The sequence below is a fragment of the Chelon labrosus genome, assembly GCF_963514085.1.
Source record: "Chelon labrosus genome assembly, chromosome: 9".
Lineage (NCBI taxonomy): Eukaryota > Metazoa > Chordata > Actinopteri > Mugiliformes > Mugilidae > Chelon > Chelon labrosus.
The window spans coordinates 27,769,585-27,913,425 of NC_140359.1; the positions used below are offsets into that span (position 1 = coordinate 27,769,585).

The following is a 143,841-nucleotide window of genomic DNA, read 5'->3' on the forward strand; positions in this document are numbered from 1 at the left end:
TGAGAGATGATCGTAGAGCTGATTCTGTAGAGAAACATAAAGTAGAATGATTGATTGATTGATTGATTGATTGATGTGAAGTGTGTAATCAGTGTGATAGTCAGAACTAAACATCCTGTGATTGTTGGTGTCCACAAGCAGCTCAATAACTGATTTACTTCATCTGTGTCAACATCTAGCAGCTCCACCTCACTACCTGTGATAGTCTGTGTGGACTGAGGCAGACTGCAGGTGGAGACAGAGAGTCAGGAGAACCACCTGGACAGAAAGTTACCACTAGAGGACACTCTCTACACAATGTCTGTCCTCATGTCTAAACAAAGACTAGCTGAAAACAACAAGACAAAGAAAGAGAAAAGCAAGTGTCTAAATGTGAATCTAGTGCCTAGAAAAGCTGTAGTCCTACATGTTAATGTGACCAAGAGGATTTCTGACTCAGTTCACTTTAACTTACTGGAAGGTGGCTGGTAGTTAATGCTGCTGATGGGCTTCACTGATGAGTCAGAGAGCTCTGCAGGGAGAGAGAACATGTAGATACATTGACTGATGTATTGATGTGTGAGTTGATGTTTCAGCTTGTAGTCATCTCTCTGGATTCTGTGTGTCTCTCTAACTTCTTGCTTTCATCCTCTTCCAGAGCTGTGTTCAGTGACTGAGTTCTAAACTGCAGCTCTACAAATTGAACCGTGGCATCCCTAATACATTGTAGAGCCAAAGCTCGACTAATAACCAGGAAGCAGGCAGTGTTTGATTTGATTCTTTTCTACATTTTATCATTCATGTTAAAGCTAATATTGACTTCTCTTAAGACTTAATGTTGACTTATCAGCCAGTGCTGAATAACCCAGCAGATATCTTGTAGTAGATGGAGGCAGAAGAAAAGTGTTCTCAACGTCTGCTTTGACGTCCCTCATGAACTCTGAGCCCTCACTGGCTATGACCTGATATAACAGATGACTGCTTCAGATGCTGGATCAATAATATTATTCTTTAACAGTTAGTCTGTTAACAGAGGAAGTATTGTGGTTGATGGTGCTAGTCAGAGAGGCTGAATCCATTCATACAGTACAGATCACAGCCTGTATACATTGGACCAGTCTGACTCAGTTACTACTGATGGTATGTAGCATTGATCTCATCAGGTTATTGTTGCTTACTGTTCTATGACATCAGAGGATCACATGTGTGGATGTACTAAAGAGAACTAGAACTCTGATCACATGAGGACTCCTCCTTCACTTGAATCAAAGTTCTTCAGTTTCCAAGCTTCCTGTATTAGGTACATGCATGTTCAGCTAGCTTCTATAGAGCATGCTCAGTAGGATCCTTCTCAGTCCAGCTGGTGGAGAGCTTCCAAGACAGAGATTCACCCTAGCTAATACTTTATTAACTCTGACATTATCATTGACCTCAGCTTGATATCACAAACCAGCACCGATATCAGGTGGATTAACAACCTGTAATGAAGTCACTGAGGATTTAAGGTGGACTGAAGATAATCTGTCAGTCATTATCAAGTGAAACTTTCTAACTCACCAGTCAACTTGGAAACATTTGAAGAAAATGTGACTTATTGTCTACAAACTGCTGGAATTCTACATGTTCATAGAATTCTACAAGTAGAATGATTGGTTGATTGATTGATGTGAAGTGTGTAATCAGTGTGATAGATACAGTTTTCATATTTTTTATGCTTCTGTCAATATTAAACAGTTAGAAACCCGGAAAAAAGCCCAGCACAAACTTCTCAAACCATCCTGTCCAGATATTTATAGATAGGCCACAAGTAATTAAGAAAAGGACTTCTGGTGATGCAGCTGAGCTAGGAAGACGTATGCTCCAGTGCTCTTAAGGAAAGTTAGAAATCATTGCCTGCTGTACCTCAAACTTTATACAACTGGTGAAATATGGACTTGAGACCTCGAAGTAAGACCTCTAATGCTGAGAGGAGAGTGATTCCTGCACATCCTTTCCACAACTATCTAGTGACTCTTAAAGGGGAACTACTGTTTTTTTACAACCTGGACCTTATTTCTAGCATAAAATACCATCATTTACTCACCAATATCACTTTTGTTTAATTTGCACGTGTTCAGGAGATAATTAAATCAGCGAATATCCATATAGTGGGGGTGATCAGGACATTGAGACGCATTAACGCATTATCTTCTCCGAAACTCGTTAATTTCGTCAATATTTTATTATGGTACGCTAGTGCTATTCCCCGTTGAGTCCGGAGTTACCTGTTATCATCACCCAGGGTCTGTAGATCAATCTACAGCAGGGCGCTCACCTGCGACGGTCAGCTTGTTTACCCGTAATTTGCTGCTGCTATGGTTCGTCCACAACCTCGGAATCAGAGAAATATTCAGCCATGTTGCAAAAAACTAGCAGTAGTAAATTACAGGTAAACAAGCTGACCTCATGGGTGCAGGCGCCGCTCAGAGACGACATCGTCCAGGTCAGATGACATCATCCGGGGTCTGCAGGTCAATCTACAGAGATGATGATAACAAGTAACTCTGGGCTCAACGGGGAACAGCACTAAAGTATCATAACAAAATATTAGTGAAATGAATGAGTTTTGCGGCAGATAATGTGTTATTTAGAGACTGTGTTTCGGTGTCCTGATCACTACCACTATATGGATATACGCTGATCTAAATATCTCCTGAACAAGTGCAAATGAAACAAAGTGATATTGGTGCGTAAACGATGGTATTTTATGCTAGAAATAAGGTCCAAGTTGTACAAACAGTAGTTCCCCTTTAAGTGCAACAATATCTCCGCCACATTCCTTTTTTTTTATTATTAACTATTCATTTGTGGTCATTATGGACAAAAGGGAGCTTATTCTATTGTGAGATTACACTTGAACTTTCATTAACTTCTGGTTAAAGCAGGTGTTACAATGTTTACACTTGAGGTTGTTTATTCTGAGTGAATACAGGTTTATATAGGCTACAAAAGAGCTCTGGGCCCAATAAGGTATTAGTTAGGCATGATAGTTTTAAGGAGCAGTCAACGGAGGTCCTGGTTGGTGATTGTGGATGGTTGATTGATTGATGTGAACATACACAGAAAATACAGTTGGGGGTCCATTATTAAGAGTTTACAGCGTTTCAGACAATTTATTAAAAATGCTCCCAACTCATGAAATAAAATAGTCTGGCCTGAGTTCATTCCAGGAAAATGACATGTTGTCCCTCTCCCTTTACCTTCACCCCTCTGACTGCAGTGTTACTGAATATATTGGGTATACATGTTCATAGAAGAGACACTTTTACTTACTGCGATGGTGTAGTTCAGCTGATTCTGTAGAGAAACATAAAGTAGATTGATTGATTGATTGATTGATTGATTGATGTGAAGTGTGTAATCAGTGTGATAGTCAGAACTAAACATCCTGTGATTGTTGGTGTCCACAAGCAGCTCAATAACTGATTTACTTCATCTGTGTCAACATCTAGCAGCTCCACCTCACTACCTGTGATAGTCTGTGTGGACTGAGGCAGACTGCAGGTGGAGACAGAGAGTCAGGAGAACCACCTGGACAGAAAGTTACCACTAGAGGACGCTCTCTACACAATATCTGTCCTCATGTCTAATCAAAGACTAGCTGAAAACAACAAGACAAAGAAAGAGAAGAGCAAGTGTCTCTTTTCAGGACAGAGTTGTGATTCTTTGTTGTTATTTATTCAGCAGATGTTTTATGATGGATAAAGGAACCCAACAGAGTTACAGCAAATACAGTGCCACTTGAATGTTTTTGCAACCTACATATCTGCAGCAAAGGATGCAAAACATCAGCAGATTATCACATAAGTTTCACACAATGCCTTGTTGTATTTAAAGAATCAGGGTTTTGTCTCAGTCTGATCTTCACAACACATGTTTGTGGAAGTGTATGATGGCAACGGACAAAGGAGCTTTCTGAGGAGCTCAGAAAAAGAGTTGTTGTTGCTCATCAGGCTGGAAAAGGTTCCAGAACCATCTCTAAAGAGTCTGGAACCCACAAATAATCCACAGTCAGACAGATTGAAGACGACTGTTCGCCTCCACAGGAGTGGTCCACCAACAAAGATCACTCCATAATAGTCTGAGAGGTCCCAGAGGAACCCAGGGGAACTTCTACAGCTAACAGCCTCTCTCACATTGGCTAATGTTAATGTTGATGAATCCATTCAACAACCATGGTGTGATGGACAAAGACACTGCTCTCCAAGAAGAATATTTCTAAACATCATGTGGACAAGACAGAAGACTATTGGGGCAATGTTTAGTGGACAGATGAGACCAAAGTAGAACAGTTTGGTTTAAATGAGATGAAACAACACTGCATCATTCCAGCATCAGAACCTCATCCCTCTATCAAACATGGGGGTGCTAATGTCCTGGTTTGGGCCTGTTCTGCTGCATCTGGACCAGGACGGCTTGTCATCATTGATGGACCAATGAATTGTGAATTCTACCAGTGAACTCTAAAAGAAAATGTCAGGACATCTGTCCATGAGCTGAATGTGAAGAGAAACTGGGTCATGCAGCAAGACAACGAGAACCAAGAACACAAGTGGTTCTACAAAAGAACGGTTAAAGAAGAACAAGATGAATGTTTAGGAACGGCCAAGTCAAAGTCCTGACCTTAATCCAATAGAAATGTTGTGGAAGGACCTGAAGCAAGCAGTTGATGTGAGGAAACCCACCAGCATCTCAGAACTGAAGTGGTTCTGTTCTGAGGAATGGGCTAAAATTCCTCCAAACTGCTGTAGACCACTGATCAGCAGTTACCAGAAACATTTAGTTACAAGGAGGTCACAGCAGATACTGGAAACAAGGAGGCTTTTAGATATGAACTTACAGCCATTTTCTATTGTCAAGGGCTCGAGAGCAACTGGACAAATTAACAATATAGTTTCCTCCACTGATCTGACTGTAAGTGTTACCAAACTCTGTAAACCAAGAGAGAACGAAAAGGAAATTAAAAATGATAGTACTTACCTTTTATTTGAAGGTTCTTAGCCTGCAGTGAGCTGATCGTATCCATTTGGGAACGAGCAAAGGTGTATACTGTGTAGGAGTCAGGTTTGTCCTTAGTGAATCTCATCTGTTCCACAGTCTCCAACAGTTCTGGGATCTGCTGTTTGTTCTTAATGTTGAGAACAAAATATCTTCCTCCGCAACTCTGACAGATCTCCTGGATGTTCTGGTTTTCTTTTAAAAAGTTAACAACATCTGGATGAGTTGGATCTGAATCCACAGTGAACAGAATGATGGTGAAGTCATTGACTCTAGAGCTAAATGTGTTCTGGATGATCTCTAACTCTCTCTTGTCTTCATCAATGAGGGGACCCACAGGTAGGACCAGGATGAAGGCATGGACGCCCTCAGGATCACAGAGGGAGATACACCTGAATGATTCCTCCATCACTGCCTCCTGAGGTTTTCCATACAAGGCAGGCAGCTCCACCAGGGAAACCCAACGTCCACACACCTCTCCCTGATTCTGATCACACTCTGATGAGTTGGAGACTGAATGAAGCGCTGTCTGACCTAAAATGGCCTTGGCTGCTGAAGTCTTCTCTGATCCTCTCCTCCCACACAGAACCAGGTTTAACTTTGGTTTGATGGTCTCTTCAGTGAAGGTGAGGAAGGTTCCTCTGGTTACATCAACAATCTTCTCAATGTCCTCCATTAACTGCTTGTGATCCTCTTTGGACATGTTGTACTGTCTCCCTCCACAGTCTCTAAGGAGTTCATGAACAGAGTGACTCCTCTGATCCTTACGTGTAATGACCACCATTGAATATTTAAAGACATCTGGTCCAAACAATCTCAGAATGAACTTCAGAGTTTCTCTTTCCTTCTCAGGGAAATCAGAAGGCTTCACTAACAGCAGCAGAACATTTGGTCCAGGAGGACAGAGACTCACACAGCTCCTCATCTCTTCTCTCACTGATTCCTCAGGAAGACTGAAGACATCTGGAGTTTTCACCACAGTCACTGATTTTCCTCTCCACTCTCCACAGGAGGCCACACAGTGTCTGGTTGATGAAAGTTTATGGTGTTGAAAACCTTGATGTCCGATGATGAAGTTGCCAAGTTTTGTCTTCTTGTCCTCACTTTTTCCCAACAGGACAATCCTGAAAGCGGACGCTGTAAAATGACAGAGACAAGGACACAATGATACATATGATTGTTGATTATTACAGTGATCACATATGAACAACATGTTCAAACTAATGAGGCTGAAATCACTGAAGTCATTATATCTGTATAACATTTACATTTAAATATAACAGATCAGAGATACTAAACAATGAAGGATTTCCTTCTATTTCTTTTCAGTGGTGAATAATTGTTGGATCTATTCATTTATAAGATACAACCAAACATCTGTCTTTAAACACATGATGTGATGAATCTACTTACCGTGAGGTGAAGCGTTTCTCCCTGAGTGAAAGAGATAATCAGTGATTCCTTTAATCACCTGCAGCCCTGGTGAAAACATGACATCAATCATTTTCAGCTCTAAATCAATAAAAAATAAAGTTTTTATTTCCTGGTTCATTCTCTTACCAACAGCTTTAACTGGAGCTGTGATAGAAGTTGATGTTTCCTTGTGTTGTGTCTGATGATCTCCTGGTGGAGCAGCTGATGCGTCTTCAAATGCTTCATAGTCCAGATGTTCTCCATTGTTCTCCTTTACTATTTGACCCAAGCGTGTTAACAGCTCTGAATGATCAATATTCCTCCTCTTCAAGTATCTGTATCTACATTTTATGATCATTTCTTTTAATGGAGGACGCTTCATGTAGTTTTCTACTGAGCTCTCCTCTCTGGGTGTTGATATCAGCACCAGTGAATGATCAAATGATCGATCACTGAAGAGTTCCAGGACTCTGCAGAGTCTCTGTCTGTGTTCCTCAGTGAAGTCTTCAGGCTGTAGAACCAGCAGGAACACATGAGGTCCAGGATCAGAGAGTCTCTCACAGGTTCCTACATGTTCTCTAAGTTCATCTTCAGAGATGTTGGGGAGCAGCAGATCTGGGCTGTTGATGACATCTAGTTTTTTGTTATCAAATGTTCCACTGATTCTCAGACAGGACTCAGGTTCTTGGTTGAACTTGTTCTCTCCCAGGATGAGGTTCCCCACTGAACTCCTCTCAGACCAGCTGCTCCCCAGCAGAACAACCCTCAGCTCAGACACTGAAAGAAGAAAAAGAACTACTATATTATTTATGTCAACATTATAGAGAATCTATTAGTGATCAACTTATCACATGCAGCTTCAGTTTTGTGTTTTAATGTGTGTATATAGTTTCTATAGGAGGTTTAACTGCCTATTTAAATCCTGTAATGTTCACCACCTGAACTGTGAAGTGTATCTCAACATTCTCCACTACCACAGGATCTTAGCAGAATGAATGAAACTGTATCATAAGACTCTATGAACTAATATAGATCCAGAATCAGTGTTTTCAGTGTGATATGATCAGATGTTCTATTAACCAACAGAAAAGTTCAGACTCAGTTAAACTCACTGTTTGGTGGAAGAAAGTCAAGGCTGCTGCGCTTTAGAGGCTGATCATCTGTGACTGTAAAGACAGAAACACAGATTAATTCATAAAATCAGTAAATTAATTTGTTATTCATATATTATTGAGCACAGTGACAATATGAACCTATCTCCTAAATCTTACAGCTACAATATCTTCACTTTTACTTACTGGGATGGTATATTTCAGATGATCCTGTAGAGAAACATAAAGTAGAATGATTGATTGATGTGAAGTGTGTAATCAGTGTGATAGTCAGAACTAAACATCCTGAGTTTGTTGGTGTCCACAAGCAGCTCAATAACTGTTACTCCACCCATATTCAGTGTAGGATCACTAAACTCATCCCACACATCCACTAGCTTCTGCTTCCTCAGGGTCCACCACAAGTTCTCAGCAGAAGTTACAATGCTGTCATCTCCTGTTGTCTCAGTCTAGCTGCAGTCAGCGTACGGGACGATTATCATGCATGCACATCAAAACTATTCACCCTTTTACCTTTTCTTTCCATTAGTTTGCACAATTTATTTAAATAATTTAAAAAAAACCTTGCCTGCAGCTAGGTGGCGCTATAATAAGCAAATTTATTTGATTTAAAGCTACAAGCAGTGAGAGCACTAAATACTATAATGTTAAGCTTACGTTTAGTTTGTTGGGACTGCAATATCGCTGGTATCATCATAATTTAGCTCCCTTGGTGTGGAAAGAGGTACACAGCGCTTATTCCTATGAGTCAAATGTCTGGTTGAATTTTAACAATCATCCCTCTTAAATTTAAAATGTATGTAAATTAATAAATTTTATATTAACTAGTTTAAGCATGGGGATTATACAGAAAATGTTTTATTGATATCTAATGGGAGTTTGCTCACAGATTTTGTTTGTTTGTTTGTAGTTCAGTTAACTCACTTTCTTATTTTTTGTATTAATTACTTACTAATTTTGGCCCCCTCTCTAATGTCTGCTCTAACACATTAAATACTTTATACAACAGTAAACCTCCTTAAGTAATTCCTAGAATGAAAATGAAAAGAGGCAGGGTTGTGTTCTTTAGCTGTCTTTAAGTACGCTGCTGGTCCAGTTACACAATGACTGTTCAAGTCCTTCTGGAGTCAAAGCTGAAAAGATCCTGAAAGTTTTATCAACTGAAACTTTCTAACTTTCTAAGAAAGTAAGACCTTCAAAATGCTGCTGTGATTAGACAGCTGAACACAAGGAAACAAAACTGACTCCATCAATCACAATCAACCTGTTTAAGGTGGAGCTGAACCCTGATTCATTTTACATTGAGAGAGTGGATGAGAACAACTGGACAAGACAACAGACACTTACCTGCAGCCTCGTACTGAAGCACTTCATGTTCCATTTCACGTCCTAGAAAAGATTCATAAAATACAAAGAGAAACTGAATCAATGATGAATTCAACACAACTGCATCAACAACCTGTAATGAAGTCACTGAGGATTTAAGGTGGAATGAAGAGAATCTGTCAGTCATTATCAAGTGAAACTTTCTAACTCACCAGTCAACTTGGAAACATTTCAAGAAAATGTGACTTATTGTCTACAAACGGCTGGAATTCTACATGTTCATAGAAGATTTAGGAGACACCTCACTTTTACTTACTGAGAGATGATCGTAGAGCTGATTCTGTAGAGAAACATAAAGTAGAATGATTGATTGATTGATTGATTGATGTGAAGTGTGTAATCAGTGTGATAGTCAGAACTAAACATCCTGTGATTGTTGGTGTCCACAAGCAGCTCAATAACTGATTTACTTCAACTGTGTCAACATCTAGCAGCTCTCATCTACAGTCATTTCAGGCTGAAACTTTTGGTCCAGCCTTTGAGACACATGTTAAACATGAAACACTTAAATAAGTAAATCAATACAACAAAAATCAACCAACACTGCAGCTCCTATCAACAGCAGCCATCTACTGAGGCCAGTATATTATTATACCAAGTGGATGGACATTGTTATGAAAATGGATCGTTTAGTAACTCAACCAAAAAAGATAACAGGTATGTTTATGGATGACAGTGGCACTAATAGGCCATCACTCAGTTTAGTTTCCACATTTACATTTAAAATAAAAACATCAATGTGAAGAGCTTAGTACTGAATGATATACGTCACTAGGCCCAGTTTAATATAAAACACTGTTTAATACTATATATACAGTAGGGGGTCCCTGATCCATCTCTCTATCAGTTTGGGGGTCCTTGGTCTAAAACTAACTGGTATCATAGAGAAATGACATTATTAGCTCAGCCCAATGGAGCAACATTCTAACTGATTTAATTAGGGGTCTATGGAAATGAAGTTGCAGGATCCCTGTTGATATTGTTGCGATTTTTATTCGTCTTCTTATAATAATAATAATGATTTATCTTTTTCTGTGTAGCTAAAGTGTCTGCTCAGGACAAACTGCAAAGGCGAAAGGCATCAATCCTGGTAACTTGGTAGAAGTCCTAGCATGTCACTTTTCCAAGGTGTCAATACACATGCCTGCAGCTAGGTGGCGCTAACCTACACCTATTCCTGTTCTCTTCTCTCTTTATTCTGTCTGTGCCCAGCTGGCCTGAGGCAGATGGGTCCCTCCATATGAGCTGGGTTCTGCTCAAGGTTTCTTTCTGTTAAAAGGGAGTTTTTCCTGCCACCATCACCTTCAGGCTTGCTCTGGGGGTTTCAGGCCGGGTTTGGTAAAGTGTCTTGAGACGATTTGTATTGTTATTGATGCTATATAAATAAAATTGAATTGAATTGAATTCTCTGAACAGAGGAGGTGCACTGAGATTTAATCTGCCATCTATTTACAATACAGTTTTAACTTCTGTCCCCAAAAAGTTTCAACCTCATTCACACCTTGACACTGGAGCCTCTGACGGACAAGAGTCGTTAGAGCACCATTCATAGGGAAGAGGACGGGGACAAAAGTCCAGTTGCCTTTTTTGGATACAGTTTATATTTACTTATATTACTATTTTTCTTGTGCGTCTACTTTTTGTACTTACTTTTCCCAGGTGCTGGGGAAAGTCTAAATGCATGTCACAAAAAAAAACATGTTTATTTAATGGATTCTGTTTCAGATTTGAAAATTATGAAGTAAATGTTCTCCTACATAGGTTTTAAACTTGAATCAGAATCCACAAAATAAACAGTTTTTATTGACAACTGGCGTCTCCCCGCACCTCTACCGTAAGTACTAAAGTAGTCGCGCAAGAAATCTTTAACTACAGCTGGCTTGACTGCAAATGACATAGTTCTGAAATGGCGCCTCTTGTTCTCGTCCTAAAGTTTTACATCTTGTTCTAAAGTTTGACATGAACCTGCAGGAAGAGACAGATCCTCTCATTTCAGGTAGATTTTAAACATCAAACGCACCATCAGACAGAAGCCCAGAAAGCAGTTCTTTAGACTGATACCACTGTGTTCTATTTAAATAAGGCCAGTAGAACTGGTGTGATGGCTGACAGACGGATCATATCACGAGTACAATTAATGATCCATCATGTCAGTGAGTGTCCTCATGTAGCTAGAGCATCATGTTTAACCCTCCACCACCACATCTACCACATACAAGACTTTTACTCACTTGATTCTTTCTCTTTAGTCCAGTTCAACCTTCACAGGAAATTCTTGCTGCAACACAACCATAGAGTGAAAGTGAAAACTAAAAAAAAGGAAGTCTGACGACTCCACACAACAGGAAATGATTTTCGGAAGACAGCGTCCTCTAACTTTACATGATTAGATAATAATACTAATAAATAAAATAAATACGTCTGACTGCAGAAAATGAGAAGAGAAATGAGATTTACAGTAGCTTTAAATGATCTGAAAAGACAAACAAAGCCATGCAGACAGACCTGAAAGGTGTTTTAATGTTGGAGCTCCACCTGATGGACAAAACTGTGAAGGTACAAGAGAGAGGAGGACAGAAGCAGGGAGCTGGTCTCAGACAGACATCAGCACAAATAGGATTAGATTCAGATTCAGATTCAGAAAACTTTATTTGTCCCCGGGGGGCAATTCAAGCTATGAATGAGCAAATGAGCAGCATAACATGATAGTACAGACTTAAGGGGCAAAAACCAAAACTAGAACAAATACAAAGTATATACGAGTTACCATGCCATAAATGTTCTATGGTCAGGAATGAAAGGATGCCACATCGTTTGATGGAAAATTATCAAACTACCGAGGGCTGAATTCAAAGATTATTTTTTTCACTTTTTCATTGCAGCAACTCAGGATGGTTCTCAGTAGTTTGTATGGACTGCTGCCTGTGCAACCTCCAGGTTACGGCCTCATGCTACCAGCAGTGACACTAGTGACTCTAGCCAAATGTATAACTAGTGGAAAAGTCCTGTTTTTTTTGTGTGTGTGTGTGTGTGTGTGGGTGTTAACTTTGTGCACGTTAATTAAATCGGCCTCATAACATATATATATATATATATATATAAGGTAGGAAGAAATGGAGAGTGCAGAGAACAGTACCTATATATTTTAATTCTACTGGAAAATAAATTTAAACTGAGACGAGAAGAATCTAAAGTACCAGAGACAGATGCAGTGACTGTAGGGAGGAGATCAGTGGGTTTGGTGGGGACGGAGGTTTCTGTCTGTGACGCTGGACGCGATGGAGGGGACGTCCTAACGTTTGCAGAGGGGAACAACAGAGACCCTGAGCACCAGTTTGAGATTTTAATCAAACAAACAAACAGGAAGACGTACCGGTGGATGCAGAGACTGTTGCTGGAGACGGTTTGGTGTGGGAAGACGTTCGTGATGACGGAAGAGCTGCAAAAGAGAACGAATGAAGGAATCTGAAACATCAAGTAGAAGCTGGGAGCAGAGGAGCCACATGTACCAGTGTCAGATGAAGTTGTTGCGTTGGGATCAGGTGGTCTGGGCTGGATGGAGGTTTCTGTCTCTGATGTCGGCCGTGGTGGAGGAGACGGTAGAACTTTTACTGAAGGAAACAACAGAGATTGTAGGTAGAGGTTATTGATGTACAGTGATGATGAAAAAACAAGAGAGAGAAACTCTACAAGCCCAGCTGACTTTATTTAGTGTTTCTTTGGATATATCATGACCTGGATGACTGAGAACCTCCATGAACATACACTGATCAGCCACAATATTATGACCACAGACAGGAGTAAGACGTAAATAACACTAACACCACAGGACACCCCTCAGAAGGCCCATGTCCATTCTCTGATGAGTCACCACTCTTTTGGAGACCTACACAATATTACGAAGATGGTTTTAATGTTGTGGCTGATCGGTGTATGTCAGGAGATGACAGCATCCTGTAGAATAGAATTCCAGGTAATAAACAGAAGGTGATACGTACCAGTTGTGCGGCTGGATGCAGGGCCTGCTGTCGTCACTGACGGTGGTTCTGGTGGAGGCGACGTTGGACACACTGACACGTTCCACACAGGTTCACCCCTCAGAGACAGAGGAGTCTCACAGGTCACGTCCATTTCTCTATCCAGCAGAGACCTACTGTGCAGATCTGAGGACAGAACCAGGGTGAGATTTCTAAACGAACTGTAAACACACAGCTTGTCCTCAGTCGTACGTTTTTCAAACCTTTTAAGAAGTCGACAGAGTCTCCAGCGCTGCAGGAGCAGTCCCAGGGGTTCCCGTCTAATCTGATCTTGGTGGAGCTGAGAGACGTGAAGACCAGCGGTGAGACCTGAGTCAACCTGTTCTCAGACAAGTCAAGCTCAGCCAGGCCGGTCTGGGACCTGAAACTGTTTGGATCCACGTCTCTGATCTTGTTCTTGTTCAGCATGAGCGTCCTGAGGCCAACGAGTCCGTTCAGCATGGACTCCTTCACCACTTCTATCAGGTTACCAGAGAGGCTGAGCTCACGGAGGACGGCGGGTTCTCCAAACCAGTCTGGGTTCATCTCTGACAGCATGTTCCTGTTTAAGTGGAGCGTACTGAGATTGAGGAACGAGCTGAAGGCTGCTTCTGTGATTCCTGTGCTTCAGCGTTGTCGATGATCAGTTTCTCGATGGAGGCCAGGTTGTCACTGTGCAGCACGGTGGAGTTGATCTCTCCCACGTTGCTCAGGATCATCACCATAGTCAAACCGCCTGGGTCAAAATCTTAGAGCAGATAAATGTCGTGTCAGTGTTGAATAAATCAACAACCCTCGTTAAATATAAAACAAATAAATATGAGTTAAAATAGGCAATAAAACACAAGTAAAACTGTCAATTAAAAATCTCTTCTTCCTCCTTCTTGCCCATCTTATTCTTTCTCATTCTTTTCCTCTGCTTTCCTCTCTCCCTTCACCTTCACATTTTCTTCTCCTCCTTTTCTGTCTTCCTCATTTCCACTTTCCTCCTTCCTCATCCTTTTATCTCTCCATCCTTCCTTCTCCTCCACCTTCCCCATCTACTTATCATCATCTTCCTCTACTTCCTCCTCCTCCTCCTCCTTCCTCGTTGTTATCCTTTCTCCTTCTTCCCATCATCTTCTACACTCACTCCTCCTTCCCCATTTTCTTCTCCTCCTCCCTCTTCTTCCTCCTTCTCTTCTTCACCTCATGCTCTTTTCTTTCTTCCTCCTTCCCCATCTACTTCTCCCTTCTCCTCTTCCTTTTCAAATTCAGTTTTTTCCCTGTGGGCCACATGTTTGACACCCTGCTCTGAGGAGAAGCTGTAATAGATAATGGATGGATGGACTGTTGGAGATACAAGGTGAAGGCATCCAGCAGCTAATGTGTGACCACTTCCTGTCCCTCTGCTTCCACCTAGTGGTTGAGAATCTCTCATATGAGGAGTGTGAAACTCATGAACATTGAAAAAGCTTCTGAGACCTCTGCACCAACCACATCATCAACACTTCTCTGAAAACCTGTTGTAAAAAATTTGACATCTGCATCATGGTGAATCTTTTGAATTTAATATATAATATTAATTCTCATATCAAATATTTATCGGCAAATAGTTACTCTATATATTCTCATATCCAAAAACTGTTTAAAAAAAGGCAACTGGACTAAATAGGAAACTCTGTGAGTAACCAATTAGAAACTTTGTTTCTGTTAACAACCAGAAACTGGTGCAGCTCATTTTCATTAACGCTTAAATACTAACCTGTCATTGAGGGGGGACCATTTGACCCTGTCCTCTTTCCCTATGAATGGTGCTCTAATGACACATTATCAGTCAGAGTCTCCAGTCTCAAGGTGTGAATGGGGTTGAAATTTCTTGGGGACAGAAGTTAAAACTGTATTGTAAATTGATGGCAGATCAAATCTCAGTCCACCTCCTCTGTTTAGAGAAGCTTTTTCCAATCTGAATCTGATCTATCTGTCTAAGACAAACGGACATGACTGACATTTCACCACTCGCATTAATGTTTTAGTTTTATCTTAGTTTTCAATGTTATAATCAACCTCACAAAACCACCAGGGAGACGTATGTGACTGGCTCCAGATTCATCCTGCAGTGGGACAATGAGCCCAGGACAAGAGGCACAACTACTACAGGTGGTTAGTCCTGCTTGGAACAACCTACATGTGCACTGGGTTTTTCTTTGTATGCACTTTGTATTAAGTTAACTGTTAAATTCAGTTCTACTTTAAGGCACTAAGTTGAATTAAATTAAAAGTGTAGTAATGAAAAGAAGTCCTCACGTGATGGGAAGTCTCTGCAGATCATAACTGTGTTCTCTAAGACACAAGGACGACTCAAACGCACAAACACCAGCAACAGAGCGAGAGCAGCTTCTCCTGTGAGGGAAGGAAGAAGAACAAACATTCATTAACGTTGCATCGTTCTCTAACTACATATTATAATAGTGTTGAATTGTTTCCTGGGTAAATATGTAAACATATCAACATCTGCATTAGAACATCACTATCTGAATGTCTTACCCCTCATGGGGACCGGTCTGATCGATGCAGGATGCACATCTACAACTTGAGACTGTGGAGTGAGGCTTTAGTTTACCAGATACAACGATGCTGTGGTCACCTTTAAAAACCACCAGGTGTGGAAAAAGAAACAGCGTTGCCGTGGCAGATCTGGAGCTCGCCATGGTTACGAGTGCCGGTTCCAGACGCTGTTCCGGTCGGTTGACAGAGCGCGAGGCAGTTTGCTCCAGGGGAGGCCACGGAGATCTTTTAAATTAGGAATGTGAGCATTTCTTCTCTGGACGGAGAAGATTCCACCGTTTATTTTAAAAGATTCAGGAGAAAATAAAAATCAAAGCGTGATGTTTTGTCTCACGAATGAACAAATGAAGCCATGAGAAAATAGAAATGAAAATTGTGACTTTTATTCACTTTGAAAATGTATTCTGTTTCAGTGTTTCCATTTTAAAATAAATAAATGGCATGGGACCAAAACAAGGTAAAAATCAACATGGATGTAAAGTAGTGTAACAAAAAGAAAAATAATAAACGGTGAACAAATGCTGATACAGAGACAGAGAGTTAGAGATAGAGACATACAGTAACGGAGAGAGCGACAGAGATATGGACAGATAGAGATGGAGAGATAGAGACAGATAATGTGTCACTTACTATAACATAACATCCATGGGGATCAGATATGATCTGATCAGGTGAGAACTGGATGCGTTTGTTAATAAGAATAGCAGCACCCCTGGATTTACTATTGAAAGCTGAATGGAATATTTGCCCAACCCATGGTTTGTGCATTCTGAAATTATATCATTTATACGCAAATGGGTCTCCTGAAGGAAAGCGATGTCAGTCTTAAGTCCCTTGAGGGACACTTTGGATCGCTTTATCGGGGCCCCCAAGTCCGCTAATGTTCCAACTCACAAGCCGAATACTAGACCCACTCAGTCCTCTCTGAGAGATACTTGGGTTAACCATTAATCACTGGCAAAAGATGAGATACATAGATATTGATAAGAATGGTAGGAAATAAATTAACATCCTGGTTAGGAACCAGATGAGCATTACGGTAGCATCCACATGAAGTTAACTTTGAGAAAAGAAACACAAAAAAACCTCCCAGTAGATAAAGAAAGAACACACATTCCTCCAAAAACACATTGGCCACTGTTTAGACCGTAAACCATCCAGCAAGTTGCTTCCTAAGCTCGTCATAACGGAACAAGATGAGATGCAGGACTGGAGCACACACAACTGGTTTACCATGCAGTAGGTTCTGCCTCCTGATGAACCAAAATATACACCATATAAACATTTATAACAGTTCTTTATGAAAACAATCTGGAGTAACACTGGAAGGAGGGAAAAGGGAAGGACCAGTATTTGTACCAGGCTGAACATGTAATCATCCAGCTAAAATGTGCCGGCAAAGATAGGTGAGAATCCCTCTTTAAAATAACTAAGTGAATAAAAAAAGGAAAGAAAAATACATTAAAACAAGTAGTTTCCGGCCATAAAGTGTTGACTTCAAGCCGTATATAAAGTAAAGAGAGTGGTGTTTTTAATACCCACATGTCAGGAAATTAAGAGTGTGTTTCTCTGAAAATGTAAGATAATGGTCCCAAAAGAATCATAAGTTCACCTAGTTCTGCGATCGTTCCACTCGCTCCCTCCCTCATGAGTCCCGTATGCGTTCCTCGTAAAGCAGCTCCGCCTGCTCCAGGGTTAGGGTTAGGGTTGAGAGTGACGCGCAGCCAGGCAGGTAGATCATGCTGAATCGTATCCCTGTTTCACCTGGTTGAAAGCAGCTCGCCTCTTCGCCACTGCAGCATCTGAAGTCCTTGTAAAACTTGATGTTATAGCCTTGATACGTCATATCAAGGTGTTCTTTGGCCCTAGTAACTCTCTCTCTCTCTCTCTCTCTTTATCGATATCGATAAAGAGAGAGAGAGAGAGTAGCGGTGAAAGCGCACTATCACAGGGCGGGATCCTTGACGAGGTTTGGGTCCGAGACTCTGATGGGCACGGTCTGGCTCAGGTGAGGAGTTCGATAGAGCCTCTGCAGCCACTTCCTTGAATAAATCTGCCATGAACTGTCTCTGGTTGTTACCTTCAATGTCTTCAGGAAGCCCAGTCACTCTGAAATTCTGACGCTTTGAGCGAGACACCAAGTCCTCCACGGTAGCCTGGAGAGCCGTGGTCTTCCGTCATCGAGGTCTTGGAGCCAGGGGTGCAGATCCGATGTCAGGATTGGGGGGCGCAAAAGCGACTTTGTTTTTGGTATGCAACTCATACCATGCCACCATAAATCACAACTATGTAGAGCAGGGGTGTCAAACTGATCCGTGAAAGGGCCGCTGTGGCTGCAGGTTTTCATTCCAACCATGCAGCACCCATGCAGTGGGTGTGGCTGGCAAGTTTTTGTTGCAATCAAGCAAGAGGACACCTGAAATGACTGCGTGAAGGCAGTTCAGTTGATTGATTGAGCCAAGTCAGGTGTGCTGCTGCATGGTTGGAATGAAAACCTGCAGCCACAGCGGCCCTTTCACGGATCAGTTTGACACCTGTGATGTGGAGGGTCGCCATATCATTCAAAAAGTACTGCACAGGGAATCATTTATTGTGTTACCCGAGTGGGTCGTGTTTAGCCACGGTGACGGTAATGGACTCAAGAGCTGAATTAATCGGGGCGAGGGTCGCGTCCAAAGAGGCCGGTGAGCTCCGCAGTGGTGCTTTTCCTAGATTTTTCCAGTTAAATGATGAAAGTTTCCAAAGGGGGAAGGCCCCGACACCATGTTGCTAGGTAGAGTAGTCTGTTGTTGTGCCTGACTTTTCCGAGTTTGTCTTACTCATTCAGTTCAACTCATTCAAACAGGTAGTTACACCGAAAATATACTTGAAAGAAAGAATGGCGTATTTAACACAATTTCCCGAAATTATACGGAGGTATGCCCCACACGTCCGTCCTCTACATCGTCAAACCAGAAGTCCCCGATACTCAAGAGAGTTAGGAAATGATTGGAACAGAACTGATTATAAAAATAGTTAAAAATAACTACTGATAATGAAAATACATGAGATGCAGACAGACAAGAAAAGGTGTTATTAATATTGATATATGGATTCCATCCAGGGGTGTGCATATGAAGTTCTTATTTCAACTCGTTTCTTCCTCATTTGAAACGTTTGTTTCTTTCTGTGCCTGCACAACAAATCAGTTCTGTTCAAGTCATCTGACTCCTGGACGCAGGAAGACAAGGTGGACAAAATTAGATAGATACTTTATTTATCCTGTCCATTAGTATCATTACATAGAAACGGGAGGAATTACCGTCGGTAAAAATGGTCAAAAAATCAAATAAAACTGAGGTTGGGTGTAATTAATAGTGATTGAGAAACCGAAGCTTTCTGAACCACTGAATAAATCTGAAGCAAATGTGTTGAAATGGTTCAGGTGTTTCGAAGCATTTGATAGAATGAAATGTGGCGACATCTGCTGGATAATATTATACATAGCATTCGCATGAAACAAGGGGTTGTGAAACAGAAAGTTGTGTCTGCTTAACAATAAAGTATCTACAGTATGCGCATCTTGAAATATTTGATTTTTTTTTCCTTTTATAGAAAATAATAATATACTTGAGTTTGCCATCATATAATACTGTATGTTTTAGATGCTTTTATAGGATTGATAGAAATACAAAAATATATTTACAAAATAACTGAAATGCTTGTGCATCTGGGGATGGTGGTGGAAGTAGTTGTATATTAGTATATAGTAGTGTATATATGTCTATGGTCTTGAGCATAACATCTCTATTAATTAAAAGTATCAAACGTTTGTGAACTAGACCGTGACAAACAATCAGCGAGATTCAAATTTAACACGATGTAGCACGCAGTATGAGCCTCAGATACCACACAACAGATTACAAAGAAAACGGAAGACTGGGTTACTACTGTATACACATCTGTGACCCTCAGCTTGGCAGACTATTAGTGGAGGCTATAATGAGCAAGTTATTAAAAAAGTGAGAACACGTTGTCAATGAAGCAGAAATAAGTAAAAATATACCTGAGACTGGAGCAAGACAAATCTAAATCTACAGCAATTCTGATCAAAAACTGAAATTGAGATAAGATAAGATAAGCTGGGACTTTATTTATCCCAGATAGCGGCACCTCGAGTGAATGTACAAATTTGAAATCATCTAAATCCAGACGCTGCATCATTCCAACCTCAACAAAGCTCTTCCCAGGTCAAGCCTGATAGCTACCCTTTGTCATAATGTGCTATAACAACCATAAACCCCCTTAAACCTATAAAGGCCCTTCTGTGCATGATTTTTTATTTATTTATTTTTTTTGCTGTTGGCCAGTTTCTTGCCACATGTCAAGCATTCAGGAAAGTCTACATCACTGGCAGTGGATTCTGTGCATGCAAAATTAAGTTAGTTGTGGAAGTTAGTTCGGTTATTGAATTACCCAACTAACTCAAAGATTGTCGGCACTGATTGGTACTGTGTGTACCTATTGAGCTGCAAAGGAGTCCTGACTTTGAGAATTCAAGATCCAGAATCAGACACTCCTTTGGAAACAACAACACCTATGTCTGAAAGAGAAGTCAAGGGAGACATCTATGTCAAACTGGAAAACCTTTCTCTGAACAGAGGAGGTTAACTGAGATATAATCTGCCATCAACACTGTCTGAACATCTAAATCCAAAATATTTTAACCCAGTTCACTCTTTGAAACTTGGATTTCTGGCCATTAATTGGGTAGAGTACCACAAATAGTGAAAAACACAGGTCATCACCGAGGTTCATCTGTAACACATTAACAGTCATGTGAGTTTCAAATGGGAACCACATGCAGTAATTCTAAATAAAATTCTAAACCCCCCACCAATCATTCAGAGCTGAAGAAGCTGCCTGTCCAGTTGTCTTTAAGAATTGTTTTAAAGGATCTTCAAAGACATACCCTCCATTGTTCTCTTCAACAATCTGTTCAAATCGTGTTAACAGCTCTCCAATGTGAAGGTCTTTCAGCCACAAGACTCTGTCTCTACACATCTTGATCATTTCTTCTATGGGTGGATGTTGTCGATACTTTTCCATGAAGCCTGGCTGCTCCTCTCTGGGTGTTGATATCAGAACCAGTGAATGATCAAATGATCGATCACTGAAGAGTTCCAGGACTCTGCAGAGTCTCTGTCTGTGTTCCTCAGTGAAGTCTTCAGGCTGTAGAAGCAGCAGGAACACATGAGGTCCAGGAGCAGAGAGTCTCTCACAGGTTCCTACATGTTCTCTAAGTTTATCTTCAGAGATGTTGGGGAGCAGCAGATCTGGGATGTTGATGAGAACTACTTCTTTGTCTTTAATCAGTCCACTGACTCTCACACAATGGTCTGGTTCTTCCTCAGTGTTGAACTTGTTCTCTCCCAGGATTAAGTTCCCCACTGAACTCCTCTCAGAGCAGCTGTTCCCCAGAAGAACAACCCTCAGCTCAGATGCTAAAAAGAAAAAGACTGAATTAGAAAACATAGTAACACAGAGAATCCACAGTGAAACACTAGAACTGGATTAACAATGTGAGTGAGGAGGTTGTAATTCTTTAAGAGGACATTTTGATCTGAAACTCATCATTTCATCCTGAACCTGCAAAGATGTTGAAATAAATAAATAAAGAGTAAATGTGAATCTAGAGCCTAGAAAAGCTGTAATCCTACATGTTAATGTGACCAAGAGGATTTCTGACTCAGTTTACTTTTACTTACTGCCAGGTGGAAGGCGTTCAATGCTGCTGCTGAGCTTCATAGATGACCTACGTCGAACTGCAGGGAGAGAGAACATGTAGATGCATTGACTGATGTATTCATGTGTGAGTTGATGCTTCAGCTTGTTTCTGGTAGTCTCTCTAACTCAGCTGCTCTGTCTGAGACCTTCTTGATTTCATCCACTTCCAAATGTCCCCATCTGTCATGACTGCAGTCAGAGACTAATTTGCTGTGTCACCAACAGCGTCGTCCTCTCCTATACCACCAGCCACTTGTGACTATTACAGAGGCTTCTCTCACCCTAGCATCAGACCAGGTAATCAATGACTCACCTCACCTGCACTGTGGAAGCCCAGCTCAATGACAATCAACCACAAACTCAGATCAAAGCTATCAGTCTACAAATGACCGACTTCTGACCTTAGTGGTTGAAGATCCCATCATACATTTTGTAAAACTTCCTTCTGCTATCACATAGTGTCAGTCATATGGGAAAACGTTAAGATGATTGTGTGGAAAAATGGGATGTACTGACATGTTCATCAGCTGAAGCTCTAACAATAGAAGGAGACTGATTACCAAGACAAGCACAATTTTGCTTACAAAATTTGACATCTGGTTTTACATATTGCTTCCTGTAGGGAGCTAGAGCAGCTCATGCATTTGGGTGCATGACTTGTTTACACAAAGAAAGGATTGAGTAATGTATAACATACACAGAAAATATAGTTGAGGGTCCATTATTAAGAGTTTACAGCATTTCAAACAATTTATTAAAAATGCTCCCAACTCATAAAATGAAGTCATTCCAGGACATTCACATGTTACTGAATATATTAGGTACCTCTCTATATTAGGGACTTCACAAACCAGCACCGATATAAGGTGGATTAACAGGAGGTCATTCCTGCCTGTGGCCATCAAACTTTAACTTCATCAAACTAGCCACTGTCACTTTATGGGAGCAACAGCAACAAAACAATTTCCTTGAAGGATTAATACAGTATTCTGATTCTGATTCTGACTCTCCTTGTGTGTTGCCAGGAAGTGCATCGTCATCGCGTGGAAGTCTGACTCCCAGCTTTCAATAGGAAGATGGGTTTCAGAAAAGAACAGCTGAGTTCTACTTGAAAAAAATTACATATACACTCAGGAAAGACTATAATACTTTTACAGAGATGTGGCAACCTTATTTGGCACATATTTGGACACATTGTCGGCCTCTGTGATGGACAGGTTGTAGATTTACAAGCTCTTTGCTGACAGTGCTTACTGTTGTCTACCTTGCCTCTCGACTATTTTTATTATTGTTATTTATTTATTCTTTCTCTTTCTCTCAATTTGTTGGTGGGTGGGTTGGGGGAGGGGTTTGGAGTTGTGTGTTTGTGTTTTCATGTATATCTTGTTGAATTGAAAACTGAAAATAAAATATTCTAAAAAAAAAAAAAGTAATTAAGAAAAGAGGAAGAGGAGAAAAAGCTGAGTGTCTGTAACAGACTGCCACCAGTACAGCACCATCTTTAGATGGACATAACCTGACTCATCCAGTACAGAGACTAATATCAGCTATGTGTTGGGAGAGTGGATGAGAACAACTGGACAAGACAACAGTTACTTACTGGTAGCAGTCACCTTGGCCTCTGTTACATGTTCCAGGTCGTAAGACCTGGAACATGTAACAATAAGAAGTAAAAAGATTGGAAAAAGAGAATCTGTCAGTCATTATCAAGTGAAACTTTCTAACTCACCAGTCAACTTGGAAACATTTCAAGAAAATGTGACTTATTGTCTACAAACTGCTGGAATTCTACATGTTCATAGAAGATTTAGGAGACACTTCACTTTTACTTACCAGAACATGATCGTCTAGCTGACACTGTAGAGAAACATAAAGTAGAATGATTGATTGATTGATGTGAAGTGTCTAATCAGTGTGATAGATGCAGTTTTCATATATTTTATGCTCCTGTCAATATTAAACAGTTAGAAACCAGGAAAATAGCCCAGCACAAACTTCTCAAACCATCCTGTCCAGATATTTATAGATAGGCCACAAGTAATTAAGAAAAGAGGAAGGGGAGAAAAAGCTGAGTGTCTGTAACAGACTGCCACCAGTACAGCACCATCTTTAGATGGACATAACCTGACTCATCCAGTACAGAGACTAATATCAGCTATGTGTTGGATGAGATTAGAGTCAGCAGACATCAATCAAACATTAATCCATATACTGATTTGATCTGTTTAATGTGGAGCTGAACCCTGATTCATTTTATATTGAGATAGTGGATGAGAACAACTGGACAAGACAACAGACACTGGCTGAGAGACATACCATCATAGCCAGAATCCACAGAGGCTGGAACAGAAAAGATTTATAAAAAACAAAGAGAAACTGAATCAATGATGAATTCAACACAACTGCATCAACAACCTGTAATGAAGTCACTGAGGATTTAAGGTGGACTGAAGAGAATCTGTCAGTCATTATCAAGTGAAACTTTCTAACTCACCAGTCAACTTGGAAACATTTCAAGAAAATGTGACTTATTGTCTACAAACTGCTGGAATTCTACATGTTCATAGAAGATTTAGGAGACACTTCACTTTTACTTACCAGAACGTGATCGTCTAGCTGACACTGTAGAGAAACATAAAGTAGATTGATTGATTGATTGATTGATTGATTGATTGATGTGAAGTGTGTAATCAGTGTGATAGTCAAAACTAAACATCCTGTGATTGTTGGTGTCCACAAGCAGCTCAATAACTGATTTACTTCATCTGTGTCAACATCTAGCAGCTCCACCTCACTACCTGTGATAGTCTGTGTGGACTGAGGCAGACTGCAGGTGGAGACAGAGAGTCAGGAGAACCACCTGGACAGAAAGTTACCACTAGAGGACGCTCTCTACACAATGTCTGTCCTCATGTCTAATCAAAGACTAGCTAAAAACAACAAGACAAAGAAAGAGAAGAGCAAGTGTCTAAATGTGAATCTAGAGCCTAGAAAAGCTGTAATCCTACATGTTAATGTGACCAAGAGGATTTCTGACTCATTTCACTTTAACTTACTGTCAGGTGGCTGGTGATGAATGCTGCTGCTGGGCTTCACTGATGAGTCAGAGAGCTCTGCAGGGAGAGAGAACATGTAGATGCATTGACTGATGTATTGATGTGTGAGTTGATGTTTCAGCTTGTAGTCATCTCTCTGGATTCTGTGTGTCTCTCTAACTTCTTGCTTTCATCCACTTCCAGAGCTGTGTTCAGTGACTTAGTTCTAAACTGCAGCTCTACAAATTGAACCGTGGCATCCCTAATACATTGTAGAGCCAAAGCTAGACTAATAACCAGGAAGCAGGCAGTGTTTGATTTGAGTCTTTTCTACATTTTATCATTCATGTTAAAGCTAATATTGACTTCTCTTCAGACTTAATGTTGACTTATCAGCCAGTGCTGAATAACCCAGCAGATATCTTGTAGTAGATGGAGGCAGAAGAAAAGTGTTTTCAACGTCTGCTTTGACGTCCCTCATGAACTCTGAGCCCTCACTGGCTATGACCTGATGGAACAGATGACTGCTTCAGATGCTGGATCAATAATATTATTCTTTAACAGTTAGTCTGTTAACAGAGGAAGTATTGTGGTTGATGGTGCTAGTCAGAGAGGCTGAATCCATTCATACAGTACAGATCACAGCCTGCATACATTGGACCAGTCTGACTCAGTTACTACTGATGGTATGTAGCATTGATCTCATCAGGTTATTGTTGCTTACTGTTCTATGACATCAGAGGATCACATGTGTGGATGTACTAAAGAGAACTAGAACTCTGATCACATGAGGACTCCTCCTTCACTTGAATCAAAGTTCTTCAGTTTCCAAGCTTCCTGTATTAGGTCCATGCATGTTCAGCTAGCTTCTATAGAGCATGCTCAGTAGGATCCTTCTCAGTCCAGCTGGTGGAGAGCTTCCAAGACAGAGATTCACCCTAGCTAATACTTTATTAACTCTGACATTATCATTGACCTCAGCTTGATATCACAAACCAGCACCAATATAAGGTGGATTAACAACCTGTAATGAAGTCACTAAGGATTTAAGGTGGACTGAAGAGAATCTGTCAGTCATTATCAAGTGAAACTTTCTAACTCACCAGTCAACTTGGAAACATTTCAAGAAAATGTGACTTATTGTCTACAAACTGCTGGAATTCTACATGTTCATAGAAGATTTAGGAGACACTTCACTTTTACTTACGGAGAGGTGATGGTTCAGCTGAACCTGTAGAGAAATATAGAGTAGATTGATTGATTGATTGATTGATTGATTGATTGATTGATGTGAAGTGTGTAATCAGTGTGATAGATGCAGTTTTCATATATTTTATGCTCCTGTCAATATTAAACAGTTAGAAACCAGGAAAAAAGCCCAGCACAAACTTCTCAAACCATCCTGTCCAGATATTCATAGATAGGCCACAAGTAATTAAGAAAAGAGGAAGAGGAGAAAAAGCTGAGTGTCTGTAACAGACTGCCACCAGTACAGCACCATCTTTAGATGGACATAACCTGACTCATCCAGTACAGAGACTAATATCAGATATGTGTTGGGAGAGTGGATGAGAACAACTGGACAAGACAACAGTTACTTACTGGTAGCAGTCACCTTGGCCTCTGTTACATGTTCCAGGTCGTGTTGTAGAAGTAAAAAGATTGGAAAAAGAGAATCTGTCAGTCATTATCAAGTGAAACTTTCTAACTCACCAGTCAACTTGGAAACATTTCAAGAAAATGTGACTTATTGTCTACAAACTGCTGGAATTCTACATGTTCATAGGAGATTTAGGAGACACTTCACTTTTACTTACTGAGACGTTCTAGTTCACCCGACACTGTAGAGAAACATAAAGTAGATTGATTGATGTGAAGTGTGTAATCAGTGTGATAGTCAGAACTAAACATCCTGTGATTGTTGGTGTCCACAAGCAACTCAATAACTGATTTACTTCATCTGTGTCAACATCTAGCAGCTCCACCTCACTACCTGTGATAGTCTGTGTGGACTGAGGCAGACTGCAGGTGGAGACAGAGAGTCAGGAGAACCACCTGGACAGAAAGTTACCACTAGAGGACGCTCTCTACACAATGTCTGTCCTCATGTCTAATCAAAGACTAGCTGAAAACAACAAGACAAAGACAGAGAAGAGCAAGTGTCTAAATGTGAATCTAGAGCCTAGAAAAGCTGTAATCCTACATGTTAATGTGACCAAGAGGATTTCTGACTCAGTTCACTTTAACTTACTGTCAGGTGCCAGGTATTTAATGCTGCTGATGGTCTTCACTGATGGGTAAGAGAGCACTGCAGGGAGAGAGAACATGTAGATGCATTGACTGATGTATTGATGTGTGAGTTGATGTTTCAGCTTGTAGTCATCTCTCTGGATTCTGTGTGTCTCTCTAACTTCTTGCTTTCATCCACTTCCAGAGCTGTGTTCAGTCACTTAGTTCTAAGCTGCAGCTCTACAAATTGAACCGTGGCATCCCTAATACATTGTAGAGCCAAAGCTAGACTAATAACCAGGAAGCAGGCAGTGTTTGATTTGATTCTTTTCTACATTTTATCATTCATGTTAAAGCTGATATTGACTTCTCTTCAGACTTAATGTTGACTCATCAGCCAGTGCTGAATAACCCAGCAGATATCTTGTAGTAGATGGAGGCAGAAGAAAAGTGGACTGAAGAGAATCTGTCAGTCATTATCAAGTGAAACTTTCTAACTCACCAGTCAACTTGGAAACATTTCAAGAAAATGTGACTTATTGTCTACAAACTGCTGGAATTCTACATGTTCATAGAAGATTTAGGAGACACTTCACTTTTACTTACTGAGAAATGATCGTCGAGCTGACACTGTAGAGAAACATAAAGTAGAATGATTGATTGATTGATTGATTGATTGATGTGAAGTGTGTAATCAGTGTGATAGATACAGTTTTCATATTTTTTATGCTCCTGTCAATATTAAACAGTTAGAAACCAGGAAACAAGCCCAGCACAAACTTCTCAAACCATCCTGACCAGATATTTATAGATAGGCCACAAGTAATTAAGAAAAGAGGAAGAGGAGAAAAAGCTGAGTGTCTGTAACAGACTGCCACCAGTACAGCACCATCTTTAGATGGACATAACCTGACTCATCCAGTACAGAGACTAATATCAGCTATGTGTTGGATGAGATTAGAGTCAGCAGACATCAATCAAACATTAATCCATATACTGATTTGATCTGTTTAAGGTGGAACTGAACCCTGATTAATTTTATATTGAGAGAGTGGATGAGAACAACTGGACAAGACAACAGACACTGGCTGTGAGACGTACCTCCATAGCCAGAATCCTCAGAGGCTGGAACAGAAAAGATTTATAAAATACAAACAGAAACTGAATCAGTGATGAATTCAACACAACTGCATCAACAACCTGTAATGAAGTCACTGAGGATTTAAGGTGGACTGAAGAGAATCTGTCAGTCATTATCAAGTGAAACTTTCTAACTCACCAGTCAACTTGGAAACATTTCAAGAAAATGTGACTTATTGTCTACAAACTGCTGGAAATCTACATGTTCATAGAAGATTTAGGAGACACTTCACTTTTACTTACGTCGACGTGATCGTAGAACTGATGCTGTAGAGTAGGGATGGGTGATATGGACTAAAAATTTTATCCCGATAATTTCTGGTATTTATCACGGTAACAATAAAAATGACGATAAATAAAAACGAATTCAGCCTAATCTTTTTGACTATAATACATCTGCAAATTTTATCTGAGTTGTTGTTTTTTTACCGGACTCTTCGGATTAAGTCGTCGCTGCTTCTGCATCTTTGCACATTTTCTGTATTTCTTCATATTCTGGTTTGTGCTTGTGTTTGAGGTGGTGGAACAAATTAGTGGTGTTACTGTCCTTTTTATGCACTATTTGTTAGCAAACCTTGCATGTTGTAATTTGCTGCTCTGCATCAGACTTTTTAACCCCTTAACGCCTAGTGTTGCGATTTCGCGACGCACTGTTTCCATTCAGACTGCAGCTGAAATAACGCATGTAATACTCCAATGTCAGTTTGTGCACATTCAAAAAATTCCTAGGAACCTTTTGCAAGCACTAGTTTCTCGTAGGACCGGCTGGAGTGGTAAGCAAAAATACAAATATTTCATTTCTTTATATGATTGAAAAATCAATTCAGGCGTTAAGGGGTTAAAACCAAACCAGATAACGGAGGTGGAGCCTCGTTTAGGAACGAGGCTGCTCGGCGTATCTGCTCCGCCTTCCGCCAATGTCAATTTGTCAATATTCCATACGTGTTGGGCTGCGAGTGTGTCACGCACATATATACGTCATCAGTGGGAATTTATCGTTTTTATCGCGGGATGACATATTTTTACCGTGGGGAATGTTTTTGACAATATATCGTAACTGATGAAATATCGCACAGCCCTACTGTAGAGAAACATAAAGTACAATGATTGATTGACTGATGTGAAGTGTCTAATCAGTGAGGCAGACTGCAGGTGGAGACAGAGAGTCAGGAGAACCACCTGGACAGAAAGTTACCACTAGAGGACGCTCTCTACACAATGTCAGTCCTCATGTCTAATCAAAGACTCGCTGAAAACAACAAGACAAAGAAAGAGAAGAGCAAGTGTCTAAATGTGAATCTAGAGCCTAGAAAAGCTGTAATCCTACATGTTAATGTGACCAAGAGGATTTCTGACTCATTTCACTTTAACTTACTGTCAGGTGGCTGCAATCCAAAACTGCTGCTGCTGCTGCTGGGATAAGCCTGACCGACCACTGCAGGGAGAGAGAACATGTAGATTGCATTGACTGATGTATTGATGTGTGAGTTGATGTTTCAGCTTGTAGTCGTCTCTCTGGATTCTGTGTGTCTCTCTAACTTCTTGCTTTCATCCACTTCCAGACCTGTGTTCAGTGACTTAGTTCTAAACTGCAGCTCTACAAATTGAACCGTGGCATCCCTAATACATTGTAGAGCCAAAGCTAGACTAATAACCAGGAAGCAGGCAGTGTTTGATTTGATTCTTTTCTACATTTGATCATTCATGTTAAAGCTAATATTGACTTCTCTTCAGACTTAATGTAGACTTATCAGCCAGTGCTGAATAACCCAGCAGATATCTTGTAGTAGATGGAGGCAGAAGAAAAGTGTTTTCAACGTCTGCTTTGACGTCCCTCATGAACTCTGAGCCCTCACTGGCTATGACCTGATGGAACAGATGACTGCTTCAGATGCTGGATCAATAATATTATTCTTTAACAGTTAGTCTGTTAACAGAGGAAGTATTGTGGTTGATGGTGCTAGTCAGAGAGGCTGAATCCATTCATACAGTACAGATCACAGCCTGCATACATTGGACCAGTCTGACTCAGTTACTACTGATGGTATGTAGCATTGATCTCATCAGGTTATTGTTGCTTACTGTTCTATGACATCAGAGGATCACATGTGTGGATGTACTAAAGAGAACTAGAACTACGATCACATGAGGACTCCTCCTTCACTTGAATCAAAGTTCTTCAGTTTCCAAGCTTCCTGTATTAGGTACATGCATGTTCAGCTAGCTTCTATAGAGCATGCTCAGTAGGATCCTTCTCAGTCCAGCTGGTGGAGAGCTTCCAAGACAGAGATTCACCCTAGCTAATACTTTATTAACTCTGACATTATCATTGACCTCCGCTTGATATCACAAACCAGCACCGATATAAGGTGGATTAACAACCTGTAATGAAGTCACTGAGGATTTAAGGTGGACTGAAGAGAATCTGTCAGTCATTATCAAGTGAAACTTTCTAACTCACCAGTCAACTTGGAAACATTTCAAGAAAATGTGACTTATTGTCTACAAACTGCTGGAATTCTACATGTTAATAGAAGATTTAGGAGACACCTCACTTTTACTTACGGAGAGGTGATGGTTCAGCTGAACCTGTAGAGAAACATAGAGTAGATTGATTGATTGATTGATTGATTGATTGATTGATTGATTGATGTGAAGTGTGTAATCAGTGTGATAGGTACAGTTTTCATATTTTTTATGCTCCTGTCAATATTAAACAGTTAGAAACCAGGAAAGAAGCCCAGCACAAACTTCTCAAACCATCCTGAGCAGATATTTATAGATAGGCCACAAGTAATTAAGAAAAGAGGAAGAGGAGAAAAAGCTGAGTGTCTGTAACAGACTGCCACCAGTACAGCACCATCTTTAGATGGACATAACCTGACTCATCCAGTACAGAGACTAATATCAGCTATGTGTTGGATGAGATTGGAGTCAGCAGACATCAATCAAACATTAATCCATATACTGATTTGATCTGTTTAAGGTGGAGCTGAACCCTGATTCATTTTATATTGAGATAGTGGATGAGAACAACTGGACAAGACAACAGACACTGGCTGTGAGACGTACCTCCATAGCCAGAATCCTCAGAGGCTGGAACAGAAAAGATTTATAAAATACAAACAGAAACTGAATCAATGATGAATTCAACACAACTGCATCAACAACCTGTAATGAAGTCACTGAGGATTTAAGGTGGACTGAAGAGAATCTGTCAGTCATTATCAAGTGAAACTTTCTAACTCACCAGTCAACTTGGAAACATTTCAAGAAAATGTGACTTATTGTCTACAAACTGCTGGAATTCTACATGTTCATAGAAGATTTAGGAGAAGCTTCACTTTTACTAACTGAGACGATCTATTTCAGCTGACACTGTAGAGAAACATAAAGTAGATTGATTGGTTGATTGATTGATTGATGTGAAGTGTGTAATCAGTGTGATAGATGCAGTTTTCATATATTTTATGCTCCTGTCAATATTAAACAGTTAGAAACCAGGAAAAAATCCCAGCACAAACTTCTCAAACCATCCTGACCAGATATTTATAGATAGGCCACAAGTAAGTAAGAAAAGAGGAAGAGGAGAAAAAGCTGAGTGTCTGTAACAGACTGCCACCAGTACAGCACCATATTTAGATGGACATAACCTGACTCATCCAGTACAGAGACTAATATCAGCTGTGTGTTGGATGAGATTAGAGTCAGCAGACATCAATCAAACATTAATCCATATACTGATTTGATCTGTTTAAGGTGGAGCTGAACCCTGATTCATTTTAGATTGAGAGAGCGGATGAGAACAACTGGACAAGACAACAGTTACTTACTGCGAGACAACAGGTCCTCTGTTACATGTTCCAGATCATGTCATAGAAGGAAACATTGAAAAAAAGAGAATCTGTCAGTCATTATCAAGTGAATCTTTCTAACTCACCAGTCAACTTGGAAACATTTCAAGAAAATGTGACTTATTGTCTACAAACTGCTGGAATTCTACATGTTCATAGAAGATTTAGGAGACACTTCACTTTTACTTACCAGGACGTGATCGTAGAGCTGAACCTGTAGAGAAACATAAAGTAGATTTATTGATTGATTGATTGATTGATGTGAAGTGTGTAATCAGTGTGATAGTCAGAACTAAACATCCTGTGATTGTTGGTGTCCACAAGCAGCTCAATAACTGATTTACTTCATCTGTGTCAACATCTAGCAGCTCCACCTCACTACCTGTGATAGTCTGTGTGGACTGAGGCAGACTGCAGGTGGAGACAGAGAGTCAGGAGAACCACCTGGACAGAAAGTTACCACTAGAGGACGCTCTCTACACAATGTCTGTCCTCATGTCTAATCAAAGACTAGCTGAAAACAACAAGACAAAGAAAGAGAAGAGCAAGTGTCTAAATGTGAATCTAGAGCCTAGAAAAGCTGTAATCCTACATGTTAATGTGACCAAGAGGATTTCTGACTCAGTTCACTTTAACTTACTGTCAGGTGGCTGGTATTTAATGCTGCTGAGCTTCATAGCTGACTAAGGGTGCATTGCAGGGAGAGAGAACATGTAGATGCATTGACTGATGTATTGATGTGTGAGTTGATGTTTCAGCTTGTAGTCATCTCTCTGGATTCTGTGTGTCTCTCTAACTTCTTGCTTTCATCCACTTCCAGAGCTGTGTTCAGTGACTTAGTTCTAAACTGCAGCTCTACAAATTGAACCGTGGCATCCCTAATACATTGTAGAGCCAAAGCTAGACTAATAACCAGGAAGCAGGCAGTGTTTGATTTGATTCTTTTCTACATTTGATCATTCATGTTAAAGCTAATATTGACTTCTCTTCAGACTTAGTGTTGACTTATCAGCCAGTGCTGAATAACCCAGCAGATATCTTGTAGTAGATGGAGGCAGAAGAAAAGTGTTTTCAACGTCTGCTTTGACGTCCCTCATGAACTCTGATCCCTCACTGGCTATGACCTGATGTAACAGATGACTGCTTCAGATGCTGGATCAATAATATTATTCTTTAACAGTTAGTCTGTTAACAGAGGAAGTATTGTGGTTGATGGTGCTAGTCAGAGAGGCTGAATCCATTCATACAGTACAGATCACAGCCTGCATACATTGGACCAGTCTGACTCAGTTACTACTGATGGTATGTAGCATTGATCTCATCAGGTTATTGTTGCTTACTGTTCTATGACATCAGAGGATCACATGTGTGGATGTACTAAAGAGAACTAGAACTCTGATCACATGAGGACTCCTCCTTCACTTGAATCAAAGTTCTTCAGTTTCCAAGCTTCCTGTATTAGGTCCATGCATGTTCAGCTAGCTTCTATAGAGCATGCTCAGTAGGATCCTTCTCAGTCCAGCTGGTGGAGAGCTTCCAAGACAGAGATTCACCCTAGCTAATACTTTATTAACTCTGACATTATCATTGACCTCAGCTTGATATCACAAACCAGCACCGATATAAGGTGGATTAACAACCTGGAATGAAGTCAGTGAGGATTTAAGGTGGACTGAAGAGAATCTGTCAGTCATTATCAAGTGAAACTTTCTAACTCACCAGTCAACTTGGAAACATTTCAAGAAAATGTGACTTATTGTCTACAAACTGCTGGAATTCTACATGTTCATAGAAGATTTAGGAGACACTTCACTTTTACTTACCGGGATATAGTAGTAGAGGAACTGCTGTAGAGAAACAAAGTAGAATGATTGATTGATTGATTGATTGATTGATTGATGTGAAGTGTGTAATCAGTGTGATAGTCAGAACTAAACATCCTGTGATTGTTGGTGTCCACAAGCAGCTCAATAACTGATTTACTTCATCTGTGTCAACATCTAGCAGCTCCACCTCACTACCTGTGATAGTCTGTGTGGACTGAGGCAGACTGCAGGTGGAGACAGAGAGTCTGGAGAACCATCTGGACAAAAAGTTACCACTAGAGGACGCTCTCTACACAATGTCTGTCCTCATGTCTAATCAAAGACTAGATGGAAACAACAAGACAAAGAAAGAGAAGAGCAAGTGTCTCTCTTCACGACAGAGTTGTGATTCTTTGTTGTTATTTATTCAGCTGATATTTTATGATGAATAAAGGAACCCAACAGAGTTACAGCAAATACAGTGCCTAGGGCTGGGCGATAAAACAATAACGATACATATCGCGATAGACACGTGATCGATATCAATAGAAAATACGTTTGATAGAATATTCGATAATTTCACTTGAACTCCGTTAGAGAAAAATAGGAAGAATACTCCGAGCCAGAACTGCAAGTCATTCTGGGAGATGTAGGCAGAGGAAGGGCTTTAGCCTCTTGACCTATCACGGCCCAGCTTGGTGGCATCAGCAACAACAACAAAAAAAAGAACGGCGTGGAGTGAAAGGAGGAGGAGAAACATTTTGGTTATTTTAAGTCAGACAAGAGTCAGACTGATGTTGTCCGCAAACTTGGTGACGAGTGAGCATATTAATCGGCTCTTGTCTCTCTTGATAAGTAGTGTAAGAGTCTGTTAAGTTTCGTTTCTCTGCGTATTGTGCGTAAGTGAGTGAGTGTCTGAGTGCCTTAGTTTGCTAGTGGTCAAGTCCAGTAGTACATTTTATTTCTCTGCTGAGTGAGATGTAAGATGTTCGAATGGTGCCGTTTATATAAATCAAACGTGGTAGGACTCAACTGAGCCGGTTAAATAGACTCTAGATTCATGATTCTTGAGTCATCTTTGATGAACCAAATCTTTTTTCCACTGCTACCGAATATTAATTAAAAATGAATGAAAATTAAATGCTACTGACTATGTCATTGTTATCATTTTTAAAAAATTAAAGCGATGGGTAAAAATGGGTTATGATGGGATTTTTATGATCTGTCAGTCAAAATGACAGACAACAAAAAAGTCTAGCACAACTTCATCATTCACACCTTGACACCGTTGGAGGTGCGACAGGCCTAAAGCCCAGCAGAAAGACCATCACACTGTAATGAATAAAAGCAGATTATCACATAAGTTTTACACAATGCCTTGTTGTATTTAAAGAATCAGAGATTTGCCTCAGTCTGATCTTCACAACACATGTTTGTAAAAGTGTATGATGGCAACGGACAAAGGAGCTTTCTGAGGAGCTCAGAAAAAGAGTTGTTGTTGCTCATCAGGCTGGAAAAGGTTTCAAAATCATCTCTAAAGAGTTTGGAACCCACAAATAATCCACAGTCAGACAGACTGAAGATGACTGTTCCCCTCCACAGGAGTAGTCCACAAACAAAGATCACTCCATAATAGTCTGAGAGGTCCCAGAGGAACCCAGGGGAACTTCTAAGCAGCTAAAGGCCTCTCTCTCATTGGCTAATGTTAATGTTGATGAATCCACTGAACAACCATGGTGCGATGGACAAAGACACTGCTCTCCAAGAAGAACATTTCTAAACATCATGTGGACAAGACACAAGACTATTGGGACAATGTTTAGTGGACAGATGAGACCAAAGTAGAATAGTTTGGTTTAAATGAGATGAACCAACACTGCATCATTCCAGCATCAGAACCTCATCCCTCCATCAAACATGGGGGTGCTAATGTCCTGGTTTGGGCCTGTTCTGCTGCATCTGGACCAGGACAGCTTGTCATCATTGATGGACCAATGAATTGTGAATTCTACCAGTGAACTCTAAAAGAAAATGTCAGGACATCTGTCCATGAGCTGAATGTGAAGAGAAACTGGGTCATACAGCAAGACAACGAGAACCAAGAACACAAGTGGTTCTACAAGAGAATGTTAAAGAAGAACAAGATGAATGTTTAGGAACGGCCAAGTCAAAGTCCTGACCTTAATCCAATAGAAATGTTGTGGAAGGACCTGAAGCAAGCAGTTGATGTGAGGAAACCCACCAACATCTCAGAACTGAAGTGGTTCTGTTCTGAGGAATGGGCTAAAATTCCTCCAAGCTGCTGTAGACCATTGATCAGCTGTTACCAGAAACATTTAGTTACAAGGAGGTCACAGCAGATACTGGAGACAAGGAGGCACTTAGATATGAACTTACAGCCATTTTCTATTGTCAAGGAATCAAGAGAAATTGGAAAAATTAACAATATAGCTTCCTCCCCTGATCTGACTGTAAATGTCACCAAACTCTGTAAACCGAGAGAGAATGAAAAGGAAATTAAAAATGATAGTACTTACCTTTTATTTGAAGCTTCTCAGCCTGCAGTGAGCTGATCATATCCATTTGGGAACGAGCAAAGGTGTATATTGTGTAGGAGTCAGGTTTGTCCTTAGTGAATCTCATCTGTTCCACAGTCTCCAACAGTTCTGGGATCTGCTGTTTGTTCCTAATGTTGAGAACAAAATATCTTCCTCTGCAGCTCTGACAGATCTCCTGGATGTTCTGGTTTTCTTTTAAAAAGTTAACAACATCTGGATGATTTGGATCTGAATCCACAGTGAACAGAATCATGGTGAAGTCATTGACTCTGGAGCTAAATGTGTTCTGGATGATCTCTAACTCTCCCTTGTCTTCATCAGTGAGGGGACCCACAGGTAGGACCAGGATGAAGGCATGGACGCCCTCAGGATCACAGAGGGAGATACACCTGAATGATTCCTTCATCACTGCCTCCTGAGGTTTTCCATACAAGGCAGGCAGCTCCACCAGGGAAACCCAACGTCCACACACCTCTCCCTGATTCTGAACACACTCTGATGAGTTGGAGACTGAATGAAGCTCTGTCTGACCTAAAATGGCCTCGGCTGCTGAAGTCTTCTCTGATCCTCTCCTCCCACACAGAACCAGGTTTAAAGACGGACGGTTGGTTCCTCTCATGGTTAAACCAGAATCGTTTTCTTCATATCCACCACACCTCAGATGTTCTCCATTGTTCTCCTTTACTATTTGACCCAAGCGTGTTAACAGCTCTGAACGATCAATATCCCTCCTCTTCAAGTATCTGTATCTACATTTTATGATCAGTTCTTTTAATGGAGGACACTTCATGTAGTTTTCTACTGAGCTCTCCTCTCTGGGTGTTGATATCAGAACCAGTGAATGATCAAATGATCGATCACTGAAGAGTTCCAGGACTCTGCAGAGTCTCTGTCTGTGTTCCTCAGTGAAGTCTTCAGGCTGTAGAACCAGCAGGAACACATGAGGTCCAGGAGCAGAGAGTCTCTCACAGGTTCCTACATGTTCTCTAAGTTCATCTTCAGAGATGTTGGGGAGCAGCAGATCTGGGATGTTGATGACATCTACTTTTTTGTTATCAAATGTTCCACTGATTCTCAGACAAGACTCAGGTTCTTGGTTGAACTTGTTCTCTCCCAGGATGAGGTTCCCCACTGAACTCCTCTCAGACCAGCTGCTCCCCAGCAGAACAACCCTCAGCTCAGACACTGTGGAAGAAAATGAACAATTATATTATTTTTGTCAACATTATAGAGAATCTATTAGTGATCAACTTATCACATGCAGCTTCAGTTTTGTGTTTTAATGTGTGCATATAGTTTCTATAGGAGGTTTAACTGTTTATTTAAATCCTGTAATGTTCACCACCTGAACTGCCAAGTGTATCTCAGCATTCTCCACTACCACAGGATCTTAGCAGAATGAATGAAACTGTATCATAAGACTCTATGAACTAATCTAGAGTCAGAATCAGTGATTTCAGTGTGATATGATCAGATGTTCTATTAACCAACAGAAAAGTTCAGACTCAGTTAAACTCACTGTCAGGTGGAAGAATATCATAGCTGCTGTTGCGCTTTAGGGGCTGATCATCTGTGACTGTAAAGACAGAGAGAGACACAGAAATTCATTCATAAAATCAGTACATTAATTTGTTATTCATATATTATTGAGCACAGTAACAACATGAACCTATCTCCTAAATCTTACAGCTACAATATCTTCACTTTTACTTACTGGGATGGTCTATTTCAGCTGATCCTGTAGAGAAACATAAAGTAGAATCATTGATTGATTGATTGATGTGAAGTGTGTAATCAGTGTGATAGTCAGAACTAAACATCCTGTGATTGTTGGTGTCCACAAGCAGCTCAATAACTGTTACTCCACCCATATTCAGTGTAGGATCACTAAACTCATCTCACACATCCACTAGCTCCTGCTTCCTCAGGGTCCACCACAAGTTCTCAGCAGAAGTTACAATGCTGTCATCTCCTGTTGTCTCAGTCTAGCTGCAGTCAGTGTACAGGACGATTATCATGCATGCACATCAAAACTATTCACCCTTTTACCCTTTTCTTTCCATTAGTTTGCACAATTTCTTTAAATAATTAAAGGCAAATATAAAAATAACTCATAGCTCATGTGAGCTTAAAACTCCACCTTAATAATATTAAAATGCCAGTAATGCATATTTATTTATTTATGATCACAGATTTTCCAAGGTGTCAATACACACGCCTGCAGCTAGGTGGCGCTATAATAAGCGAATTTATTTGATTTAAAGCTACAAGCAGTTAGAGCACTAAATACTATAATATATTAACAGTGATTCTTACTCAAAGATGTAGTAACGCTGTACCAGACAACGGGCTAAATAGGTTAGCCTACTGTTCCATGGTAGCACACGTGGCAAACGGAAAACTTGGTAAAATATAAATGACAACACCACTACAGCTAAACACCAGGTGGTTAAATACGTGCTAACATACAGACACACTGAAAGAGTCCATTAGCCAAATAACAGCAGCATGTTTAACACAGCTGCTAACGTCCTTGCTCCTCTTTACAAGAGAATCCAATAATTCTAGACGTATTTATAAATGTAAAGCCACCACTCACCAACATGAAAAGTGAGTCAGTGGGCACCGTCAGCCAGGAAATCGGATAATCAAGAGATCGGAAGCTCACAATCAATTCAATTCTTAAGACCGGTGCATGTGAGGCTCCTGGCTGGTGTTACTTGTGTGCAGTGGTGTGCAGTCAGGTGAGGCAGGGTAGGCAGCCATGGACCTCACTGCACGTTACTGCTTGTGTGGCAGTTTTTTGTTGGTTTCGGCTCTCTCCTGGATTATTCAGACGTGAGTAAATACGGTCATGTTTGGAATGCTTATTATTAACAATGGTCTGATAACTTGTTCAGCCATGTTAAGCTCACGTTTGGTTTGTTGGGACTGCTAGGAAGCAGACGTGTCCATGACGGCAATATCACTGGTATCATCATAATTTAGCTCCCTTGGTGTGGAAAGAGGTACACAGCGCTTATTCCTATGTGTCAAATGTCTGGTTGAATTTTAACAATCATCCCTCTTAAATTTAAAATGTATGTAAATGAATAAATTTTATATTAACTAACTTAAGCACAGGAATTACACAGAAAATGTTTTATTGATATCTAATGGGAGTTTGCTCAAAGATTTTGTTTGTTTGTAGTTCAGTTAACTCATTTTGTTCTTTTTTATATTAATTACTTACAGTTTTCACGGTGTGCAAAAATAAAGCCATTTAAGCACCAGTACGTGACTCTTTGTGCTACACTACTTATTTAATCAGTGAGCTTGGTTTAGTGTAAATTCTTTATTATGGTAGGAAAAAGTTAAATTCATATTTCTGTATGAATGGTTTCTGATAATACATCTGAAACGACAAAATGTCTTTCATTTTAAATAAATGTTCATTGTGGTTGGACCGTGACAGTTCTTAATTTTGGCCCCCTCTCTGAGTTTTTAATGTCTGCTCTAACACATTAAATACTTTATACAATAGTAAACCTCCTTAAATAATTCCTAAAATGAAAATGAAAAGAGGCAGGATTGTGTTCTTTAGCTGCTGGTCCAGTAACACAATGACCGTTCAAGTCCTTCTGGAGTCAAAGCTGAAAAAATCCTGAAAGTTTTTATCAACTGAAACTTTCTAACTTTCTAAGAAAGTAAGACCTTCAAAATGCTGCTGTGATTAGACAGCTGAACACAAGGAAACAAAACTGACTCCATCAATCATCATCAACCTGTTTAAGGTGGAGCTGAGCCCTGATTCATTTTACATTGAGAGAGTGGATGAGAACAACTGGACAAGACAACAGACACTTACCCGCAGCCTCGTACTGAAGCACTTCATGTTCCATTTCTCTCCTAGAAAAGATTCATAAAACAAAGAGAAACTGAATCAATGATGAATTCAACACAACTGCATCAACAACCTCTAATGAAGTCACTGAGGATTTAAGGTGGACTGAAGAGAATCTGTCAGTCATTATCAAGTGAAACTTTCTAACTCACCAGTCAACTTGGAAACATTTCAAGAAAATGTGACTTATTGTCTACAAACTGCTGGAATTCTACATGTTCATAGAAGATTTAGGAGACACTTCACTTTTACTTACTGGGACGGTGATGTTCAGTTGATCCTAATAAAAAAATATATATATAATATAAAGTAGAATCATTGATCGATTGATTGATGTGAAGTGTGTAATCAGTGTGATAGTCAGAACTAAACATCCTGTGATTGTTGGTGTCCACAAGCAGCTCAATAACTGATTTACTTCATCTGTGTCAACAAAACAACAAAATACAACAAAAGTCTACCAACACTGCAGCTCCTATCAACAGCAGCCAACTACTGAGGCCAGTATATTATTATACCAAGTGGATGGACATTGTTATGAAAATGGATCGTTTAGTAACTAAACCAAAAAAGATAACAGGTATGTTTATAGATGACAGTGGCACTAATAGGCCATCACTCAGTTTAGTTTCCACATTTACATTTAACATAAAAACAATGTGAAGAGCTTAGTACTGAATGATATACGGCACTACACAACAACATACTGAGGGAGTCATTCATTCATTTTCTATACCCGGTTATTCCTGTTAAGGGTCACGGGGGTCTGCTGGAGCCTGTCACAGCTGTCATCGGGCGAGAGGCAGGGGTACACCCTGGACAGGTCTCCAGTCCATCGCAGGGCCACACACAGAGACAGACAACCATTCACACTCACACCCACGGCCAATTTAGAATCACCAGTGAACCTAACCAGCATGTCTTTGGATGGTGGGAGGAAGCTGGAGAACATGGAGAGAACCCACGCAGACACAGGGAGAACATGCAGACTCCACACAGAAAGGCCAGCCGGCCCATGGATTCAAACCGGTGACGTTCTTGCTGTGAGGCATCAGTGCTAACCACATTTCCACTGTGCCGCCCATACTGAGGGAGTCAGTGTATTCTATTTTGTAAATGCAGAACAGCATATGCACAAAGGGTTGCCACCTCCCTGAAAAATAAATAAGGGACCCGATTGCCTTCACCCTTCCCGGCATTTTTTTTTTTTTTTTTTAGCTTTTTTGTGTGTGTGAACTATTTGACTCGAACCTGAATTGAATTAGATTCATATTTTTGAGTGATATGAACACGTGCAAAACAAATAATTATTCAACAATGTATTTTTAATACAAAATAACAAAATTAACAGAAACCTGTCCTGCTTAAAATTGTATAAATTAATTGAAAACAATAGAAAGCAGAGCATTCCTCTTGTAAAAGTGCAATAAGAAAAGTTCAAACAGAAAGTGTGAGTAACAGTTGTTTGCTTTGTTGCTTTGTTGTCTTCTGGTATCTTCTTCGCAAATAACAGTACCTTGACCAATGAGATGAGCAGGATTCTCGCTGTCAGCTCATTGGTCACAGAGCAGGAGACGGCCTGGGAATAAGTTTACCGTAAATGTTCATATAAAGCGCCCTGTTATTCATTCATTCCGTTGACATTTTACACACTATTTTTGATTCTCAAGGGACGGTTGGCAACCCTCTTCATATGGACAACTACTGAACTCATTTTTCTTGAAAGTAGAGAGAGATATTTTGTCTTGTTAGCCAACCTTAGTGCTTGAAAGAAAGAAGTCAGAGTGGTCAGAGCCAGGCGTATATAGTCAGTGCTCAGAGGGTTGCACTCGAGCGCGACCAGCGACTTTGATTGGTCATGCCAGAGTCCGCCCATTTCTCTCTCAGGCCAGCACGGAGGTACTGATGCATGCTTTTATCTCTTGTCGTTTAGATTATTGTAATGCCCTGCTCTCTGGTCTTCCCAAAAAAAGTATCTCTAATCTTCAGCTACTTCAGAACTCAGCCGCACAAGTGCTGACGAGGACCAGAGGGCGGGAGCACATTACACCGGTTTTAAAATCGCTGCATTGGCTTCCCGTGCGCTTCAGGATTGATTTTAAGGTTCTCTTACTTGTTTTTAAGTGTCTTAACAGTCTTGGGCCTTCTTATTTATCTGACTTACTTTTACCATATCAACCTTCGCGGACCCTGAGGTCGTCCGGCACTGGCCTTTTAACCATACCAAAAGTTAGATCGAAAACACACGGGGAGGCAGCTTTCAGTTATTATGGTCCCCGATTGTGGAACAGCCTGCCGGAGAACCACAGGGCCGCAGAGACTGTTGATGTTTTTAAAAAGAGGCTCAAGACCCACCTTTTAATCAGGCTTTTAACTGATTTCTTTTATTACCCTACCTTTTAATCAGATTCTTGATCTGCTTTAACTACATGTTTTCATGTACAAGTTGAAAGCATTTTATCTATACTTTTCATTTTTACCCCATTTTAAAGTTTTAGTTTTCGGCCCTCGGATTTTAGCAGTTTTAGTTCTTAGCAGTTCTTCTCAGACTTTTTATCATTTATTTATTTTTTTTATTTATTTTTACTTTAACTCCTGCCTCAAGTGGAGGAGTTTAAGTATCTCGGGGTCTTGTTCACGAGTGAGGGTAAAAGGGAGCGAGAGATCGACAGGCGGATCGGAGCGGCATCGGCAGTGATGCGGATGCTTAACCTGTCGGTCGTGGTGAAGAGAGAGCTAGGCCAAAAGGCGAAGCTCTCAATTTACCGGTCGATCTACGTTCCAATCCTCACCTATGGTCATGAACTTTGGGTAATGACCGAAAGAACAAGATCGCGAATACAGGCGGCCGAAATGAGTTTCCTTCGTAGGGTGGCCGGGCTCAGCCTTAGAAATAGGGTTAGGAGCTCGGACATACGGGAGGAGCTCAGAGTAGAGCCGCTGCTCCTCCACGTCGAGAGGAGTCAGTTGAGGTGGCTAGGGCATCTGGTAAGGATGCCCCCCGGACGCCTCCCAGGAGAGGTGTTTCGGGCATGTCCCACCGGTAGGAGACCTCGAGGCCGACCCAGGACACGATGGAGGGATTATATCTCTCGTCTGGCCTGGGAACGCCTGGGGGTTCCTCCGGAGGAGCTGGCTGAAGTGGCTGGGGAGAGGGCTGTCTGGGCTTCCCTGCTGAAGCTGTTGCCCCCGCGACCCGGACCCGGATAAGCGGAAGACGACGAGTACGAGTACGAGTACTTTAATAATATATTTTAACTACATGTCTTAATTGTACAAGCTGAAAGCATCTTATTTATACTGGTCATTTTTATTCTGTCTTACAGTTTTAGTCCCTCAGTTTTTAGCTCCAGTGTCTCCTCATGGGGGCCTACCGCACTGGGAGCTGCTCTGGTCTACTTTTTTTTTTTTTTTTTTTTCCCCCGCCACCACCCCCCCTCTTCGGAGGACAACTTTATTTTTAATAAAGCAAACAGAAAAAGAAAAGGTACATTATTTTGTCCTACCGTAACCATACAACCCCTTTAGTGGAGCCCAGGATACATAAGGGGAGGGGAGATTAAAACACCACTTACAGTGAGATACGTGTAAAATACCACAACACATGTAAGATACTTATAAGACAAGTATACAATGTAACACATAAAACAACATATACAACATATAAGACATGACAAGATAACAGACAGGCAACAGAGGGACAAGACAGTTGACAAACACAAAGACAGAATATTAGCTATTGATCTTAGGTTCACATTGCGGTCCCTCAAAATATAGGTCCGACTTAAACGTGTGCATATCACCTCCTACTGCACGAGAGAATGTACAATTAGCCATAGTCATATAGTCATGCGCTGTATTTAGACTGTCCATATGTAATAACTACACGACACTTTAAAGGCCGGTACATATAATTCCTCAGGGGCCACCAATTGAATAGCCCGGCAATAGGGGGTCCCTGATCCATCTCTCTATCAGTTTGGGGGTCCTTGGACTAAAAATGACTGGGATCATAGAGAAATGACATTATTAGCTCAGCCCAATGGAGCAATATTCTAACTGATTTAATTAGGGGTCTATGGAAATGAAGTTGCAGGATCCCTGTTGATTTCTCATAATAATAATGATTTATCTTTTCCTGTGTAGCTAAAGTGTCTGCCAAGGACAAACTGCAAAGGCGAAAGGCATCAGTCCTGGTAACTTGGTAGAAGTCCTACCATGTCACTTTGCCAAGGTGTCAATTCACATGCCTGCAGCTAGGTGGCGCAGTAATAGTCATATCTCACATGTCAGTCAGATCACATCCTCATTCCCTGATCTCGTTAAATAACTGTGCTTACGTGAACCGTCATTCACAGAAACATAGTCAAACTAAATAGATAGATAGATAGATAGATAGATAGATAGATAAGTACTTTATTCATCCCCACAGGGGAAATTCAGGTGTCCAGCAGCTTACAGTGTGTTATTCATTAACAAGCATTCACCCTACACTCATAAAAACACAAGTAGAGACACAGTAGAGAGAGAGACACAGACAATAACAGTTGTTAAAGGAAAAGTATAAAAAAGGCTACTATCATTAATTAATAATATATTAATAATATTTACTTATATTTTTCTTGCGCGTCTACTCTCGTACTAACGGTACAGGCGCTGGGGAAAGTCCAAATGCATGTGTCACAAAGAAACAAAAACGTGTATTTCGTGGATTCGGGTTTGAAAACTATGTAGTAGTAAATGTTTTCCTTAATAGTTTTTAAACTTGAATCAGAATCCACAGTTTTTATTAGCAACTGGCCGCACCTCTACCGTAAATATAAAATAGTCGCGCAAGAATTCTTTAACCGCGGCTGGCTTGAGTGACGTGATTCTGAAATGGCGCCTCTTTTTTGAGGCCTAAAGTTTTACATCTTGTTCTCGTTCTAAAGTTTGACATGAACCTGTAGGAAGAGACAGATCCTCTCATTTCAGGTAGATTTCAGACATTGAACGCACCATCAGCCAGAAGCCCAGAAAGCAGTTCTTTAGACTGATACCACTGTGTTCTATTTAAATAAGGCCAGTAGAGCTGGTGTGATGCTGACAGACGGATCATATCACGAGTACAATTAATGATCCATCATGTCAGTGAGTGTCCTCATGTAGCTAGAGCATCATGTTTAACCCTCCACCACCACATCTACCACATACAAGACTTTTACTCACTTGATTCTTTCTCTTTAGTCCAGTTCAGCCTTCACAGGAAATTCTTGCTGCAACACAACCATCGAGTGAAAGTGAAACTAAAAACAGAGACTGATGACTCCACCCAACAAGTGGGCTGAACAAACAAAACCATGCAGACAGATTTCAGGTGTTTTAATGTTGGAGCTCCACCTGCTGGACAAAACTGTGAAGGTACAAGAGAAAGCAGGACAGAAGCAGGGAGCTGGTCTCAGACAGACATCAGCACAAATAGGATTAGATTCAGATTCAGATTCAGAAAGCTTTATTTGTCCCCGGGGGGCAATTCAAGGCACAAATGAGCAGCATGACATGCAAGTACAGACATTTTAAGGGACAAAAACCAAAAATAAATACAAAGTATATACAAGTTACCATGCCATAAATGTTCTATGGTCAGGAATGAAAGGATGCCACATCGTGTGATGGAAATTAAATTATCAAACTACAGAGGGCTGAATTCAAATATTATTTTTTTCACTTTTTCATTGCAGCAACTCAGGATGGTTCTCAGTAGTTTGTATGGACTGCTGCCTGTGCAACCTCCAGGTTACGGCCTCATGTTACCAGCAGTGACACCAGTGACTCTAGCTAAATGCATAACTAGTGGACAAGTCCTGTTTTTTGTTTTTTTTTGGGGGGGGGGGGGGGGGTCATCTTATTGTTGCCTCTCTAGTACACCTAATTCCATTAACACCAAAGCAGCTGAAACTGAAACTGACTAACAACCCCTTTTACTACTGAACTGACAGGATCAATATCCCAGAAGTTGAATGAACTTGATGCTATACTCTGATTAACAAGTGTTCTAAAGAATGTAAAGTACCAGAGACAGATGCAGTGACTGTAGGGAGGAGATCAGTGGGTTTGGTGGGGACCGAGGTTTCTGTCTGTGACGGTGGACGCGATAGAGGGGACGTCCTAACGTTTGCTGAGGCGAACAACAGAGACCCTGAGCACCAGTTTTAGATTTTAATCAAACAAACAAACAGGAGGACGTACCGGTGGATGCAGAGACTGTTGCTGGAGACGGTTTGGTGAGGGAAGACGTTCATGACGATGGAAGAGCTGCAAGAGAGAACGAATGAAGGAATCTGAAACATCAAGTAGAAGCTGGGAGCAGAGGAGCCACATGTACCAGTGTGAGATGAAGTCGTTGTGTTGGGATCAGGTGGTCTGGGCTGGATGGAGGTTTCAGTCTCTGATGTCGGCCGTGGTGGAGGAGACGGTAGAACTTTTACTGAAGGGAACAACAGAGATTGTAGGTAGAGGTTATTGATGTACAGTGATGATGAAACAAACAAAAGAGAGAAACTCTACAAGCCCAGTTGACTTTAGTTAGTGTTTTTTGGATATATCATGACCTGGATGACTGAGAACCTCCACAGACATACACTGATCAGCCACAACATTATGACTTTTCTGTCTTCCTACTCTTCCTCCTTCTAATTGTTTCTCATTTCCACTTTCCTCCTTCCTCATCCCTTTATCTCTCCGTCCTTCCTTCTCCTCCACCTCCCCGTCGTCTTTCTCTACTTCCTTCTCCTCCTCCTTCCTCATTCGTCCTTTCTCCTTCTTCCTCCTCGATCATCTTCTACTCTCACTCCTCCTTCCCCATTTTCTCCCATTTTTCCTCCCTCTTCTTCCTCCTTCTCTTCTTCACCTCATCCTGTTTTCTCTCTTCCTTCTTCCCCATCTTCTTCTCCCTTCTCCTCTTCCTTTTCAAATTCAGTTTTTTCCCCGTGTGCCACATGTTTGACACCCTGCTCTGAGGAGAAGCTGTAATAGATAATGGATGGATGGACTGTTGGAGATACAAGGTGAAATCATGTCCCTCTGCTTCCACCTAGTGGTTGAGAATCTCTCATGTTCTCTGAGTTTGCATGTTCTCCCTGTGTCTGCGTGGGTTCTCTCCAGGTTCTCCAGCTTCCTCCCACCGTCCAAAGACATGCTGGTTAGGTTCATTGGTGATTCTAAATAGGCCGTGAGTGTCTCTCTGTGTTAGCCCTGAGATAGACTGGAGAGCTGTCCAGGGTGGACCCCGCCTCTGCGCCTCGATTAGATAGACTCTCCATCTAATCTGACTGAGCTTGAGCTGCTTTGCAAAGAAGAATGGGCAAAAACTTCAGTCTCTAGATGTGGAAAGCTGGTAGAGACATACCCTAAAAGACCTGCAGCTGTAATTGCAGCAAAAGGCGGTTCCACAAAGTATTGACTGAGTGGTGCTGAATACTTTTGCAAGCCACTGTATCTAAGACAAACGGACATGACTGACATTTCACCACTGGCATCAATGTTTTAGTTTTATCTTAGTTTTTGATGTTTTAATCAACCAGACAATGAGCCCAGGACAAGAGACACAACTACAACAGGTGGTTAGTCCTGCTTGGAACAACCTACATGTGAACCTTTTTTTTCTTTGTATGCACTTTGTATTAAGTTGTTGTTAAATTCAGTTCTACTTTAAGGCATTAAATTGAATTAAATTAAAAGTGTAGTAATGAAAAGAAGTCCTCACGTGATGGGATGTCTGTGCAGATCTTAACTGTGTTCTCTAAGACACAAGGACGACTCAAACGCACAAACACCAGCAACAGAGCGAGAGCAGCTTCTCCTGTGAGGGAAGAAAGAAGAAGAAACATTCATTAACGTTGCATCGTTCTCTAACTACATATTATAATAGTGTTTAATTGTTTTCCTGGGTAAATATGTAAACATATCAACATCTGCATTACAACATCATGATCTGAATGTCTTACCCCTCATGGTGACCGGTCTGATCGATGCAGGATGCACGTCTACAACTTGAGACTGTGGAGTGAGGCTTTAGTTTACCAGATACAACGATGCTGTGGTCACCTTTAAAAACCACCAGGTGTGGAAAAAGAAACAGCGTTGCCGTGGCAGATCTGGAGCTCGCCATGGTTACGAGTGCCGGTTCCAGACGCTGTTCCGGTCGGTTGACAGAGCGCGAGGCAGTTTGCTCCAGGGGAGGCCACGGAGATCTTTTAAATTAGGAATGTGAGCATTTCTTCTCTGGACGGAGAAGATTCCACCGTTTGTTTTAAAAGATTCAGGAGAAAATAAAAATCAAAGCGTGATGTTTTGTCTCACGAATGAACAAATGAAGCCATGAGAAAATAGAAATGAAAATTGTGACTTTTATTCACTTTGAAAATTTATTCCGTTTCAGTGTTTCCATTTTAAAATAAATAAATGGCATGGGACCAAAACAAGGTCAAAATCAACATGGATGTAAAGTAGTGTAACAAAAAGAAAAACAAAATAAACGGTGAACAAATGCCGATACAATCTTTGAGCTAACATAAAAAATACACTCTTATACAATTAAAGATCTAACCACTGCCCCCCCACCCCGCCACCCCGTCCCAAACAAACACCAAAATGCAGCAAATGACAAATCAAGTATATCCTGTCGTGTTTGGAGACAGCAGTAGTATCATTATCAGTTCGAATCGTCAGGATTAAATCTTAGCGTTTGGTTTAGTCTCCACGCTTTTCACGGAGCGCACAAACAGCAGTGTTTCCTTTTCTTGTATTTAAAAAGTAAAATAATCCCCCAACAAACAGAAAGTAAAGTGCTCGTGCAACACTTCTGGTTGTTCTCGAGGCCAAAGAATGGTTTCTTTTAAAAAAACAAAGCACTTTGATTTCTGGAAAAAAGGGACAGAGAAGGAGAGAAGAGAAGAGAGAGACGATGTGGCAGTGCTTTTTGTCAACACCTCGGAGGAATGTTCTTTAATGTTGGTACATAACAGCCCCCCCCCGTCCCGTCACCACCAAGCCGCCCCCCCCCCCCAACACACACACACACACAGGAAACCGCTTCATGGATAATATCAAATACTGTCATTCCAACAGGTAACCGAGCAGCGCAGAGAGCGTGAGCCGCTTCCGTGATTAAAGACGGGACAGGCCGACATAAACACTCAGGGAAAGGACGGAGGGAGGGAGTGGGTGGATGGGGGGGTAGGGGGGGTTACATTGCATGACAGAAGCAAGTGTTCATGAGTGCACCTTTATACAGGACAATTCAAGTGTCCAGTGGAGAGAGAGAGAGAGAGAGAACACAGCTAAGCTCTAAACATCAGAGAATTCCTGTTATGATGAAAACACATAACATCAGCTTGAACTCTAAACCACGAGAAGAATAGAAAAACGCTAAAACAACAAAAAGAAAAAGAGAAAGCATCATTTTTGTACCAAAGCCTATATCATTCACCCTCTCCTGACAAATTAAAAGTGTTTAAAATGACCCCCCCCTTGTTTTTTTTTTTGTCTTTTTCTTCTTTTTTTCTTACAATACACATATCCAGTGCTACACGATCAGCGTCTAGTTTAAAAAGCGGTTGAATAAATAGACATTAGTACCACGATGCGCGAAAAAGGCCAACGGACGTCTGAGGGGAGACCCGAGGAGCTCGCCAACCCCCCCCCCCCCTCCTCCTCCTCCCCTCGTGACAAAAAGAAGACGACGGTTCAGAGCAGCGGCGGGTTTTTTGTTCTTTTATTTTTGGAGATCCCTGGTGAGGCAGAAATCGGCGATGCCAGCCTTAATCGACAAGATCTGACGGTCCACGCAGGAAGAGATTGTTGTGGTAGCGGACGCCCGGGCGGGCGGGCGGGCAGGCGGGCGGTCCGACGGTCCTAAAGGGTTGTACAAACGTTCCTCGTTTCAGGTTTCTCGCCCCCCGACGTCCAAATTTGTCCAAAAGGGGGGACGTTTCCGGAGAGAAGGAAGGATTTTAGTGCTGCAGCTGAGCTCTCAACCATGACAGTGCTGAACTAATAAATACTTCATGTAGAAATTAACATCCACCACGTATGAAGAGAGAGAGAGGAAAAAGAAGAAGAAGTGCCACATGCTTGAGTTGTGGTTGTTGCTAAAAAAGAAAGTAATAATAATTGACCTGAACAGATCGCACTGAGATCACAGGAAGCAGATTCAGATTCAGCCGGCGTTTCTCTTTTAGTTGCAAGCACCAGTTCCTCAGACCACCTGTGACTCTCTCACTCACACTAACAAACAAACAAACATACCTCTTCCCTTGTTTCTGCCTTGGTCCACCTACTGATGACCACATGTTCTACAGATGTGGCCTCTCCCAAGTAGGTTTCCAGACCAAGCTTGGCGATGAGCATCAATGCAGTCTATTCAGGAAACAAGCGAGATGGGGTTTAGATGATTTGGACGTGTTTTAGTTTTTTTTGCGTTTTAAAAACCTTGCCCCGCTATTTCCCGCTCTTCTTTGGCACAGCGCCTCTCTTGGCCTGCCACAGGTGGTTGTGGATGGTGAGGGCGTCCACGCTGACCGACACGGTCTTGGCGGGGATGACGGTGAACTGCTTCCTGTCGGAGCTGTACTTGTACAGCTTGTCGATCATCTTCTTGCTGATGCTCTTGGGTCCGGTGCCCGTCAGCTTGTGGATCTCTTCGGTGTCGGGGAAGTACGAGTAGAGCGCTCGGAACTGACAGCCGCCGTCACGGAACAGGATCATCAGGTGGTTGGACTCGCACTTCTCCAACTCCTGGAGAGAGAGGAAGTGAAACGGAGGTAAGAAAAATGTTGCTCGCGGCCGGAGGTAAAAACTAAGACCTCTGCCTCAACACAGAAAGATAAAAAACTATTCTATAGAAATTATATTTGGAAAACATAGATAGATAAGATAGAGATAGAGATAGAGACATACAGACAAAGAGAGATGTAAGCGAGGTAGAGATAGAGAGACAAATAGAGATAGAGAGACAGACAGAGAGACATGAGCGAGGTAGAGACAAATAGAGATAGACATGGAGAGATAGAGGCAGAGAGAGACAAAGAGAGACAGACGAAGAGACGTGAGTGTGTTAGAGAGAGAGACAAAGAGAGATAGACACAGAGACAGAGATGGAGATATAGAGACAGATAGAGATAAAGACAGAGAGATAGAGATAGACATAGAAAGGGAAAGCAGGCAGAGAGAGAGACAGAGATATAGACAGAGAGAGACGGAGAAATAGAGACAGAGACAGATATGGAGAGATGGAGAGAGAGATAGAGACAGAGAGACAGAGATGGACACAGAAAGAGAGAGCAAGGTAGAGATAGAGAGAGATAGAGAGTTAGAGATAGAGACAAAGTGACGGAGAGTGTGATACAGATAGACAGAGATGGAGAGATAGAGACAGAGAGAAAAATAGAGACGAGTGCGAGGTAGAGAGAGAGAGATGGAGACAAAGAGAGACAGAGAGACAGAGAGAGAGACATGTAGAGATAGAGAGACAGATAGAGAGATATATACATATACATAAATACATACCAAGTACATATAAAAATAAGCAGAGATATAAAACATACTATAGTTTGGAGAAGCATATGTTATTTAACCCGTTGACTACGGTGACCTGACTAGAGTGAACTGTCCTTTAATAATCACAGCGACGGTGAGTCGTGCAGAGAACTGACCTCTAGGATCTGGTTCTTCTGGGGTTCGTTGACTTTTCCAGCCAGGCAGCAGTGAGAGATTGCATTATGGATGATTGGCTTGTTTGACTTGGCGCTGGGCTCCTTGAAGAGCTTGGGACCTAAAGAGAAGACAGAGAAGAAAGAGTATTAATCCAAAACATCAGAAAACAGGAATGAAACAGTTAAGATGTTCATACTAGGATGGTGTATGAGCAGCCACTTTAGAAGGCAACAACCACAGATCTCTAGTGTCTGGAAGATGATCAATATTTACTGACCAATGAATAATTGAAAAGAAAAACACACAAAGATCTGTTATCACAGTAATAGCTGGGAAAAGCTGAGGGCGGAAACAACACAATTAAATGTGTGTACGTACCGGTGTATTCAGCCATGGAAGTGATGGATGATGCAGTGGAGCCGTTGTCCCAGTCTCTTTCTGCAGTCCGACTGTTGTTACGACTGCCTGGAAACGACTCCACGGAGTCACAGCTGCACATAATCAAACAGGAAGAACAGGCTGAACCATAAGAATAATGTGATGGTGTCTGCTGAAGAGGAATTTACATATAAAGTCTTCAGATATTAAACATCCACACACTCGCAGGTACAAAAAAACAATAAGTGAAGCAATTTACCGCTGGGAGCCAGCCCCTCCAGAGTTGACGCTGTCGGCCTCGTTGGTAGCAGCAGAGGCTAGAGACAGACTGGAGCCTGACTGGGCGTTGCTCAGGTTGTCAGCTGTATGAAACAGAGAGAGTTGCTTGCAATGAGTAAAAATATTCATTAACAACCATTTAATTTGTAACTGATACGTTGACGAGCTACAACAAATATCTGATGATAAACACTTTGACGAAATGTTAATGAGACGAGACTAGAATGTTATTTGATATAATGAGATGTTATTTGAATATCAGACGCTCAAAACACGAGATCTGACAAAACTAGCACGACGCTACAAGCCCTGTGGCTACAAACTAGATATTTATGAAGTCTCTATAACTATGAAGTTAAAGGAGTCTCATCTGAGGACTATGAAGTTAAAGAAGTCACATCTAAGTACTATGAAGTAAATTAGTCTTATCTAAGTACTATGAAGGTAAAAAAGTCTCACTTAAGTACTATAAAGTTAGTCTCATCTAAGTACTACAAAGTTAAAGAAGTCTCATTTAAGTATTACGAAGTTAAATTAGTCTCATCTAAGTGCTATGAAGTTAAAGAAGTCTCATCTGAATACTATGAAATTAAATTAGTCTCATCTAAGTACTATGAAGTCTCATCTAAGTAGTATGAAGTTCAAAAAGTCTCATCTAAGTACTGTAAAGCGAAATTAGTATCATCTAAGTACTATAAAGGTAAAAAAGTATCATTTAAGTACTATAAAGTTAAATTAGTCTCATCTAAGTACTATGAAGTTAAAGAAGTCTCATAGATAGATAGATACTTTATTGATCCCGAAGGAAATTCAAGTACTATAAAATTAAATTATTCTTATCTAAGTACTATGAAGTTAAAGAAGTCTTATGTCAGTACTATGAAGTTAAAAAATTCTCATCCGAGTACTATAAAGTTAAAGAAATGTCATCTAAGTACTATGAAGTTAAAAAAGTCTCATCAAAGTACTGTGAAGTTAATTAGTATCATCTAAGTACTATGAAGTTAAAGAAGTCTCATCTAAGTACTATGAAGTTAAAGAAGTCTCATCTAAGTACTATGAAGTTAAAGAAGTCTCAAGTCTCATCTACTTTACAAGCTGCTGTACATTTGTTCTACATGAAGTTATTACCTTCTGACTTTTTACTAACACATGTTTAAACAGTGGACAGTCGGTTTGAAATCCAAAATTAAACACACCATGCTGAGACATGTAAAGAAAAATGTCAAACTAGTGATGTAACAGTCTTACGCGTGGAAGAGCACTTGGAGAAATTATCGCTGGAGGACTCCTCTCTGAAGACGGACTTGGGTTTGTGTTTCTGCTTGGGTTTTGGCGTTTTAGGCTTCACGAGGCCTTGCTCCTCGAACATCTCTTGCTGTTTCCTCCGCAGATACTCTTGCTTTATCAGTTCTCGCCGCGTTTTCTCCTCTTCTTTGCGCAAGCGGTCCTCTTCGGCCTTCCGCCTGGCTTCGTCTCGTTTGAGCTCGGATTCTGCTTCTAGTTGCTGTTTCCGGAGACGAGCCTCCTCAGCTTTCTTCTGCTGCTTCAGCAAGAACGCTGCTCTCTTCTTGGCAAGTTCGTCCTCCGCTTTCTGCTCATCCTAGAACAAAGATTGGAAAAAATAAATTAATGCATTCCAAACTAGATTAAAAAAAGTCATTATTATAATTATGGTATTACATTAAAAAGTAGAAATATATTAAAATACATTTCTTGACAATTATGGACAAAAATGAATTAATTTAATTTTTTTAATTAAAATTTCTTTGTGTAAAGACAGTACCTTGAAGAAGAAGCCCATGACTGACTTCTCTCCTTCACCCCCATCTGTCGTCCTGTCTTCAGCTGCTTCCTCTTCCTCAGGGGCCTTGAGCTCTGACAGATCAACCTCAATCAGGTGGGCTTTGCTGCGCTGCATTTCTTCTGATGGTATATTCTCTTTCCCTGAGCCGTCTGAAGAATTGAGCTCAGACTCTCTCAGGGTGCTAGACAGGCACTCTTCAAAGGCCACTTCGGTGGCAGCCACCGACAGGTCCACTCGGGTTGGCAGGCGCATGTTGGCTTCGTCGTGAAGTCTGAAGGTGGCGCTCCGAACGTGCCCGGATCCAGGTTTATCGATTGTCTCTCCAGCTGTGGGGTTTCTGGGGCTGTTGGGCTGCTCGAACCTGGGGGACTTGCCCCCAGATAACTGTCTTGGGTGTGCTAATGTCTCCGACCCGCTCTGGGTAGGGGTGTGGGTCCTGGAGGTCTGACGACTCTGCTCCTTGGCGATCTTCAGCTCTGATGGTTTGGACCTGGAACTCCTCCCAGAGCTTAGCTTAGGGGGTTTTCTGGAGGGGGCAGTGCCGGTGCCAGAGAGATGCTCCACGTAGTGGAAGCTCGTCCCGGTCTTGGAGTCATTGTTTTTGTCACCGAGAGGAGGAGGATGATGAGTTGCACCAGAAGGAGACTGTACATTCTGCTTCATCAGCATCTCCTGCTGCAGTGACAGCTGCATCATCTGTTGCTGGATGCTGCCGATGGCGTCATTCAGTAACTCGATGGAGCGGCTGCACTCATTCAGGTCCAACTCTTCTTCTAAATAGAAGCTGCCATTGTTCTCTTTCTTGTCTGCTTCTAAAGTGCCAGCAGGTGTCGACCCCTCCAACTCCTTCACTCCTCTCGTGACATCTACACACATATCATCTTTACTTGAAGGTCCTTTCTTCCCATTGAGCTCATCTTTGGAGATGTCAGCTTTAAGCGGGTTGGGTAGCGTGCCACTCTTTCCTCCGCCTTTCTTTACGATGTGCAGGAAAGCTGCCTTTCCCAGCTTCTGTCTTTGCCTTGCTGACAACACTTCCATCTTCTTCTTCTGATGCTCAATGGCACGTCGCTTCTCTTCCAGCTGCATACGGAGGTGGACCAGTTCAGAAGCCAGTACATGTGCACCGCCGCTACCATCGCCTGTCCGAGAGCATCCTCCCAAGGGGGAGGAGGGGCTCTGGTCCCTTTTGAGCCTCCAAGATGAAGCTAGGGGCCCACTGCTCTCTGATCCATCTGGAGTAGTCCTCTGGGAACTGGAGGCACTGGAGCGTAGATCATGGTTGCTGCCAAAGCGTTGCTGCTGAGCTTTACGCTCAGCGAAGGAGGTCATGCGCACACTGCCACTGGCCATGCTGCTGGCCTGGGAGTGTGTACTGAGACAAGGGCTGGAGCGACCACTGCCACCATTCAAGTCCTTGTCTTCATGCTCTTTCACATTCATGTCTTCTTGGAGTTTGGCTGATTCTTCTTCTTCGTCTTCCCCATTGAAGGCTTTCCTTGGCCAGTTTGTGTCTTTAGTAGTTACTGCTTCGTCCAAATCCTCTTCTTCCTCATCCAGGTCTTCCAGCTCAGGGTCGAGGTCTTGGCCAGTCTGTGGTTCTTCAGAATCTGAATGCAAGTAGAAACCCTCAGCTGGCTCTCTGGATGAGGGGTCCACACTGCTGGTGACAACTGGCCTGAAACCAGCCTGACCTTCTAGGGGCTCTGCTGACAAGTCGTCTTCCTCACCTGAAGGGGTAAACGTTTGATTCAGGTTGCTGGGGGTTTTCCTACGAACAGCCAATGAAGATCCATCTCCTCGTCGGAGAGAACCCCTTCCTGCTGACTGGGGCACCTCACCGCTCTCCTCCTCTTTGTTTAGGCATACAGACTTTTCTTTAGCCGTCTTGAGAACGGCAGGCATTAGTGGTTCTAAGTAAAAGCTATCTGGTGCAGGTTTGGAGTCAGTGGAAGGTTTGGGTCTAACCGAGGCAGCTGCTTGTGTCCCGTCAACCCGTTTGAGGACACAGGGGCCATCATTCCTGGCGACTGTCACTAGAGTTTCTTCCTCAGCCTCAATGTTGACATTGTCCAGCACGCTGTGGCCATTGACTCTGCGCACTGCACCGTGCGATGGTTGGTGGAGAGACGTCTGGTGTTTGGGAGTGGCGTTGGTGACGTTGGACGCCAGGCTGTCCTTACTGATTGAACGAGCCAGACTCACGCTGTCACCGGAAGCGATGTCCGCGTCGCTGTCTGTCGCCGAATGCAACATAAAGGGGCTCAATGTGGACAGCGGTCTGCAGAAAGAGAACGCAAATATTTTATATCTGCTTATTATATATCTGCTAATCTAGAAACTTGTACATGAACAAAAACATTAGTTTTAGATTTAAAGTCCATGTCTGTCATTATATTTTCAGGTACCTCTGCCTCTTTTCGGGCCACGCTACGACAGAGCCTCTGGTTTGTTGTCCGTCCATCTGAGTCAGGGAGTTTGAGCGGTTTCTCAGACCTACACAGAAACACAAATGAGCCATCAGTAGGAATGATCTCAACACGAACCTGAATGTCTTGTTGACATGTGTAGAAAATGTGAAGACTTCTCTTTACCTGAAACATCCTCTCCTTGCTGCTTTTGTTGTCTCTGTCGCAGGGGCAGGAGTGGGTGGGAAGGACTGAAGGTCGGTCCCCCTTTACTAGAAATCAACAAAACACAAAAATCGTAACTTCATTCAAACACAGCGTCAGATGTTGGCAGAGAGCAGTTTCCTTCCATTAAATTTCAACACAGACACTGCACAAGCCACATACTGCAGCAGACAGGCAGATGGTACAACAACACCCCAGCAGTTCTAGTTCTATGCATCCCTGGATTTTCAGTCTCGCACACCAACACAAGAAACAAACACCACAAACACGTACTGCAAGCTTCAGCTTAACACGGTACAAATTATGACACAGGGTTAGAGATGAGGGGCACATGAATGAAAACCAGACACCGCTGTATATCTACCAGTCCTTGTGGGGCTACAGTAACTTGTTAGAAGACATGGTCATGACGAAGTGGAATGTGAAGGAAAGTGAAAGAAGACTTACAGGGGGTCAGAGTCTTCAGGATGCAGGAAGTACCTGTTACAGACTTCAGGGCTGCTCTGGTTATCGGCCACGCCGGGACTAGCCAGGAAGCTGCGCTTGGTGGCGTTAGAGATGGGCACTGATGGACGGGCACTCTTGGGATGAGCTACAGCTCGAGCTGAGTAGAGGAGAAGGACTTTTGAGCGTCACACTCAACACCACATTATTCAGACCTGGTATTACCATGCGTCCTGCGTAGGGATGTCCTGATCAAGGTATTTTGCCGCCTGATCTGATAATTTAATATTCAGTAGCGCTGAGTCAAGTCCTGATCCAATCTTAAATGAAAAAAATGTCCTTCCCTGTAGATTCATAAAGTCTTTTCTTGTCTTCTCCTAGAGTCGACTGGATTCAGTCCAATAAATATTTCTGTCAGAGTTAATGTAGTGTGGAGAGGGTAGCTCGCAGCATGGTTCCAGAAAACCTGTGTTCTCGACTCCAGAAATGTTCTGGTCATCCAATGCAATGAACTCCCTAACCCACTCTGGAATATTTTTCACTTTATTTGTCTCAAAGAACATTTTCACTTCTTTTAAACACTTCTTTTAAGCATTCAGTGTTTGCTGTCGTCATTTGGGTGCAGCCTTTGCCTCAGCGGTTGTTGTGGCAAATCAAGTATTGAATTATACAATCTCCTACTACCACCGCGCCTTTCACGTTGCATAATTTACAAATTATTCTCTGATTGACTTAATGTACGACTGCTTGAGAGCTACGTTTATCAAATATTTTATTATTTTCTGGTAAAAAGTTGTGTTTTTTTTCTGAAGGAATTTGGAAAAACTCCACTCATGCAGAGGAAGTTGGTTGAGTAGCGGTCCATCAATGTGGCCAGGACACATTGTGTGTTCACACTACTAAAAGAATGTGATTACAAGCTGTTCACTCCCACTACAGAATATGGTTTGAGTGTTTTCACCGTTTCACGCCTGAACAGGGACAGATTTAGATATTTTTTATGTATTGGTGAAATTAACTTTCTGTTGATTCATTTCTGCAAATATTGCAGATGTGGTTTCATTGTTGTACATATACCATGACGCTTACCGTCTTTGAGCTCTTGGAGATCTCTGGGCTGCACAAACTCTGGCTTGACGGTCTCAAACCACCAGAAGAGCTCAGCGATAAACACCATCACATTGTGCTGCGCAGAGGACAGACGACACACATTAACAAGTGAATGCACATGAGGGATTCAATTTAAGAGTCACACTGCAAACCAACAATACAGGTTTTTGTACCTTGAGCACAAGCGGTGCGTACAGCATGTCCTCTGTCGTCAGATAGAAACTTTTATTCAGATACTCGCTGGCGAATTCTCTGAGCAGCTGAATGTTGTACAGGCTGTCAGCGATGGAGGGTACTTCCTTCAGGCAAATATCTGATTAGACGGGCAGAGAGCAGGTCAGATCGGGACACAACTCAGTGACATGACGGCTATAAATGTCACACTGACTGGACTGGGACAGTGAGCCATGTGCAAGAGGCAAAAATAGAATCACACATGCACATTAAATTCAGTGTGGTAGCAGAGAAAGTGTGGAAAAAAAATCTTTGAGGGCAACTAATCATTGACAGGTTGCTATTGGACAGCTCATCATACCCTCCAGCTTCATGAGGTCGGGACAGTAGTAATGGACCACAGTGAGCAGTGCTGCTCCGTCACAAACGTCCCTCATCAGGTCGACCAGAAGAGGAAAGAAGGGCAGCTGTCGGCCTGAAGCGTGCTCCCGGCGATACCGGACCTAACCAGCAGGGGGAGAGGATCAGGGCTTCATGAGAAGGAAAGTAAATCAGCAAGGGACAAACTACAAAACATCCTAAATGCAGTGACTAGTTTTTTTACAAGAACAGGACATTCACATCTGAACTAGTCAAAGCATATACTACCCACAGATGTTTCTCCTTCAGTTAATTTAGGCATCAGATCAAGGTTCTCCCTAGAGTCTCGAAGCAAAAATGCGTTTAATTTATTAAGACAAGCAGCAGGCTTTGTGTATTTTCAAGACATGCTGCTAAAGTTTGGTGTTTAGGGAGAACCCTGAAGACGTGGTTAACAGTGAGGAGATGGAGGGTGAATGTGTTTAGAGTAGTGACATGAACAACACAAGAGTGGAGGGTCAGCCTTGCTTCCGGCTTTAGTGGGAAGGCAGCCAGCAGTGAAACCCAGTCATACCAGATGTCACAGACTGAGATAATCACTGGCCCACTTATGGATGTGTATGTTTAGTACAGAAGCTCACTCACCCAGATTCCTTATTTTTAGGATACACACTCTGTATAGCTGGTGAGGACGGGCATCCTCAGTATTTATTTAAAGAAATCATTGATCAAAATGAACACGGTACATCACATCACAGGAATCTACAACCACTATGTAAACTAGAAGTCACTTATAGACTGATATATAATTTAGAGTGGCATCAGAGGCCCAAGACCACTTCACTGACTGGTATACAACTCTAAATTCTTCTGCACGAGTTTCAAAAAACCACTGATGACTAATCAACCTGACGTCAAAATAATCAGAAATAATTCAGACGTGAAAATCAAATTAGTCTGGCACTGTGACGAGCAAGATCAGAAGAATTAAAACACCTAACCAGGAAGCTGATTTATTTTTCAGTTCAACAGTCCAGCCACAAATTTAATTTAACTTAACTCTGGCTGCTTTCAGCAAAATAGTAGTTATTAGAATTAGTGGTTAGTTAGTCACTTAAAACTTGACACAGTCTGTAAATATTTGTGTAGATATTTAGTTTTAGTCACTTCTCTTATTCTATTTTGCTTCTAACTTGAATTTTTGCACCTTATTTTCCTCACAGGGATCAAGAAAGTCTCATCTCATCAAATGCTTCCTTTACAGAGATAACAGAGTTCAGTTTGGGCTGAGGTATTCATTTAAGTTTTACGTATATCATTAAGATCATAGCTTGCAAAACTCATTTACAAACATGGTAGAAGGTAGAAGATTAACCTGTGGGATTAATATTAATATAATGCTATAAATTAAAAGGCTCAAACTAAGTGTTGTATTAAAGTTTTCCTTACTTTTGTACCAGTGTATGACTTTTTCCAGGTGGGAAACTTTGTAAAGCGTCATCTGAAAACATCTGTGCACGCTTTAATCTTGAGTTTAGAAGGGTGAAGCTTTATTTTGAAACTTCAGTGGATCAAATTTTGTACTAGAGCATCTGACCACACAGTTAAGTCAAGTGATTCTGGTTTGAAACTCTTAAACAAACGGTCTGAATAAAATAAGCTGGGAAGCCAGGGCCGTTTGAGCTTAACCTACTGCACTTTGCTGATGCGCAGTCTAATCAACATTTTGCATCTACTGGGGGTTGGTGGGATTAAAAGACTGCTCAGTCAGTCAGACTGTGTCAGAGCTGTCGCACTGAATGTATCCGGCTGTGGAAAACTTTAAATACACAACTTAAGGCCTCACAAGACTTGACAAGAGACCAAGTCTGGAGAAACTAAGCGACAAGACGACAAAGCGGGAAAAAGTTATTTCTCTAAATACCACTTAAAGGCTATTTTGGAGGCTACTGCACCAAACTGCACCAACAGGTGAAACTAACACACAAACAAGGAGGTCTATGACAAGATCCACTCTACATTAGCACTAGCTTTAGCTTTAGCTTGCCCCGACTAAGAGGAAACACTGTACCGCTTCAGAGAGCTCCTCTGGCTCCAGCATGCAGTGGGCCAGCTCGTGCACGACATCAGGCTGACACACACACAAACATACACAAACATACACAAAGAGCAGATACTGTCAGAGGAAATAGTGTGTGAAAGCAGAAGAGAGAGAGAGAGAGATAGATTGGAAGGAGAATGACAAAGCAGATCGGTGAGAAGAAGAAGTGGCCGGGGATGGGTCTGCAAAGCAAAGGAGAGAGGCGTAGGCATGGATTTGCTCTTATTCTCACCGGACGAGCAAATACCACGCCACACACGCTTACGCCACGAGAATCCACATGGGCGACTTGAGCTTGAAATGAGGAAGCGCACATTGCATAGCTAAAAAAAATATATATATATCTTTGCAGCACTTCACTTCACAAGGGTCAGAATAATCGTCCACCTGTGACGTATTCGCCACGAGGAAGGGAAACGAAAAGAAACAACTGTCAGCTTTCTCCCCCTTGCTGACGCACCGGCTACAAGCAGCGCAGAATGAAGCTTGAATGAGCCATGGCGGAGTGTGTGCGCTCACATCAACACAGAACTATGCGTGCAAGGGGGAGAGCGGGGGGGGGGAGAAATGGGGGCTGGCATCCAACTTACAGGGACTAGCTTCCAATACCATTTGGAGGGAGACTATCCAGTTTGCAGGAATAAGAGAGGAGGAGGGGGGAGGAGGAGGAGGAGGAGGGAGGAACAGATGAGGAAGAGGAGCAGAGAGATTAACAGGTCAAAGGTCACAGACAAAAGGATCGGATCTGCTTCCGGTTTAAACAGAGAAATAAAAACAAACAGAGGAGGGTCAATATGCTATTAGGGAGAACATTTCTTGCTGCTGTTGTCTTTAAACGACTGATCCACCTGAATATAGGCCAAAAAAACAAATAAATAAATAAATAAAATAAAAAAGGCTTTACCTTTTGGTGGCTGGGGGACTCCAGAGGGTGGTGCTTGACTTTGTGGTCCCTTTCTGCAATCTCCCTCATCTTTGTGTTCACCTGGAGGAGAAGAAATGATTACAGTCGGTATGTTTACATGCAGACATCCCTGCTAGCGATCGGTATCAAATTTAAAATGATCAGAGTATTGGATCACTTGCTAAATAAAGAAGACGACAACGATGACGACGACTTCTCCTTCTTCTGTTTTCTGATTATCAGGAAAGAAAAAAATCCCCCTTGCACAATTCTTTTCCCTAATAGTGACCGTGTGGGACTTTACAATGATTCATGGACACACTGCGTCATGGCTTTCGCTGCCTCAGGCCTTCAGCCCAGTGAAAGATGAGTGCAACACGAGCCTCTTATGTGTGTGTGTGTGTGTGTGTGTGTGTGTGTGTGTGTGTGTGTGTGTGTGTGTGTGTGTGTGCACCACAACCACACTCCAACCAATCTGCTGGCCTGGTCTCTGAGCAGCAGCAGGTTTTTAAGAAAACACAAGATGCCGGCGTGAAACCACGATCACAAACAGGCAGGATTTTTCAAGGAAACAAATAACAGCGGGGCAGCCGTTTTTATTTTTACGTGCGCGTCTTTGCGAACCTTGTTGATCCAGAAGACCATAGCATCCTCCAGGTCGAAGGGCAGCTCCTTGGAGGCACTGAAGGTAGAGAAGCGCTTGACGGAAGCCACCACTTTCTCGATGCTGATCATCTCCACCGTGTACGCCATCATCAGGGCGTCAATCATCGGCATGTGAGCACTCTGGGAGAGAGAGAGGGAGAGAGAGAGGGGGAGAAAGTGAATCAGAGGACAATTCAATTACAGTGGATTGTTTTTTTTCCTTTCGGTTTCCAACGCTGTGAAAAAGAAAGCTGGAGGCGAACGAGCAGAAACTGCAACGTAATGCAGGACGACATTAAACACTGTTGAGTCTCTTAGCGCCAGTGGGTTTGGTTTTTTACCATGTGAACACTGATATGCATGTTTTGTATGTGCTCTGTTAATAAAGCATTAATAAAGCATTTTCTTATCTAATCTTGTGTTGTTTTAATTCTAATTTAATTCCTTCCTGATGAATTAGCAGAATCTTTGCATCTAAATACATCCCCAATATTCAAATCTGTAGCCTTCAGTCTCAATTAATGCAAACCCAAATGATATCACGTGAGGCAAATTTCCATTTTTATCAAATTTCACTTTATCACACTTTCCACATTTACAACAACAACCACCCACATTTCCCGTTCCCCAATAGTTTTGAAGGTCGCGCTCTGTTCTACAATCTTGTTGGGGCTGTGGTACTTAACCGCCACCGTGGGTCGTGGATAATTGGATGAGAATGATTGGATAAAGGGTGCTACCGTCTAATTCCACTCCAGTGGGTCAATCCTGTGGTTCCTAAACACATGTGTAGCTTTAAATAACCACAACGGTGTGTTATCAAAGCTGAAATCTCTTAAGTTAGCACAGCAGCAGGCGTCCAGCGTTAAACCCCGTCCACGTCTTACTGCAATCAAGAGGGGCTCCAGGGGGAAGGAGCATCCTCAGGCCAAGTGAAGTAACACCTGGGGCCTTAGAGCAAAATATTCATGTTTGAAAGCACAGAGATAAAATATTCTTCACCGCCAGGAAGATTTCTCGTAGTCAGTCTCTATTTCTAAATATCAGGTTATGTAAAATCTGCAACTGAGGTTTATTTTAATTCCGTAACAGCCAATACGGCAGCACCCAGAACTATTACAGGACAAATAACACATGTCATTGTTTCAGCCTTTGTTTTGCTAATCCAATTGGCGACGGACGTGCAGAGAGAGATTAGACTCGTTAACGTAACGATTGAGAGCTAATCGGAGCATTTTTGCTGCAGCGCGACCTACGTGGTAGAAAAACAACAGAGAAAACATCCTCCTGAACTGGTAAAAGAGTAAAATGTAAAACAACAGGAACAAGTTATTACATGAAGGCTGCTTCAGTTCTGCTGGTCGTACGACGGCGCTGCTCGTTCAACTAGGCAATAAAACTCAACCACAAGAATAGTTGCAACATGACCAAAGTTTACCCAGATACTAGTAACCATAACTTTCAAAACTAAGTACTGATATTAAATTTGGAAAATATGGTAGATCAAACTGGAACAAGGAAGACACTGTGTAAACATCTGGATGTCAACAACTGTTTGAGTAATATTTTAAAGATCTGTTTCCCTCATAGCGTCTCATAACGAATCGGAAATATTTTAGCACGTTTCAAACAACGTTGTGCTTGTGTCGTGGTTTCTCCTATAGCTCCTGAAAGCATCTCTCCCTCTCTCCCTCTCCTCCCAAAAGCCGCCGCCTCCCCCCAGACCTGCTCTGAACTTAATTTAAACTGACGGAGAAAACTAATCAAGTAGCACGTGAAGCTATTTGTGTTCTTCACTAATAACGTTACCGCCACTTTTTAAAATCCGATATTTGTGCTCTTAAGAGACGTACAGTTCAAAGGGAGTTGGTCAAAACCCAGACTCAAGCGTGAACTAGCTTAATTTCATAAGCGCTAGCTAACAAAGTTAGATTGAAAGTCAACTGCTTATTACAGTCATTTAACGACGGGCTGATTCAAAGCGCATGTTCTGATTTTATGTGCAGACATTTCATACACTGTATAAATAGTCTGGGGCATCATAATGCTAACCCAATAAAAGCCAGGGTCTCATGAAATCTTGTGGGAAACACTGAATCACATGATTGTGTAAGCTGACTGTATTTGGTTTTTACTAAGAAGAACTGAAGACTGAACTTTCAGCGGATAAATAAACAGCCATATAAAGTCTGCAGACGCCACATTCTGACCAGTGAAGCTCAAACATCTGAGAGAAACAACTAAACTCTAAAGATCTTAGTAACTTATAAATATATTAACAGATTAACAGGTGGAACAGCAAAGCTAGCTGAAGCCAATACTGTTTTATACTGTATAAATGTGCGCGACACACTCGCAGCCCAACACGTATGGAGGAAGGCGGAGCAGATACGGCGGGCAGTGAGGAGCTCGTTCCTAAACGAGGCTCCAATTCCATTATCTGGTTTGGTTTTAACCCCTTAACGCCTGAATTGATATAAAGAAATGAAATATTTGTATTTTTGCTTACCACTCCAGTCAGTCCTACGAGAAACTAGTGCTTGCAAAAGGTTCCTAGGAATTTTTTTGAATGTGCATAAACTGACATTGGAGTATTACATGCATTATTACGGCTGCAGTCTGAACGGAAACAGTGCGTCGCGAATTGGCGACAATAGGCGTGAAGGGGTTAAAAAGTCTGAAAGTACAACATGCAAGGTTTGCTAACAAATAGAGCATAAAAAGGACAGTGACACCACTAATTTGTTGCACCACCTCAAACACAAGCACCAACCAGAATATGAAGAAAGACAGAAAATGCACAACGATGCAGAAGCAGCGTCGACTTCATCCAAAGAGTCCGGTAAAAAAAAAACAACTCAGATAAAACTAGCCGATGCATTATAGTCAAAAAGATTAGGCTGAATTGTTGTTTATTTATCGTCATTTTTATCGTTACCGTGATAAATACCAGAAATTATCGGGATACATTTTTTTCAGTCCATATCGCCCATCAATACTGACGACAAATATATAAAAATATGAGAGATCAGTTTAAAAATGCAACAGAGTACGAATGAAAGCATCTCAAAACGCATGTGAAGGTTAAAAGTGCAACTAAACATTAATAAAATGCTATAATCAACACACAAGTGTCAATATGTGGCTCTAAATAAACTCACAGAAATACAACAGGACGTTGTGGCGCTCATCCTTTTGTTCTCCTCTCATGTTGCCCTTCATCAGCCCAGCATGAGGCCACGAGGGAATCAAAACTGCTGTTGCCCCGAGCTGTGTGTGTGTGTGCGCATCCACACTGATAAAAACTGTGCACACACACACACACACACACACACGTACACACACAAAAGACCCAAGAGAACGTCTAGCATCCAGCTTCTGAAGATTCTTTTTATCTGTTTATTTTTTTACAAGCCCTGACAAGAGTCAGAGCAAAGGTGAAGAGGAAATGTCTGCAGGTATGGAATCTCTTCCAGGTTTCTATGGAAACGCCTTGTCAAGTCAGCAAAAAAATAAAAAAATATGGGACAGGGCGGGTTTCTAACAGTCTATCAGAGATAAGCGGAGTCCGTCCTGCTCGGGATTTAACGCGGTCCCGTCTGCAGGCTTTGTGTCTGCGTGGATTTATTTTGTCAGACACTTCCTCGGCAGGCTCTGCAGAGGAGGCCCGTTCAACATCACTGCCGGTCTCCATGGTAACAAAAAGGGTAGGAAGATGGCTGAGAGCGAGAGGAGGTGGTTGGCGTCGACGGTACCCTGAGAGAAGAGGGGCGGCGGGGCTGTTCTGTACTTCATTCACTACGCTGCAGCGTGGTGCTGCCGATTCAGATGTGGGTCACACACTGACAATATTTAACCTGTTTGAGAGCGATGAAACGCTGATCTATGAAACATCACGCAAGCATTACACTTGTGTGACGACAGAGAGGGTCTAAAGATCAAGTCATGCACACAGACAGACATATTAGGTGCTGTAGTTAGGATAGATTTGGATGCTGACACCGTTTTTACCGAAACACGTTCAAGTTCTAGTTTGTTTTTTTCAGGGTCTTATAGGTAATAGACTCAAAAACTGATTGTTATTTCTTCATTGAGTAGCTAGGTAAAAGGTCTGGAATAGATTACATGTCTGGGGCATTTCTATTTGGAAACTGTCGTCTTAAATCCAAGAAATCTGAAAGAAACAAAAAGCTGTCTGTAAAAATAAATCTATCAAAGACACAGACACACAAGGGAGTTCAACAATGGCCCGATAAATGGTGGAGAGAGAAAGGAAAACTGCTTTAAAGCATCTTTCCAGGGGATACACACATGTCATTATCTAATTCATTCATGAGCCACGACAATAGTAAGTCGTGATTAGACGAAAAAACAAGCCAGCCGCTCACGATCATGAGACTACAACGTCCTCTGTAAAACACGGTGAAGGCAGTTACGATGGCATGGGCAAGCATGGCTTTGAATAACAATGGGTCTGTAGTGTTTATTGATAATGTGACTGAAGACGGAAGCAGCCAGAGGAGTGTTTAACTGTATATGAGTATACTGAAGAAACCATTTCTTTAGTGACATTTATGGGTTCATTCATTGATTTATTTATTTATTTATTTATTTATTATGCTACCCTGTTGAATTCCACCTGAGCCACTGTAAATAGGGAATTCTGTAAAGTTCAACGTTCAACCCCTCTGAATTAAAACAAGGACTCTCAGAAGTGCCAAAACTCTGCAAATGCTCTTAACGGATTGACGACGAAAAATGTAGGCGAGGAAAAATATCACAGACAATAAAATCCAATCTAAGAAGTATTAGCGGTAACGGTAACCCTCTTAACACGGACGCCTGATTAAACAGTGCCTGTTCAGAGAGGCCACGAGCCTCAGGGTTATCTGACATCTTTTATATAAGAAGCAAAAATCCTCTCATTACGACGTGGCCTTCCATGCCTGAACTGCCTGACCTGGACACCTCTGAGTAACAAATAAATCAAATAAAAAGACGTCCCGACGAGACGGCAACACCAAGTTGAGTTCCCCAAATGGTTTCTGTGAGGAAACATCCACAACAACGCTTGGAGCGCTAGGCTATTTTAAAATAGAGAGCGGTTGAGTGGCAACAAGAGCTAGCTCTACCCATACGGTGGCAATATGTTTGTGGTATGTTTGTCTCACTTGGTAACATTCGAGATGGGTCATATTGGGTTACCTAAGCAACCAGAGAAAAGATCATCTGCTGGTAACCTTTACATGTGGACCAGGCTTTAGTAAAAATGACCTGCCTTACTATAAACTACTACTGTTTGGGTATACATGTGAGGAAAGACCACATATACAGCTCTGGAAAACATTAAGAGACCACTGCAAAATGATCAGTTTTGCTGGTTTTGCTATGTATTTATTAAAATGAACATTTTTTGTTTCATTCTATAAAGTCCTGACAACATTTCTCTCAAATTTGAAATAATATAATATTTCCATTTAGATAATTTATTGGCAGAAAATGACAACTGGTCAAAATAACAAAAATGATGCAGTGTTTTCAGACCTCGAATAACGCAAAGAAAACATTTCTTAAACAACACAACACTAATATTTTAACTTAGGAAGAGTTTAGAAATCATTATTGGTGGGATAATCTCAATCTTTAATCACAGCAGTGGTTTTTTTATTAGCCTGGTCGTCACCATCCTACGTTTCCGCCCGAAATTTGATTTCGGTCTGGCACGTAGTCTGGCCCAATGTAATAGGAATCTGTCTCCGTAATGGGCGGATGCTTATTTTGAGGTTTAAAATCATTGGAGTTCCCTTAACCAATCAGCAACGTTTGGTAATGACGTATATTGTGCGCCGGAGTTCAGGCTCTTACGCTTACCACTTCCGCTTCCAGTTAAATAAATCAAACTTTTCCCAAAGCCAGTTGGAAGGAGAGCTACGACGTCCTCGCCGTTTATAAAACTGACAAGACAAGCCTCTTGTTCTGGTTTTGATTCCGTGATGCTCTCGAGAGTTGAGACAACTTCGCGGATGGCTTCTAGCGTCTCTTCCTCCGTCGCCATTGTTGCTATGCTGTTGAACTACAAGCTTCGCTGGACTACAAGCAACTCGGCAGGCGAGTTCCGCGTCATCACTCAACTGTTCGCTGATTGGCGCGGTTACACGCGAACCGCGGAAGTGCAATTTGGCCAGACTACGTGCCATACCGAAATCAAATTTCAGGCGGAAACGTAGGATGGTAACGACCAGGCTAGTTTTTTATAATCTTCCTCATAAAATAAGATTTGGTTCAGGTGATCACCTGATCAGTGTCTCAGTCAGTAGAATGAGGAGGCTTGTGTTGGAATCGAACAAACACTGGAATGGACTGGCTGCCATAGATGTGGAGATGCTGATTTAAGAAACATTTGTGGGAGTGGTCTCTTAATTTTTTCCAGAGCTGTATAGTTGTTTTGTTTTTAGCCTAAAGATGCATTGTCACATCTACCTGTCCACCTAAAAGACCTCCAAGGATGAGACACTGGCACAGTCCAAAGACAAGCGCACGCACATCCTAATCACAGCCCCACCTTGCATAGTAAATCCTGATACAGCTAGCGCGACAGTCAAATTCCACCTGTTAATTTGAATAGAAACGATAAGGCTGCAGCCACATCATGAGGAGACTGTTCCACTATGTCAAGCGGCAAAACACAGCACGGTTATACTTTTATACTCGCGCTACACCAAGTGTTTAATGTGCAACAAACGCAAATAACTGATCTTTTATGCCCGTGTAAAGTTTTGTTCCCGACACACATCTCCACGCTGGACACAGAGAGGGGATTCCTTGCGTCTCTAAAAAGCCTGTGGTTTGAGATTGATGGCGCTGCTGGGGAAGAATAACAGCTCTGCCTACCTCCACTGATTTTACTGTGGTGAGATAATAGATCAGAAGCAGGAAGAAGAGCAGGTGGTGTTGCAGGTAATGAGCAAAGCTGTTACACCTTCTGGCCTGGTTGCCTCAGTCTGAGCTACATGTTTTCAAAGCTACTGGCTAAGATCAGAGGTTTAACTTCACTCAAAGAGGCAGCGGTGCACACGGCGTTAAGTGACATCCACTCACCATTTTGATGGGCATACAGGCCAGGTCCTCCTCTGTGACGGGCGTATCATCGCTCTCCACCACATAAATGCCCTTCCTGGACAGAGCCTGGATGACGGACAGGTGGGACTGAAGAGACGCCGCCTGCTCCGTCTTGAGGATGAGGGCGCAGACGCGGCAGTAGAGCTCGCAGGACAGGAGCAGGCGGATGACGGGCGGCTTGATGTGCTCCTGGTCGTATTGGTCCGTGTAGAACGGGTCCCTTAAATCCTCTGGAATATGTTCTGCAACACAGAGAGAGAATAGAAGTTGGTTAATGTGCAGCATTGTGAAGTAGAGGCAACTGTTTGGGACACCCGAGAGAAATGGGACCCCCAGATGGCACCTTTTGGCATATTTTGCAAAGACAACAAAAAACCCTGTTAAATCTATGAAGGCCCTGCAGTGCACTGACAATAGGGATGTCGATTCAGGCATTGTTAAAATGTTCTTTTATTTATTTAGGTCTGTCATAAACTGAAACCACGTCCTTGTAGCGTCAAAACGTCTTTGTTCTCTTCTGTTTTAACAACGATTGAGTCAAAACTAAAAGGAAGAAGAACCAAAATCACTTTATTTTAATTCAGTCAAACAAAAATGTGTGAATTATGCAGGGTGAATGTCTGGTGAGGTGGTGGTAAGAGATGGAAACAACAACAAACACTGGAGGAAGGTAAACGTTTCCTGGAGACGGCATCAAGGAGAAAAATATTACAGAGATGGGTGGGGTGAGGTGGGGTGGGGTGGTTATGACACTGAAGGGCCAGAACAAAGGTTTTCCGAAGCCAAGGTACAAGTTCTCCGCCCTACGTTAACTCTGACGGAAATATTTACTGGACTGAATCCAGTCACATCTAAGAGAATACCAGGAAAACAAGAACAGACTTTATGAATCTCCATGGGAGGAGCTGTTGTTTATTTAAGATCTGATCAGGACAAGGATCGGTGGACAAAAAGACTTGATCGGGACGTCCCTAATTGACAATCCTCCACAAACCTCCTCTATCTTGCTAGTTTGGACTGGGGGGGGGGGGTAAGTTGCCCAGGGCCCTTCCTAACCTAGGATCACCACTGCAGCCACGTGTTATTAAAGTTGTACCTGTAGTTTAACTCTGGTTATCAGCTTACATCAGCTGATAGGATAAAAAAAATAACACGAATGACGAAGCATGAAAACAGGAACGCCTGCCTCAACACGTTACAGGAATGCGACCAAAGCGTCGCATTTTCCCTGTGACATTTGTTCAGTGGCAGGTTCAGTTTACTTGGAGCAAACAGGGCCACTGGAATCACAAGTCACAGATTATACTACCTCAAGAGTTCAGATCCTTTCTGAGCAAAGCCTTCTCAGGTAACACTGTAGACCAGCATTGTTTAACAATGTCGAAGCTGTATATATATAAAAAAAAAAAAACAAAGAAAAGAAAAACTGTGGCCTACTGAGGTGATTATGTTCTTTTGGATGTGAAGTCATTCTCAAAACCAGAAACCACAGCCATAAAAGGGCATGGACAAAGCAGCGGTCTTGAGGCATGCTCAGACCAAATTTATACTGCAAGGTAAACCACACACACACACACACACACACACACACACAGAGACAGGATTAAAATAGATCTCAAATCACGGACAAAACGGTGCCCAAAAATCTCTGCGCTACACGAAAACGGTAATAGGAATAACCCAGTTCTGATAAATCTGTTTGGGACTCTGTCTGAGCTCCAGTAATACAGCATTAAGCTCCGCGTGTGGACGTGGTGTGTTCCTCTGTGTCTGCACTGAATGACGGGATAAAGGGAGCCTCTCGTCAGCAACGTCCTGTTCACAAAAAACAGGATGGCGGGCGGGCGGGCGGGCAGGCGGGCGGCTTCTTCATCCAGCTGGTTTTGTGGATGATAACGTACCAACAGCTGAACTGCACAGGTTCAGCTGAATTTTGTCGACTGTTGCAGCAATTAGAAGCTAAAGAATAGAAAGGTTTTGTGTTCATTATAATATATTTAGCTGTAAAAGACGACCTGCCAATATCCCGTCATATAAACGGTGGAAATAATCACGTCACTGTGCGACAGCGTTGATCTGTTACGTGTTAACACCCGGCAGTCTGGGGTGATTCCTGGAGAGCTGCGTCTCAGCGTACAAACAGATCGGAACAGTGGAAGTAATTGTGTGTGAAAACAAAAAGGGGGTCTGACTGGGTCTGTCTTCACGTTTGACTTCATTTCACAGACACTCATGTCATGTGGCAGCTGCCCCCACGCCCTCCTGCCACCCCAGACACGGGCCGACGGGGTGGAGCGTGAGGACAAGGCCCCGGCGATAAGACACAGGAAGCGCTGCAGGAGAGTCGTCACCCAGCGCCATAACCAGCGCCATAACACGATCAGCACCAGGACCAGATATGAGCTTGACAGGTTCTCACCAGCGCTGTGTGTCTGGCTGCTCAGACTGGGAGCAGCTGTGGGACATGGCAGAGGACGGCGGGACGGGAGAGCGCGTACACAAACACAGGCTTGCACGATCAAACAAGATGGTCGTACTTATTTATAATGGAACGACATCACAACAACGGTTTACACGTCACTGTTCGTGGCTGTCCGTCAGTCAGTCAGTCACTGCAGAGGACTAGCAGCTGTGCAGCGTTAGCGTTACAGCCGTCACCATATGAGCCACATGGTGATAACGGGCCTGATTCATTGCACCTGAGTTACCTCCCTCTAGGCCACCAGAGCTTTATTGTAATAGAACAGCCTCTCCTGATCCACGGTGCATCATATTCATCTCTGCAAAGATTCTCTTATGCTCCACAATTTCCGTCTCCTGCATCGTCTGGAATCGTAGCCAGAGACAACAATGACAGACCGTGAAATGATCAGGAAGACGTCTACGAGACCTTGGTAATGAACCGTCTGTCTTCTTACGTCAAAAACAAACCTCAGCCCTCTATCTGTAACCTAGATTACCATTAACAGCACTGGCCGTGTATTCAGAACGAAGGCTTCAGTGGCATCAGGAAATCTGTGTAATGATCACGGATGTGCAAGAGACCGTAAGACACAAAGGAAGGCTTGTATTATTCCAAGGTACCACGGCAGATGATTGGATCAGAGACTAAACCGAGTCTGCAGCGGACATGCAAAGCAGTGAATGATGGGACCTGAGCATCAGATAGCTGAGGCTCACACGGACCAAGCGTGACACCGTGTAGCACATCAAACAGGTAAGAAGCAGGTGAGCATCAGTAAACAGTGTTATGAGATGTTAATCTGGCAACGTTCTCAGCTGCAGACGGTTAATCACCTGCTGGACGTTCAGTGTGGTGGATAGTGGATGAAGTGTATTAAAAAGAAATAAACCCAACAAATGAACTTCTGACAATAAAGTTTAATTTTAATTATGAATAACAAATGCATCATCCATCACAGCAGACGATGCTAAGTTGAGGTTTCTGGTTCTTCCAGAAGAACGATTTAAATTTCGTCTAATTTTGAATAACTTGATCTATCTTCATCTATCCATCTGGTTCCTTTCTGTGTGGAGTTTGCATGTTCTCCCTGTGTCTGCGTGGGTTCTCTCCAGGTTCTCCAGCTTCCTCCCACCGTCCAAAGACATGCTGGTTAGGTTCATTGGTGATTCTAAACTGGCCGTAGGTGTGAGGAGTGTGAATGGTCGTCTGTAGGGATGTAACGATGCATCGTGACACGATTAAAAACCGGTACAAATGCGTGACGATTCGCACCGGCTGATAGAAAAAATGAATCGCGAATGCGGTTTTTTTTTTTTAGAAATAGGTTACGTTATCTTAAAAAAAGTCACTGGTTGGGGACTTACATCACTACGTAGTAGGGCTTTGACTTTTGCCCAGAAATCATATTCGAAGTTCGTTTGTTTATTAATATTAAAATTCAAATATATTCTAATATTTATTAATTATATTTTGACCATTAAATATCTTCAGTAAGACTGATATTGGTATCAAACTTAAGTTCTATATGTTCTGTCGACCAGAGGGCAGTGTATCAGTCAATGTTAATAGACTACGTGCACGAAAGGCTGAGTATTTATGCGTGTTAAAATTTTTATTATTAAGCAAACAAACAAGATATGTCGCAATGAAGATGTAACGAGCAGAATATAACAGAAGATGCTTTTACGACACAGTTAACGCTCCATCGGAAATACACAAGCTAACAGGAACCTTTCGTAAGTCAACGATGCTTTCGGAAGAAAAACACTGTCACGACTGTTTTTTTTTTTTTTAATTATTATTAAAAGTCAGACTCTTGCTTGTTGTTGGCGCGGCCATTGTTTTAGTATAGGCTACAAAATAAGTGTGAACCAGCATGCTAACGTTACCTACAGGAGCCCAGATGACCAACAATAGCCTTGCTAATGAGCTCGCGATTTTACTTCACCAGGCGTGGAAAAAAAAAAAACTCGGAATCTGAATTGAAAACAACATTTACAAGCAAACACATTTACAAAAAATAATTCCCATACAGGTTCGAATATTAAGAGATCCCTAAAATTCGTTCGAATATCTTAAATAATCTAATTATATTCGAATAACGAAGTTCGGAGTCAAAGCCCTACTACGTGGGTACGGGGCACAGAACGAGGGAAGACATGGCGACGGCAGGCAACACCTTTGAACTAGAGGATGCACCGAGCGGTTTTAAATCACCTGTGTGGCGGCATTTTGGATTCCCTATATACACAAATAACAACCGGTGAGAAATGGACAGACAAAACCAAAACAGCATGTAAATATTGCAAGAGGCCGCTAACATATAGCGGCAACACGAGCAACATGCAGCAGCATATTAGCCGCCGCCACCACAGTGAGAAGCGAAGTAACGTTACGCCACCTCGTGAGCGAAAACTGCCGGGGGGGGGCAAACCACCCTGACGAGAGGCTTTGCATCTCCTCTCCCCCGTAACGACGCAAGAGCGCAAGAAATTAGCAGGGTAGTTGGTTATTTTATTGGAAAAGATTTGAGGCCATTTTCCGTCGTTGAAAACGAGGTCTTTCGGCTGTTGATGAACACGCCGGAGCCAAGATACCGCATCCCGTCATGACAGTACTTCAGCCAGGTGGTCGTGCCTAAACTCTACCAGGTAAGAGCTCATGTGGCTGATACTCCTACGAATAAAAGATAATTTTATTTGGTCATAATTTATCTGCAGCTCATTTTGATTAAAAAAAAAATCGTGAGAAAATCGCATCGTGAACCGTATCGAGTCGTGAGTTGAGTGTATCGTTACTAGTTGTCTGTCTCTCTGTGTGTTAGCCCTGAGATAGACTGGAGACCTGTCCAGGGTGGACCCCGCCTCTCGCCCCAATGACAGCTGGGATAGGCTCCAACACGCCGTGACCATCCAAAGGACAAGCGGTTACAGAAAAGAAATGAATGAATGAATGAATGAATGAATGAATCCAAGAAGAAAACACGTCTCAGTTTGTGCACATGACAAGGACTTCACCAGCTCCACGGATTATTTCACAAAGACCTTAACCTTGTTGTGCAGGTTTCTGATAATGGCCGCTTGCTCGATAATCAACAACACCCACATTTGACTGTTAATTGCCGTTAAACGACTTTTGATAAGGACGTACTCCGGGCACTGCCCAGAACGACAGTCAGACACCGCCGACTCTGTATCTTGGTGAGAACCGATATGTACCAGACGACGTAGAGCTGGCAGAACGGTGAGGGTCAGGAACTCTCTCACTCTCTCTCAAAAACAAACTCAAGCTTCGCTGGTTATTTGAAATGTCTATTAGTTATGTTTCGTATCTGTAAATTAAGATTACGCATAAAAACAACGTCCTTTTGACTTGTCAATCAAAACAATACTCAACATGTTATCATTAATTAAACTTTGACAGCTTCAAACAATAGTAGATATCTGGATTATGACTAGTATAAACTATCGTGCGCAACGTTGTTCCTGTAAGGTTACCCACTGGATCACTGGCCCGGCATCGCACTTTAAGAGAGTTAGCAAGAGTAAATGCAGTTGGTGTTGTGGATAAGATTAAATATAAAGAGTTTATAATCTGTAAATATAGAGTTAACAAGAAGATTGTTCTGTAAAAAGGTTGTGGTGGATATTTACAGTGTGTTGTTGGCAGCCATATGAAAACAAAACAACTCTACCTTCTATTTCTTTATCTTTATTATGCAAATTGACTTATCAACTGTGAAATAACAGATAATAAAGGTTAATATTACAGCCACACCCATCCTTAAAAGGTTGTCTTTAGTTCCAAAGAACTCCTCTCAGCCGTGAAACTGATTCAACTCTTCGCCCGGTGCAGCCACCAGCCCAGACAAGACGGGAAGACCTGGACTAAAAGGCACGCTTACTAACGCTAACACAATCCTAACAGGGAGTGTGAGCTACTGGCGGCGCTCATCAGTGTTTCCATGCTCTCGGTAGAGTCTAACAAATATAGCCTAATCCTCGGTGCCTGTCACTCAACCTGATTTGGGTTCTATCTCACCGGCCACCCAACACGAGTGGAAAGGAACTGGTGAGTCAGTGAGGAACGTTTCCGTTGCCAAGTGACATAGGGGAGTTAGTGTTGGCTCGAGTGCACACACACACACAAATATTTTCTTCTCCGAGGCTTTCATTGTCAAAGATTCACTGCTGCGGCCGAGGCAGTCTGCCGACCGTCAGTATGTTGAGGGTAAACACGTTACTCCAACTTTGACATCTGAAATACTACATCGGAAATACTCCACAGAAGCATCCCAGGTTCTGTTAATCTCGTAGGGCGTTCGGTGAAGGCAGCACAGCTCGATAAAGTATTCACAAGTGAGTCATTGAGCAATTTAAAATTAAAATTACTTACCAATGCCATAGGCTTTGGCAAACAGCCACCGTAGGTTGGCCGCTATTTTGGCTCTGGCGGAGTCGTACATCTCCAAAGGCACGACGTCCATTGTGCCTTCTGCGACCCCGGCCAGATCTACTTTTCTCCTGGTACTGTCCCCGCCAGCACACAAGTCAACATCCATCCTTTACAGAAAGAGGAAAAAACAAAACAAAAAAACAGAAAAATGCTGTTAAAAGTCAGTGTTGTACTGGACTTATTGCTCAGTCAGGGACACAAACAGGATATTAGCGACACCCAATCTGTCGTTTATTCTCCTTTTACTGGGCTTAGATGCTGTGGTCGAGTGCAGAAGTGGCATCTTCAAAGAGATATCACACAAACAACCATGTAACATGCATTAGCTATATTAGTATCATGATTAGATTGTACATGTACGCTTTAATCAGACGTATGTACATATATGACAGATGTTTGTCTAGTTCCTCCTGCTGCTCTTTCTTCAAGCAGATGGGTTCCTTATGAGCTTTAGGTTCTACTCAAGGTTTCATCCTGTTTAAAAATGTTTAAGAGTTCTCCCTTGCTAAAATCGCCCGAGTGCTTGCTCTGAGGGTTCTGTAAAGCGTATCGAGACAACTTGTATTGTTAATGCCATAGGCTTTGGCAAACAGGCCATAGGCTTTGTATTTGTTGACGCCAAATATAAACAACCTGATGAACGGGAGAACAACCGTTCAGCTAATTTTATTCTATATTTATACTTTTTACTTATGGCTTGAACCGGGCAGCCTGGTCGTTACCATCCTACGTTTCCGCCCGAAATTTGATTTCGGTCTGGCACGTCAGTCTGGCCCAATGTAATAGGAATCTGTCTCCGTAATGGGCGGATGCTTATTTAGAGGTTTAAAATCATTGGAGTTCCCTTAACCAATCAGCAACGTTTGGTAATGACGTATATTGTGCGCCGGAGTTCAGGCTCTTAGCTTACCACTTCCGCTTCCAGTTAAATAAATCAAACTTTTCCCAAAGCCAGTTGGAAGGAGAGCTACGACGTCCTCGCCGTTTATAAAACTGACAAGACGAGCCTCTTGTTCTGGTTTTAATTCCGTGATGCTCTCGAGAGTTGAGACAACTTCGCGGATGGCTTCTAGCGTCTCTTCCTCCGTCGCCATTGTTGCTATGCTGTTGAACTACAAGCTTCGCTGGACTACAAGCAACTCGGCAGGCGAGTTCCGCGTCATCACTCAACTGTTCGCTGATTGGCGCGGTTACACGCGAATCAAATTTCGAGCGGAAACGTAGGATGGTAACGACCAGGCTATGAATCGGGACCAGAGAAACAAGTTTCGTTCCATTCCATGTACCAGCATGTGTTGAAATGACAATAAAGAATCCTTGAATCCTTGAAAATTGACATCAAAGTTGAAATGAAAGAACTGAGACCTTTGTTTTTTGTTGTTTTTTTTGGTACTTTTTATTTGACATGCTGCCATTTACCCTCCTATTAGGGGTCAATAGGCTTATATGTGGTGGATAAGTGCAAGAGTGGCATCCTCAAAGATACACCGATCAGGCTTATCATTATGACCACCTACATAATGTTGAATCCCTTGTGGTGGCTCATCAGGGAATGGACATGGGTCCTCTGAGGGTGTCCTGTGGATCATCCCACAGATACTTGATCAGTTTGGGATCTAGTGAATCTGGAGGCCAGGTCAACACCTTGTGCTGTTCTTCATGTTTTCTATTTTAGTTGTTCCTAAACTGCTTTTGTGCTATAAGGTGGAGGGGATACCTGGTCTGGTCTGGTCTGGTCTAGGTGGGCGTCCACACCAATGAATACCAGGTCCAAAAGCTCATTGAATTGTCACAGGATTCAATGTTATTCACGTCTCCTGTTCATGTAGTGGCTGATCAGTGTACACCACATTCTCCTTACTGATAACAGATAAGACTTTCACACTATTTATTACACTATATACGAGCGTGCAATAAAACCGAGGTAGCAGCCTCATCCAGTCTAGACTTGTAAACATGAGGACATGCCCGGCGCAGCCTTTCTAATCCCACTAATTATAGGAGGGAGATATTGGGGTGGGAAGGCAAGTGCAGGCACCTGATCATTACACATGCTGCTACCAAGCTTTGTGTCTCCAACGAAGCTAAAAGTTAACTAACAACGGTTATTTGTTAGCTTAACTTATAGCTTCATTAAGATAAAATAAAACCATCTTTTTAATTTATCGCACAGAGAAGGAAAATTTGCAGGACGGTGCACACACAGAGAAAGAAAAGTAAACATTAAATAAACACAAAAATAATAGCTAATTAATTAAAAAGCAACAGCAGTACAGAGAAGTATGGCAAATCTAAACGTTTACCATTAACGGTTCAATGCTGGCTTCTCAGGGGGCAAGATAACTAATTAAAATAATTGCTATTACATATATTTTGACGTTTGTGTGCGTTTAGTCACGATAACCTGATAAACGGGAGAACAACCGTTAGCTGACAACGCACAGATTTCCCTAAAATCAGGTTAGCTACGCGGCTATGCAGTGCAAATGTAAAGCAGCTACTTAACGGCAGGCTAACCGTTAGCTAGCGCGCTAGCCGTACGTTCATTGGCGCCGCGAATGACGTTAGCTAGCTGGCAAGACATTACCTTGAAAGGTGTGGTGTATTTCCGAGTCGCCCCGGTTGGTTCCGTGGGGGGGTGGGGGGTTAGAGAGGGGGGCAAACACTTAACCAAGGGCCTGCCTCGTTGTACAGTGGCGTGCCGTGTAGAGAATACACAACCAGCAGCGACGCATCATAGCCAGAGCTAATAATGCTAATGATGCTAGCTAGGATGGGAGCGCGTCTCTGTGTGGTCTCCTCCCAGCAACAAGACCAGATCCGCGGCCTGTGTGAGAGCCCGCTCCACGGCAGAGACTTCCAGCTCAAACAGACGCCAGGACGGGAGGAGGGGGGAGGGGGGGGGACGGGGTCCTCAATGAAGAAGCGCGGCGGATAGAAGCTCCCTCGTTCAAAAGTCTTCTCTCCGTTTTAAATCCCTCATGTTAGATGTAAGGTCCACGCGCATATCTGTTTGGCCCTGGCTATGCAGCGAGGACCAGCAGCAGCAGCGGCGCGCGTGTGTGTGTGTTCGCGCTCTGCCCATAGAAATGTAATTATCATCCCAGCCTTCCTGGAGGAGGCCACTGCGCATGCGTGATCACCGTCCAGACTGTTGCTGTTGATCCCGCTCATAACAATCAGCAATGTGCGAATAATAACCCACTCTACTACTTTTAATTTATTATTTAATGAATATTATTTATTTTTAATTGTGTTGTGGGTAAATATAAGTCTATTATGTATTTACCCCTTTCATTGGAAGCAATGATAACGTGTTAAATCTCAAATTATTTCTTTATTTAAATGTGTGATTTAAATATATTATTATTATTATTATTATTACAATATGTACGAGTTTTTATCATTAAACTGCAGTCCTCTGTTGTCTTTGTGATATTGTCCAATGACGACATCTAACGGTGAAAAGTGGCAGCTACATAGATAAATAGATTTATTTATTTGTTTGTTTATTTATTTATTTATTTATTTATCCATCCATCCATCCATCCATCCCGTGGGAACTTATCCGGTATCCAGTGGCATTATTACACAGAGACGGGAGGAGGCAAAAAAAAAATAAAGGATATAAAATAACTAAAATAAAAGTAAAGTTATGTAGAATGCATAGATGTATTTATGAATTGCACAAAAGTTTACATAAAAATATACGAGTATATAAAAATATATTTATTAGAATGTATAAAAATCCTAATAAATTAGTGTATTTTTGAAAAGCGTACCGTGGAGGTAAAATATAAGAAGAAGAAGAAGAAGAAGAAGAAGAAAAATAAATAAATAAATACTTCTGATTCATTAAGTTTATTGTATGTAGTAAGTTGGTTGTGAATTCATTTCATTTCATTGCAATTTCATTTTTAATATCCAATTATTTCATCATTCTCACAAATATTGTGGACACAGATTTTCCTATTTTATTTTTTATCGTTTATTTTATGCATGGTCACTACATCGCTCTTTGTGACTCGAGTTAAGACATAATTATTAATTAAATTATGTCAACACATGGTGACACGTGACATTACTCCACTGGAAAAAAAAAAAAAAAAAAAAAAAACGTACTTAGAACGTCAACGTACATGGAACGTCAACGTACATGGAACGTCAACGTCAACTCGACGTTCTACGTGCCGCTGTCAAGTGGCTTTGAAAAACTTCAAAGGATTTTACGCGCGATGACGTCACGCAGCCTTGCAAAGATCAAAGGACGATGACGTCACATTTACTTTAAATACCAGCGCGTTCATCGGTGAAGCAGACCAGTTGAATATCGGTATCGTTTTAACGCGTTCACCAGTTTGACAGTTTGTGCAGGAGCATACAGAGCCAGGTTTGAATCCCAGCGACGTTCAGAACTATCCCAGTATCTAGTCGATCTAACTAGCTATCGAGCTATATATATATCCAGCTATCTTTTAAAACAGTCCACACCTTAAGACAACAGAAATGGACAGACAAGCGTATTCGCTTTTTACTAACGTATACTGCCACTCTATCCCAGAGGAGGAAGAGATAGAGGAGGACATCCCAGAGGAGACTGAGGAGGAAATCCCAGAGGAGATTGAAAACAAACACAGAGAGACACGCAATGACAGCGGGGCGGAGTCTGTGGTGGAGTATGGGGACGATTTTGAAGAATATGAGAGTGACAGCGCGAGTCGCAGCTCTGACAAATCCAAAATGTCTAATGATTCCCGAGAAAGACCTGCGAGAGGCCCGGAGGCGGAGAGAAAGGCCAACGGTGCTCTCAAAGAGTCCTCAAAGACAGACAGACGTGCAAAATCTGGACGGGAAAGAGCCCCGAAGAAGGAGAAGTATCGGGACGATTATGATGAATATGAGAGTGACTATGAGAGTCGGAGCTCTAACGGATCCAAAAAATCTAATGATCACCGAGAAAGACCTGAGAGAGGCCCGGAGGCGGGGAGAAAGGCCAACGGTGCTCTCAAAGAGTCCTCAAAGACAGAAAGACGTGCAAAATCTGGACGGGAAGGAGCCGTGAAGAAGGAGAAGGCGAAGTATCGGGACGATTATGATGAATATGAGAGTGACTATGAGAGTCGCAGCTCTAACAAATCCAAAAAGTCTAATGATCCCAGAGAAAGACTTGAGAGAGCCCTGGAGATGGAGAGAAAGGCCAATGCCGCTCTCAAAGAGACCTTAAAGACAGAGAGACACGCAAAATCTGAGCAGGAAGCTTCCCTGAAGAAGGAGAAGAAAAGAACCAAGAAATTGGCAAAAGCTCTGGAGGACGAGCACGCTAAAAAGAAGGCTCTCCGGGTTGAGGTCGAGCTCCTGAAGGCACAGGTGGACGAATTTAAAAAGTCACAGCAGTCGCAGCAGTCGCAGCAAGACGACACTGCCACGCTCAAAGCCAAAATAAGTGAGCTGAATGCTGCCTGTGAAAAGGACAAAGAGGAGATGAAGAAGCTCAAACGGGATCTGGAGTCGACCGCGGTCAAGCTTGAAAAAGAAAGGAAAGCAAGAAAAGAAAGAGAAAAGGAAAGAGAGAAGGAAAAAAAGGGCAGCGATGCGATCTCTCCTGAAGTGACGGCGCTGAAGGACAGCCTCATTCAGCAGCAGTGGGAAACCATCAGAAAAGACGATGAGATTCAGGCCCTGCAGATAAATATCGTGGAGCTCCAGGGTCACAGTGACAGGCAGGGCATGACCATTTCATCCCTGGAGGAGAAGGTTAACCAGTGGGCCAAGGACGTCAAACTGGAGCGAACAAAGAACTGCGAGCTCCAGACTAAATACCTGGACACTGTCACCGAGCAGGCCCAGGAAAAAGCTCAACTCGAACAGCTGACCCACGAGAACACGATGCTGGCTTCTTCCAACCAGACGATGCAGGATGAGGTGGACTGCATCCAAAGGGAGATGGAGGTGGCTCAGGAGCAGCTCAAAAACGAGCAACAAGCTTGCGGCGAACTCCAGGCTCAGTTAGATCAGGCGCTCACAACCATGCATGAACAACAGAAAGAGCTCAATGAGAAGACTCTGAATTTAGAAAAGAGTCTGAGCAACGAAAAGAAGTGGAAGGGTGCCTGGCAAAAGGAAAAGCGCCGCGCAGACGAGGCGACGGGTTCGCAAAAGGCCAGAGAGCATCTGCTGTACGACTTGGAGACGCTGCAGATGGAGAACGCACAACTCCAGAAGCAAGCCAACGCTTTGGAGAAGGAATATGAGATGAAGTTCAAAAAATGCCGCTCTGTCCCCGAGGACCACGGAAACGCTCTGGCGAAGAAGAACGCCACCATCGCTCAGCTCCAGAGCGAGCTAGTCGATCTCAAAGCCAAACAGTCGGAGGTAGAGTCCCGACAGAGAGAGCTCGAAGCTCACCTTCAAGAGGAGAAGACACGAGCCTCTGAGTTACAGCAGAGGGTCCACACAGACGGCTCGGCCCTCGCCGAGATCAAGGACGAGTTTGCCAAGCAGTCAGCGGCGCTGGAGGAATGGAAAACCACGGCTATGTGTCTCCAGAAGAGTCAGGAGAACTGCAAGAGGCTTCATGATCAGCAGCAGAAGCCTGAGGCAAAGGTGCCAGCCAGACAGGTCAGCAGCACCAAGCCGAGGTTCAACCAGCAGAGCAGAGGTCTGGATGAGAGCGCAAAGGCCCTCATCAGCCTGCAGAAGGAATTCACCAGCCTGGTAAGAAGAAACACTGACCTTAGCTCAGACTACTGTGATCTGTTAAAAACTCACTGCGCGCTCCAGATCAAATACGAGAGGCTGAGCTACCAGAACTCACAGGTGCAGCCTGGGGCGGTTTCGGCGGTCTAGGCGAGGTCAAAGGGGAACTTCTGTTTTTTTTACAACCTGTTTAATTAGTTGTATGAGTGAGTGTAGAAAAGCCTTTTTTATAAAAATAATTTCAGACACAGCGGCGCGGTGGTTAGCACCGATGCCTCACAGCGAGAAGGTTCTGGTAGCTCAGCCCGACTCTCTGTGTGGAGTTTGCATGTTCTCCCTGTGTCTGCTTGGGTTCTCACCGGGTGCTCCGGCTTTGTCCCGCTGTCCAAAGACATGTCTGATAGGTTCATTGGAGATTCTAAATTGGCCATAGGTGTGAATGTGAGTGTGACCGCGCGACCCTTCACAGGAACAAGCGGTTACAGAGGATGAATGGATGAATGAATGAATAGGGTCCAGGTTGTAACAAAAAAAAACAGTAGTGGATGTTTAATCCAACATTTAGATTTAGAGTTAGTTTAGTTTAGATTAGGTTAGATTAGGTTAGTTTAGGTTAGGTTAGGTTAGGTTATCTTAGATTAGTTTAGTTTAGTTTAGTTTAGTTTAGATTTGATTTGATTTGATTTGATTCGATTTGATTCGATTAGGTTAGGTTTGATTCGATTAGATTTGATTAGGTTAGTTTAGTTTAGTTTAGTTTAGTTTAGTTTAGTGTAGGTTAGGTTAGGTTAGATTAGTTTAGTTTAGGTTAGGTTAGGTTAGGTTAGGTTAGATTAGTTTAGTTTAGGTTAGGTTAGGTTAGGTTAGTTTAGGTTAGGTTAGGTTAGGCTAGGTTAGGTTAGGCTAGGTTAGATGATTAAAAATAAAAATAAAACAAAAAATAAAGATAAAAAAGATAAACTTAATGACTTATTGTTGCAAGATCCTCATTTAATCAATGATTTGTAATTTCTTCAGTTGTTTACAGCTTTTATTTATTTATCAGTTCAAATATTTTGGGGTTCGGACTGATACCTGCGTGAAGCGGACCATGAACGTACGGTGCCGCTGTCCTGCCTGTATTTGCGCCGCCAAGAATTTTAAGCCAATCAAATAAATGACACAGAAATAATATTATGCTTTGGTATTTGTTTATTATTCAGGGAAAATGAGCCAATATTACATCTATCTGTTAGGCGCAAAAGCAAGTGCACATCTAGGATTATAAAGTCAAATTAAGAGTCCAAGTATTTCCCTCGTTTTGTTTAAAGAAACAAAAAAAATAATGAAATCCGCTGATGTTTTGAGTCATTTTTATGCATAAATGTCAAAAACAGGTGAATAAATAATTACTGAAGATAAAAACAACATATCACAACTGCCAAGAAAAATGTGGCCTCAGTCAGAAGATGCTGGGTATGAACCCACTGAACTTTCTGTGTGTGGAGTTTGCCTCTTGTCCTGTGTAGGTTTTAATCTTCTCTGCATTTGACCCATCCATGTTCAGACACGGACGCACTCGGCTTCTGCTTGGAGAGGAAACTGGGGGTTGGGTTCTTGCTCGAGGCACCTCAGCATCGGACACGGGGAAGTGAGATGCTCTCCAGGTGCTCAGGCCTCCTCCATCATCCCAACGACATGCGTGGTAGGTGGGTGAATCTAACCTGGATGTACTGCATGTGTGCCAGCGATTGTGAATGGTTGTTTGTCCCGTCTGGGGTGCACCACACTGGGACAGGCTCCAGCCCCGCCCTGGTGATGGGTGGATGGCAAAACTGCAGCCTGTAGTCTCCTCCCCTTATCTAGTTTGCATATATTTAATTGAATATGAATTATATTAGTAATGTTGTAATGAAAATGAATAAATAAATGAATTGTAATCATCCTCAATATTCTGCAGTTTAAGACTGACTTAATCTCCATCCTGTTGAATCTAACTAAAGCCAAAACAAAACACAGTAACCAACGAGTACAGCCACAAAAAATAACTTTAATGCAATAGTGATTTAGATGCCGGTAGCCGTTGAGGCTGTTTGAACAGACAGACTGTGAGTATATTGCATAGGTTGTTGATCTGGGAGAGTCCTGCATGAAAGCGGAGTGAAACCAATAATGTGACTCCAACAAGTCTCCTCAGTGTCCCTAAGCAATAACTTTGTTCGTTTCTGTTCCTGCTGACCGTTTGGAGCACTTCCCTTGATCGTACGATCTCCCAACGTTTTGTTTCACAATATTACAGAGGGGGGAGCTGTGGTTTCTGTAACGCATGCCAGTGCTAAGTATGGAGGTGGTGAGGTGGCGGCGGCGGCGGCGGCGGCGGCGGCGGTGGTGGCGCTGGCGGCTGGTCACGGTGGCCACGGTGACGGTCCGCTGCAGTGCGTGATGTGAGCAGAGACGCTTCCAGAGACGTCGCACCACTTTAAATATCACTGTGACCTACCAGTCCATGTGCACATTGTCATCTCGGTTTGTAAAAACAACATTTGAAGCATTTTTTTTGTTTGTTTTTCTTCACATTTGTAGATTAGCTTCAAGGTTTGCTAAAAATGTTATAAATAAGAACAGGTTAGTAGTTTGGCTTCGATATAAATAAAGTAATAATACATAGTTCAAACAGACACTTCTCTCTAAAAACACTTACATATTTTCAAATATTGCATTTACGAAACCATGTCTTTGCGGCGCTCTCGTTCGTAAGCAAAGTTCTCGACGGATTAGTTAAAGCCATTTCTCTTTTTTCTTTTTTTTTTTTCTTCAGGTGCCAAACTAGTAGGGGTTGAGCAGAGGTGTTGCTGTAACGACAGGTTTAGAAAAACAATCTCAGCCTCCCTGAGCAGAAAGTCACGTCAATACCACATTTTAAATATTGAATAAAAACACTCAAAAGCTTGGCAAAAAACACACCACCCTCCTCCATACTGGGTTTAACCCCCTCGCCGCAAAACGAGGAGACACGGAGCTCCGCCCGTCTCGTGGCGGGAGAATTTAAGTACTCGATGCAAAGGCTAATATCGTATAACACGCTACCCACTGAGGAACACTCAAAATCATATATATATGTCTTTACAGATCAACAGAAGTCCTTGCTATTGCACAGAAATACAGGGTATTCTTTTCACCGGATACATCTAAATGACAAGGCAGGTTTATACAGTGACGTTTTGGTTTGGTTTGACAGCATCAGTGTTCATTGCTCTCAAAAGACAAAAAGAAAAACGGTAAAACCAAAACATCCACGCTGGCTGCAGCTCTGCTTCTGATATTTCCACCGTGCAGCGTTGGAAGTGAGCGCACACGTCCTGACCGGTCAAATTAAAATAAAAAAATAAATAATAATAGTAATAAAAAGGCAAGCCCCTTTTGATTAGGCTCAGCTTCGTTTAACACCGCGCCGCTGCTGCTGCAGCCTGTTGGGACCAAACACGGGGACGTAACGCCTTCTTCTTCGAACCTCCTCGACGACGTTTGTTCAGAGAAGTGCTAAATGAGCGCCTAATTAACAGGCCTAATTAGAAACGGTTTAGTGTCGGGCTTTTCCTCTAAAAAGGCAAGAAGGTCAAATAAATACGCTCGAAGGGGGACAATGTCGTCTCTTAACTGAGAGGCAGCCGACTCGCGGTGACCTCTGAACGCCACGTTTTCGTCAAGCTCTACCGCCTCTCGGTTAGAAGACGTTTAAATTGATTTGAAAATTAAAAAAAGGAGACGAGAGGAGAAGCGAGAAGGAAAAAAAAACATGACACGAACACGTTCACAACGGTTTAAAGAGACAGACAGGAAACTGTAATTGAGATTTTAAATATTGCAAAACGCACACACACACACACACACACAAAAAAAACAGTTTTCTTTGAAGTGTAAACATTAAACTGATGTCTGATTTCTGCACATGGAGAAATTATATAAAATAAACTGTCTGTCATACCTAGAAATTGTTATCGTTAAAATGTAAAAACCATATACTAAATCTCAATCTTATATTATTACCGTCATAATATGCCATTTCTTTTTTTTACTGTACTGTTATAAATAGTCACACGTGTAACGTCTTGATTCACACTCCGACTCCTCAGGCTTCGTCTTCACAAGGCAAATAAACAATACGTGTGTCTCTGCCGATACCAATATGATCACACACTCACACACACTCTCACACACACACACACACAAGCTGCCACAGTCACACAGGGGTAGGGGCGTGTTGGGGTGTGGGGGGGGGTCACCAGGAGGCTCTATGTGCGATTGAGGGTCTGGAAGATTCTGGATATTTGGAGCATGACGGGGCCGGTCTCGGGGTCGTTCATCCACTGGGTGCTGTTCAGCGGATTCTCCAGCATGTCTTCAAACGCTGCACAGAAACACAAGGGGGCAACATGTGAGAAATGAGTCCAGTCCACCCCACCCCACCCCGCCCCGCCCCGCCCCGCCCCCTACGGTCCCGGTTCGACTGAAGTGTCCTACAGCAGCACTGGATTTTGCCCTGAACTTTTTTGTTTTTGACTTTATGACATTATCCCACCAATTAAAAACAATCTACACAGTATATGAAATGTCTGCACGAAGAATAAGATAAAAGATTAAATATAGTATTAGTGAATCTAATAGGCGGTTTATACTTCTGCATTAAGTTGCTGCAGACCCCTACGTAGACCCTAACGCCGTACCCTGACGTCCACCTCCCCAGAAATGTTACTACGAGTCACGGCTGCTTCTCCATCGCCGCAAATTTTCGAATTGATTGTTTTGGATCAATAAAGAATCGGTGAGGTTAAGTGAGGAGGTTTGGAGATACAGACACTTTTATGAGACGTGTAATCTCGGCAAACGTTTCAGTCGCCATTGTTGAAAGTGAAGCAGGAAGTAGAAACAAAAATGAACCCGACTGGTAAAAAAGACACACAGCGCCGACTAGTGAGCCAGACTGACAAGCACACAAGTATAAATGACTCGTAGTGTCGTGTTAATTTGTGTTATGTATGTTTTGTTTTTGTAAATGTGAAAAGTTTAAATAAAATATATATATAAAAAATACTCACATCGGCGTAGTTTACTGTGTCTAGGTCCTGCAGTACTCTAACTGTACTAGCTACCTGTTATAAAGTGAAGCTTCACGTCTGGAGTCTTTCCCTCCAGGTTCTGACCAACTCTCTTAAAATAATTCTACATCTCTATGGTCTAAAACATCAAGAGGACAGATACTGGATTTTAAACGGTGCCAGTAACGTCCATAGCGTTTTCACTGTCGGATCAGAGCAGGTGAGCAACCGGTGTGTGAGGAGGTGGGTTTGGGAGGCGGCGGCTTTAGGGAGGGGGAAGAGAGGAGCGTTTGAGATGTGCAAAAATATTTCAGATTCATGAGACCATAGTGGAGTAAATTTGACCCTGGTGGTCCGCCATAGTATTAACACTGAACAGGAAACCTCGCTGACGTCACCCTGCACCAGCAATCACAACACCACCATACTGGCAGGAAAGCACGTTTTTCAAATTACTACTCGGTTGATTAACAACTAACTAACTTGTCCTTGTACCAGTTAAATCCAGAAATGGTCGACTGCTGCTGTGCCCCAGGATGTCAGAATAGTCTGTCAGCGTTTCTAAGTGTAATGTCTGGTTTATTTAGCATGTTTAAAACTACTCACAATGAGAAAGAAATTCAGGATTAAACCGTTACTTGTTATTATAGTTGCGTTACTGTCATGAACCTCCTCAGAAAACATCTTGAATGTTTGCTTTCAGTGACTCTCCAGAGTAGGACGAAGGAAAGTTAATGAGGTAGTTCTATATATCTGGATACTGCAGGTCAGGAACATTGTCCGCACTCAAAAAAAAGCACATGATAAAGGTCTGTGATATATAATCTGTGGAGTTTTGCTTTGAACTGGTTAATTTCTATCTGTTTAAAGTGTGCAGTAAGCTCTATATGGTATGAGGGCGTGCAGACATGTCACACTGCCTGTGTTCACATGGACAGGAGTATTCCCTATGCTGGATTAGACGGTACCTAGCAGAGTCTTGGGGTTGGTCAGACCCAGCTGAACCACTGGATTTTCCAGGATGGCTTGGAACAGAGGGCTGTTGGTGTCGATGCCTTTGTCGAGATCCTCTGGGGAAGGTTTCCTGTCTCCCAGCAGCCACTCACACTGCAGGAGGGGGAATAAAGAAAAGAAAACGGTGAGGAAACAGATTTAAATATACAGGTATATTAATTCATCTATTTAGAGGTCTGGGTGCAGTAACACCTACATCAGAGCAGGCCTGGTGCTTTCCTACACTGGATTTGATCTCTTATTAAACGTAAATGTGTTTGACATAGAATAGAAGGTGCAGACACAATAGTTTAAATATGTATTAACATTTAACGGGCACCTTGAACTGTGCCACAAATATGTGTGAATGTGAATGTTGGTCAGTTGCACCTCTACTCAGGTAGGAGTAGGATCGAGGCAACGGTCCGGCTGAACTCAAACCGACTGATTTATTGTGGATACAGGCGCTCTGTCTAATAGGACGACCTACCGCAGCGTCCTGTTGGTTGTTATTGACTCTCAGAGCATCAATCACTTCCTTCTCATCAAAGCCCATCTCCATCAACGCGATGACGGCCTGCAGAAACAAAGGACATATATAACTTATCCAAAAAAACATTCATCAACATTATATTGACTACCTAAAATGACAGAAACCGTCGCTGAAAAAAAAAAAACAAAAAAAAACTTATTTGATGTGTATTTTAGTGTTTTAGTTTGGCCCAAGTCCCGCCCACTAACATGGAGGGGGTGGAGCTTATGACCTATACTGCAGCCAGACACCAGGGGGAGCTCTACTTGCTTCACTTTAATGGAGCAGATCTGTCCATCTTTATACAGTCTACGGTTTAAACACACCAATACGGGATAACATTATTACAGCCTAAAGCCCTAATTATGCTTCCGCGTTGACACAGCGCGTCCGTGCGTACGGACCTATTACGGACCTATTGCGTCCTTGCGGACCCCCGTGCGTCCTACGCAAGGGCCAGACATGCACCTCCCAAAAATCCTCGACGCGCGTCGAGGCGACGCAACAGCAACGCAGCAGCAACGCAGCGGCATTGGCTGTGATTGGTCCGCTAACTACATATGCTGGAGACCGCTTTTCCGGTTTCCACTCATAAACATCATTGTCTCCTTTGTCGTGCCCTAATTTGCAAAAGAAGTATTTCTTCCTCTGCTTGAATAATTTGGAGCTCCAACGCCAGTCTCTCTGTCTCGGTGTCCATCGTTCACTGTGACTACGACAAAAGCCGGAAGGTAAATAACGAGTCGAGATAGTCACAAGAGTCTCGGTCGGTCGGTCACAAAAAATCATAGCGCCCTCTACCGGTGTGGCATGCATTTCGACACGTAAACCCCACGCAGAACCATCACGGTCTCACGACTGCGTCCGAGCAACTGCGTGGCCATTGCGTGATCACTACGCGGAAGCATAATCTAGCCTTAATATTTTGTAGGTTCCTCTTTTGCAGCCAAAACAGACTGAGTCATGGACCAGGAGCAGATACTTCAAGTCCTGCAGGTTCAGAGGTGGAGTCCTCCCGTGGATCAGACTTGTTTGTCCTGCACATAACCACAGACACTTGATCGTACTGAGTTTCTGGGTATTTGGAGGCCAAGTCAACACCTTGAACTTGTTGTTGTTGCTGCTGCTGCTGCTCCTCAGACCATCCTGAACACTTAATGCTTTGTGGCAGGTCACATGATCCTGCTGAAAGAGGCCACTGCCGTCAGGGAATAGCGTTTCCATGGAAAGCTATAACTGGTGTACAACGACAGCTACTTAAGAACGCACTCAAATCCTTCCACTCATGTTTCTAACACTTAGAGGAAAGAATCTTCATCTGCTGCCTGATACATGCCATCTGTGTATATTGCAGAGTAATGTAAAGAACAACAGAGCACCCACCCTTGAATCGGGTCTGAACTCCCTTTTCCTGCGGATCCTCTTGAAGATCTCTGTGAGCTCGTCCTGTCTGCTGCTCTCCTCTGTGCTCGACTGGCTCGAGAGGCTGCGGAGACGGTTCGGGCCGGAGGCGGAAGCGGAGGCCGACGCCGAGGGGCCCGGGGCGGCAGCTGCCGTGGCTCCGGCGGCGGCGGCGGCGGCAGAAGCAGCAGCAGAAGAAGAAGAAGAAGAGTCCTGGGATGGTAGCGGAGCGTCTACAGAGGGGTCGTCCACATGCTCGATCAGCCACTCCATCGCCTGGGTTACTGACATGCTGGAGGGAGAGTGGATGAGGTGAGAGTAAAGGAATCAGGTCACGCTAATCTCATCAGGTTCAGCATTTTTATAACATAAAATTTAAAGCTGGGTGCGTTTCTAACGGCTGACACAGCGAGGGAGTGCTCAGTTCAAAAAGTGCAGCCTTACTGGTTCAGTCTAAGGGCTTTGATCGCTCTGCTTTCAGGGAAGCCCATCTCTGTGAGCTGCTGAAGAGCCGTTTCATCCACCCGGTCCTCTTCATCTTCATCCAGCATTGCTACGAGACACGGAATCACAAAGAGATCAGACACATCAGCCTGTGACAACAACAACCGTCACAAATGTTCCACATCAGTAGGTGAATCTTGTAATATGGCTCCTGTGGGTTGAGGTCAGCAAAAAGGTCCTGGGCCCGACCTTTACTTAAGCAGCTGTGTCCCCCAACAGTGCTGAGGTGGGGGTAAGAGGTTAATAAGAATGATTTACCATTTGCCTTTTTGAAGAGTTCAACAGCGTCTGGGTTCAAGGCGAGAAGCTTCTGAGCGACTTCGATCAGAGACACCAGGATTTTTCTGAGCTCTGTTTGAAACTGTAAAACACACAAACACGACAAAGATTAACAGCGACGCTATTAAACTGCATTTCTTTAAATGATTAACGTGCATTTCAGGATCCTTACGTCTCTGATATTGTGCTGCGTAACAGTGCGGTCCGTGTGGCGCGTGGACAGGCTGGCGGTGGCTTTCAGGATAGCATCTTTGTCTGGAGCTTTGTTATCTTGTTTCTTCTGCGGCAACAAGAAGAAGAAAACACAAAGAGACAATAAACATGACGCAAAATAAATAAATACACCATTTCTTCCCAGAGTTGATCAAACGTACCTTTTCATCTGAACTAACTTCGGCCATCTTGGGGGGCGTCGGCGGCGGTCTTTTCTTTATGAGCAGCAAAACGTCTGCAACACACCGTTTTAAACGTGAGCCGTCCGCGTTCACTTTCCCCCAGAATCAGAATCGGTCGAACGCGACGGACGTCTACGTACCTTTATCTTTAAGATTCTCATCGGCGACAGTTTTTGTGTCGGCGAGGACTCGCTCTGTAGCAGCATGTATGAGTTTATGGTGGGTGAGGGTTTTGGGGTCTTCTAGGCTTCCGTGTACAGACTACGAAACAAGCACGAAATAAAGTGACTCAGACGAAAAAAACATAAGAAAAGTAAACAGCAGGAGTGGAATTGCTCATTTAAAAACACCAAAATGTGTTGTTTTATTATTTGCATTAGTTAAATCGAAGACAGTTACTTCTAAAAATTGTTGTTAAATGTTTTTCTGATGACGTTTGAGAGCAAAGAAATAAAAAGTCAATCTAGCTGTCGACTGATTGATGAAATTTTCTTTCAATTAATCAAAACCGAGCTATGAAATGCAAGGCAGTGTATCCACAAGGGTGCTTTTATTGTATTTATATCGTATTTTATTGCAAATAGCTGTTTTTTTTAAGTTTCTATTTGTATTGCTCTCGAAGCTGCAACACTATTTTGTTGTTTTCCACCAGACAACGACAATAAAACGTCTTATTCTTCACATAAACAGTCCAAAACCACGGTTTTCTGCTACGTACAACAGAAAATAATCCACACAACATCCCAGAGAGAGAGTTTTGAACATTTGGAGCTTTTTAAATGACTGAAACTATTGACTTTCCATCAACAAACTAATCAAACAACTGCATTAACTGATGGGAACTGCTGCTTCTGCACATATTGGTCAAACAAGGCATGACATATGGAGGAATAAACTGCTGATTTGCATTTCAAGACTAAACCAAGACTTGACATGACGCTAACAGGCCATAGAAGGAGACATGAGGTGTCTGTGTAATAATAGAAAAGGCTGAGAAGCTGCATGTCAGACTGGCCAGTGGTGAAAAGAAAAGGGGGCAGAGTGGGACTGTTGGCTAACTGGCTGGCTAGCAAGGAGAGGGGGCAGCCAACCTGCTAAATTATAAATAGCTAAGTCTACCCAGTTACTATAAATACAAAGGCAGTGACACTGACACTGACAGTTTACTCAGAGGCCATGACAGACTGCGAGCAGCCCGGACAAGAGGAGGCAGAGGAGTGACAGGACAAAAAAAAAACAAAAACACAAACAACCCCCCAAAAAACCTACATGTTTCAAGCACCTCTCCTTCAGTTTCTCCACCGTGGTGTCCTCCGTGACCTCCTCCAGCCACTCCGTGCCGTCCATGGTGCAGACGTGAATCTTCAACACTTTCCCGGCGAATATTTTCTCCTCCTGCACGAACATAGCTGCAGTCTAGAGGGTGTAAGAGTAGCAGTCCAGTGACGTTAGCTAGCAGCGGCGGCAGCAGCAGCAGCAGCAGCAGTTGCTATGTGCTCTCGGCCAAGCTAGCGTGCTAACGTTAGCACCCAGCTAGCCCGTCGCTTCTTCTAAATCCGCCGACAACAGACCGAGAGCGGGAACCGATTAGCTGAGAGACATTTTCGGGACCTTCGGACGGTTTTCGGTGCGGCGGCAGCCGAGCAGGGCGGTCCGTGCTCGCCAAGTTGTTTATTTCCCCGTGTTAGCAGACAAGCGGCCACCAGCGAATATCCTATTTTTACTGTACGTTTGAACTTTGAACTTCAACCGTGCCACGACCGGTGCATCATGGGAATAGTAGTTGTTTGTTTGTTTTTAGCGCCAGGCTGAGCCGTTGGTTAAAAAAACAGAGAAACTGGATATTTGTGAGTATTTTGACGATAAAAAAATCAGACAATGTCCAGTGAGAAAGTGATTTAGCCCACTTCCCCATAGCTGTCAGTTATTTACAATTTACTACGTGTTATAAAAGTGTAATAACCTTCCGGGAGAGGCGCAAGCGAAATTACCGTAATGACACCACATTGGCTGTAAAGCGCAACGTCTCAGCTTCCAGAAGCCGTTTGACCTTTTTTTTTTTTTCCGATAGCGCAAACCATAAGTTCATTACGGTAATCCAAAGTGCGCTTGCAACACATTCGGTTTTAAAGGGTTTTAAGAAACACTCTTAAGTGACAAACACAACAGTAAAAAGTTTTATAATGTGATTTTAATTTGTTTATATTCGTTTATTGCAAAACATTCGGTTTTAAAGGTTTTTAAGAAACACTCTTAAGTGACAAACACAACAGTAAAAAGTTTTATAATGTGATTGTAATTTGTTTATATTCGTTTATTTCGCTGTCCAACTCCAGATTTACAGTTTGTCAGCTGATTATTTACTTGCAAATACAAACTCCCCAAAAACACCAATGACGGAAGAACAATCAGTAATTATTTCCTTAACTGATCACTTAATAATTTTGCGTAGAAAGCCAAACCAACCCCAGAGACAGATGAGAAAACACAACTGAGACACTAGGACCAGAGAGTACTCATATATTTAAAAGGCATAATTAATATTTTACTATCATAGTAGTTTATAATACATCTTCATCTTCATTTTCTTGTTCCTGTGAAGTCATTGGCTGTCATCAGCTGTCATTGGGCGAGAGGTGGGGTACACCCTGGACCGGGACCCTGGACAATGCTTATAATTAATGAACTATCCTTTTACACAACATTAGGAAGTGCGTTATTGAAAAATTACACTTAATGTCCTCTGTGTTTAGTTTTTTTGCAAATTCATGCTGCGGCCCAGATTGGACCGTCTGGTGGGCCGGTTTTGGCCCGTGAGCCGTATGTTTGACACCCCTGCCATAGACTAAAAAAATTGAGCTCAACTTAAACAAATGACCATAATTCCATTTAATCATTGACGCCACTAGATGGAGACAGAGTAGGTGAAATGATAATAAGCTAAGACCACTTCCAGAGGATACACTGAGTTTTACGTTCATCTAGTGAATCATATATAACACAATATATTTAGAACATGACGATCCATTGAGATGTGAACCCATAATTTCAAGAAGAAACTTGTCTGACAGGCCCCAGTTTGTGCGGCTGGGGGACTCCCTGTCCAATACTGTTGTCAGTAATGTGTGGGGGCACCACAGGGGACCGTCCTGTCCCCTGTGGGTCCTACTGGGTCCTACCACATGCAGAAGTTCTCTGATGACTCTGCAGAGGTTGGCTGTATTAGAGATGGACAGGAGGTGGAGTACAGGACGCTGATCAGAGACTTTGTGGGAGTGGTCCCAGGCAAACCACCTACTCCTGAATGTGGACACGACCAAGGAGCTGGTCATTGACTTCAGGAGGAAGAGGACACCAACGGAGCCCATCACCACCATCCAGGGCCTGGAGGTGGAAGTAGTGGAGTCCATGTGAACAAGAAGGACCTGAGTAGACTCTAGTTCCTGAGGAAGATCAGGTCTCTTTATTCAACCATTCTTCTACTTTGCTGTGGTTTGTTGGGGGGGCAGCACCAGCAGGAAGGACATAAGATGGATTAACAAATTGATCTGAAAGGCTGGTCATGTTATTGGCAGAGACTTGGAGACGTTTGTCTCAGTGAGGGACAGGAGGACACTGGACAAACTGCTCTCCATCATGGACAATCCATCTCATCCACTACACCAGACAATAGAGGGACAGTGAAGCTCATTCTCCATACAGGACGTCATTCATCCCCTACTCTGTCCAGCTGGACAACAACAACATAACTCCATGTTATTCATGTTAATGGACACTATTACACCTTATTAATCATTCCTATGGATATAATATATTTAGTTCTATCTCTGTTTCTTGTACTTTTGTTCATTTGTTTTATCTTTCTTTTTACTTGTGGTTCTTAAGAGTGTTTTTTATGTGGAATTGAGCTACTGTGACCAAACCTGAATGTTTATCCAAGTTTATCTAAGTCTCAGAAAAAAAGAAGACAGTTCTTATTAAGTTCAAGACACACAGGTGCCCTTTATTATAACAAGGAACATTTTTACAGAGTGAAAATGAAAAGAAAGAATACATTTCTTGCAAATTATAACTTCGTAAGAGGAAGGAAATTTAACTACAACTTTTTAAAACAACAGTTTAACATTTTATACTTTGCAGAGGACACAACTGAGAACTCAGCCGACGCTTCATTCATCCAACATGTCATTAAACCAAAGTGTAAGAGAAACATTTCTCAACGTACACATATGGTCGCCTCAGTGGATTTTTCTTTTACAGAACAGCAAATAAATATGAATTTATAAAAGCTCAATATTTAGGTAATTTTTAAGAATCTAGCAATATATTGTATTTATTTGAATATAGCTCAAATTTATTTTTACGCACGAGGGACGATAGGATAGAAAATATATATTCTGTTCTCATTTTCGAGGCTGTTGACTGGCGCGAGGCCGGTCAAAATGTCATGCTTAAGACAGAAGATTTCTTAAACAAAATCTTGCTTACGAGGGAAATTGCAGAACGTATTTACAGAAGGAAAGAACACAGCCATAGGCTCAAACTAATCAGGAGGTAGAGGGGAAAACGAAGACTCTTGTTCCCCCTCTAGACAACAACATACACTGTGGCCGATGGGCCGGGGTCTCCAACACCGCAGGGCTAACGGATAGCCTGCCTTTAACTGCCAATCTCCAAGATGGCCGTACACTGTACAACATATCACATCTCCAACACCTCCCTACGCACCGATCAAACCTAGAGGCACGACATAAATGGCTTCCACCAGTAGAAGAAATGTACACAACTCTAGAGAACGTAGCTAGGAATCGCATTATATTTAAAAAAAAAGAGGAAGGGGTGGGGGGGCGGTGGCTCCTATTTCACACGTGACCTGTGCACGAAATACACGTCACGTTCACCACCGACCGATATTTCCAACAACTACAACACGCGGAAATAACACTGAAACTTTAAATGTGCTCTATAAAATGCCCCTTAATTGTGATTTTCATTATAAACAAGATTATACAAAAAAATATATATATAAACAAAGAAATCATATGTAAAAAAAAAATAAAAAAAAAAGGCAAAGAATAATAAAAGTCCTGAAGGAAATAAATACCCAGTGTGTATGCTGCTACTTCATTGCTGAAAAAGGAGAACTAAAAGAAGAAAAGAGATTTTCTAAATGACTTATTATCCTAACACCACGGGTCCCCACATGTTTTAGTAGGCAGGCATATAAATAAGACATTAATAAATAAAAAGAAGGGGTGAAACACAGGTGTTGCTGTTAGTATAAAAGTTTATAAAAGTCATATTAAATCTGGTTTGCAGCTTTGCCCCTTTTTCTCCAAGAGTGCCTTTTGTTTTTATTATAAAAAAATATACAGCAGCTCATCTGGGTGTAAAGACACTAGGCTCTATTTGCTATCTATTTGAACTGTTCCGGTATATGTCCAATCTGAGACTGCATGCTTGTCGGTGGACTTGAAATGCCCTCTGACCAGTCGGACATGTTGGAATGAGGAGATGAACTGGACCACTGATCGGGGGAGCCCGGGGAGGGGGTCAGAAAGGGGTGGTCAGGGACCTGGACCTGATGGTTTGGGGTGTTGTCCATGGGGCCGTTATAACTGTGCTGAGAGGGTGGGGTGAGGAACTGGGTGCTGGGCATGGACTGGTTGATGGTAGAGGACATGATCTGCGTCTCCTGTGGCAGAATGGTGTGGATGGGCATGCTGGAGTTGCCTGAGCCCTGCTGGAGCTCCGGAGAACTGAGCTCCCCGCTCATGAAGTTCTGGCTGCTGGCTGTATTTGAGTTCTGGTGCTGCAGCTGGATGCTCTGTTGCTGCTGCTGCTGCTGCTGAAGCTGCTGGAGGTTCTGCATCTGCTGCAGCTGCTGAGCCTGCTGCTGCATGATATGAGACTGAGGAGCGAGTCTGGTGCTCTGGATGCCCTGGTACGTCATCATCTGGGAGAGGCTGGTGGCGGGGTGGCCGTTGTGGAGCGGGGCGGTCATCATCCCGTGCTGCCCTCCCTGGTGGAGACCCCCTTGACCACCGGGAGCGCCTCTCATGGGGTTGAACTGAGCTGGCTGGCTCATGCTGCCGTGCATCCTGGACAGCCAGTCACACTGGCCGTTCATGCCGCCCTGACCACCGGAGCTGGACACGGGTAGGTGGGTGAGACGGGGAGGCAGCGGGTCAAACTGCATTCGGGCCAGCTCCTTCTTGTTTGGCATCACCATGTGGTTTACAGTCAGGTGTGGGTCCGACATGCCCTGCAGGTGGTTCAGGGATACAGACGGTGACTGCTGGAAAGGAGAGGTCATCATGGGCGGCGAAGCCACATCAGAGACGTAACCGTGCGGAGACTCCAACGAGTCGACCGGCGACAGAACACCTGAGCTGTCCATGAGGTTCCCAGACTTCCCATCCTGGGAATTCTTCTTCTTCACCTTCATGTCTTTGCCCTCCTTGCACCCGATACCCTTGGCGCTGGGCTTGCGTGCCTTTTTGCCCTGGCCTTGACCTTGAGGCTGGGGCTGCTTCATGCCGCCCAGGAAGCCGTTGGGCGAGCAGAGAGGCGGCGACAGCGTAGTGCCTAGCGACCCTCCGTGCATGGGAGGACTTCGTACCAGGTTGTACTCGTCCATCAGCCGGACAATGTCGTGATGCATTCTCTCCTGTGCGATGTCTCTGGGAAGCCGGTCCATGTGGTCAGTTATTTCTCTGTTGGCAAAGTGTTCCAGTAAGACCTTGGCAGTCTCGTAGCTTCCTTCCCTGGCAGCCAAGAACAGAGGAGTTTCCTCCTGGGGAGGGAGAGAGGAGCAAATGTGTTAAATGGTTTCTCAAGTGGACAAGGAATATTGTTTAACAGCGCCCATGGGAGGAAGGGAGACTGTTTGTATACCTTGTTATTTTGCATGTCCTTGTTGGCGCCGTTCTTGAGCAGCACAATGGCGGCCTCCACGTTGTTGACTGCCGCAGCCCAGTGCAGGGCCGATTTACCTGAGGAGGCAGCAACAGGGTTATTTAGGATGATTTCCAGGCTCACAGAAGTGGCGAACAAAAAAACATAGAAGACTTTTACCGAAATCATCAATGGCATTGACATCAGCGTGGCAGTTAATGAGCTCCTCGACCATTCCCTCCACCGCCAGCCGGGCTGCCAAGATCAAGGGTGTGGTGCCATCATGCATGCGGGCATCCAAGTCCGTGGCACGGTTCCTTATCAGAATCTAGAGAGACATCAAAGTCTTTGTATAAGTTATTCTTTTAAAGCTGCAGTTCCTTGCACCCGATACCGTCAATGCTGGGCTTGACCTTGAGGTTGGTGCAATTTACCTTAAGGGTAACTTTAAGTATTTCCAACTTCCGGTGATTTTGGCCCATAAAATGTCCATAAAAACACTACAAACTGAATATCACAGCCTTGTAATGTCACTTTTGGCATTGGTGGACCTACCTGGAACACTCCCTGGGCGTCAGCAGCCACAGCCGCGTGCAGAGGTGTCCTCCCCATGTTGTCCTGGATGTTGGCGTCGGCGCTGGCCTCCAGGAGTCGTTTGGCGGCGTCAGAACGGGCGTAGCGCGCGGCCAGGTGAAGCGCGGTTTCTCCCGTGCGGTCGGTCTGGTTGTGAAGGTTGGCGCCTTGGTAGATGAAGTCGTTGATCACGTTGGCGGATGCATCCTCCTCTTCCTCGCTGTTGCCCGTTTCCAGACCTCCTCCGCTGCAGGATGCGATCATTAGGGGCGTGAATCCATCTGCACGCAAGAGAAGGCACCCGTAAGGTTAAGGATTGCGTGGTCAGCAGCAGCGCCGGCCTATTAACGGCTACGAAAAGACAGCGGGCTGCACTTCAAAGCATCTGGCAGATCGACACAAAGCAGCAAACCAATCGAATGTGGATCTGACACTTTTGCCTGGCTGAATCACCGCGGCTCCCTCTTTTCAATAACGGATTCTGATCAAGGCCCAGACAACGGGAGAAGCTTCAGAGAGAAAAGCGAAGCTGGGGGGATAGAGGCCGGGGCTCGGGAAAGCTAGAGCGCAGCAAAAAAACGTAAAGCATTAGTATCTAACTGTGAGAGGCAGCTGAGGCAGTCGACGTGGATAGGTTTTCTCCTCTTCAAAAAGCCGGCAAGCCCCAGATCTCGCAGATTTGGTCGATTCAAGCGCAATCGATCGGCGGACGGGGGAGAAAAAAGGTGTGCGCTCAAGTTGTTAAATCTGTTACTTTGATTTTTTTCATAGCTTTTCCTCTGGGAGTTCGCCACTTACTACAAAATTGGGTTGTTTTTTTTTTGCATTTGATGCCTTCATTGGTTTTTGTGATGTAGAATAGAAGACAGAAGAAAAAACAGAGGCCCATTACTGGTCAAATGATTAATCTGATCAGGAATCAGTGTTTTCCCCCAGGCGCCTGGCTCCTAGCTGGCTGCTTTGAAGAAGATCCTTTACCCTCAGGACATGGGGCTTTAGCTACTCCTACACACACACACACGCACACACACACACACACACACACATTTCTAGCGCATGCTGGAAATGTGAAATGTTCACTCAGAAAAGACACAAATCACTCCAAACACACACCTTCTCACACACATGCACATGCTCGCTCCGAAAAATTTTAGATATTTGATATTTTTGTCTTGTGACGCCTAAAAATAAATTTATATCCACTTCAAACATTTTCACAACTTACCACACACACAATTTACATCTTTCTACTAAAGAGGGATTTTTCATTTTCAGGGTTTTTCTTTCAAAGTTGCACAAAAACACATTTCACAAAAAAATAAAAATTAATGGAAATAAAGGGAGAAAATTGTAATTTTGTGTAAAATAAATACATAATAAATATGTAATTATTTGATTAGGCCGTGATTTCTTTACAAAAAACGACACTTTTTTAAACACATTTTATAATCTATAAAATACCAAATAACACAATTATATCTACTAAATACGGTTTTAATTTCCTTAACGTGTGTGTTCGTTAAACCCACCTGGTCCCCTGACGTTGACGTCCATGCAGTCGTTCTCTATCTCGCCCTGAGGGGGTGTCGGAGCGATGGAGGGGATGCGGAGGTCGGCGGCGTCCAGGTGCTGCTGCGTCCACTGGCGGTGGTCCGTCTGGTCGTCCACCTCCGACATGGCCTGCTCGTCAAACTGCTAAAACGAAGACGGCAGGAGGTCGGACGAGAGTTAAAGTCAAGCCTTAAAAGTGAACTTTAAAAAGATGATAAAATTATTCTAAAACACAAAAAAAGTCATTTATAAATAATAATATTACAAATATTAATATTGTTCATGCTGGGACATTTTAAAATTAAATAATTTTCTGTAAAGTTGCAAGAAAAATAAAACAATTGTTTTTAAAGTACGTCACATTTCTGTTTTCTCACCCTGAATCGCTTCGCGTCCGAAGGTTCGTCCTCTCCCCACTCGTTCTGAGCGTCGTCCATGAGTGAAATGTCCGAGGTGTTTTTCAGCGGCCTGTGACGAAGCAGAAAACCCGGTAAAAATCCCTGCGCTCCATCTCTTCCATCCCGTCCGAGGCTCTCACCATTAATGGTGCAGGCAAGCCGAAAAACAAAAGCATTGATTGGATTCATACCCCACCCCTCTGCCCCCCCAGCCTCCCCCGCCCCAACAAGTCAATTAATGCACACCTTAAACCTGCTATATCATTATCATTAATGATCCAGGCCAAAAAAAACAAATCTGATCACCGGTTACACCCAAGTTGTCGTTCAGGACTAGCCCGACCTGCAGAGAAACGGCGGCGACCCGATGGCGGCGAGCGCCAATGCAGAATGAGCCGAAACTTACTTTAATCCCACCGAATCCTCCCCGACGGGCTCGCGTCTCTTCTTCTTGCTGGTCTCTGTGGTCTTGAAGCCCTCGGGGAGCCAGAGGCGGCCGTGCTCGTGGCGCCGCTTCCGGGCAGCCACCATCCCCACGCCGAGGAAGGCCAGTATCCCTAAGCCGGCCAGCACCAGGTAGATCGGGTAGAGTTCCTGCGCGGGCTGGGGGTCCACGCCGCCTGGTGGGGAATGGGACAGCAGCATGGTCACGAAGGGGGTTGAGGAACGGGCCGTGCGTGTGGACGGAGCAGGCAGGACGCCCAGGATGAGCGTTGGAGCAGAGCTGGTACCCGACTCCAAAAACCACACCACCAGCGAGCGGCGGCAGGCACCGACTGACGACTCTCACCGTTTGAGGAGCTAGCTGCTACTATCTATTCAGTAATAATCAGAATTGCTAACCACTTTTCATCAAAAAAGAAAAAAAAAAAGGGGATGGGGCGTGATAAAAAGAAAAGAGAACACCACCACCACCACCTCCTCTCTCCCTTTTCAACCCAGGGTACCAAGAGACAACTTTACCATTTCTTCTTTAAGAGAAAAAAAGGAGGGGGATTAATGAACTTCAAATTACTGCACGCGCTTTAAGCTGTAAAGACGAAGGATTTATTAGGATTTTCGAGATAACAAAGACTCCCAACTTCTAGCACACTCCCGATCAATTTTTCCCCTTCTCTCTTTTTTTTCCTCCTCCACTAACGATTTTGAAATGATAAACTCCCCCAACCTAAACCCTCAGAGATACATTAAGTCCTGGTATTACATTCGGCGAGGTGAAGGTTGCAGCAGCCCCTCACACTGTGGGATGAAGCGAACGGCGTGCATGTGTGTGTGTCAGTGTGTTATGTTATATGTGTACATGTCTGAGAAACAGACAGACTGAGGCTCTGCTATATGTCATGTGAGCGGTTGTAGCGGTGGTGGTGGTGGTGGTGGTGGAGGAGGGGAGGGTTGAGTTGATTTGCAGCAATTAACCATTTTGGAGCCTGAAGCCATTGGATTTACACGCAGTAGGGAGGGATTGATTGTTTAGGCCACGAGACTCACAATTGCATTTGTTCACGGCTGCATAACAAATACACAATCAAAGAGCGGCGAGGCTGGGACCCGAGGCCGTGGCGGATACGTTCAGTTTTACAGAGTGAAAGAGCACGTGTCTTATCCTGGGATGTACATTGAAACAAGGGGGAAAGGGGGATTGTTCAATTTACATGTGTACATTTCGTATAGAAGACATGATTGAGTTAGGGTTAGGGTTAGGGGTTAGGGTTAGGGGTTAGGGTTGTTCTCCTCTGAACATGCTTCAATCATGTACAATCCCTTAAATCTTGGTGGATGCAAATTCTACAAGTCTCAGTCATGTTAAGAAAACAGAAAATAGTTATGTTTTAGGAAGTTTGTCCGCCATCTTTTCACCCCCACTGGACAAATTGAAGTGGACTTGGAGAGTTATGGACAAGGTAAGGACAATTAAAACTTATCAAATGTTTGTCAGATTTCAAGGTAGTCGGTTTAGACGTATAGTTTTCATAAATCTGATGTTTTTATCAGCCAGGAACACTGAGCAACATGAATAAGACGATGTTAGCTAACATTTGCTGGAGTTTACGTTTAGTGGAGAGGGGAGGGTCATAACCGCCCTGTTAGCCTACGGAGTCATATCCGCGGTCGCGAGGAGTGGAAAGTCAAAGGAAACAGCTACGGCTCAAAAAAATCATTGTTTCTTTTATTATATATGATAGAAAACTCAGCATTTTGGTCTTTTAGACTCTTGTTGGTATTAAAAAAAACAAACAAGCAATTTAAAGATGTTACGGTGGGCATTTTTAAGTGTTCTCTGTCATTTATAGACAAAACAATTGAAAAAACAACCCTCAGATTAACTGATAATTAAAATATTTATTAAATTATTTGTTTATTGTAAAATATTCAGAGGGATTCGGAGATTTGTATATTATTAGTGCAGATATTCAGTATAATGTTTCAAGTGTTTTGTTTGATCTGTGCGCTCTGCAGGCAGAAGATGAAGCCCTCGTTCCAAGGATCCATTGAGGAGACCATGGTGAATATATGTCGTTAGAAGGCCAGATGGTACTGCATGATCTGGACAACATTGCATTAGATGCTGCCATGTTATTTGGCCTAATGTATGCTTTGAACCTCAGCTACCCTCCTGAACTGAAGTATTTTTTGAAGTGCTTCAGAAACTTGTGATGAAGCTGGGTGAAAACACGCTCCCTAAGAAAGCCCAAGTCCTCAAACACAGACTCTGTGAGTGAGCTGTTGCCATGGACCATGGTTGCTCTTTTGTTGCTGTTGTACTGGAGTTTGGACAAATACTTGCACTGCCTTTTATTTATACTTTCTTTATCTGTGGCATATATGCTGTGTTTTCATTTCCTTCCAAAATGTACCTTGCAGTGTTCTTTGACAAAATAAAATCAATAGTAAAAAGTAAAAGTTTTTCTTTATGTCTTATTTGTTTTTGGAAATTTCACGGTAAACGCTGTAAATAAGAGCTGAGGTTGGATCAGACAGAAGGATGTACAAAATGGATTTATTTAAGTAACAGAAATTAGTGCACAGAAATAATTTTATCATGCAACGGATGAGCAAAGTATGCAGAAGCTTTAATACTTAATAGTGTAAGATTTACTTGTCTGGGTTAACAGAACAACAGTGTGTGTCATTTATGTAAAAAGCTTATGTTGCTTTAACAGATGATAATTGAATATAACAAGCATAAAAAAGCTTTAAAGTGACATTTAAAAAAATTATGTTGGTTTAACATAACACATCAACACTTTTTTTTTTTTTTCAGCGTACGTACGGACGCTACAACAAGGCCTTCAGGGACTGTACGAGGTTTTGTTTTTTTTCCTGTTTGCTACAACTCACATTTATTTTAGATCACAATCTAATTAAATTAAATATGTACCGTTGGATTTTAAATTTTAGGCTGTATCTTTCTGTCTCTGGTGCTCAGCCTCAAGCTCACTCCTTCCGACCTCGTAGTTAAATTTGTAATGCGCTCAAAAGAAAAATAGCTTGTTGAATTAACATAAAGTCAATTATGGCAAAGGTTTTCCACCTGATTACATTCCTGTGTTTGAACCTAATGCAGTTCTGTTTGTTCAGTTTAATTCGTGTTAGGTTAATTCAACTTAATCACTACAGCTGGACCCAATTTAACTTAATATTATTGACCCAAATGATTTGTAATATTTCGTTCTAGCTAGCGCCGTAGTCTGACGTGCACCTCCCCAGAAATGTAACTACGAGACGCAATGACGCAGACCACAAGAGCTGTGATTGGTCTGTTTGGTAGTAGCTTTAGTATTTCCAGCTGCTTCTTCATCTCATTTCAAATCTATTGTTTTGGATCAATAAAGATGGAACACGCGGAGGAAAGGTTAACTGAGGAGGTTCAGAGACACAAACATTTGTCCGACTCGTCTTCAGCGAAATTTTGGCAAAAGTGTCAGTCGCCGTTGTTGAAAGTGAAGCAGAAACAAAAACAAACCCCACTTGCAAAAAAGACACAGCGCCGACTAGTGTTTGGGAGGAGTTGTTACAGAACGAGCCAGACTGACGAGTGCACAAGTATAAATGGATTGCACCGACGTAGGCTACGTACGTAGGTTACGGCGTCTTGCAGAGGCATGAACACCACTTTAGCCCCGTTATGGACTGGAGACCTGTCCAGGGTTCACCCAGCCTCTCACCCGATGACGGCAGATACTCACTAAAAACAGCTTCGATGGTGAAAGGAACATCCAGTTTGCCGCTGGACTCCAGAGCGCCGAGGAAAGCTGCAGCGTCATTTGTGCTCTGGAAACACTCGCTGGACTGTTGGAAGCACTGACGGTTGTCCACCTCCAAGTGGACAATCGAACTAGAAGGAGCAGAGGAAAGCAGGAAAGAGTTCAGTGTGGATGAAAATAAGTAAAATCATTCCTGAAGAGCCACACCTCACACGTCTCACCCTTTAATCTGCAAATGATCCAGCTCTCTCCTCTCTCTCCTGCTCCCGCCGCCGACATCCAACAGGCTCCTCTTCACCGCGTTCAGCACCTTGCCGGGAGCCTCGGACCACGAGTCCACCGAGCGCTTGACGTTGTACTTCTTCAGCTCGTGGTCGTTCCCGTAGTACGGGTACACCATCATTTCCCCCTTCGTGTCCTTCCTGAATATCACGTTGGTGCGAAGGACGCGGCTCAGCTCCCGCAGGAACCCGAACGAGTTGCTAAGGAGCTGCTCGGGGGTGATGTGGACGACCAGGACCAGCTGGCCCACGGCGAGCTTCTCGGGCATGTTGTTGGCGCAGTCCAAGCCGTCCCACTCGCACTCGGCGTTGTTGCAGCCCTGGTCGCAGTGGTTGTCGGCGTAGTGGTCCTTGCAGTACTGGTCGTAGAAAGGGCTGGAGGAAGGACAGCGTGCATTAGGGCCTGCTCTGATTTAGATGTGGAGTTCATTAATGATCTGGTGTGAGGCTTAACATTTTACGTGTCTAGAAAATAAGCATGAACTTAAAAGAAGCTGGAGTTGAGTTTAGATTTCGGTGGGTTATCTTCCAGCATGCATTAGCCCTTTAAAACCAAAGGTGGCCCTAGTGGCACAGGACGTTCTCTGAGCGGGACATTTTGAGCCTTAAGTGTTAAAGGTTTCTCTTAGTCACTTACTTGCACTGCCCTTCCATGTTCTGGCAGTCAAACCCATCATAGAGACACCCGGCGTTGTCGCACTGCGAGTCGCACTTCCCGTCGTTGAAGTACCTCCAGCACTGCAGCGAGTCGGAGCAGTTCTTCCACGGGTCGTTGAAGTTGAGCGAGCAGTCGCCGTTGTCCCAGCCGCAGGCGTGGTTGTTGCAGCGCACGTCGCAGTGCTTGTTGTGCTTGCGCTCCTCGCACTCCGGGATCTCGCAGGCCACCTCCACCTCGGGCGGCGGCGGGATGTCGTGGCCGAACCCCCCCGCGAAGTCGTAGTCCAGGATGTGGCAGCGGAGGCCGTTGAAGTTGGCCGGGCAGACGCACTGGTAGTGCGGCGCCTCTGAGGTGTACTCGCACGTGCCGCCGTTGTAGCAGGGGTTGGAGTTGCAGGGGGTGTCGGTGGGATACTGGCACTCGGGCCCCGTGAACGACGGCGTGCACAGACACTTGGGGCTATTGTGGCCGGAGATGCAGGTGCCTCCATTTCGACAGTGGAAGCTGCCGCAGGCCTGGGAGTCGTACTCACACGTGGAGCCGGTAAAGCCCTAAAAGAAGAAAACAAGAAACACGTGAGGGTTGGGAAATAACTATTCATGATCAGGTTTCAGTTAGAATCAGAGGAAGTGAAGGACTTTTATCGGAGCAGTCACAGGGGTGGAGACAAGGAGGTTCTTTCTTCTAGTGAGAGCCTTGTGTGTTCAGACCTTGCATTAAGACGTGCATTAGTATTTTTTGGTTTTATAAGTTTTTGTAGGTGAAGAAGAAGAAGTTGTTTCCAACAGTTGATGATTTTGTAGCTCTCTAGCTCTCCGTCATGACTTTGGAACATTTTAGACTTTCAGACACAAGGTATCTGGTCATCTGAATTCATCTTTGAGCGTTTGCCTGCTGAATCTGCTGAACATGGCCCGGGCCGTCGTAACGATCCAGGTGCACAAGTGCTGATTGCCGCAAAATTCCAGATGTGGGATACTTCCGGTTTCATCGAAGGAAAATACAGAAGTATTTTTAATGTCTGTGAAGGTTCTCGGTCATCCAGGTCATGGTATATCCAACAAAGGTTCAAAAAAGGAAACTGGACTTGTAGAGTTTTTTGAGAAGATGTTTCACCACTCATCCGAGTAGCTTCTTCAGTTCTAGTCCCCGAGAACTGAAGAAGCTGCTACAGGTCCAGTTGCCTTTTTTGAACCTTTCTTGGGTAAAGTATTTTTCATTTACTGAATAAAAGAGATTCCTTTTTGTCATATTTTCCTTTGGATTTAAATCCAGGCACCGAGCTGTGGACACACGGACCTAAAGCTGGTCACTTGCGATCAGATAGCCCATATTGGATCTTCTTTCTGTCCATACAGGCCAGTTAAACACCAGACGTATGTTCTGAGCTATAATTAAGGAGCATTAAGACCCAATTAAGGTAGTTTAGGATAAAATACAAAATGTTCCAGGCGTGTAAAGATCTGTTTCTATTAAAAATGCACAAAAAATCATTAAAGTCCACAAATTAAACGATGCACGATGCAAAGTCAGAGGTGGAGAGAATACTTAAGATCAGAGTGTGTGTGGGAGTGGGAGTGCACTCACAGGAGGACATTTGCAGATGAAGCCGTGTGGAGTGTTACTGGCGACGGCACAGGTTCCTCCGTTACGACAAGGTCTGCCCTTACAGCCGTCAAACACCGTGTCGCAGCGCTGTCCTGCAGAGGGGTCGAGTACATCGCTTAGAATTTAAAAAGGAAATAGCTGTCGCTAAACGTGCTTTAGAAGTCAAATTAAAGTGACGTACCTGTGTATCCGGTGCGACACTCGCAGCGGTAGTTGTTGGTGAGCTGGACGCAGTTGTGCGTGCCCCGCGGGTCGCAGGGGTTGGACAGGCACTCGTTAACGTCCCCCTCGCAGCGCTCCCCCACGTAACCCGCGGGACAGTCGCAGTGGTAGCCCCCGACCCTGTCCACGCACTTGCCCTGGTTGAAGCACTTGGGCTCGTTGGTGACGGGGTCGGTGAACGGGTTGCAGTCGTCGATGTTGATCTCACAGTGAACTCCTGGAGGAGGAGGAAGATCAGCGCAGAGACAAGATGAGAATTCATGTAAAAAATAAGGGACTATGTGTAAAAATGTTCTCAAATTGTGGTGTGAATACCCTCAAAGTACCGGCAACAACCGCAACCACACATTGCTCATGTTTGAAGTTGCACAACGGACAAGTTGCATGAAAGGAAATACGTCTTCACACCAGCAGGTGGCAGTAATCTACGTTTCGAGTGGACTAGGCTAGGACTTTACTTAACCCAGGGTTGTCAAACATGCAGCACACGGGCCAAAACCGTCCCGCCAGAGTATCCCATCTTGCGTGGGATGAATTTGCAAAGTGCAAATATTACATAAAAGACATTAACTGCAAGTTTTTAAATCAAATTGACACCTATCCCTAATTTGTCCACTAGGGGTTGCACGGTTTTAGTTGCAGAGTTGCAAAGAAATGAATGTACTTGTTCTTCTCTGCTCTAAAACAAATGGAAACAGTTGAAGTTGTCATTATTTATAGGTTATTATTTTAATAAGTTACTGCCCCGGGCCACTTGAGATCAAATTGGAGGTGTATGTGGCTCCTCCACTAAAATTTACCTTCCTATAAACGGACATCATCAGTGTCCTCTTGCAGCAGCAACCTTAACTATTAGGATAATTAGGTCTCAGCTGCTCTTTAATCAAATAAAATGTGTAAATGCACTCAGATATTAGCCCTTGAAGTTTAACAACAATAGAAACTAGCCCGGGACGTCCAGAAACGAAACCCAGATAGTTCAGATGTGTGTGGAATAATAATATTCAGCTGAATCATGAAAACCTGCAGCTGCTCGATCTAAAACAACATGTTGTTGCCGTTTTTTTTTGGGAGACGCCCAACTCCGCTGCCACTTAGGCTGACCTGCGGCACACACACACACACACACACACACACACACACACACACACACACCCTTCACGTCCGAGGCAAAAATCAATGGTGCACTTGACAAGCAGAGGAAGAGACGGAGGCAGGGACGGAGGAGGAGTTCTGATGCCCCGGGTGCTGTTAAGCTCTAATTAATGAAGCATGGAGACGGGCGGAGAGGCGGAGAGGTGCGGAGGAGTGTTTTTTTTTTTTTGCGTGGGGTCTGCTAACCTTGGGTTCCCCGGGGACAGGAGCATTTGTAGGTATTGATCAGGTCAATGCAGGTGCCCCCGTTCCGGCACGGCTGGGAGAGGCACTCATTGATCTCCACGGAGCAGTTGGTCCCCAAGTAGCCTGGCATGCACTGAGAGGGAGAGAGAGGGAGAGAGGGGGAGAGAGGGGGAGGAACGAGGGAGAAAAGGAGGAGAAGGGAGGGGAGGCCGAGAAACAGAGAGAGGAGGGGGAACGTTTAATCGATTTCTGACATGAAACAAAGACGGTCTTCTGTTTACCTGGCTGTTTTCTGGCCTCCTTCCTGCCAAGGCCAGCAGATCCTCTACTCTAAGGGAGATTAACAGAACTGAGCTGCTTTCTATTTATAAAAAAGGCTTCTTCATTAGGGCGGCGAAAAAATCCTGCCTGCATGCTTCTAATTCAACATAGAAAGGTATATCTGCACAGCTCACATTACAATCGAGCACATTTTTGCACCAAGTGTGCAAGATCTGTGACGTTAGCAAAGACTTTTTGATTTAAAAAGTCAGTTTAAAATCAAAATTAACCGACATCCGCCAGAAAAGTGTCGTTCCTCTGTGAAGAAGAACAGCAAGGAAATGATTTTTAAGGTTTATGATTTCTAGGGTTCCTTCAGAGCCGCTACCTTGCAGGTGTATCCTCCCAGGAAGTCCGTGCAGGTGGCTCCGTTCTGGCAGGGGTTCGGGGTGCACTCGTCCACCTGCTCCTCGCAGTAGCTCCCGGTGTATCCGATCTGACAGTGGCAGTAGTGGACGTTCCCCGCGTCCAGACACTGGCCCGAGTTTCGACACAGGTGGGCCACGTCGACTCCTAAACAGGACGGGACAGGACTTAGTGGAGGGTACGCACATTTATAACGCGCAGTGTGGCGGCAGAGAGGCTAACAGGAGACCCTAAAACCCGTCCATCCTACCTCTCTGCTTGGCCGCCACCTCACAGGAAACACTCGGGACGTCACAGTAGAGGCCGGTCCAGCCGGTCTCGCACTCGCAGCTGTAGGTGGTTCCCCTCTGCCAGCAGGTTCCCCCGTTTTTACAAGGAGACGAGTCACACCAGCGGACCAGGTTCTGAAACACAGATTAGATTTCTGTCAATTTCGATGCGGGAACCTCCCAAAGGGATCAATAAAGTTGTCTATCTATCTATCTATCTAGATTTAACTGACATGGATTGGATTGCAGCTCAGAGATTGCAGAAATGTTAAATTCAAGTTTAAATGTATTTATTTTTATGTATTTAAATGATCATATTTCAGTGCAGGAATCAAAAATGTAGAAACCTCCAATAAACCACAGTTTAAAAATACAAAAACAGAATTATACATAAAAAGAAGGACGAATGAGAATGAGTCATGGCACGCTAATATATTATTTAATTCAAGACAAAGTGCTTGAGAGAAAAAGGCAAATGCAGAGTTTGGATTTAGAGTTTTTCATGTGCAACAAACACATTTTCAAATTATCGGATCAATCTGAATTTTAATTATAACATTTAGAAACGTGGGTTCTTTATCCTGAAAGGGTTTCTTTCTTTTCTGGGAAAAGCTATGGCACTGTATTTATTCCTGTTTTGCTCATTTTATTTATTTAGTTCTGCTCTTATACTTTTAGCAGTGTAAGTTAAGTTAACTCCAAAGCTCACGGCCCCTCTCCTCTCCTCTCCTCTCCTCTCCTCTCCTCTCCCTCCGTCCCACCTGACAGTTGAGGCCGGTGTATCCGTGCGTGCAGGTGCACTTGTAGGTGCCGTAGCTGTCCTGGCAGGTGCCGCCGTTCAGGCAGGGCCTGGAGTCGCACTCGTTGATGTCGTGCTGGCAGTAGCTGCCGGTGAAGCCCGGCGGGCACAGACACGCGAATGTGTTGATGCCGTCCACGCAGGTGCCGCCGTTAAAGCAGGAGCTGTGGACAGAAAAATAAATGCTTATAAAACACAGTGAAAGTCTGCAGGTAATGTGCACATCCGGCTCTGTGCAGCAACGTCCTGCTTTTAAACTTTTCATTCATGCAGATCATTTTAATACTTCTTAAATGCTGCAATTCAGCTGCTGTAAAGCAACTGTCCACCAGAGGGGGCAGTAGTGGACAAGAAAAAGTAGTGGCAGAAGAAAATGAACCTGTTGATCTGAGAGAGAGACGCCCTCGCTCACCAAAAGCAATAAGACCCGCCTGAATATTTTAAATTCTTCTGCAATATATTTAATATTTATTAAAGTCTTGCTCTGTCTGTGATTGGGATTGTTTATTAGTGTATGTAGCAGAGTATTTGTTTAGGTGTTTGTTGCATCCTGCACACAACGACAATAAAAGTCTTATCCCTTCACTCTAAAGCCATGAAGTTTGAATTATACCCCTATCCTCTGTGCGCCGCGTACCTCTCGGTGCAGTCGGGGGTGTTGTTTTCACAGTGGATTCCACTGAAGCCCGGGGGGCAGGTGCAGGTGTAGCTGTTGACGCAGTCGGTGCAGTTGGCTCCGTTCTTGCACGGGTTGCTCTCGCACTCGTTGATGTCCTCCTCGCACGTCGTCCCCCGGAAGCCGGGCAGGCAGGTGCACAGGAAGCCGTTCACCTCGTCCTTGCAGAGGCCTCCGTTGCTGCAGGGATCTGTGGGGAGGGTGGGGGGTCGGCGGGGGGGCAGACTCAGGTTCAATCAGGCACCTTCAGTTTCATTCGGTGAACACAAGAAAGAGAGAGAGAGGAGAAACTGAGGAACGTACTGGGCGTGCAGTCGTCGATGTTGGTTTCGCAGTTGCGCCCGGCGAAGCCTGGTTTGCAGCCGCAGCGGTAACTGCCCATTGTGTTCTGGCAGGTCGCTCCGTTGCGACAGGGGTTCTTCACACACTCCTTGATGTCCACCTCACAGGTCTGACCTGGGATGGATCGAAAGAGGGGCAGAGTGTAAATGTAACCTCGTCTTTGAGCAGCAGGATGAGACAGAGGAGGTAGAATGAGTTATGTCCATATTCTTATATAACTATCCATATTAAAGCACAACATTATGACCACTGTCCTAATATTGTGTAGATCTCATCAGAGAAGGGACATGGGCCTTCTCAGGGTGTCCTGTGGTGTGGGGGGCCTCTGTGGATCATCCCACAGATACTTGATCAGTTTGGGATGTAGTGAATTTGGAGGCCAGGTCAACACCTTGTGCTGTTCTTCATGTTTTGTTTTTTAGTTGTTCCTGAAGTGTGTTTGTGTCTGTGTCTGTGTCAGGCTGCATCCTGCTGGGGATGGCTGCTGCCATCAAGGAGTGTCATTGCTATGGGGTGGGGGTGCCTGGTCTGGTCTAGGTGGGTGCTACATGTCTAAGTAACACCCACACCAATGAATGCCAGGTCCAGAAGTTTCCCAGCAGAACATTGAACTGTCACAAGATGGTCAATGTTATTCACTTTCAGTGGTCATAATGTTGTGGCTGATCGGTGTATGTGATAGTGTAAATTCTAAGAGTTTGGATCAAGATTTTTCAGTTTACAGCAAACCATTTTCAAATCGTTGGATCTGAATTTTAAATGTAACGTTTAGAAACTCGAGTTCGGCTTTTTCTTTTCTGGGAAAACTGTGAGGCCTCCCGTTTAAATACCTCCTGGAGGGAACACGCAGACATGCAGGCGTTAACGATTACCTTGCCATCCCTCGGGACACACACAAGAGAAGCTGAGATAGTCCTCCGATTCCTGACAAACTCCTGCGTGCTTGCAGGGCTTCGAGCTGCAAGGAGCCATCACGGTTTCACAGTTTTCTCCTGTAACGCACAAAAAAAAATAAAAAGATTAATTTAATGCAAAGACAAACATGTTTATAACTTTCATTGAGGAGGGGCAGGGGTGGGGGGCGGATGGGGTCATGAACTTGGAGATAACCCAACCCAAACGGACACCAAATCATCTTTCAGTCAGTGCTATCAGATGATTTTAGCCAGGTTCTGTCAGTGCTAGAGGCCTGCCGAGGCATTTCCCTATCTGTTTCCACAACACACGGCTTGCACAGGAAGCCGGCTCCGGTTTCCGGCCATTGTGAAGCCGTTTGCTGTTCTGTGAGACAGGAAGCAGGCAAACAGGAAATGTGTCAAGCGCCCGATTCCCACCCCGGCACAAAGCGAGAGACTTTTATTATTCAAAGTAGTGTGGATTTTTCCAAAAATCCAAGACAAATCCAAGAAAACCTGCCCTTAGCCTTTCCGTCGTTATCTGTTCGGTCAAATAATAAGAGAGATGACACGAAAATATTCCCCAGCTCTCATCTGGGATGGTCGGGTGTCCCAGAGCGAGTCAGAGGTTTCGGTGTCTTTTGTGCCCTTTGAGGAAGTCTTGCGGCTGAACTTTACTCGACGGCTATTTCATCCGCCGTACATTTTTCCTCTTTGCCCCAGCCGCTGGAAACTGCAACCCCCCGGCGAGGAAATACCAGAACAACCAGGCCAGCACATGGGCGTCTCACATATTCTCAATAATATTTTCGTACCCGTATAAGGCAGGACACAGATGCACTTGTACCCCGCGGTGTCGTCGATGCAGCTCCCCTGGTTGAGGCAGGGGTTGGAGGCGCACTCGTTGATGTTGGTCTGGCAGTTTGGTCCTGCGACGACAAAAAACACACAAACGTCAGTCGAGGGATGCGACGCTGAACCTCACCTCGCCTCGCCACCGTCCACAAACGCAAACACTGACCGGTGAAGCCCGCGCGACAGCTGCAAACGTATCCGCTGGTCATGTCCTTGCAGGTGCCCAAGTTCATGCACGGGTTGGATTCGCATTCGTTGTTGTTGATGTCGCAGTTTTTGCCGCTCCAGCCGGAGTCACACAGACAATTATACCTGAGAAAAACAAAAGCGTTAAAAGTCAGTTTCCTTATCTGCTTATCGACTCAACGCAGTGCCGATCGTTCAAGCTTCTGCGCGGCCTCACCCGTTGATCTTGTCTTCACAGTGGCCGTGGACGCAGGGGTTGCTGAGGCACTCGTTGACCTGGGAGAAGCAGGTGGCGTCATGGTAACCGTCCGGACACATGCAGGTGAAGCCGTTGACGCCGTCGATGCAGGTGCCGCCGTTGTGGCAGGGGTTGATGGCGCACTCGTCGATGTTGATGTTGCACATGGTGCCTGGCGGAAAGAGCGGAGGGTTCACTTGCTGGAGGCGGCATCACGTCGACTAGTCATGTGACAATAACAACACGGACGCCTCCGAGAAGACAGGTGAGGAGCCCAGAGGGTCGTCGGTTCATCAAGTGTGCGGAAATACTTCACTAAAGATGAAACCCATACTACTGTGACATGTCAGTACTAAAGTACTACTGCAATACATCTGAAAAGGCTAATGCTAACGCTGGCAGAGGAACGATCCAAATCCCCTGGGCAGCAGTCCTGAATTATCAACTCCACCAAATGTACTTTCATTGTCAAAGTTATTAGACCTTCAGGCTTCAGAGAAACACGCTATGGAGTACTATTAAATGCTACTGATGGTGCTGAGGTGCTGCATGTTTTTATACAGGCTATACATATCTGCAGCTCACAGCGTGTAGCACATGAGCTGTCTGTTCTCAGCATATGTATTCAGGTCAAGAACATAGATCGTGCAGCCCGTACTAGGCCGTCAAAGTGCATAAAGACTAAAGGGACAAACTGTTTTTTGTTTTAAAGTCCACAACCGCAACTCGTACAGCGGCACACAATGACGTCCATATATCAGCGTGGTATACTGCGCCGTAGCGCTATCGATTTCCAGAAACGTAAGGGTTTGTTTTATGTCCCGCCTTTTGTCGGCCACTTGAAGCGTCGACGCCATTCAGGCCGGTGCCACGCACGAGATAAAGGCGTCCCATTTAGCTTTTAAAGCAGGGGCCGGGGGCCTCGGAGCTTTTAACAGCTCAACTTTCAGGGAATCTTTCAGGGAATCTTTTCTCCTGCTCAAATCCCCACGGTGACTCGGTGCGCCGGAGTCAGTGTGTGTCCTGTCTTTGTGCGGGAGGGCAGCTTGCGTGTCCTTACAGCAGCAGGTTGAGGTGGGGTGTGTGGGGTGGGGGGGGGGGGCAGGATGGAGCTGGAAAGTGACACCGGTCGAGCCTCAGAGGAGCGTGTGCACTCGCTCGCCATCTGTCACCCTCCACCTCCACCTCCTCCTCCTCCTCCTCCCACTCCACTACCTCCGATTCTGCACCTTAAACACTCATTTTGCCCACAGGTCACCTGAGTTTAACCTGCATGCTATTAACTTTTTATTCAAGATCTGCAAGGGTCTTATAGATGTGTGCATGCATTTGCATCAACTAGGTTCAAAGACTGCATGTTTTACTGGTTTCAAAAAGTTTTAGTAACGTACAATTTAGCTTTGGCTAAAAATGTTAGTTCATGGCAGTAAAAAGTCGTTAATTTAAGATGCCAAATCTACCCTGTTTTGGTTTCTGAAGGTCGTGAGTGTGACTGTTTGTCCGTCTTAACCATAGACAGTATAAAGACGGTGGAACTGCTCCTTAAAAGTTAAAGCAACTAGAGCTCCCCCTGGTGGCTGGCTGCAGTATAGGTCATAAGCTCCGCCCCCTCCATGTACTAAGTCCAGGGGCGGGGCATCGATATCACGGCTCCACGTGGCTCCACCCTCAGACTGTATTGATCAGACTCTTTCCCCAAACTCGCAAGATGGCGCCGCCCGTATCCCCGGGAAAATAGCGCCAGATTGGCCAATGACAGGAAGTGGAGACGTGTTGTCTATATTTATATACAGTCTATGGTCTTAACTAAGAGACAGCCTCATGTTTCCATGCTGACAGACTTGTGTGCAACCCTAAATCTACCAGTTACTTACCGGTGTAGCCAGGCATGCAGGCGCACTCGTAGCCGTTAATCTTGTCGATGCAGGTCCCATATTCACAGAGGTTGCTCTTGCAGTCGTCTATGTTGACCTCACAGTTGCTTCCTGAAAGCAAAATGTTCGGTCAAATCAAGATTTCAGAAGACAAAATTAAATAAAAGTTACACTCGTAGCCGCAGGGCGTGCCGCCGTCCCCTCACCCGTGGTTCCCTTGGGGCAGTTGCAGATGTAGGCGTTCTCTCGGTCCTGGCAGGTGCCCCCGTTCCTGCAGGGCTGGCTCAGGCACTCGTTGATGTTGGTCTCGCACAGTCGGCCGGTGAACCCGGGCCGGCACTGGCAGCTGAAGGAGGCCAGGCCGTCGACGCAGGTGCCGTAGTGGCAGGGCGAGGAGTAACACTCGTTGATGTCCGTCTCACAGTGCTTTCCGGAGTAACCTGGGAAACGAAGAGTTTTTAGGAGACGCCTTCTCTGGTGTTGAAATAATCGTGAAATGATGGGAACAAGGTTGAAGTCCTCTCAACTTTGAGGGAACAACCAGCGGGAGCAACTGACATAGTGGAGTGGCGTGGTTCCCCAGACTTTTTCTGCAAGGAAACACCATCCAGGACTTTGGCTCCTGCGACCAAATTCACCATGCTGAGAGTTGGTGAAGATCTAGCTCCCTCCATGCACAGTCAGTATTTTTGTGTCGTGCTTGTTTCACTTAGAAATATTTGAGGTTACCCCCTAACCCAGAGCCTTTAATGTTCACTAGTGGCCAAAAGCAAATGAGCAAATCACTTTATATGTGAACAGGGGGCTTCAAATGTTTGTCCCTTCATTTAAATCTTGTAGAGCTGACTTCATAAATTACTCCATCAGCTTTTCAGTGCACTTCAGTACTAGGATGAACACCTATCAACTTTGAGGTGAAGTGACTGAGGCGACAACCAGCAGGAACGACTGATAGTTCCCCAAACTTTTACATCCAGGACTTTGGTTCTTAAAGAATTGGGTGGTATTGAGCGATGGCAGCATGAAGAGCTAGCGGCCTCCATGCACGATCAATATTTTTGCATTTTACTTAAAAAAAAAAACAAGAGAGTAAAAGCAACCAGAGGCTTTAACATTCGTTGCTAAAGCTTGCATACCTTCAGTGCACTCGCAGGTGTACTTGTTGGGCCCGTCTGTGCACTTGGCGCCATTTTCACACGGCGTGCTCGCACACTCGTCGATGTCGATGTGGCAGAGGGTTCCAGTGAAGCCTGGTAAAAAACAAAAAGAGGTTGTTAGTGTGTGCATAAAGAGAGAGAGAGAGTCACGGCTAATGTGTTTTCACCGTTTCAAACCGGTCTTAACCCACAATCCCAAAGCCCCTTTTCTTCAAGAGCTCTCAACAAATCAGAAATCTGCATGTTAATTAACAACTGTGCAACGCTGCGACCAGCTCTCTATTTTTCCCTTTCATTTCTTTTCAGCGCAACTTCCAAAAAGGGGAGAGGAGCGAGTCGGGGGGGGGGGGGGGGACCAAGTTGGGGGGAAAGAAATGAGGGAAGAATGAAAAGTTGCGAGGCCTCCCGACCAAACAAAGGACGGCCTGTCCGCTCAACGCAGCGCCAAACCGAGCCTGTTGCCTCCTTTGTCCACCGAAACTTTTTCCATCACAATGAGCATTCTCCCGTCTTGCTTTCACCCCCTTCCCCGCCGGCCCCTCAGCTCCCCGCCCGTCTCCAAAAGGGAGCCAGCTCGACCTTTGACCCGCCACTATTCAAACTCATGTTCATTCAAAATCAACCAGCAGGCCTTCTCCAGAGTTATTCTCATCGCAGATATTCTCGTCTCTACGTCACAGTCCAAGGACTAGTGGGACGTTTGTCTGATGAAGACATAAAAAGGTCGCACCGGTGTGACAAAGCTGAGACTCAATTGCTGCTAATCCGGTGAGGAAGTATTCATGTGGCGGGCTGCGAGCTGATTTCTCCCAGTGGACTGAATCATCTGCAAGATGATGTATGACGTTAAGACTAGAGTAACAGTAGAGACAGCAAAGGCATGTGCACTTTTTGGTGCTTCAAATTTGGTTTTCAATAAAATAATAAAATAAAAAAATAAAAAATATACATATATTTACCTTTACCTGGTCCTTTAATATATTAAAAAATGAAACCAGAAAGAGAAGTAAAGGAGAAACCTGTGAGAAACCACTACTTCCTGGAACAGAGAGACCTGGACCAGTGGTCAACATGGAGACTACTTCCTGGACCAGTGGTCACCATGGAGGCTACTTCCTGGACCAGAGGTCACCTTTGAGACTACTTCCTGGACCAGAGGTCACCATGGAGACTACTTCCTGGACCAGAGGTCACCTTTGAGACTACTTCCTGGACCAGTGGTCAACATGGAGTCTACTTCCTGGACCAGAGAGACCTGGACCAGTGGTCACCATAGAGACTACTTCCTGGACCAGAGAGACCTGGACCAATGGTCACCATAGAGACTACTTCCTGGACCAGAGAGACCTGGACCAATGGTCACCATGGAGACTACTTCCTGGACCAGAGAGACCTTTTGTGTATATTAAGTGATTTGCAAGAGGAGAGGACGATGCAAGATGAAACTGAAGTACAAAACAACCAAATAAACAATAAAGGAACAAAAATAATCACATAAGAGGGAGCTCAGACTCAGATGTTGGGGGGGGGGGGGGCACTGTTCTGTTAGCAGTGCAGTCACTCTGAGTTGGAACCAACCTCAGTGTTTATTTGCCAGGATGTGATACTAATGTTGAGTTTCTTCAGGGTTCACCCTCACAGAGCTCAGAGCATGCACTCGAAACTGAAATAAAAAAAGGCTCAAGAAAAATAAACTGTGGAGGAATCCCTAACACCCCTAACACCCCCCTCCACCCACCAATGCATGCGTACACAAAAGGTGAAGCAGAAATGAAAGCACGCACCTCAGCATCCAAAGAGGGGATTTATCCCCCAGACTGCTGGAATCACACATTTCAATGGCTCTCAGCGGGGTTTCCATGGCTATTCCATGTACAGAAATGAAAAGTTGGGGGGCGGGTGGTGGTGGTGGTGTTGGTGTGGGGGGCCCTCGCCTCGGGCCTGGCTCGCAACGGGGACAAATTTACATCTCAAGCAGGACGGCTGGAGCCCCTCCCCCTGATCTAGCCCTCCTGCTATAACGGTCTGTGCGTCTCAAACACTTCTACCACCACCTCCCAAAAAAATATAAATAAAAAACACCCCACGCCCCCCCACGCCCCCACCCCACCACCACCACAACTACTACTACTACTTTGTGCAATTTCCTCACATAACCCTCGCCCACTGTCACACACACGGGGTTTTCTTGGGCGTTAAGCTCTTGTGTTCACTCTTGTACCCCCTCTCTATTAATTCTAAAGCTTCCTTGTTGGGATGGCTTTTCTTTTCTTTCTTTTCTTTCTTTCTTTCCGTCTCTCTCTCTCTCTCTCTTCTTCCTCTCGACGGGAATGAATCCTGCGTCTCTCCACCCGGGCCGCCTTTGATCCACCCGACTCTGAGCTTTGCTATTTTCCTTTTCACTTCCACCTCAATGATCCCAATGAAAGAATGCAAAACAAAAAAGAAGAGAGTTTGGAGGAACCTTCCTTTCTTGCTTTCTTTCTTTCGTTCTCTCTGTGCATGATTTAGTAGTCGCATTCCTTCACTCCCAAAACACAACATCAACACCTCTTGTCCAAACACTCTGCAGTAAAAAAACAACGAGCTGCATCTAAAACAGACCTGAACCTCGCTCTGCTCTGCTCTGCTCTGCACCACACACGGTGTCATTTATTTATTTATTTAACGGAGCATCGCGGCCGCTCCGCCTCCTATTATTAGCTCTCTCAAGGATCCACAACTTTCTGCTCAATCATCAGACTTGATAAAAGGGATACGAAACTTGTTCAGAAAGTTCAAACTTCCTCAAGCCTTTCCCTATAGATTTTATTTTTTATTCTGCTGCGTCTGTGCCGGGCTGCCCGGGCCTGAGTAAGCCTGCCTCAGGGCTGGGATTAGCGCCCGTCCAGAGAGGTGTTTGTGTGTGTTTTTTGTGTTCGAGAGGAAGAGAGAGAAAGAGAGAGATCGACCTCCGTCCCCCCCCCTGGCCTCGTGCCCTGCCTCCTCCATCCCTCCTCCCTCCTCCCTCCCTCCTCAGCGGTGCGGCGGCCTCACCTGTGGGGCACTGGCAGTGGAAGGCGTTGATCTTGTCGATACACTTGCCGTTGTTCAGACAGGGGCTGTTGGCGCACTCGTCCGTATCGATCTGGCAGAAATCCCCCTTATAGCCTGGCCAATTAGCGAGGGAGAGAGGGGGGGAGGGAGGGAGGGAGATGGATTGGTTAGGCACAGAGTGAGAAGAAATTTCCACGCTGCTGCTGCTGATACAGTGGATTTAGATTACACATTATAACATTTAAAAATCCTAAAAGTTGTCTATAATTTGTGACCAAGTTGGACCAACGGACATAAAGATATTCAATTTATCGTCACGTATGAAAAGAAAAAGGTTCATGTTCAGGTCCAGGTTTGGGATCGACGCTGTAAAAATGACTTAAATGGTCAACGGTAAATCAACAAATGGATTAATTGTTTGGGATTGGTGGAAATGAATAAATCAATCTGATCAATCTAAAACAATTGATTAATAACATTCAAATTCAAACCGTTAATGATAAAAATACAACAAATCGTCATATTTGAGAAGTTGTAAAAAGACAATTAAGTCTCAAAACTGCTGATTTATAGTTTTCTGTGATTAACTAAAGTCTTATTCTCACAGGATTATGTTCGGGACGTCCTGTGATTCAGAAGCGACTCACACGTAATGAACAAACTCTGTGTTTTACTCTAATTTACTCTCCATAGTCATGTCTCTGCTTCTTTCTGCTTCACTCCGCTGCATGTCAGACGACACTTTACACTTTTTGACACCTTCAGTTGCTTTGTTTTAATTCTAACTGACAATAAAAAATATATTTTTGAGACTACTGATCCCGAGGAAGAAATTCCGAACGTCCTGTCAGTATTTAAATCAGCCCCACCTTTGCACATGAACACATTAATGCTAGATTTAATGATTTCATCCGTCTAAATGGGTTAATGGGTGAGAAACATTTCATTTGCAGCACATCCTTCATGATTCTCAAGAGACGAGAGGCAGAAAAAAGCAAAGAATCAAACTAAAGTCTTGAAAAAGTGATGCCGATTCACGCTGGGTTAGTTTCATCACAGGACCTCTGTGTTACCAGAAATAGAGTAGGTAATCTGCAGTCTAGTTTTCACTTTACAGATTACAGACATGGCTGATTTGCACAGGATTAATTATTACGAATTACCAGAGGACCCCCAGGTAAAACTCGTCCCGGGCGAATAGGGCTTTAATGATGAGTCAAATATTCATTATGTCCATATTCTCACAAGACTAGTGCTACCTGGGGACCTTCAGTAATTTCTAATAATCATGGAGGTCGTCTGGGATCTTAATCCAAAATTACACCGCAGATTACCCTAGCCTGTTTCATTATTTTTTATTATTTTTAAGAGTATTATTTGATTTGTTTTCCCTATTTTCATTTAATGTGTTCATCACATCAGTAGGGCTGAGGAGCACAGATATAGAGCGCCAATATGTCTACAAAGTCCTGAGCCGTGGTCTCACCTGGCATGCAGATGCATTGGAAGCCTCCTATCAGGTCCAGGCAGGTGGCCTCGTTCATGCAGGGGTTGGACATGCACTCGTTGACGTCCATCTCGCAGCGCGGCCCCACGTAACCCTTCTGGCACTCGCAGTGGAACGAGCCCTTGGTGTTTATGCACTTGCCCGCGTGCTCGCACGGGTTGGAACCTGTTGACAGATTAACGTGACTTCCTTCAGCCGCTTGTCTTGTATGTAAAAACACGCACGTTTCGCTGTAAAGACACGACAGCGGGATGATCTGGGGGCTTCAGCCGTGCTCGGCGAAGCAAAAACCAAAGCGTCAATTGTGTGATTACGGCAATGATAGCCCTGAGGCTGTATATGCTGTGATTATGTCTACCTAGGAGCCTATAATAACAGGAAAGAATGAGCTTGAGCTTGTGTAAAGAGAATCCTGAATGCATGTGAAAGTATGAAGGAGCTTTACCCAGTGAGCACTCGTTAATATCCTGGTCACAGGAAGCTCCGATGTATCCCATGGGGCAGGTGCACACGTGGTTTCCGGTGATGGGGTTGGTGTCACAGTTGGAGCCCTTCTGACACGGGTTACTGATGCAGGCGTCGTCCAGCTGACACAGCAGACCTGGTGCAGACAGACAACAGAGACGTGGACTGATCACCAGGAGTTTTTAAACATTCCCCCTCACTTCTAAACTTCCTTCACTCGGAAAATTTGAGTTTTTTTTTCTTATTTTCTCGCTGGAAACATGATTAAATGTAAAATGACAAATGCTCTGTGATGCATTTACTGAATGTTTATGAAGATGTTGCAAGAAATGTCACGCGGGAACGTGGCTTAACGTAAAAATTAAAGTCTGTTTGTGGGTGCAGACCTCTTACAGGACGCAAGAGGTGAACTGAACATCCACACGTCTATGAAAAAGGCTGCAGCTATTGAACCTTGTGCACCCGAGTCTGCATGCAACGGAATTATAATGTGCTATAATGCATTTAGTTAACCAGGAAACCAGGACATATTTGCCCGCGTCCCCGTCCTTCGCTGGCTCCCAGTACGTTTTAGGATTGATTTTAAGATTTGAGTGTTGTCTTAAAATTCCTGAATGGTCTCAGTGACACAGTGGCATGGTGGTTAGCACTGATGCCTCACAGCAAGAAGGTTCTAGGTTCTAATCCATCCACCGACTTGGTCCTTTCTGTGTGGAGTCTGCATGTTCTCCCTGTGTCTGCGTGGGTTCTCTCCAGGCACTCCAGCTTCCTCCCACCGTCCAAAGACATGCTGGTTAGGTTCATTGGTGATTCTAAATTGGCCGTAGGTGTGAGTGTCTCTCTGTGTTAGCCCTGTGATAGACTGGAGACTAGTGATGTGTCATGCGCAAAAGAGCTGGCTCTAAAGAGCTGATGCTTGGTAGTGAATCATTTTGAAATATTAAACAAAAGTAAGAATGCTTTTGTAACAGAATAACTGCACAAGGATAAGCACAAGCGCCTATCAACACACAAACCATATGTATTTGTTATGTTGGGCTAAAATATTAGGCTATAAACTACATAAAAGAGCCGTTCGGGAGCTGAAAGAGCCGGCTCTTCTTTGGGAGCCGTAGCGAAAGAGTCGGCTCTCAGAAAAGAGCCGAACTGCCCATCACTACTGGAGACCTGTCCAGGGTTTACCCCGCCTCTCGCTCAGTGACCGTTGGGATAGGCTCCAGCCCTGACCCTCCAGAGGACAAGCGGTTACAGAAGATGAATGAATGAAAGTTGCTTTAGGAAGCAACGGACACTGAAAATTAACACGTTGCAAGACACGGTGAAGATGGGCAGCATTGGATGTTGGAACACAGCTTTACTTGAGGTTGTTGTCTTCACGATTGTGTCTACAAATGGCAATATAAACCATCTGAACATCAAAATGTAAAAAGTATATAACCTGAAAAGAAATAAACCTCAAGAAAAACCAAAGATCGGCTTTTATGAGCACCACACTCACACTTTAATTTGAGTCGGCTTTAACCGACTTTTAAATGTGTTCCTTCCAAAGCAGCGAATACACGATGAGCTCGTATAGCTGGACGGGTACCTGTGCGTCCGTGGGGGCATTCGCAGTAGAAAGAAGCCACCCGGTCGTGGCAGGTGGAGCCCTGGTGGCAGGCGGCGCTGGCGCAGTCGTCGATGTTCTCGCTGCAGTCGTCGCCGGCCCAGCCGTTCACGCACACGCACTGGTAGCTGCCGAACGTGTTGTGGCACGTGCCGCCGTTTTGGCACGCGTTGGGCATCAGCTGGCACTCGTCGACGTCCTCCGTGCAGAGCTGACCTGTGAGAGGAGGAGGAGGAGATAAATATTAAAGCACTGACAAGATCACAAGATCACCGACACACATCCTGGAAGTCTGTTGAACGAACCTGTAAATTCTGGTTTGCACTGGCAGTTGTAGGTGTTGACTCCGTCCACACACGTCCCTCCGTTCTGGCACTCGTGGCCGGGGCAGTCGTCAACGTTGTGGTTGCAGTTTTTTCCTGTGAAGCCTGAGAGGAAACCAATAGTTTAATTTGCTTGCAGTGTGCATTTCTATTTCATTCCGGACATTCAGTTTCTCCTTCCGAAAACGTCTCGTTTTACAACAGCGGGAATGAAAGTTCTCTGCAGTTAAATGTGGTCAACTGTCTTTTCCTTCCCGAGTGAGAAGGCAGCTGTGCCATGGCAGAGGTTTGTGGCAAAGCCTGCCATGTAGTGACATCCACTCTGCTGCACTGTTACACAACAGGCAACCACAGGACTGTACAAGTGGCATGTTGGGTAATGTAAAACCAGCACCAGGCAAAACAGACGCTTCCTCGCAGCCTTTTTTGGGGCGAATTTATGAAAAACTTGGTGGAGAGCTGTTTCTTTCTGTTCTTAACTGAATCTCATGTTTTGCTGCAAACTGAAATGACCATGAAATCATCTCTGACATGCGTGAAGGAGGTCTGCCTGGTCTGGAGCTGTGGATGGAGCTGGTTTCTTTGTCTTTTTTGTTCTTCTGAAGACATAAATGTTTCGGCTACTTGCTTGCTTCAGCATTACGTGCACGAAGAGAGCTCAGGATGTCTAGGATTAGATCGTATCAGTATCAGGCTTGGCTGAAGATATCAGGAGATACCAATCTGTGGAAGGAGTTATTTGTTTTAGGTCTGGAATAATCCAAAACCACGTCCCTGTAGCCTCAAAACTTCTTCTTCTTCTTCTGTTTTAATGGCGGTTGGCTAGCGTCAAAGCTGCCAAACATCAAAGCATGGATGTTTGTTGAGGTGTTGAGGTAGTAGTTGATCATCTAGACAGAATCCATGGAGTCCACTCAGTCAAAGTTCTGCACGCAAACAACAACAACAAACACTGAACGTTTAAAAGAAGAGAAAAGTTTCCTGGAGACAGTGTCAAGGAGAAACATCTTCCAGAGAGGGTTAGGGAGTTTATGGCAGCGTTGGATGACCAGAACATTCCTGGAGTAGAGAACACAAGGTACCAGCTACCCTCTCCACACTACATTAACTTTGACAGAAAAATTTATTGGACTGAATCCAGTTGAGACCAACTCTAGGACATTTGAGATTGGATCGGGACTCAGATTGCTCAAATATTGTCATATTTAAAGATCGGTATCGGATTGTTGGGAGCATGCAACCCCCATTGGGACATCCCTACAAGTTATCACGTTATCCCTCAAATACATTTCCTCCCTCGTGACCAGAAGACGCCGTCTGCGAGATGAGGCGTGAAGCCGAGAGCGCGTTCACTACATTTCTGAAGTCGGAGCGAACAAAGGAAACGAGGTTAAGTCAGTCTGTGGGGAGGGGGAGGCGGTGTGGTGGGCAGGCCCGTGGTCCCAGGCCGCCTCGCTTCGCTGCGCCATGTGAAAAGGATGTTGTCCTTTGACCATTTCCTTACGATAAGCCCGGGATGCCTTCCTGCTCGGCCTCGTTCACACACGGCAGCGGCGCAGAGACGCACACACAAGGAGAGGACACAACACAAGCAGGAACAGCCCTGCCTTAAATGACATCACCGCTAAAACAGCAGCTACGAGAGCTGACATTCACAGAGGAGGAAGGGAAGTCAAAAAATGAATTCAAGAGGGCAACGTTTGAGCTTTCTTCTGCATAACAAGAACGTTTGGAACTTTAAAACCTGATGTTCTTGTCATGAAATATTTGGGCTCAGACGCTTGATAACAAGAACGACAGGAACAGTAGTTGGTCGACTATTCAATTCAGTTTTACGTGTTTATTTACGTCAACAACAATACAAATTGTCTCAAGACGCTTTACAGAATCCTGCCTGAAACCCCCAGAGCAAGCGCTAAGGCGACGGAGGAAGGAAGAATTAATATTTTAGAAGGAAGAAACCTTGAGCAGAAGCTTAAGGCTCATATAAGCTAGACGCCGTGACCTACGTACGTAGCCTACGCCGGTGCAAACCATTTATACTTGTGCGCTCGTCAGTCTGGCTCGCTCTGTAACAACACCACCCAAACACTTGTTGGCGCTGTGTTGGGTTCATTCTTGTTTCTACTTCCTGCTTCACTTTCAACCATTGGCGACTGAAACTTTCACCTTAATCTGCTTGAGGTCGGCCGACAGCTAGACAGTTACCACGCCACATCTAAAAATGTTGCAGACATGCCAGCTTGAGGTAGAGTTAGTAGCTCTTCATGCTTCTTTCTACGCTCTCTGCCATGTGCTGTTCACTCCCTTCTTGAATTTTGCTCGTTTGGTCACATTTATCCCTTCAAAAGTTAAAATAATGTGCTAAAAGTGGTGCTACAGCTGGTCAGGTCACCGCAACAGCAACGTGATGTCTCTTAAAATTCACCTGGGACACAGGAGCAATCGTAGCTGGTCTCTCCTCTCTGAATGCAGGTGCCTCCGTTGTGGCAGGGCGAAGGGTTGCAGGGCAGGTAGCGGCTCTCGCAGTGCGCCCCCGCGTACTCCCGCGGGCACTGGCACCGGTATCCGCCGACCTCGTTGATGCACGCGCCGCCGTTCCTGCAGGGCGACGGCCTGGCGTCGCACTCGTTGATGTCCTGCTTGCAGTTCTCCCCTTTGAAGAAGGGCGTGCAGGCGCAGACGTAGTTGGTCCCGATGTGAGAGCACTGGCCGCCGTTGGCGCACGGGTTCGAGGTGCAGGGGTCGGCGACGTGGCACAGTTTATCTGGGGACGGAGAGACGTTATGTTGTGTGTGTGCCTTTAATTTAAAGAATTAAATACATTAATGCAGAAAATTTAATTATTAGTGCCTCGTTTATGTCTCGTTAAAGCTTAAGGCACAAGGACTCGAAGGACAAAGGTTCAGTGTGCTTTAATTCATGGGAACAAGTTCGTAACGGCAAACAGAGGCCGTCCAAACTAGCAGAAACTGTCATAGGGTTTATAAAGGGAGGCTCCCGATGCACTGTTGGGCCTTTATTGCGAAATACGCAAAATAAAGGTAGAAATCTGGGGGCCACGTTTCTCATTTGTTTCTTCAGACACCCAGACAGTGGCTTGGTTAACCTGCACGGTGCACCCCTGAATGACAATATGTCTAAAAAGTCTCCTCATGATCGGTCGTCTCCCTGCCACTCGTTACCTATCCATCCGGGGGGACAGCGGCACTTGAACATCTCGAGGCTGTCCGGTTCGCAGGTGCCTCCGTTGCGACACGGCGAGCCAACGCAGGCGCTGCTGACGGGCGTCATGCAGAGGCGGTCGGCGTAGCCCGGTCTGCAGGTGCAGCTGAAGTCCACCGTGTTCCCCCTGGACACGGCCCGGCACGTGCCGCCGTTCTTGCACGGCGAGTTGGTGCACGGGTCGCGGAACTGACACCTGCTCCCGAGGTATCCATCCGGGCACCTGGAGAGAGAGAGAGAGAGAGGAGATGCTGTCACGTTGGCGGTCATTTAAGATGTCTGAGTTTGAATTAAAAGGAAAAGTGAGAGAGGTGAGCATCTGGTCATGGGACACTACTCATGTTCCTACAGATGTTCCTTCATTCCCAAGAAACTGTGGCACATTTAACCGATGATTTAATGGAAACTTTCCGTCCTCAAGAAGCAGAGGTCTTCTAATAAATGTCCCTTGCTTATTTATTTGCCTCGTTTAGCATCACAAAGAGTGGGAGCAGTAAAAGGGAACTTCCAGACACTATTTTTATCCATCCAGTAAGTCAAGAGTTCACGAGGCTAATGCACCACTAGCAAAGGTCCCTTCTTTATGAGCTACAGTGCTTATAAATCAGCTTCACCCCCAATCCAACTAACCATCCATTTCTCCTTAAATGAGGGCCCTGCACTGGTCTGTTTTGTTTTTTTTCAACAACACGTCCATGAGAAACTATGCTTTAAATGGGACATCCGTCTTTCTACCGTCACCCCCTGTGAACAATGTGTTTGAGGCTGTAAAACGTCTGAACAGAGGGAGGACGGGGGGAGGGGGGAGGGGGGGAGGTGAGCGCCTGTGATGTTTCTCACAGGTTGAGTCTGAACGCCACTCGGACCCCCGAGCCAACGAGTTCCCAGAGAGAGAGAGAGACAGAGAGAGAGAGAGAGAGGGAAGCGCACATCACAGAGGCACATTTACAATTACAAAGAGTGGAGCTGAAGGTTCGTCCCGTGAGGATACGCACTGCTCGACAAAAGGACCACACACACACACACACACACACACCTTGACAGCGAGCAGCGTTCACACATGCACAAGAAGAATGAAGAATGCATGAAGATTATGAACAGGAGCTTTTAGTAGTCCGGGCAATCAAGTCAAACTCTGCAGCTAAATGTTACCGTTACTTAACTCTTTACTCGAACTTGACAATTTAGAAAAATGCCAAAAAATTCCTTGTTTACACGATGACATGTTCTCTTTTGTGTTTTTGTTAAAGGGAAATTAAATTAGATTTAATTTTATTGCCTCGCTTGCACCTGCAAAACTGACAAATTATGAAATTATGACTGATTTCTAGGGATGCACCGAAATGAAAATTCTTGGCCGAAACCGAAAACCGAAAATGAAGACGACGGAAATACGTGGAAATACGTCCACACAGCTGGCTGCGTTTTTTTTGCTTGCGTCATCACAACATCCTGTTTCGGCCGTGTTGTTTCGGTGATAAAAGTCTTTCGGTGGCCGAATATTCGTTGCATCCCTACTGATTTCATTTTGCTACTAAGCAGAGATAAGCAAGAACTTAGGCTATGAGATATGCAAGTAAACTATAACTCTGTCCAGATATCTGTTGTTCCGTTTTAACCGTGCTACAGTAACGTGAACCGTGAACGTGTTAAGACTCAACACACAGGCTTTGTTTTCAGCTCTATTTGACACTAAAACCCACCTCAGACCTGCTACGTTAGACCTCCCCTACCTACTACATTCTCATATTCATCCCCTACAGAGATTCATCGCTATCGTCAACAACAGTGGGTGGCCAGCGAGGCTCGGCCGTTAGAAAAACAAGGCGTCTACTGGAAAAGCGCCGGAGACGAGAACAAAAAGAATCTGCGGCTTTTGGAATTCTCGTTCCCTAATCCGTCTTTTCCAGAAGTTAAGACACAGGGAAGAAGCAGCCATCCCGGGCCCGAAATGTGCTCCCTTTGACCCTTTTGTCAGCACTCATTCATCCCGAGGACAAGGCGGCGTTTGAGCTGCAAGCCAACATTATGGCAGCTTCAAAGCGCCGTGCCACCGCCGCCACCTCGCTTCTTGTTATTCTTTCCTCCCCGGAGAGGATTTGCCCGGCCATCAGACAAGGGATGAAACGAAAAGGCGGCGGCCTGTGTCGCAGCCTCTGTCGAGAAACGTGAAATGTTTCTGAGAGGGAAAAGTCTGGAAATTCAATGATGTTTCACTCTCACGTGGAAAAATATCATTTGCTGACACCAGAGCCGCCTTCCCACGACAGTTCAAACCCCAAAGTCACTCTCAAATACCTGACCAGAGCCAGCGAGTCTGTCAGCCCTGAGGGGCTGGCAGGACCATGTCCCCAAACATTCCCAGGACGCCCCCCCCCCTCACATCTATGTGTGTGTAGGTGGAGGCCGAGCTGTGGCCCCTCTGCATGGACAGGCGTGTGTTTAGACAGGGTCTCCCTCTCGGGGGGATTAGGCAGCCTTGGGACTGTGGCAAGGGAAAGAAAACATCACATGCTAGGCTGCCCGCTGCATAAACAGTAGCAGCGAGCGGTGGCTTGTCACCGAGTCCAGGGCGGAGGGTGGTACCTCGGCGGTCGGTCATTGTGGCTTTAAGGTCAAACAAGCAGCGGTGGCAGACGGCCAACGTCAAACCTGCTTCATATGCACAGATTCAGATCTTGGAGCTTTTGGCATCTCTGCACACTGTGGATGTTCCAAGTATAAGAGAAGGGCAACGCTTAACGAGGCAGAAACTTCATCATCCAGACATGAGGCCTGCGCGAGTCTGAGACCAACGCTCAGGATCAACAAACCCTCCAGGAGCTACAGAATTAAGATTAATCTGCAAAACCAACAAATGACATCCTCTAAAACGGCTTCACATTAAAACTTACAGAAATTTCTACGGACTAGTCTACAAGTCGGTTTGTCAACTTCACACTTTAAGCATCGTGTCACTGATCACATGACAATAACAACATGGACGCCTCCTAGAAGACGAAGAACAAGTTCTACTGCAATGCGTCTGAAAAGGCTAACGCTAACGCTAGCAGAGGAACGGTCCAAATCCTCTGGACAGCAGTCAGTTAACAACTTCACCAAACGTCCTGTGGTAACAGAGAGAAGGAGGCTGCACATCAACTATTTGATAAAGTTATTAGACCTTTAGCTGCAGAACACTGAGAAGTAAAGTACTATTAAATGCTACTGATGGTGCTGAGGTGCTGCATCTTTTTATACAGGCTGTACATATCTGCAGCTCACAGTACGTATATGTATTCAGGAGTATAGATTTCACTACTTTCAGTTGACTTTATCAAATCTGAAGTCATGCAACTCCTAGTATCCAGCCCCAGAGAGGACAGTAGACGTATGTGTGTTTTGCAGGGAGGGAGGGAGGGAGGGAGGGTGTGTGGTTGGGTGGGGGGTGGTGGGGGGGTTAAGTGAGGAGAAGCAGCAGATCTGGCTGCTAGAAGACCAGTCCAGCTAAGCCCCAGCGGTGGCGGGTGCTGAGGTCGTGAGGCGCCACACGAGCTCGCTGGAAAGAGGCCGCGGGGAGCAGGTGCGCATGTTAATGAGGAGACGGCAGCTGCTGCCCCGGGCCAGGCCTCCCCCCCGCCTCCTCCTCCTCCTCCTCCTCCTCCTCCTGCCACCACTCTGCCTCCTTCCTCTCCATGGCATCACATCTTACTACTGTCCTCGAGTCTGGAGAGAGTGGAGGGATGCCCACTGCAAACTTTAATTCGTGGTTAGTCATTAATAAGAGCTAGAGGTTCAGCATGTGGTTCTCACAGACATCCACCGTTCTTCCTTTGGAAAAAGTGACTTACAATTTAATTTGAATGTCTGAGGAATTTTAAATTGTCTGATCTCCTCTGAACCATTTTCTTGATAGAAATTTTAACTCTCTCTCATTCGTGGACGAGGTTCTTCTTAATTTTCAGACATTTCTTTGCAGTGTCGGTATCTGAATCCCAGCCCCCTCCCCTCCCCTCCCCTCCCCTCCCCGCCCTCCTCTAAATACTCAGCAGAGAAAGAAGAGAGAGAGAGAGAGAGAGAGAGAGCGAAGGATGAGTGGTCCCATTGTTTTCCCTCCCCATTCAAAGCTGACCACAGGCCGGGACGTAATTCAGCTGTTACACCCCCCCCCCCCCTCCTCCCTCTTTCCTCTCCTAGCCCACCTCTTTCTCTCTTTCTCAGAATCATCCTTCATTAGATGAAGCTCATTCCTGAATTTTACCCCCTTATATCTTCCCCCCCATTACTGCTTTCACTTCCTCTGTTCAAAGCCATCCCTGCCATCCCCTCGCTCCCCTCTGTGCACCTTGTTTCCCTCCAAAACTCTGCTCTTTTCACGTGTTCACCATCGTATTTAGATTCATGAGTCTCAGTCCCACTACAGCTCAGTCCCACTACAGCTTTCTTCCAAGTCACCAGCCTCTACATGACATCATGTCCAGACTAAGAAGCTCCTTCAGTAACAGACCGCTGTCTCTGTGCTGACTCTGAGGTCGTTTGCTACCACATGTTTTTATACAGTATGACATATTTAACATATTACATATCTTAAGTATCTCTATTATTTTATGCAGTATTTATATAACTTGTCTAGTTTCATACATGTACTCATACAGTGTCTTTAAACTGATTTATTGTTCAACATATGCATATGTCTTCATATACACATTTATTTTTAAAAATATATACATATATATTTATTTAAAACAAAGAATATATATATGTTTAATTATCTATAAATATTTATATTTTGTATATTTTATATTTATATAGTTATCGGTTTATATATTGTTTATTTTTTAAATATATAAATGTGTATATTTTATATATATTTGTACATACTTTTGTGTATATTAATATACTTTTATTAATATATTTTTATTTATACTTTGTATATTTTTATATATATTTTTGTTTATTTTATATATATATATATATATATATATATATTGTTTATTTATTTATATATATATATATATATACACACACACATTTGTATATTTTCTTTATATATAGGTGTGTATTTTATATACATATATTTTGTTTATTTTTATATTTATATAAATGTGTATATTTTATATATATTTTTTTGTATAGACTTTTGTGTATTTTATATATACTTTATAGGTTTTTATACATTTTATATACACTTACATTACATCTATCTATCCATCCATCTATCTATCTGTCCGTCTGTCTATCTTTAATGCTGGAGGCCAAACTTAGGGCAAAGGAAAAAGGTCAGAATCCAAACACAGACACAAGCAGTGGGACTAACAAAGGAGTCTGAAAGAAAGGAAACTGGAACTGGTTTGGTCGGGTATTCAAGGAGAGAAAGGCAGACGGAGCCCGCCAGCTGCCAGGAGGAATTCTGGTGTTTACTCTAAAAGAGTCTCCTGTCCTGATTCCTAACCCGAGAAGCCTGAATGGAGACTCTCTGGCAGCCTCACTTTATGGTTACCTGAAAAAACTCACACCAGCCTTGAAACTGGCATCTGCCCTCGCAAAAACCCCGCTCTGCATCTCACACCGGGGCCCGAAAGACAAACAGATAAAGCCCCGGCGGCCTCACCTCGGAGCACGTGGACACGCTGTCCAAACACGGCCGGGCCGAGGCGCTACAAGTGAGTCAACTGTAGCACACGCTAGGCAAAGAATGCTAACAGTTTGCTCTTTAAGTTGGCGATGGCCCGTCAAATACGGGCATCATCGAGTTTAACTGCCTCGATAAGGGCCCAAACGAACAAAACAGAGAGAGTGACACAAAAGATATTCAACGACTCCTTTATGGAGCGTCGCCGGCGTTCAGAGCAAACAGAGCAAAGCAGCTGCTCCAACAAGAGAAGTCTGCCCGGCCCGGAGAGCGGGATAATCTCAACAGCAGCAGGTAAACTGGGGGAAGGTAAATAAAGATGACATGAAAAGAGGGGCGCAAATCAGAAGCTGAGCAAATATCAGGTGTTTGGGAGGTATCATATAACTGCAGGACAGCAGTGGAATTATCTCTGCGGTAAGAGCGATACTGTTATTATCTTCTCTGTCATCCCTGCCCAGTGGGCCTCATTGTCCTCCTCTGCACTGTCTCTTCTTCCATTGCTGTCGCAGTAGCCCATGGCAACAAGTCCCCGCCACTGATGGGATGCATAACAGGGCAGGGGCAGGCGGGCGGGCGGGCGAGCAGGCGAGCAGGCGGGCGGGCGGAGGCTCGAGCCTGCAGCAGATGTTGTGGTGACATCTGACCCTTGGCCAGGCGTCGCTCTAAAGGGGTTTTCCTCAGTGTCGGGGCCAATCTGCCATATGCCATCTCTCTGAGGTCACGCGCAGATGGAGACATGTAATACGTAGGCTACACATGTGCACTGTATACAAATAAAAAACCTGGAACGAGCAGCGCCCAGATTTTGGCAGCTGCACGGGCCTCGCATGCTCTGAACGCTTTTTAAGAAGCTTATTGAATTAGGTTGCGCATTTATTCAATTATTGTGCCCCGTAAAGCTCTGTGGGACGCAGAATCAGTGTCCGCTTCCATTTCTGTAAACAACATAATTGGGAACATGCAGGATAATGCTGGACGTCCCGATCGGTATCGGTGCTAATCCAGGCATTTCTAAAGCGTAGCGTCAAAACTCGTCGTCCTCCTCGTTGGCTAGCGTCAAAAATCAAACCACAATCAGGAGACTAAACATGTCTGCTGTGCGGAAGAACAGAAATGAGGTGGTAGTAGTTGACCATCTAAACAGAATCCATGGAGTCCACTCAGTCAAAGGCTGCACCCAAACAACAACAACAAACACTGAACGTTTAAAAGAAGAGAAAAGTTTCCTGGAGACAGCGTCAAGGAGAAACATCTTCCAGAGAGGGTTAGGGAGTTTATGGCAGCGTTGGATGACCAGAACATTCCTGGAGTAGAGAACACAAGGTACCAGCTACCCTCTCCACACTACATTAACTTTGACAGAAATATTTATTGGACTGAATCCAGACAAGGAAGACAAGGACAGACTTTAGGAAGCTACAGGAGACTAACTCTAGGACATTTAAGATCAGATGGGCTGATACTCAATATTAAAAGACTGGTATCAGATCGGGAGGCTCAGGTCTTTGATCCTATTGGCTGTGACAGCTCTGTCAACCCTAACCTTTGACCTTTTTGCAGCATAACTTTGACTTGTAGCAGTATCGTATTCACGCATTCTCTCAGGAGAATCTCTGCTTTTGTGCTTCTTCATCGCTTCCTGGAAAACTTAGCGGACAAAACATTTATTTCCTCCTCATTCTTTCACAATATCATCCATAGACTGTATATAAATATGGACTACACGTCTCCACCAGAGGCGATTGCTCTAAGACTACAGGGGAAGCTCAGCCTCCCCTAAAATATCACTGGCAATTTCGTCAAATACTACGAATTTACGTTACTACTCAAACTAAAATGTGCTAGAACATGATCGACTTCATGGCTACTTCTTATAATAACACAATCGTTAATAAGTTTTAGCCGTTCGTCTATCGTGATTTTTTTTCTCATATCACGGTCCGTTTAAAAACCCATTGAGGCTCGGCTTCAATGGACTTTCAATGGGGCTTCAGAATGGGCCGATCTCAGGGCAAAAAAGCTCGACATTTATTGGACAAACGCTCCAAAATCGTCACTTCCAGGGAAGCCGGGCGTCTCAGGGAGTGAATGGGCAGTGGGATGTACCAGGACGCCGAGCTTCTGTATGATGATTGGATGAACTGTTAACGTGGCTGGAACTCGTCGTGATTGACAGCGCTTTAAGCCTATACCAGAATACTTCTGCATCGAAGGATTTTAGGTCAGTCCCATGCGGATATTTGGCGAGTGAAGTTACAGTAATACAGGGTTAATACTAAGCTACTGCTCATTATCTGTTGCGATTGCGATATATCGCACTATTTCCATCTGTCAAAATAAAATCGTGAATATATAGCGTTATTGAGTTTGCTACTTGTTTTCATTTCAGTTTTAAAAAGTTCGTTTATTTGCAATTGTAGGGGGTAAACTAGCCAGCCAGCTAGCTAGCTGCACCCACTGTAGTTTAAAAGTTGATAGCTTAAAAGTTGAATGAAGTTTCTACGTTAAACGATTCAAGCTGAATTAATTAAATTAATTTTGGTTAGAAGAATGATAATAATAATACGAAGAACACTTCTGATAACAGTAGAGTGCATTTTCATGCACTGTAATTAACTAATAATAACTATAAACATAGGCCTATACAATATAAGGAGAATTAATTAGTAACCCTGTTAAATTTAATGATGTAATATTTGGCCAATTTTACAAAACTGGGCTTCCCATATTTGAAAGACCAGCAGCCGCCACTGGTCTCCACTTCCTCTCATTGGCCAAACTGACTCTATTTTCCCGGGGATACAGGTGGCGCCATCTTGCAACTTTGGAGCCAGAGTCTGATCAGTACGATCCGAGGGTGGAGCCACGAGGAGCAGTGATATCGATGCCCCGCCCACACTTCCTCCAGACTCAATTTTTGTTTAATTAATTGGATTATACACTGGACTTATTAACATTTTTTTCCAGCTCTCAACATTCCTACTGGGACGCTTTATGGAGCTGGTAGTCGCCATTATGTCACATCCTGTTTCTATAGCGTCAAATAACGAACTAAAACGAAACTTATCCAAACAATTCACACATAAAATTCATCAACATTATATTAACTACCTAAAATGACAGAAACATCCTTGAAAAACTTATTTGACATGTATTTTAGTGTTTTAGTTTGGCCCAAGTCCCGCCCACTAACATGGAGGGGGTGGAGCTTATGACCTATACTGCAACCAGCCACTAGGGGGAGCTCTACTTGCTTTGGCTTCACTATTGAGGAGCTGTTCTGTCGTCCATCTTTACACAGTCTAACTTGTCAGCCATGAAACTAGTCTGCGTAATGACGGTTGCAAACAAACCAGAATCTCTAATACTATTATGGACAATCACACAGAAAGACAGAAAAGAGAGACACCTGAAGGATTATTTGGCATTTTTTTGCAATAATAAAAAATAACAAACGATCAGAGAGAGGGAGATAAAAGGCTTGGCCACTTTCTGGCACTCTGTGGTTTTTCCTGGTACATATCTTAGCTGCTACGACACACATCACACAATCTGGAGAATTATTTTACTATTTAACAAACTTTACAACGTCGTCAAAAGTTTCCAGATCTGAGTTTTCTGAGGTTTTATGTCACGTCTCTCTCCCAGGTGTCTCATTCAGGAGTCAAACGGTGTCAGTGGAGCATGTATGAGCCTCCAACTACTCCCCCTCCCCTCATCAGTCCCACCTCCCCGCTACTCGTACTCATTTCCTGGCTGTTTGGTCCTGTGCCTGGGCTAAGTCCCCTTTAGTCTTGTCTGATCTGTTTTAAAAGCATTGCCCAAGGGGCCTCTTCTCTCCCCTCCTTCCCCTCCACACTTCCCTCTCCCTCTCCCTCTCTCGCCCTCTCTCATGTTTTCCCAGCAGCTTGTACGGCGGCCAACCACGGTGAAAAGAAAATCAACGCCTAAATTCAGCTTCGATCACGCAAATGTCTGAGCGGAGCAGAATAAAAATAGCCCCTTCGCTCAAAACCGAGCCTGGCACAAAAACCCGGGGGTTGTCGCGTTTGTTGTGGAGTCGAAACCAAAGTCACCACCACCGAATCCCGACCGGCTGCAGAAATTACAGGGGGGGAACGCTCCCACATCTTGCCCTCTCCTTACATTCATCCTTCTTTTCCTTCCTCTCTAATCGCACAGGAGAGCTGACCTGGCCAGCCCACATCTGGCAGCCTTCATTAGAGACCCTGTTTATTTGGGAGCATTACGGACGCGGCCCATGGGAAAGAACCAGCCCCCCTTCCTCCGCTTCCCTCCCCTCCACAGGGACCAAACCCTGTGTGTCTTGAGAGTCTCTGCACCTCTAATGACTTCTGCCACTGCCTACTTTACGAGGCTGGGAACCACTTAAAGGTAGCTGACAGTGCAACTGGACCCTCAGGTTGTTACTGTACTCGTCAGGGACCAGAGCCAGAGCATGAGAAAAAAAAACGTCCCGTCATTAAACCACGCCTGCACCACAGGACTGTTTTTATGGTTATTATACTCTATCGAGATATGTATCTTTGAAGTACACCGATCACGGCATAACATTATGACCTCCCTTTTGCCTCCAAAACGGTTATGACTCATCAGAGAATGGACATGGGCCTTCTGAGGGTGTCCTGTGGTGTCTGGCAACAGCATGGGGGGCCTTTGAGGGGAGGGGCCTCTGTAGATCATCCTACAGATACTTGATCAGTTTGGGATCTAGTGAATTTGGAGGCCAGGTCAACACCTTGTGCTGTTCTTCATGTTTTTTTTTGTTTTAGCTGTTCCTAAAGCGTTTTTGTGGCTGCATCCTGCTGGGGATGGCTGCTGCCATCGGGGGGGGGGGGGGGGGTCTAGGTCCTGGTCTGTTCTAGGTGGGTGCTACATGTCTAAGTAACATCCACACCAATGAATGCCAGGTCCAGAAGTTTCCCAGCAGAACATTGAACCGTCACAAGATGGTCAACGTTTGTTTACCTCTCCTGTCAGTGGTCATAATGTTGTGGCTGATCGGTGTAGTCTATATGACGGCTTCAAAATGAGGCTCAGACTCTGAACTCGTTATTTCTAAATGGACAAAAGGCCTTTTATGTGATGATATCTTCAGGAAGCGTCTTCCTCTTCGTCCTCACACTTCAGAAAACACTAGACATCTAAAACATCTTCATATATCTGCAGCAGCTGACATGTTTCACAGCACAGCGCATTGTGAAGAGGTGAGTTCCTGTGTGGACAGGTGCTGGAGCTCGTAACCCTCCAGGAAGCCGTCATTATTTTTCTACCTGTGCGTAACAGACTGTGATCGCTATCAGTCGTAGGATCTGCAAACAGCTTAACTGAACAAACAGCTCCGTTTCACTACAAAGGCATCACGCTGCATTCTCCTAAATATCCTGTCAATGAGTCTGAGTCAGGCGGTGAGAGTGACTGAGGGCTCAAAGTGCACCTGGCACGCCGAGCCTCAGTGTGGAGCTGAATGGGCAAAACCACAAGTAATCATGGGTATTATGGAGCACGCTGCTGCGTGGGTGTGTGGGTGTGTGAGTGTGTGTGTGTGTGTCCTCTTAGTTAGCTCGGCTATAACCCACAGACAGGTGGTCTGGCTGAGAATAAAAGAAATGAGGAAGTGTGGTTTGGAGTATGCACAGCGTCTTTGTCTCGCGCACACATGCTGACGGTCAGTCCTCACGGGCTGCGATCAAAGTTTATGTGATTTGTCTTGGCATATGCCAAACAGGGAGGCTCAAGTATCGCTAATCCCTGGGCGCTGAGGTTCCCCACCACCAAGTCACTTCAATCAGGCACGTCGGGCTCTCGCCAAAGAGGGGGGAACCCAACACTGGCGGGGGTGGCGGCAGCGGCGGCGGCGGCGGCCGTATAAAAGCCTCGCGCTATGTGCTTCTCGTTGTGTGATGATATGATCAGATACGGCACCTTTTCTTCCCCCGGGCAGCTCTGAGGCTGTTTCCTGGCTCTGAATAGAGGTGCAGGAGGGGAGGAGGGGGGGAGGTGGAAGTTAAGATAGACTCATCTGACCGGAGCACACAGAGGTGCCATTGAAGAATGCCCAGAACCCGGAGAGACAAGGGCTCACTTTCATCGAGGTGGACGGGTACTGTAGCCGTCGCACACATACCAGCGAGGAATTATCTGGAAGCCACCGACAAATCAGAAGATCCTAACTGCAGGATTAACGTTCTCACATTTTTAGATCCCAAACATCCCGACTGTTAACCCCCAAATGAATCCAAAGTATTTTTTCAGACTCAATTTCCCCAGTGGATCAATAAAGTCAATCAAAGTCTAAGTGATCAAACGGATCTTTTGTTTTCTTGGGCCACTCCTAACAAGTCATAACTTTAACGAAGCCCTGCGCCACAAAATTCTAGCAGAACCAGAACCAGCTAAATCCCAACAACGCCTCACCAAACCACCCTGCTATCAACAGACTGTCAACTCTCGGCTGCATTTCTTTTCATCGCTTCGACTAACCAATGATGAGGGTATGTGATCTCTCAGCAGCATCCTTCCTCGCCCTCCACGAGCCGGCCCAACATCTCTCATCTCTCCGGGCGGAGAGGAGCTCGGCTTTTTTTTTTGATTCCGGCCGTTTGTGCCGCTGGAATCTGCTCAGTTATTTTTCCTGGTCTGGATTCAGTGCCTCCCGCCGCTGCCAAGCCTCCACAGCAAATGAGAGGCCTCCTCCAAAGGCTCTCCGGAGATAAACCCCCGGCGAGGATGTCAATGGGCCGAGCAGGATGTGAGGAGGAGATGGTATTTATGGTATGGCATGTCAAGTAGGCATCTCTTTGTCAGACTATATAAAACCGAAGAATCCGACGCCACATGCTCGACCTCGACACGACACTTGAGTTAAAGAGCGGCGGATGTTTGATTGAGGTGACACCAAATCGTAATTCTGTCAAGAGAGGCTCAGAGAAATATCTCGTCTGCATACTTTTGTTAAGGAAATACTGTCTAAGTTCCTCCTTCCCCAGGTCAAGCAGAATATTACCACCGATTAAAAGCTTTGTATATTCGTCCAATAATGCACTTGACATTGTCAGACCTTTAACACCATTTTAGCTTCAAACAGGATCCACCTGGCTGCAATTACTCCTCACTGTTCACATCCTGATGCTGCCGGCTGTTGACTGCGGCGATGCACTGGCGATGCCATTGATCTTGGAGAAGCATCACAGGAAGTTCATGTATGAAGACTGACATTAGTGAATCTGGCTCTTGGGCTTAAGAGCTGGAGAGAGAAGCTGGGAGCTGGTTTACTTTAGATCAGTTTACTGGTAAATTAACCAGGATGAATACTTGTGTGGTTTGTGGCTCTGGAGGTGACAGAGAAAACGACATCAGCGCCATCCTGGCTTATATCTGAGACTCACTTTCTGGTGTAACAGAAAACATGTAAGGATAAAAACGATTTCACCTGTCAGTGAAGAAAATGAGACACTGACGAGCTGAAACTAAAATCTGAAGAAAAAAACTATGAGGAAATGTTAACGAGACGAGACTAGAATGTTATATGAATATCAGACATTCAAAATACATGATCTCTTCGTACGTATTTTTCAAAACGTGCGTCCCTGTCATGTGACTGGATAAGGGCCGTTAGCCTATCTTAGCTCAGTTAGCATTAGCTACCAAAACTAGCTAGCTGCTACAAGCCCTGTGGCTACAAATGAGGTGGAAGAATCATCACCCTGACACTTATACAGCCTCCATCATGATCAGTAAGATAACTATGAAGTTAAAGAAGTCTCATCTGAGTACTACGGAGTTAAATTAGTCTCATCTAAATACTATGAAGTTAAATTAGTCTCATCTAAGTACTATGAAGTTAAATTAGTCTCATCTAAGTACTATGAAGTTAAAGAAGTCTCATCTAAGTACTATGAAGTTAAATTAGTCTCATCTAAGTACTATGAAGTTAAATTAGTCTCATCTAAGTACTACAAAGTACTATGAAGTTAAAGAAGTCCCTTCTAAGTACTATGACGTTAAAGAAGTCTCATCTAAGTACTATGGTGTTAAATTAGTCTCATCTAAGTACTACAAAGTACTATGAAGTTAAAGAAGTCCCTTCTAAGTACTATGAAGTTAAAGAAGTCTCATCTAAGAACTATGTAGTTAAAGTCTCATCTAGTACTAGTACTTTACTAGTTGCTGTTTTTCTCTACATGTAGTTACTGCTCTCTGACTTTCCCCTGACACATATCTAATCAGTGTAAATATAAATGTAGTTCCTTCTACAGATATAAGCTTCGTTAACTGGTCTAAATTGATCGACTTGACTAATACTGAAGATAAAAATGTCAGAGACGTGACTAAGACTAAGAAACATTTTTGTCTAAACAGAAATGGCTGTCACATCCTGAATGACAAAACTCTGAAGAAGAAATGCAGAACTTGTTGAGAAACATCTAACCTCTGCCATCTGTCTGGGGGAATGAGAGAGAGGGAGAGAGAGGGCCACTGAGGAGGGGACAGAATCCCAGGAGAGAGGAGGAGGGGGTGGTGGTGGTGGTAGGAGGACAGGGTCTGAGGGTCTCTCTGGGAAGCCTCACCCAGATTAGTCACACAGAATTAATCGCAGCAGAGAACAATGGTCGCCGAGCTTCTGGCAACCCCAGCTGTCGCTCCGTGAAAGAAAAGAAAAACAAGATTTAGGGCTGCGAGAGTTTGGCTGCGGAGGGGACAGTGTGATGGCAGGAACACACTCTCTCTTCTCACACACACACACAGTGACCCCCCCCCCCCCCCCACACACACACACACATCCTCATCAGTGTCCACTCATTTCTGCTTTCCGACCATTTGACTCCCAGAAATAGCAACACAGAAGCAAAGTGCTCGGCCTCTTCACGTGTCAAACACCCAAACACTTCTCCCCGTGCAGGTATGCACCATCACCACTGACCGGACAGAAAGACAAAACGTCTAGACGTCTTACTTACTTGCACTCTCCAGTGCCATCTGGAGTCGTTTCACATCTCCCCTGGTTCAAACATGACTCCGTGGGCATGGAGCATCTAAGACCTGCAAAGTTTTAAAACACTGTCATGAAACTCTTCTGGAATCAGAGGTGTATTTGCAGCAGAGCGTCTTCTCTCAGGCACATCATAAATGACACATTACTCCATAAATGTCAAGTGTAAGTGTGACTCTTGCCACCTCAAAGTTGAGCTTTTTGTGGTTTAAAAAAAAAAACTTTTGAGTCTGGTTTGGCGGTAGCTGGCTCTTCTTTGCGGCTGTCCCAAAAACGGAATGTGTTATTTGGGGAGTATCACTGCTTTGCGATAATAACTAAATATATATTACAGAAAAAAACTCTGGATCCAAGCTGCAAAGGCATGCGTTTACATACTAGTGAGAAGTTGAATGTTTGCAGAGCGAGTGAGCAACAGCTGCAAAGAAAGACGAGCAAACTGATCCAAAAAGAAATGTCAAGAAATCTGGGAGTTTGCAGCTACACGCAAAAATAAATAAATAAATAAATAAAAAAGTTAGGAAAAGTTCTGTAAATCGAAAACGCGGAAGATTAAAAAAAAAGTTTAAATCCGGCTGTGTTTTGTTTTATAAAGAGCAAATTAAAGTATAAAAGTCTGCACCACTCACCTCGTGTTAGTCCTATCAGCGACAACAAGAAAGTTAGTTTCACAAACAAAATATGCATTCCTTCTGGTTTAAAATGATTGTACAAATCCACGTGGGTTTTTTCATAGATCCGATATTACGTCTCCCTCTTCGTCAGGTGAAAAACAAAACGGTTCAGTTCATCCTCCGGTAAAGAGTCACACACGAGAAGCGAAGAACGAGTCAACTCCGAGCGTGAGATGTTGTCGCTTCAGGTCCCGAGTTGGAAATGATCTGGAGGGAAGGCGCGTCTCCATCCGCCGCTCCTGCTCCTGCCCCTGCCCCGGCTCCTGCTGCTGCTGCTCCTGCTCCGCACCGAGGGGCGTTCTCCGCCTCCTCCACCCTCCACCCTCCACCTCCTCCTCCTCCTCCTCCTTCTTCCACGGACACAATCACATAGTTGGTCCCCAGACAGGCACAAGCTGTACGAGCTGATGAAGAGATAGCAGCCAGGGAAGTTTGTTTTCCCTCCCAGAGAGTGGATGAATTA

The 143,841-nt window shown here is 43.8% G+C and overlaps 4 protein-coding genes across 11 annotated transcripts; all 4 read right to left on the bottom strand.

Moving 5' to 3' along the window:
• Positions 1-18,607: 18,607 nt before the first annotated feature.
• Positions 18,608-45,032, bottom strand: LOC311493433 (uncharacterized protein). 4 transcript variants are annotated; one of them, XR_014699239.1, is made up of 25 exons: positions 44,969-45,032; positions 40,017-40,040; positions 39,725-39,765; positions 37,592-37,615; positions 37,397-37,453; positions 35,857-37,062; positions 33,338-33,361; positions 31,705-31,728; positions 31,494-31,511; positions 30,733-30,756; positions 30,226-30,249; positions 29,036-29,095; positions 27,622-27,645; positions 27,127-27,150; positions 26,543-26,599; positions 26,109-26,132; positions 25,894-25,914; positions 25,499-25,522; positions 24,313-24,369; positions 23,855-23,878; positions 23,573-23,596; positions 23,090-23,113; positions 22,857-22,903; positions 21,238-21,294; positions 20,916-20,973 (listed from the first exon to the last, which is right to left on the bottom strand). XR_014699239.1 is itself a non-coding variant. In XM_084552084.1 (24 exons), the coding sequence occupies exons 3-24, from the start codon at positions 39,756-39,758 to the stop codon at positions 20,354-20,356; spliced, it is 2,472 nt and encodes an 823-aa protein (XP_084408210.1). In that variant the 5' UTR covers positions 39,759-39,765; positions 40,017-40,040; positions 44,969-45,032; the 3' UTR covers positions 18,608-20,353. The 4 variants fall into 4 exon arrangements, 3 of the variants coding, with proteins under 3 accessions (XP_084408210.1, XP_084408208.1, XP_084408209.1); XM_084552084.1 differs by lacking the exon at positions 22,857-22,903 and having other exon boundaries at positions 18,608-20,973; positions 33,338-33,358; XM_084552082.1 differs by lacking the exon at positions 22,857-22,903 and having other exon boundaries at positions 18,608-20,973.
• Positions 45,033-49,467: 4,435 nt separating this feature from the next.
• camsap1b (calmodulin regulated spectrin-associated protein 1b) lies at positions 49,468-79,401 on the bottom strand. 2 transcript variants are annotated; one of them, XM_084551160.1, is made up of 17 exons: positions 78,915-79,401; positions 76,268-76,434; positions 69,388-69,650; positions 62,269-62,430; positions 61,645-61,725; positions 58,641-58,782; positions 58,279-58,418; positions 58,085-58,181; positions 57,032-57,155; positions 56,513-56,598; positions 56,327-56,414; positions 53,898-56,199; positions 53,363-53,714; positions 52,092-52,194; positions 51,833-51,945; positions 51,454-51,572; positions 49,468-50,536 (listed from the first exon to the last, which is right to left on the bottom strand). In XM_084551160.1, the coding sequence occupies exons 2-17, from the start codon at positions 76,431-76,433 to the stop codon at positions 50,240-50,242; spliced, it is 4,635 nt and encodes a 1,544-aa protein (XP_084407286.1). In that variant the 5' UTR covers position 76,434; positions 78,915-79,401; the 3' UTR covers positions 49,468-50,239. The 2 variants fall into 2 exon arrangements, with proteins under 2 accessions (XP_084407286.1, XP_084407285.1); XM_084551159.1 differs by having other exon boundaries at positions 56,999-57,155.
• A 5,631-nt stretch (positions 79,402-85,032) lies between these two features.
• On the bottom strand, positions 85,033-94,111 carry ubac1 (UBA domain containing 1). 3 transcript variants are annotated; one of them, XR_014699232.1, is made up of 11 exons: positions 93,472-94,110; positions 92,343-92,463; positions 92,182-92,255; positions 91,980-92,087; positions 91,787-91,889; positions 91,469-91,577; positions 91,007-91,316; positions 89,582-89,668; positions 89,067-89,205; positions 85,704-87,410; positions 85,033-85,602 (listed from the first exon to the last, which is right to left on the bottom strand). XR_014699232.1 is itself a non-coding variant. In XM_084551703.1 (11 exons), exons 1-10 carry the CDS (start codon positions 93,607-93,609, stop codon positions 87,295-87,297), a joined length of 1,305 nt encoding a protein of 434 aa, XP_084407829.1. In that variant the 5' UTR covers positions 93,610-94,111; the 3' UTR covers positions 85,033-85,854; positions 87,286-87,294. The 3 variants fall into 3 exon arrangements, 2 of the variants coding, with proteins under 2 accessions (XP_084407829.1, XP_084407828.1); XM_084551703.1 differs by having other exon boundaries at positions 85,033-85,854; positions 87,286-87,410; positions 93,472-94,111; XM_084551702.1 differs by having other exon boundaries at positions 85,033-87,410.
• A 2,078-nt stretch (positions 94,112-96,189) lies between these two features.
• notch1b (notch receptor 1b) lies at positions 96,190-143,511 on the bottom strand. 2 transcript variants are annotated; one of them, XM_084550720.1, is made up of 34 exons: positions 143,334-143,511; positions 142,673-142,754; positions 128,038-128,300; positions 127,281-127,619; positions 124,835-124,957; positions 124,512-124,745; positions 122,904-123,059; positions 122,438-122,623; positions 120,952-121,065; positions 117,895-118,008; positions 116,965-117,198; positions 116,759-116,869; positions 114,864-115,056; positions 114,627-114,772; positions 114,421-114,534; positions 113,582-113,701; positions 112,671-112,823; positions 112,329-112,557; positions 111,654-111,855; positions 110,874-111,027; positions 110,586-110,770; positions 109,937-110,069; positions 108,555-108,812; positions 108,353-108,465; positions 106,745-107,316; positions 106,048-106,482; positions 105,809-105,957; positions 102,028-102,241; positions 101,601-101,691; positions 101,202-101,364; positions 99,655-99,953; positions 99,280-99,427; positions 99,100-99,197; positions 96,190-98,998 (listed from the first exon to the last, which is right to left on the bottom strand). In XM_084550720.1, exons 1-34 carry the CDS (start codon positions 143,389-143,391, stop codon positions 97,619-97,621), a joined length of 7,563 nt encoding a protein of 2,520 aa, XP_084406846.1. In that variant the 5' UTR covers positions 143,392-143,511; the 3' UTR covers positions 96,190-97,618. The 2 variants fall into 2 exon arrangements, with proteins under 2 accessions (XP_084406846.1, XP_084406845.1); XM_084550719.1 differs by having other exon boundaries at positions 101,202-101,367.
• Positions 143,512-143,841: the final 330 nt, after the last annotated feature.

Bases quoted from the DNA above. Each gene is read 5' to 3' on its own strand.
- LOC311493433 (XM_084552082.1), bottom strand. From the start codon at position 39,758: ATGGAACATGAAGTGCTTCAGTACGAGGCTGCGG. The intron at 25,915-26,108 runs GTAAGTAAAAGT...AACATGTAACAG, and splicing joins GGGTGAACTAGAACGTCTCA to AGGCCAAGGTGACTGCTACC. The intron at 24,370-25,498 runs GTAAGTAAAAGT...CTCTCCCTGCAG, and splicing joins AGCTGAACCATCACCTCTCC to AGCTCTCTGACTCATCAGTG.
- camsap1b (XM_084551159.1), bottom strand. From the start codon at position 76,433: ATGGATGTTGACTTGTGTGCTGGCGGGGACAGTACCAGGAGAAAAGTA. The intron at 58,182-58,278 runs GTACAAAAACCT...TCCTCTGCGCAG, and splicing joins ACGCACCGCTTGTGCTCAAG to CACAATGTGATGGTGTTTAT. The intron at 56,415-56,512 runs GTAAAGAGAAGT...GTTTCTGTGTAG, and splicing joins GCAAGGAGAGGATGTTTCAG to GTCTGAGAAACCGCTCAAAC.
- ubac1 (XM_084551703.1), bottom strand. From the start codon at position 93,609: ATGTTCGTGCAGGAGGAGAAAATATTCGCCGGGAAAGTGTTGAAGATT. The intron at 91,317-91,468 runs GTAAGGCTGCAC...CTCTCCCTCCAG, and splicing joins AAAGCCCTTAGACTGAACCA to CATGTCAGTAACCCAGGCGA. The intron at 89,206-89,581 runs GTAGGTCGTCCT...CCCCTCCTGCAG, and splicing joins ACAACCAACAGGACGCTGCG to TGTGAGTGGCTGCTGGGAGA.
- notch1b (XM_084550719.1), bottom strand. From the start codon at position 143,391: ATGCATATTTTGTTTGTGAAACTAACTTTCTTGTTGTCGCTGATAGGA. The intron at 128,301-142,672 runs GTAAGTAAGACG...CTCTCTCTCCAG, and splicing joins GATGGCACTGGAGAGTGCAA to GTGCCCGGATGGATACCTCG. The intron at 112,824-113,581 runs GTAATCGTTAAC...GATCCATCCCAG, and splicing joins GTGTCCCGAGGGATGGCAAG to GTCAGACCTGTGAGGTGGAC.